Source organism: Tachysurus vachellii, chromosome 12, assembly GCF_030014155.1.
Source record: "Tachysurus vachellii isolate PV-2020 chromosome 12, HZAU_Pvac_v1, whole genome shotgun sequence".
Classification (NCBI taxonomy): Eukaryota; Metazoa; Chordata; class Actinopteri; order Siluriformes; family Bagridae; genus Tachysurus; species Tachysurus vachellii.
Window position 1 is genome coordinate 19570115 of NC_083471.1, and position 144179 is coordinate 19714293.

The following is a 144179-nucleotide window of genomic DNA, read 5'->3' on the forward strand; positions in this document are numbered from 1 at the left end:
CCTAAAGAAAGACTGGACTTGTGCCAGAAAGACACAGAACAACTATAGACGCACTTTAAAGTTAGGTTTAAATTGTGCTATTGGCCAAACACAAGCTTCTAAATTGCTAATTCACTTGTTAATAATTGTCATCAATCTTCCAGTCTGCTTAAAGAAACAGTCAACTTCGTGAGTGTCATCTTCTGACCCGCTGAAATTCACTAAAATAAAATAAAATTAAAACTATAATGTATAAACAGAAATAAAATATAAATAATTAATAAATCTGTGTCAAATTTATTGTTTTAAAATGGCCTCTCGTGTACAAAGTAGATGCCGTGATTGCCAGAAGAAGTGTACTAAATATCTTCATCCTATGCGTAACTTTTTTGTTCGCCACTGGAGCTGTGGTAGAATTTAAGTAGACTTTGAAAATCAATCACATTTTTTGTCACATCTAGTCCAGAGGAATCTTCTAAAAATAGGTTCTGTTTTCTCCAATTACAGATCAGGCCGTCAGCTCAGCGAGGTTTTTGTACAACTGCCTTCCAGGAAAGAGCTCCCAGAGTACTACGAACTGATAAGGAAACCAGTGGACTTCAAGAAGATCAAGGTATATTTTTAAAAAACAAAAACCAAAAAAAAAAAATAAAAAAAAAACAGGTAAAAGGCTACCTCCCTTCCTCAGATGTAACTCCATTCTCTAATAACAGCCTTATTCACTGTTGTGACACATTATTAGATAGATAATATCTTGAGTGACACTTCAATTACTCAGGACAGATCATCACAGGAACAAGCAGATATGTAAAAGGTTTTCAATTCACAACGAGACATTGAATTAATATGATGTTACTGGGTTCATTTCATTTGGAATATAACGTTACGTGTGGACCATATTTTTTTTTAGATGTTGTTATTTCCAATTCTAAGAGATAATTAATGCAGTGGTGTGTATATTTGTAGGACAGAGTGCGCAACCATAAGTACAGGAGCCTGGGAGATTTGGAAAAAGACGTAATGCTCCTCTGCCACAATGCTCAAACCTACAATCTAGAAGGCTCTCAGGTGAGTTTTTGAAAGCACATCTTATAGTTTCAGACCAGAAACGCAGTTGGATTTGGGTCTTTAAATACTGGCCATATGAGAGTTGAGACTAACTTTCCACAGAATGTTCTTTTGCAATGTCACGGAACTTTGCCAGGAAGTGCAGGTTTACGGGCCAAAATTCTGTACTCTGTAATTGATTCCATCATTTTATCTACTTCGAAATGCTCACATCTGTAAAGAGAATTTGTATTTCAACACAACTCCCTCTACATTCTCCGAGAACCAGGAATTTTTTGCATTCTGTGCCTCCGCTAAACAGATTATGCAGTTTTATTTCAGGCACGTTAACACAGCTTATACACTACATACTAATAATTCATTAATGCTACAAATGCCAAATGGGTGTTAATTTTCCTTGCACTATAGATTCCTTTTACACTCTTAAAAAACTTTATAGGTAAACAAGCTTTGTCTTGTCTATAAACTTTTCCTTTATTAATGAATAATTGAGTTTATATGATGCCATCTTCTAGATCTTCGAGGACTCCATAGTACTGCAGTCTGTATTTAGGAGTGCTAGGCAGAAGATTGCCAAAGAGGAGAGTGAGGATGACAGCAATGAGGAAGATGATGAGGAGGAGTCAGATGCTGAGTGTAAGAAAAGATCAGATTTTTCCTGTTATGGCTCTATGTCCAAGCATCATTTTATAGACTCCACGAATAAACAAACATATATAATTTTTTTAAGACACTGATCTTAAAATTTCATAAAACAAGTAGGAATTTCAAAATAACCTTAATACACAGCAACAGCGCATTTGATTAATTTTGCATAAATGTGGTTGCATCAGCTTGAAAAATTAGCACTTGCCTTATAAAACAACTAGGTTTTCCTCTTCATGACACAGAAGACTTTATGTTAACTAACTTAGAGTAAATTAGGTGCTCACTTTTGATGTCATTCTCAATGATTAAAGATAGGGTCTCCGATATTTGAGAAAGGCTTCAGAAAACTGAGTCGGGACGACAAGCTAAACAAAAATCAAAGCAAACGTGTAGCCAATGAGCAGAAAGGGGCTGGTCTTGTCAATATGCGGTGGAGAGAGTGTTCAGTGCGCATGTGTGACATTAGCAGAAATCAGTTTTAACATTGACATGGAGGATAAAAGCAAAGAAAGAAAGCGAAGAAAAGCTTACGATAAGGCAAGAAGTAGGACCGTGTTAATATAGGATCAGCTTTCCAGCGCTGGAGAGAACTGAAGGAGCGGGAAGTTGGCCGCATATTCACAGATTCAAGTTTCCCGAGTCAATAACTCTTGAGCTAAACGCTGTTACTAGCAAAACATGGTTTTAGCTGCCTCTCTACATTACTACTATAGAAAAGAGGTGTTATTTGTGTAGTAACAGCGTTTAGATCAGGAGTTATTGACTCGGGAAATTCGAATCTGTGAATATGCGCACATGCACACATGCGCACTGAACACTCTCTCCGTCCATATTGACAAGACCCACCCCTTTCTGCTCATTGGCTACACGTTTGTTTTGATTTTTGTTTTGTTTGGTGGCCCAACGCAGTTTTCTGAAGCATTTCTCAAATATCGGAGATCCTAACGTTAATTTACTTGTTGATGTGATTTCTGCCCATTGCAAGCATAAGGCCTCTGTGTCACGTTAGAAGCTAAAGAAAGCGTAATTTAACACGCTGGAATTTTAAGGAAGTTTGTATGTGTGGTAATATTGTTTTTGGTTTATTTTTCGCAATATGGTTTCCACCCCAGCTAAGTCAGTGAAGTTAAAGATCAAGCTGAGCAAGCGGGAAGAGCGCAGCCAAGAAAGAGGGAAGAAGCGGCCGAGCCGGGTCAAGGCCAAGCCTGTTGTCAGTGACGATGACAGTGATGAGGATCAGGAAGAGAATGTAGGTTTATCTCAAATCAGCTTGCCACATTACAAACTACACTTTCTAATACACCAGAGTTCATATAGCATTATATTATTTAGTTGCATTGTATTACATTGACAGCACAAAAAATGTTTTTTCTTCTTCAGTCCAAATTTTCTGTTCCTGATTTTTTGGCATTGAGGCACATAGCTTTGTTTTATGACCGTGTTCTTTGTGCTGCTTAAAAAAGGTGTCTCAGATGCTCGACATTTAGCAACATAGAAGGCGTAAAGTACTCTGCCAATTTAACAATTAATGTCATTTGTGGACATAATTCACAGATTCTGAGCCTAAATTTAACACGTGGGAATGCACACCTTTAATTATTGCCTAAATATGGACTCTGATCTGTGTTTACATTACCTTTAGCTACCCTTCAAAACAAACACACTTATTTATTCAGTTGATTTCTATTCTAAAAGTAAATTTTTGTTGCTCACGGTTTACATGGGTCATGCACGTAATTGGGACCTGTCTCGACAAAAACGTGTGATCACTAGTAACACATACGGTTCATTAAAACTCTCAGATTTCTCAATCTTTAATAAAAATGATAGAAAAAGAAACATAAAGCTTGTGTTGGTCAAGGCGACGCACTGACAACTCCATATTACAATTTAATGGGAATGGGATGTTCGTCTGAACGCATTTAGGTCTGACAGCCAGGCGTTTACTTCTGGCCATGTAGTGTATGAGCAGTGACTCATATTAACATACTAAGGAGGCAGTTATTGATATGGATCAAGATTTATTTGTTGTTCAGCCAGCATTTCGCATTCCTCCTATCTCCTGACTTTATAATAGAGGCCCATGATCCTTCCTCACAATTTTTAATCCAGTCAGGATTAAAGCATCTGTTAATATTTGAGTGTAGCACCGGGCCCCATGCTTTGTCTCATTATCCCACACAAGTGTGACACTTAAAAGCAGCCAAGTCTCTTGAGACCGGCTGTTAATCCTGAACTGCAGATTGTTGATTGTTGGTATTACAACTCTGATTTCTACTTCCATTTGCCATCTCATCTCATTTGAAGTGTTGGTGTGATTCACAGGAGCAGTCTGAAGGCAGCCACACAGAAGATGAGTGACCACGGACCTATCTCTTCCTTTCTGTCATATGTTTCGTCTTGTTTTTGGGTCCATTGCCATCATACCTACTCATGTACCCTCCAAAGTCATTGAAAACATTGCAACAGTTAGATCTGGATTGCTCTCGGTTCATTTGACAGTTTTTGAACATATCTGTTTTGTTCGTCTTTCATTTGGCTTCACCGTTAGCAGTGTGACGATGAAACTGACCCTATGCGCTTGTACATGTTTTACCCATCTATAAATGTTTTTAGCACAAAAAAAACATGTTCTACAGAAATCTCTGCTTAGATTGTTGCGAGATAAATAGCAGTTCTCCTGCTCAAAATTTACGTATAAAATATCGAAGATTTTTATCTAAAGGATTTTATCAAGTAAACGGCACACTTGTGTCAAATAAATATCTTTGAATTTCATATACTCTTAACATTTTTACCAGATGAGCTCATGGCCTTAAACTGAAAAAACTCATATACTGTAATGTAGGTGCATTCAGTAGCACATTCTGCCGAGATGTTTAAACGTGGAAAGAATTTGACAATGATTTGGCCCACAGATAAACCTGTTGCAGTTTTAGTGGACACTTGAACAGAATTATCTTATACGCGACACTTCACTCTTGCTTCTGATTATCATGACTTTAATAGCAGCCTTCACAGCTCTAGATATTTTTATATTATCTTTTTCATAGATTTTAACTTTTGTTAAAATTCTGGATATTACAAAAGTACATTGTGTATTGCTTTGAGCTTGCATTGACCAGTATTAGTGTCTGCTTTCTCTGTCCTGATGTTTGTCCTCTTGTCCCAGATGAACTTTTTTCCAGCAATCTCTTCTGTATATCTTTATATATTTTTGCTTTATGCATGTCACTTTTCTGAAGTGTCATAATCATTGCTTTCTTTGCACAGTGTCTTTGTGGTTGTATCACATACCCCGAAGCAAATAAATGTCACTGATTTTGAAGGTTTGCTGTATATATTTAGTCCTTTGCCAAACTATTCCTACAAAGTTGGAAGTGAACAATGGTAACAGATCTCTTTGTATGCTGAAGCATTACAATTTTCCTTCAATGGAATTAGGAGGCCTAAAGCAGTTCCAGCATGACAATGCCCCTGTGTGCAACACGAGCTTTGCGAAGACATGGTTTGCCAAAGTTTAAGTATAACAAGGTTCAAGCACAGAGCTCTGACCTCAACCACACTGAACACTTTTGGGATGAACTGGAACACTGACTGCACCCATACCTTGAAATAGGTATATTGTCTCAAATAAGACAATTCAAGGTTTGAAATAACTAACATGCCTAAAAATAATCATAATAATCTCATATTAATTAAAAAATATACATTAAAATGTAATTAAAGACATTTTTACATATATCAATTAGAATCTTACGTATACACGAGTGAAGAATAAGCATCTGCCATACAAGTCCCCGTGAATAAGATGTTACTATAGCAACAATAATCCTGCGATACAATGGGCTTTTAACGACGTCAGACATTTCTATGTGATTATACTAATTTTCCTTGAATCAGCCAGTCTACCAGAAACATACTGATCCTATATAAGTAATCTGAAATTCTTCTTGAAAAGTATGCTGCCTTTAAATGCTCTCGTAGTTCTACTTCCAGGCCAGACATTTCATTCATTCATTCATTTTCTACCGCTTATCCGAACTACCTCGGGTCACGGGGAGCCTGTGCCTATCTCAGGCATCATCGGACATCAAGGCAGGATACACCCTGGACGGAGTGCCAAATGATCGTAGGGCACACACACACATACACACACTCTCATTCACTCATGCAATCACACACTAGGGACAATTTTCCAGAGATGCCAATCAACCTAATTGAAAAGCACTAATTGAAAGGAATGACTCTTTGTAATAACGTTAAATAATAATGCTACATGTTATACTCACCATTTTAATAAATGACCGTAGCTGGCCTATAGTAACTGGCATAATGTTCAAGGTAATATACAGTACTTGGGATGGATCATTGATAATAAGAAATAAAATAATTTGACATGTCATAATCTGTTTCTAACCACTGAAAGCTGATCATAAAGCATCCATCATTGTCCTTACCCTGTGCATACCCTGGCCTAGCCGAGAACCAGGGAACCGTAGAAAGGAAATCTTAGCCTCCACTTGCATCAAGCTAATTCTCCCCCCAAAGATCAAAAAGGCTCTATTATAGTGTGAGTGATTGCACAATTTAAACGGAGCTGGACTAAGCCAATTTTGCCTGAGAGTCTGCAGCCATCCGTTGCTGCCTCTGTTTTTGTCGTGCACTTTGAAGTACAGAGCTGTTTAGATAGAGCTAAGCTTCTGAAAAAAAAGAGATAAATTGGACGGTAATCCGTGTCTCAGCACCCGAGATGTCAGCTATAATGTCAGGTGCCAGTGCATTCCATGCTATTCCTCTGTAGCCTTTGTGAGTCCTTCAGATTGGTGGGAAACGTAGTCATGTATGATTGATATGAAAGAGCCAGGTGCTTTCTATTATTAAAAGTACTCGCATAAATCGATCCTTTGTATCTCTTGATTCAGCTGGCTCGGAAAGAAGCCAAGCAACTCAAATCTGCACCACTTGAAAAGGTACTGGATGGAATATGTTTCTCTATATCTCAGCACCGAGACACACTGTCCTCCAGCAGACCTTTCTTCACAAGAATTTGCTGTTGGCAAAGAATGAAGAATCTTGGCTGGCTGTAAATTCGTAAAAGTGCTTTTTAGCCACTGGACAGCTTTTGACACCAGTGTTACAGACTGGTGTGATAAGCGAGACCCCGGGAACAAAAAATGATGAGAAGTAGATGGTTAGAAACTGTTATTACAGGTTGCTCAACAATCTGCAGTTGCTGGAGTTGTCAAATTGCTACGAACTTTAAGTACTTCTGAGTGAAATCACAGCTTTGTAGCACTTATAGTGAAGACGATGCCAACAAAATGAAAGGGCACGATGTCTTATCTTTTGCATGATGCTCTACACTTAACTGTGTTATTGTATAGTAACAAATGCTGTTGGAGATTATAACGGCCAACATATGAAGCTGAGGCCTTTCACAGAAGTCTGGAGCACACAGATATTATACCGGCATCCAATGTCCAAATGTCCCTCAGGTTTTACATTTAATGATTCTGTGTAGAACCTTGCAGCAGTTTTTTCCTATTTACCAGCACTCCAAGAAAACACTATTACATGTGGAATTGGTGTTGGGCTACCAATTGGAAGGTTGTGAGTTTGATTCCTACGTCCACTAAGTTTCTACTGCTGGGCCCCTGAGCAATGCCCTTAACCCTCAGTTGTATAAAAATGTAAGTCGCTCTGGATAAGGGTGTCTGCTAAATGCTATTGATATGTAAATGTATTAGGAACGTAATAACCCTTAACATCCCTTCATAAACTTTTTGATGCTATCAAGATTCCAAGTAACTTTTTCTTTGTTATTTATTTTTACAGACACGCTCCGAAAAACATATGTGTAGCACAGATGTGTCTTTTGTGTCCATATCACTTTGTCTTTCAACTTATATTGATTTTAATTTTGTGCAAACTTGCAACTTTATCTCAGTGAAACAGGTTATGGTCAAAGGAAATGACGGAGTCTAAAGAAATTGAACACGATTTAATAGTAGCAGATTATCAAGGTTTTTTTTTTTGTTTTAATGAAATTTTACTGTATCAACAATGTTACCAGGGGGGCAAGGTGGCTTAGTGGTTAGCACGTTCGCCTCACACCTCCAGGGTCGGGGTTCGATTCCCGCCTTCGCCTTGTGTGTGTGGAGTTTGCATGTTCTCCCCGTGCCTCGGGGGTTTCCTCCGGGTACTCCGGTTTCCTCCCCCGGTCCAAAGACATGCATGGTAGGTTGATTGGCATCTCTGGTAAATTGTCCGTAGTGTGTGATTGTGTGAGTGAATGAGAGTGTGTGTGTGCCCTGCGATGGGTTGGCACTCCGTCCAGGGTGTATCCTGCCTTGATGCTGAGATAGGCACAGGCTCCCTGTGACCCGAGGTAGTTCAGATAAGCGGTAGAAAATGAATGAATGAATGAATGAATGAACAATGTTACCATGTAAGAAAATAATTAAGAACATCTCCAGAGAATAGTCTAGCATAATAAAATAGAGTTCAACCCTACAATAGAGTTCAATTGGATTTAACATTAGCTTTATAGTTTTTGTACCATAATGTTGTCAGTGTATCAAGTAATACACATTAAGAATATTTTAAAGCATAAAAAAAGAAAACAATGGGAAAGAAGAAGTTGTATGGTCTGGTCTTTATCAGCAATCAGGTCTGTGCTGAACTCAGTTTGCCATGACCCATTAGTTCCTCAGGAGCTCTCGGTTGCACTATTATAAACTGATGTAGAAATGACATTACTTACATTTACTTCTTCTTCTTCTTCTTCTTCTTCTTCTTCTTCTTCTTCTTCTTCTTCTTCTTCTTCTTCTTATTATTATTATATAATTTTTTTTCTCTCTTTTCTGTTTCCATACTTCTTTAAAGCTAAGTTGAGACAATGGGAAATTGCACAATACAAATAAATAGAATTTGAATTTGATTTTTAAGAAGTGGGAAAAGGTAAATGAGATGGGGGGGGGGGGGGGTCGATTTGGTCACCATGATTGGCCTCCATGTTGATTGGTCACATGTTGGCCTCACTCCTCCAGGGTTGCGGATTCGATTCTCAGGTTCCGCCATGTGTGTGGAGTTTGCGACATGCGGGTTGGGGTTTCCTCTGGGTACTCCGGTTTCCTCCAACAGTCCAAAGATGTGTTGCAGGCTGATTGGCATCTCTAAATTATCTGTAGTGTGTAGTGGATATGTGTATGTGTGATTGGGTTGGCACCCCTGTCCAGTTATGTCCTCTGTTTTGTACCCTGATCCCTGGGATACACTAGCGGTACCCTGTAAGCCTGTGTATGATGAGCTTTACAGAAAATAAACAGATGGATGTTAATTAACGAAGAGTCAGTCTCTCTCCCTCATATAGTGACAGGACACATTGAGCTGCCAGCTGAATACAGTCTGCCTTCTCTCCCATATGATAGGTGAGTTCAACTAGACTGCCTATATGAAGGAATTCAAGTAGAATTTGCTTTAAGAGTCTCTAATGGTGTATTTACTGCATTCAGGGAGGAAGTGCAGCACAGTCTGTTCCCTCTGAGCTGCCAACTCTGTCTGTCAGTCTTTCTTCAGGCAGCCTGCGCTCACTAAAACACTACTTTGACAGGATCTTGGCAATCTTTAATGATAGTAAGGTATGGTGTCAATTTGGAATCAGTTTCAATTCTGTTTTTTTTCCCTGCTTGTTTTAAATTGGCCTGGATGGATTGGTTTAACACTTTTGTCCAGTACAATGATGTTCCATTCCACATGCCTGAATTATTTTACCGCCGCAAGACTGATTATAAATGAGTCAGGACACCGTTGGCTTTCTTTGTGAGACGTTTTTTCCACAAGATTTTAGAGGTTGAAGATGCTCCAGCAGTAACAATCCATGTAATAATCCAGCAGTGAGAGGCTTTTGTGTCACTCTTTTGGTGACAGCACCAGCATGTCATCTGTACATAGCAGACATTTAGTTTCTCTGCCTCCAAATGCTTGTTATTTAATCAACAAATAAACGAATGAGTTTATGTAGGATGGAGATATGGTCAGTTGTTATCTGAATCCAGTCTATTTGTGTATTGTGTTGTGTTCAAGAAGTAATGTGTTCTTTCATCGTACTGTAACTAGCACAATTTACCAGAAAAAAGAATGTATGATCTTTCGACCCAGTTATGAGAAATATCATATATCATAACATCTATCAAATATTATAAATTAAACAAAAACATATAAAGAAAACACATTAGACTGTAAATTGTAGAAAAACATAAAAAATAAATGAGTGAAACAAATTAACCAAATACGTGAACTAACTTAAATTACTGGTTTGCTTAGTAGATTATCACATATAATTTGAAGCAAGTTTTTTTTCTATTTCTATTTTTTTTTTTTTATAAGGCTCAGGTCACTGGGTTCTTTGTAAATTTCATATATACAGATTTGATCTTTCTGGCTGCCAGTCATCGTCTGAACATGATAAAAAAAACCACCAAAACATTATGACAGTTCAGTACTGTTCTTTATCAGCCCCCTCACATTAATAACCCTAGACTGAGGAACGTTTGAGGTTGGCATGCCTGTGTGAGAGCAGTGTTTGAGGTGCGATCTTAAGCCTCTGTGTTGACTTTTGAATAGATAAAATGAGGCAGTTTCTCACATTCACTTGCAGTCATCAACTGATTTACAACTTAATTGCTTTTGACAAGCCACCACACAAGCACCACTTGTGAAGGATTTCGTTGTTAGAAGCAGATTTCTTGCTGTCTGAGGGATGGATGATTTCCTTTACTCAAAAGGTGTGAAAAGTCTAGCCCATATGCTCTTGTTTTTAAGAATTTTCAACGAAACGTGTTAATACTGATTCAGTGAATAAGCCCGGGATGGATCTTTCCCTTGTGATCATGCTCAGCTTCATACAAATTACGTTTCATATCTAACGGCGTGTTGAAAATTGAAATGGGCCTCACGTTTTCTGGGCCCCAGGATACGTTCAGTATGGATATGGAATGTGCCGACTTCTCTGCTTAATCCAGAGTGTGTGAATTTGCGAGAAGACATTCATGCCTCATTAGGTTTAAGAGGATCTCTTTTTGTCGTCCTTCTTAAAAGGCTTCCCAAGGCTTCACAAATCTAATGTTTCCTCCGCCCACAGGTCTGTCTATTCCTATAATCTGCTGGCAACCTGCAAACTGCAAGCAAAATCTCTGAACCCTCTGTGCCTCACTGTGACGCAGTCCAATTACCACTTGAAGCAGATATTTTACTGCATTTGATTCTGAGAAATGCTGGTTAACACATTTCCAGCAAGCTATTTAGTCGACATGGCAGAAAGGTCAGGAAAAATAGGCAGGGAAAATGGATTTAAGACCAGCCATTTGTACAAGTCAAGAGGTCCTGTGGTTCTGTGAAAGTCTAATAGAGTTCATGGACTGTTTATGAGTTATTAATGAAATGCCAGTGTCAACGATGACCTTTATTTCTCAGCTACAGTTCTGTGCATGATTATGTGAGTGGAATAGTTTGGATTTAAATGAAAGAACCGTAGGATTACAAATAGTGAAAACACTTCACCAGTGCAGACTTTACAAAACCTTCCGTCTGAAGGCAAATTGAACTCAAAGCAGACCTTCCTTCTACCACCTTCCTTGAAATCATTTCATGCTTAATATTGATAACTGAAGGATTATTTGTTGTGTCATTTCCACGCTGAGCACCTCTCTGCTTCTGAACAGATGTTCTTTCATCCAGTTTCTTTTTATGAGTGCATTTTTAGAATTGGCTCAGGTGACATTAGGCTGCTAAAGCAGGAGAAACCCGGGATGGTGATGGAGCAAAGTGTTCAGAGGGATCTGTACTTCGGAGGAATTCATGTCCAAAATAAGGATGCAGGTTAACACACACACACACACACACACACACACACACACACACACACACACAGAGCAGGTGTGTGCATTGTGGAGAGCCTAAGCAGATATTTCAGTGTTCTATGCTCTCTGTCATTCTCTCACCCTCTCTCACATCTCTTTTGTGTGTTTAGATGTTTAAAGGCATTCTTTTCACTCCCTCTTACTGGAAGGACTTAGCTGTATACACATGCTGCCACTTTTCCACTGCCGATCCAGTATTTGCAGAACACACAACGACACATTCTCTCAATCGTTCACTCATTGCACATGTAAAGAACGAGTCCTCCAGCCTTCTCATCTGGCCTGTGTACAAAACACAATTATTGTTGGACATGAAAATTATTCCATCTCCTTAGCCCATGTTTTGTGAGTGTATAAACATGGGATTTAGAAATCTTTTTTTTTGTTATTTGGCATTCTTTGTGAGGCAGCAAATAACGTTCCAAAACTGATGGTTCTTTTTTTATAAAGGTTACGATAGGAAGTACAGACAGCAATTTTTCCCCCTCTATTTCCAGCAGTTCAGAAGAAACAAATTAAGCCCTAAGTGTAAGCTGTGTGGATTGATTTGATAGGAACGTGTGTCTGCTGGCTGTTTATTTACATTTACTTCATTTCCATTGAGACGATCTGTCAAAGGAGCGCCAACAACTCCTGACTGCCACAGTCCACTTAAATCCATTACTTTTTCTCTGATGTGTTTGACGGGACAAAAAAAAAAAACGCATCTACAATGCTTTATTGACTTTGACACACAGCTTTAGTCATGGAAATATCTGCACTCTGCAGTCTATTAAATTACACTTGAGCCAAAGACAATCTGTGAGGAGTGAGGAATTGGATTTTTATGCTATTCCTCCCTTGAAGACTTCCATCTGTGCTAACATTACAGGACTGTCAGGTACAGCAGCTTGAGCTGAAATGAACGATAACGGCTAAGCCATGGGGAAATGATTAAAATGCAGTCCGAAAGAAAGCAGCAATCTGTTGCAGTGTGAGGTAGAGCAAAAAGGTCATGATTGAATTGCCCACTGGTTGAAGGTTTTTATTTCAGGAGGGCAAAAGCGTTCTCCTCTGAGACAGTACTAGAAAGAAATATGCCCATATGCCCAGGCATAAATAAGTTCCCTTGCCAAATTTAAAGAATGTTTTTTTATTAATTATGTCTCTTCCATATGCTGGATTTCATAATTCAATTAAAAGCTTCATTTTAAGTGTGAATCAGATATATTATCTATTTGACAAATATCAATCTTTAAAAAGTCCTCATTCACGCTCCAGACATTTTCAGTAATCCTTTGTTGTTAATGAACTCTTTTGACCAGTACATAGGTGTCCCCTTCTATCAGCGGAACGGAAATCGACTTATCAGACATTTTCACTCACTCTCTCACTCACTCATTTTCTACCGCTTATCCGAACTACCTCGGGTCACGGGGAGCCTGTGCCTATCTCAGGCGTCATCGGGCATCAAGGCAGGATACACCCTGGATGGAGTGCCAACCCATCACAGGGCACACACACACACTATCATTCACTAACGCAATCACACACTACGGACAATTTTCCAGAGATGCCAATCAACCTACCATGCATGTCTTTGGACCGGGGGAGGAAACCGGAGCACCCGGAGGAAACCCCCGAGGCACGAGGAGAACATTCAAACTCCACACACACAAGGCGGAGGCGGGAATTGAACCCCCAACCCTGGAGGTGTGAGGCGAACGTGCTAACCACTAAGCCACCGTGCCCCCATTTCCTTTACCAAACAGTTTTTTTCCTATTTTCCTATTGTAGGTAATAACAGAAATACTTATAAAACATTGCATACATATGTTCCATTAACCACCAGTGTGACATGACAAAGAAATTTCATCCTATTCAAGTTGTGTCTCTGCTTTCAGGCCAGAGTTCAGGGAGGGCTTTGGGTTCACTGTGAGCCTGACCAAGATAAAATGACTATTGGAGATGAGCGAATGAATGAATGAATGAATGAATGAATGAATGAATGAATGAAGGATTATTTTGGAGAATGTTTTTCAAAATTCTAGCCATTTTCATTTTCAGCAAGAGTGAACTTATTACAGTCAGTCAAGTTTTTTTTCCAATTATTTAGAGTGGTAGCAAAATGATCACACAGATAAGCTTAAATATATCTCAGAGTAATCATTATATTTATATCAAATAATTATCTTTGAGTCTTCAGTTCCTGCAAGGTAAGATTATCTCTACGCTCTCACATATATCACAGGAAGCACTGCAATTTATTTCAGTCTGTCGTGTATAATTGACACAGTGCAATGTTGTATGAGGTGCAATTGCTCTAAAGCATATATGAATGATAGTAAGTGCATGAGCATCTTCCTGATGGGGGCAATCCTCACATCAGAGACCCTGGAGTAGATTAAAGGCAAGCTAAAGCCAGAGTTATGAGCCAGACTTTTGATGTCTTTGCTTCATATGGCAAATTTTCATTCATTATTTAAAATTATCAGTAGCTGTCCAGCCTAAAACTTTTGTGGATTGGTATTAAGAGTAAATTATTTATTTTCTGCATATTGCTTTAAGTTTATTTGAAAATTGAAAATTATATGCTGTGCTTATTGGAGGTTCAAAATAAAGCTACTTTAGTTAACTAAAATTAACATCATTGAAAATAGTTGTTATGAATCTATATAAAATGGCCAATAATGCTGAAATGGGGGAAATCAATTTAGTATGCAAAATTATTCATAAAAAATACCTGTGTAAAAGCCCTGTGCAAACGATCTGGACAAAGTTCTTGCAAATTTTAGCATTTGAATATAGAAAAATATTCTATATTTTATAGCCATAATCTGGAGGAAGACTGTATACAAGGCAGGAATACAGCCTGAATGGGATGCCAGTCCAACACATGGCAAAGGAAATCCTTACAGCTAAGGAAAATCCCGACAATAACCAAAGATTACAATTCAACCCCTGCACTCTTAAAAGCAGTGGTTCTTTTTAAGAACCTAAAATTAGTTCTAACATTTGCTTTATATATAGAACCTCAAAAGGTTCTTTAGATACAAATAGTTTGAAGGTTTGTTAAAAACAACAACATTGTTATGAAAGAAATACTATATATATATATATATATATATATATATATATATATATATATATATATATATATATATACACACACACATATATTATTGAGAAACAGCAGAACTCCAAACACATTTAAATATTTCTATCATTTTAGTTTTTATTATTTCACAAATTTAATGAACTACTTGTTTCCTTTTCTTAATTATGTCATTCGTTGAGAAACCCCTAAACCCCAAACACTACAGCCTTTAAACATGGCCACCCTAAATTACACTCCCCACAACACACACACATACACACACACTTCCCTGCTCACGGTCACCCATCTACTGACTGAACACACCTGTACTCAATTCAGTCACACGCCACATACACACACATCGTCTTCTCTTTTTACTTTTGGCTTTTCACATTAGGGGTCCCCACAGCAAATCATCAGTTTCCACCTAACTCTACCCTCAACATTATGTCCTCATTTAACACATCCATACTTCTCCTCTTTGGCCTTCCTCTTGACCTCTTACCTGGCAGCTCCATCTCAAACATCCTCCAACCCGCCTGTACACGCCTTCATACACACACATAGTGACTGTTTAAATGAATTTTTCATTGACTCACAACTTTATGAATTATTTGTCCAGTATACAGTCTTTTCCTGAAAATAAAGCCTTTTGGTCACTGCTTTACTTTCCGAGTTTGACCATTGTTTCTACCTTTGATCCCCTGTGTTCTTGCCCTTGTCTGTGTTGTATTGTTTGCTGATCTCCTGCCCCTGTTTGCCTGGTGCTTTTTCATTATTTTTTCTTTATCATTTAGAGTTTCTGTGACACCCTGCAACAATAAATGCTGCTAAATCTCACACAGCATGTAAGTTAATGTAACATAATCAGTCTTAATGAGCTAACAAGGGTTATCAAGCAAATGTGAAATATTTATGCCTGGAATATTTTCAAGTATTTATTTACTTTTATTATACTTGTTTATTTTTTATTTATTTATACTTTTCCATAATTTAGTGAAAAAAGAAAACTTCATTTTAAAAGGTTCTCTCAGCCTTAAGGCACAGTCTCTACCACTCATTTTTCCTAACAAAACTCACAAAAAAAGCTTGACCTTAGGCCCCACAGCGTGTAAATCAATATTCTAGATTTGCCCCACTTAGAATGACTTGTGTCTCGCACACTCCAGCACTTTGTGAGAATTTGCAGCTCTATTCACCACAAATGGTTAGAGAAGGCAACCTGTGGCAAATCCTGCTGTGCTTATTTTCTCAGTCTGGTTGTCATCTCTTTGACAAAAGCAGGATTTTTTTCAGGGTTGCAGCCGCAACAGAAGTGAAAAGTTCAAATATTAGACTTTGCTCTGGGGCTGGAGCTCTGTGACAGCTTGCCTGTGCCAGTGTCAACAGGGCAGACCCGTGGTAGCGGGCACTTCTGTCTCGTCTGTGGTGACCTGCTGGGATGTGCAGACAGACCACATTATCTTACCTGACGAAGCATAGCTATCTAGTCCAATAATCCTTCCTTGAACATCAGTACAAATCTTGCTTCCTGCAGTTATCATGATTAGCTTCTTTCTTTTCCAATTGAAGGAATGCATGATTGCGATCAGGTTTCTGTTCATCCTGTGTGCATTTGCTCAAACACTTTAGACAGCTGATGCTATAGCTCATGTAATCTGTATACCTAAAGCAAAGAGAAGAGATGTCATCATTGTGAAAGACTCATTGCTGTAGAACAGCGGTCTCCAATCTTTTCCACAAAGGGCCAGTATGGTGCAGGTTTTCATTCCAACCAAGCAGAAGCCGCACCAGAGTCTACTAAAAGCCAAGAACAACTGATTAAACAGGTGGAATCAGATGTGGCTTCTGCTTGGTTGGAATGAAAAGCTGCACCCACACCGGCCCTTTGTGGATAAGACTGGAAACCGCTGCTGTAGAAGAAAGCAGAAGAAGAACATGAATGATGCAAGCATGGAGAACTTACAAAAACAATACATTTAGAAGCCATTATTTATGTTACTTATACATTAGAGCACTGTGAAATTCTTTCTTTGCATATTCTGACTTTGGAGGTTGGGGTCAGAGTTCAGGGTCAGCCATGATACAGCACACCTGGAGCAGAGAGGGTTAAGGGCCTTGCTCCAGGGCCCAACAGTAGCAGTCTGGCACTGCTGGGGCTTGAACCCTGATCTTTCAATCAACAACCCAGAGCCTTAACTGTTAGGGCCACCACTCAGTTATGTAAACGTGCAGTAGATGCTTATTGGCCTTGCTCAATGGGCCAGCAGAAGCAGCTCGGCAGTGCTGGGAGTTGAACTTGCAACATTCTGATTTGGAAGATTATAAGAATATAGTGAGTATTTTTGGTGTGATGTCTAAAATAAATTAGAATACTATTACCCCCCTGAGGGATGTCATAGCCTAGTGGGTAAAGTGTTGGAATACTGATCGGAAGGTCATGAGTTCCAATCCCAGGTCCACTGTGCTGCCACTGCTGGGCCCCTAACAAGCTTTCAATTGCCCAGTTGTATAAACAAAAAATGTACGTCAAACATTTGAATGAACACCAAATGTCAAAGTGTTTTATTTAAATATTTATTATTATCTGCAGTTCATACATTATTATACGTTTAATGTTGTGGCATGTTTGGAAGCAGAAGTTATATTCTGATATAACCTTAGAATTCATATTATCACGACATAAATGCATCTCGTCATGGTAAAAGTTTACCTTAAAACTATTCTGAAAATTTTCCTGTTTTGGAAAAGTTTAACTCTGACTGTTACAAAGCACTGACACTTCCAAAAATACTGTACAAAGTAATATTTATGTTAGTGTAAAATGTTTTTATACAAGTGATCATCTATTAGAATGAGTGCATTAAGATAAATTTATGATTTACCTTAAGCTAGCCATTCTGACCAATCAGAATTGAGAATTAAACACGGACATGTCCTAAACCCTAATAATACATATTCATAGTCAGTTTGCAATTGGATTAGGATTATTGTTGCATAAAATAATAAAATGGCAATACATCTTTGTTGGCTTTAATGTGCATCTACATTATAGCGTATACAAATGTCACTGTACATTTTTTTATTGCATTTGAATGCCTTTTCCCTTATAGCATGTGGATTTTTTTTTAACCCGAGTGATTTCTCTGCATCCGAGTAAAAGCTGTGGTTTAAGCACTGAGATACTGTCAGTCTATTCAACTGAGGAAGGATCAAATAGGTTCATTGAGTAGGCTATAGTGCTGCACTGGCACAGATGCCTCAGCTAAGACATCAGGCTTATCGAGAAGAAATAGAGGTTTGAACGTAGCATAGCTTCCCTTCCCTTTCATCTTCCCTTTCCATTTCATTTAACGAAATGTTGGCAGTTGAAGCAAGATTGTGAATGCCCCCTACTGGCCTTTGTGTTCCACCTCCTGTTAATTACATTATAATTATATCCAACCTCTGCATGCATTACAATCCAAGTATCATGGATTTCTGTATTCTCTGTTCTATACTCGGAGCATGACATTTGTGTTTAGACGTACATTTGTTGACGATGCCTTGTCCTTTGCCTCATAAATACTGATTCATTTTTCATGTGATTATGCCCACACTCTGTCGTGACAGTTCATGATATCGTAATCATGCATTTTTGTACCATGCAAATATGCTATGCTTCATTTAGATCTGCCTGGCATGTTTTTCATATTGTCATGTACTTTCACCCAGTTAACTGAATTAATGAACTGTAGGATCCTTAACGCTGTCCTTATTCTGCCTTCCAAATAATATAGACTTTATCACAGGAAATGCAGCCAAAATGCAAGCAGCTTTATTCCTATTTAAATACAGGGCTAATTATATATTAAATTATTCATAATAATATGATTATTATCCATGCTGAATATCCCAGTAGTTATCCAAATGATTACCCTTTTTCACTACATAAATAGAAGGGCGGATTAAGCTAATATTTATAGAGCGAATCCTTTCAGAAAATAAACACAGTAATGATGTGCAATTCTTGTCAGTTCTGAATAATTTAAATCTCAGTTATTCTCTGGTTATAGTCAGCCATAGTACATCAAATACATGAGCATTGACAAATTCAATGGATATATACACAAAAGTGGGCCGTTTTCCTAAAAACGAAGTGGTTATTAATCATTCGCTCATCTTTAGTATCTATCTCGATTAGGGTTATGAAAGATGTGAGGTCAATCTTGGCAACACTGGGTTCAATGCGGAAGAATTCACCCTACATGTACAAGACAGCCCATCACAGGGCACCATGTAATTGCATACGTTCACACAATCATTCACAACTAAAGGTAATTTGGCAGATTTAGACCATGTAACTGCATGTTTTTTCTGGACACTGGAGAAAACTGGAGAACTTACAGAAACCCCACATGTAAAACATGCAGATCTTTACAGTATCCTGAAAGTAACCTGAGCTCAGATTTGAGCCATGGAGCTTTGAGATGTGGTAATGCTGCCTGCTGTGTCTCAATGCTGCCCACATATAATTAGCTATAAAGTTGTTGTTCTTCTTTCAGCCACTCTCATTAAAAGTCACCACAACTGATGATCTACATGTATGGTTTTTGGCAAAGGTTTTTACTCATGCTTGGGACCAGCACTAAGAGTGCACCGGCTTGTGCAACCAGTGTGGGAATTGAACATGGGCCACAGTGGTGAGAGCGTGGGAAAAGATGTTAGCATAAATAACAAACGAAAACCCCTGTTGTATTTTTTCTTGCATTTACATAGTAATACACGAGAGTACATCACTTTAAGAGTGTACACCACATCCAGAAAAATCGTCTTCTGCCACTAAAAGTTGTTTTGCCCTATTTTGTGGTGTATATGCTCTTTCACAGACACACATTCGTGTCCACCCACACAAGTCTACCAAGAGCCAAAACACTGCTGGAAAATTGCAAAATAGAGGAAAAATAATGCCAGTTTGCACCACATACTGTTAATTATGACAGTTGTAGAAAGTAGCAAATTGGTAGAAACTGTGACCTATATTTATTAAAATACATGCTTGTGGCTTGTGTCCAGTGGTATTCCATTTAAATAGGTCACTTTTTTCTCTTTTCCTTATTTCACTTTACTGTTTCCTTTGGCCAATACAAAACAAAAAGAAAACACATGACCCTAATTTCTCTTTGACATTTTAAAAGCACCACATGAGTTCCTGGGTGGCTGAAAAGCATGTCCCGTTACCACATTAGTGGATGAGTGGTTCTGGCTTTGATTACATTCCAACCATGTCATGAAAATAGTGTTCTCACAGTCTCTCCAGGGTCCCGTTAGGAATAATATCTTACATGATAATTATCAGAGCAGATGGAATTAAAACAGTCAGGTTCAATTGTAAAGCCCTTTCTGTATAAAATGAATTGAACTGTCTGGCAAACATTTTCGAACACCATTTGTGAATTGTCAAGCTCTTCTAATGATTCTGGTTAAAATCGAGCAGACAATGACTTTTTCAGTTATAATGTCAAGTATTGTTACTCCTACTCACTTTCACAATGTTCCGATGCTCTTCCAAAGATTTTTAATGCTGTAGCTCTTTTCTCCCATAGAGATGTCTGAAGACAAACACATTCAGCCTCAGGGTGGACGGGTCACACCACCAGCAAGATGCGCCATTGTGATTTTGGCATGCCTTTGGTTGCCATTGTTGCCCTTGTTTCTTTGTTCTGAAACAATAATATGAATGTAGCAAATGAGAAACATGACATTTATCTAACTCTTTTGCATCCATAATTGGCCGCACTGTTGTCCGCAAGGTCAGGCGGTGTACAAATTGTCAATGAGGTGAAGTCTGGCTTTGTGCAAAATAAGATTTTGCTAGAATTGCAACAGCGGTTTTGATTACTAACATCATATACAAACAAACCTCCGAGTTTTTTTTCCTTCTTTAAACCTTCTGAAGAATTTATAATATCAAGTTTGTCTTGAATTCATGCTTAAGTCCAAATAAATATATAATATATCAAAAAGTAACAAGACTCCAGCTCAAAATGCATTGTGTAACAATGATGTTGTTCTGAACGTCAACATCGTCACAGATACGTCATCCTTTTGTTCGTTATTTTACAGCTGTGTTAAATAAATGTCTATTACGAAAAGAGTGGGAGGGGTGCATTTGGAAGGAATGACAGACAGGAAACAAAGGAGGTGCTGACATTCAGTTTTACCCCTCCATAAAACCTTAAGGCTCACTCCGACCTAAGGGGAGACAGATTCTCAGGACCCCCAAGTGCCCTCTTTTGAATAAACATTAACAATGTGGCTGGAATTTCATCCCTGCATTTGAGCAAAACAACGACTAACCACTTGGAGAGCAGCCAGAGGCAAAATTGAGAAGATCATCCAGTGCTGGGCAAATTGTCCACTACCATGCTGTGTATCCTGCACTGTGTATTTGTGTGTCAGCAAGAGTCCCAGGAGGCAGAGGACAGCATTTCTTCTATACCAACAAACCAAAACCCATTAAAAAACAAACAATTATTTTATTTGAATTATTACTTTAAAGGCATTTCTGTTCACTCTATGCAGCTAATGTATATGTAGAAGTTTCCATGTCTTTTCATTTTCTTGCATTTTGAAGCTGGCTAATTGTTTAACACACATTATATCTCTGTTATTATTATTATTATTATTATTATTATTATTATTATTATGCTTCTTCTTCTTCTTCTTCTTCTTCTTCTTCTTCTTCTTCTTATTATTATTATTATTATTATTATTATTATTATTATTATTATTATTATTTTATTTCGTTAAGGATCCTCCTGATTGATGGCGTGTCCGGGTGTAAGTGTATACAAAAAGCTTAGATGACAAAGACTAAAACCTCTTGCTTGTTTTCACTTGTTGTTAAAGAAACATAAATCTTTTGTAAGAACTTAATATCCAAGTACGAGAAAAAAATGACTTAGTAAGCTGTTGGGTCACTGCAAGCTGCTACAACAGCATCAGATGACCTTGTCGTAGATTTTACATGTCTCTGTGAACTGTTCTGCAGGGATGAATGTTAGTCTTTAAAAAGATATTTGCTCAGATGGTGTTTTGATGCTAGTGATAGGGTTTGCTGCCTAGCATGTCAAACCAAGGTATGTGAATTACTTTTTTTCTTGTAAACAAGTCCTTATCTTCTTTAGCACCTGTTACTGTACCTCTCCGTAGTTTATTCCTCTTTGTAGCATGGCTACTAAAATATAATCTCTCTATTGTCTACAGTATGTCTATGGGTAGTTCTTACTGAAAGTCTGATCTTGTCCAGCACTGACATTCTCAACCACGTTTATATGTTGAAGTAATGCATTAGAATAAGTTACTGAAAGTCATTCCCATAGATCTAATCACAGATGTCACTTTATTCACTGTTCCTTTTGAAACTCTCACCAGTTGAGCAGTCTTGTAACTGAAGCTCCTGCAATGTATGCCCTACAAGAAGCCACTTTTTATTCACAAGCCTTTTAAATCTTTTTCTCAAGATACTGTCTTACATTTCTGGCATTTAGCACCCTTATCCAGAGCAACTTACATTTTATTTCAATTTATACATCTGAGCAATTGAGGTTTAAGGAGCCTTGCTCAGAACCCCAGCAGCAGCAGCTTTGTGGTCCTGGGATCCGAACTCATGATCTTCCGATCAGTAGTCCAACACCTTAACCACTGAGCCTACTTAGTATTTTTATACATTTCACAAAGCAGGGAAGAACCATATGATTTTTGTTCATATTTTAGATCTTTTTTTACTACAGCATGGTTTTGTTTTTGAATCTAGTCAGATGTTGTTTAATTTCCTCTAATTGCAGTTTTGTCATTATTTCCAGCTCTGGCTCAAATTTACATAGAATAAGGTTAATAGTGATGTAATTAATATTGATTCTATGTAATGTTTCTACAGTAAAATGCTTTCTGGTGTCTCATAAACACCCCCCCCCCCCCCCAAATATACAGTCAACCCTATCACAAGTATGCCATTAAAAGAAAGTGAAATAATATGGTCAAGAATTGGCAAATAACATCATGCTGTATAGGTGCTCGATCTACACAAAATTATTCAAAGGTTCTATTTGTTTATAAACAGAAAAAAAAATAATTAATGTCTACTGATTTTAAAATTGTAATATAAGCTGTTATTATGAATTTTGCATGTATATTCTGTATAGAAATATAATTTCTCTTTTATTACAGTTTTTAATTCATCCTGTAAAAACCTATGAAAACGAAAATGGGTTGTTTTCAAATCTTTGTGCATGCATTTGTATTTATTTATTTATATATTTATGTATTAAAATGAACAGCCTTTGGATATCTTTGGCCTAAGTACTGTATACAGTACATGAGTGTACTGATGAGCTATGGAAGGGTATAAAACACAACTAATTTCACAACACTAGATTTAATTCAACTCTGAAATAAGAAATCATTACAAAGCATGTTAAGAATACAACAAATTTTTGTATTTTTGGTGGTTGTTATGTTCAGAGGGAATAGAAATAATTAACATCAGATGCAAAAAAGCCATATCTCTGACTCTGACTCTGAAAGCAAAACCTTTGCTACAGTATAAACATAAGAGCGAACAAAATTGGTACTCAAGTCATTCAAGAATACATTTTAAGATCATTTACAAACTTATTATGATCATTGTAATATTCCCACTGTCCTCCATGTGACATTTCAAGCATCATTTAACTGGTTTATGATACCTTGGGGTAGTTCTGGACAAGCAAGTGTCTCCTCATATTGCTAAGCTGGCTCAGTAATGCAGGTTTTCCTTTACAACCTTAGCACGGTCAGACCAGTTCTCTCCATTGATGCCACGTAGGTGCTTGTTGTCTTGAAATTGGTTGGCACTTTGCTCCTGGTCATCTCCTGTATGCCACAAGGCCACTCTAATGTTTACATTTCACTAATCTGGCTGAGGATTTTGCCCCCCAAAAAAGTACAACTGACTAAAATAGTCAGTGATTATTTCTGCACCAATGTTACAGCGTTCACTGAGCATTCCAGTGAAAATAGCAGGATGAAGCTGAATCAGGATGTTGGAATCCTTTTATTGAAATGTACGGCTTGTTTGAAAGGCTTTGCTCACTTATTTTGCTAATACAACTTGAACAGGAGATATAACAGTAAAAGAAGTTAGTCAGAAGACCTTAGCGAATGCTTTGAGTGATCATAAGAAGTGCAGTGGAGAGTTATTATCAGTGGAGAGCTCATAGCTATGATCTGTGTATAGCAGGGATTATTATCATATCAGTTTCAGTCTTGCCATGATTACATAGTTTCCGACAATGACGGAGTCAATCAGATGTCCATGTGTGTCCCAGACCAGCGCAGAACGTAGTTTAAGTGATCATTGAGAGGCATTTGACTCCTTTCAGACCTGCAGAAAAGAACCATGCAATTCAGTAAGGTGTTGTTCAGCGGAAGTAAATCTTTAAATGCAGATATCCTTCTTTTTTATTTGGAGACAAGCAGATTTGACTTCATTTGGAGTTAGACATAAAAGAGAAGTCAGAACTTTTGCTTTATGGTGTATAGAAGAAAATGTCCAAATGTGACTGAGTGAAAAGATTTTTTTGTTTGTTTGTTTGTTTTTTGTCAGGCCACCACACAAATACATATGACCTCATGATACAAACTTCATTGTAGCATTAACAGAACCTTCACAAACAGACTACAAACTGTGAGTCTTCACGGTTCACTTTGGCAAAAGTACTACTATGGGTTTTCTTTCCATAGTCCTCCAGCACCACCATCACCTCCTCCTCCTCCTCCTCCTCCTCCACCACCACCTGGTCCTCGCGCGCTTCGCTACTAACGGGGAGAGCCAGTGACGTCACGGCCCCGCTGCTCTGGAGTTTATTAGCCAGGTCGCGCGAGCCGCCTCTCTCTCTCTCTCTCTCTCTCTCTCTCTCACACACACACACACACACACACATAAACACACGCGCACACACACACACACACGCGGCTCTGTCCAGCCAGCACAAGGCTCGGACTTACAGCTCCTAGGTATTTTCAGTTGTACTAAAAAGTAACAAAAACTAAACAAACACAGACCCGAGTGCTAAAAACTTTCGACTGACGCAACCAAAAACTAAAAAAACAACTTTTTTATGTCGGTTTGTTCGTTAGAGGATTTATTTTGGGCCCAAGTGTAGTTTGTAGGTGGATTTATTCCTTTTTTTTTTTTTTTTGGAAGACTTGAACTTTGAAGACTGAAAGTTGGAGGAAAAAAGCCGACTCGTGATGGACGCGCTGTCACTCAGGTTACTCGTTGTTGTGGCTTTGACCTCAGCCACTGTGGTAAGTAAAACTTCTAGTTTTATATTTGTAAAAGAAAGAAAATGGATACACCTGGAAGCTTTTAGAAATAAATACATACATACATAAAAAGTTTAACTTAGAAAAAGGACTAGTAAGGAGGAAAAGGGCCTTTCTCAAGAGCCCAGCAGTGGCGCCTTGGTGGAGCTGGGATTCGAACTCACAACCTTCTGGTCAGAAGTCCAACAGACTTAACATTAACATCATGATATCGCCGGTACTTCAGAACCAAAATGTAATCATTTAGACAACAGAATTTTATAAAAACCTTTATAGACTGAAGCGTGTTCTTCTGGACATGGATCATCAAGGTTTGTGGTGCATTTCATTTTAATATCCTACATATGTGCCAAACTATCAGGTTTCATATCAGTCTTAGATTCATTCTCAGGAAAATAGTCCAAATCTGTTCATTTCCTCATTTCTCTAGCCAATGGTCTTATCTTCGAGGGTTCACCTTTTTGTACGTTTAACCTGATAACGTGGAAAAGTTTACATTTTGATTTTAGAATTATAAATGGACCAAAATTAGATTTTAGTGTCAATCTTTTGTAAAACAAAAGGTGTACACAAGAGAACCTCACACCAGCGCAATAGTATATAACCTTTTGATTCAGGATACGTACTCATAGAGTATATAGTCGGTCACTAAGCATATTATAAACTAAATCTTCAACAGCCTGCCATATTGTTCAGCACTTTTATAACATTACTCTCTTTTCCAATCTAAAAAAAATTGATTTCAAAATGTAGACGTTGTCTCTGTATGTGTGCATTCTGATCACTTTAAAACTGTTTTTTTTCTTTCTTTCAGGCTGGTGAAATTAATAAAGAAGGTAAGGGAAAGCATTTTGATCCTTGTTGATTATAAATTTCCGTTCAACCAATTATGTGAACAGTGACAGTGTTTAAGAGGTGCAGTTGAGGACTAAGGAGCAAATCTGAATCAATCTCAGGTAACATTTCAGGAAAAATAATTTCATGCCAAGTGGGATGGCCACAGTGGGCGGAAGTGAGAAGGGACTATATTTTTCAAGTTCAGTTTTTGTTTCTCACTTACACAATAATACATAAACAATACAACATGTAGTGAAATGCTTTTTATGACTGCTGATCTAAAAAGTTAAGAAGTATGGTGCTTATCGGGATTTTTATTAGTTTCTTCGACTTTTAATAGAATAAAAGTACGATATAAGTTTACTGGACTGCAGAAAATCTGTATGGGTGCATTTATGGATTTAAGGATAATAGAACGGAGATAAGCAGAATGGAAGAAAAGCTAATATATAATATTTATTCATTCATTCATTCATTCATTTTCTATTAGTAGATTAAATTGGGAAATTTAAAGAATTTCAGAAGTTAAGAAATACTTCAGGCTGGAGCTCCGTTTAACACCAAATCCAGCAGTTCTAACTGTTCACAGAAAAGACCAACATATTTTCACAATAATATTAAATATTTACTGGTTTACCATCTAGACATAAGTGGAATAATTAAGATCCTGTTTATCGTCTTTAGAATAGATGTTGTTAGTAGGTTATATTTAAAATGTGAAAATCAGATATAAGGCGTATGAAAAAGATATAATACCTATCTTGTTGCTCAAGAACAAACGCAAGAGTGCTTTATAGGTTTGTAAAAAACTATACACTTTTTACATAATTCGCCAATGAATAACTGATAGAGTTCTTCTTTATGGAACTGCTTTATGTTTATTGTGGAAAGTTGAAAAGCTTGCACACCTTACTTGATCTCAAGCACAGAGAGATGCAGAGTTCCAATTCAGTTAAACTCTTCTGAAAGTCAACTTCACTGAGCTTTATTGGCATGTCTCTTATAGCAGTTACTGTATCTGCCAAAGACTGTTACTCAAAACATTTTGTAGACTTTAACACTTTGACGCATCGCAGTACACTGTTGTTCCGTTCCTCCAGAGGAATGGAGATCGACTTATCAGACATTTTAATCAGAAGAAACAAATTCATCGCTGTAAGTCAGTTATTAGATTAAACAGGACACTGTTGGGTTTCTGTGTGTAAAGTACTGTGATTCTGAGTTTAGCAGGATGATGGGAAAGGGGGGTATGAGCCCCCTGCTGGGCCTCTCCACAATAACATTGGTACAAAACAGATAAAACAGACAACTAAAGCTGCGTGTAAAACACTGTATACAGCTGCCACAATAAAATGATTAGATTTAAACAAAGGATGCTTGGGGAAAAATATTCATGAAAAACTTCTTCATGAATTCTTTAAGTTCTCAGTGTCTATGTTCATATGAGCCATTGACCATTACTATTATGTGACAAGACAAATAAATTGGATGTTGAACATGGGCACCTCAAAACTGGCAGAAATTCATTTTTTTGGTGTCTCCGAAAAATAGTAAAATGACAGAAATGCTCTGTTCAGTTTTATGACATCTTAAACATTACTGCATGTAAAGAGAACAGCATAGTTATGCTTGAGTTTTTTTTCTGTAGGATGTTTTTTCTGCAGTCTAGGTTGTCCAACTTAATTATATATTAATTCCTTTTGACTAGGAGATATTTATTTTCTTGTAAATAGTCAGAAATATCAAAGACATTGACAGGGTTTGACATGAAGTATAGATGAATGATGAATTAATAGAGAAAAGGATCGCTCCAAAGATACTTCCACAAAAGTCAATTAATACATGTATTTTTTAATGACAACAAATTGAACAACTGTAATATGCAGTATGAAACAGCTAGGCTGTGGGATGGGCCCGCAGGCATTTTGGTTGACTCGTGTGCCATAACAATTCCTTCTTATTAGGTGAACTGGATAATAAAATAAGCATGCTTACCTGTTCTGGTGGCTCATGGTGGCCAAACATAACACCTTACTTACGTTTTCCTCTATAGGTTGTTTTGCTCAGCATTTGACAGATGCCCTGAAAGATATATAAACAATCTACCTATTTGTTGTAAATGCACCTGAAACCAGACCATGAAAGGATGATGCAATTTTGTCAAACCGATGTAATGTGCTAGACAATAACATCTGCTTTTATATCCCACATCTGTAAAAGTAGCACAGGCAGATTTCAAGGCATGCTGACAGCTTTTTACTAATTTCAGATGCTTACCTGTATTCAAGCCATTGTTTATACATGATGCAGGCCAAGTGAGGTGGAAAATTACTTTCCAGACTTAGACCGTTCATGCTAAACATACTTTGCTTATTAAGTGAGCCACAAACGTGTGTCCTATGGAATACTGCCATGTAAATGAAGCAGCACAGTGAGTGCAGATGAATTCTATAATTACTTGCAGCCTACTAGGTTATTATGTATGTGTCTTTTTCCCGTTAGAAGGAAATAGTGCCTGGTTAGAGTAATTCCTAAAAAGTTTGAGAGTTTTCTCCCTGAAGATTGAGGCTGTATTCAATTTAAGAATGTCTGAGTCTAAACCAAGCCAAGACCTTTTAATGATTAATGATATCTCTCTGGAAGGTCTGACATGCTCTCTCTCTGTTTCTCTCACTCGGTCTCTCCGCTATCTCTTCAGACTTCTTGAAGAGCAGACTGAAGGAGTATGGCCTGGTCATGCCTATCAGCACTGATTCAGGTGGACACTTCTTGTCACACCTCCTCTCAGCAAATCACAAGCAGCGTGTCAAGCGCAACGTGCCCAATGCCACTGAGCCAGCAGGTGAGAAACTCTTCTTCAATGTCACTGCTTTTGGCAAGGAGTTTCATCTGCGGCTCTGGCCCAACAGCAGGCTAGTGGCACCTAATGGCATGCTAGAGTGGCACGACGAGATTTTGGTGTCTACCAATGGCACCACGAATGAGACACACACAGACAGGATTCTGAGGAAAGAGTTGATTAAGACGAACTGCTGTTTTATTGGGGACATCACCGACACGCCTGGAGGATCAGTTGCTATTAACAACTGTGATGGTCTGGTAAGTTTTCTCACAGAATGTTCTGATCCCGAACTACCACTCAGCGTTTATTTGTATATACTGTACTTATGTTCTCTTCCTTCATAACATTGCCTTATTATTATTTTTAATGCTGGTATATTTGTTATTCTTGTTATATATATTGTGAAATAATTTTTACCCCAAAATATTTTGACTCTAATAATAACGTGCTAATGTTATAGTTTTCTACAAGTTAAAGAATTAAAGAATAAGAAAATTGCAAACATTAGAAGAAAGAAAGCTTGTAATTACATAGTGTAGTGTCTGTCAAGAGCCTTTTATTACAATTTCTTACATTTGCTAATGTAAGACTATTCAAACCTTATAAATAAGGTGGATCCACTCTTAAATTGTGCAGTCTCATAACTATATACATTTTCTTTGAGTTTCACTCTATCTACAGGATATTTTGCTCCAATTAAAGAATAAACATCTCAATGTTACGGCAGGAGTTTAAGGGTTTATGATTGTTATGGATTGCAGAGCTCATGCTCAGACTTCCTGCCTGTTAGCCACACTCTCCTACACAAAATACACAGCCTGCAGACTTAACTTCCTCTTTACGCAACATATATCCTCCTTGTAAACTTTTTTTTCCTGCATGTGGGGGCAGCATGGTGTTCCGCTTACTCAGGCATACACCAAGCCTCCAGAGCTTAAACATTACCATTTTTACTGTCTTAGTGACACTAATGATTAGCACAGTGGAAGGCTATTATAGTGTATCTTTGTTTCACATCAGTAGTTAGCGTTTATGTGATAATACGATAATATCCCAAATAACTGACTTTTTGGCAGTTTCAAAGTGCAGTAGCCTTTGCTTCTCACATGCTGGCAAGTAAACTTCAGTCATAAATGTGGAAGATGTATCGACCACAAGGATGCTGATATCCAAAGTAAAAAGTGTTGCTTTCTTGTCTCACTGTAGTTGAAGTTTAAGCTGAAGCTTATAGAAATATCCTTGATGTAAAAAGTACACAGGGTTCCTATTGTGCAGCACTTCAAGCCCAGCAGCCCCCTCACAACAGATACTGGTGCCCTGGGCGAGTGTCCAAATTGATAGCAGAGTTGAGTGAACCTCAGGTCACTCCAGGATGCTGACAAATGAGCTGCTGCTATCAATCCTTAGGGATTCAACTAGCACAGGGGTAAGAGTGCACTTCCTTTGTGAGGGGTTTTACAGGAAGGAAAATGTGTGGGGTTATCTCAGAAGTTACATGAGATCAGTAATTCAGGTCTCATTTACTTGGACAATTTAAAAAAGTAGAAGTGGCTCCCTTGGGAAAAACTGATTGCTCTTTTTTCTTTTTGGTTATTAGCTTAATCATCAAGTCTCTAATGTAGGGTTAGAGTTGTTGCCTTGGGTTTTGAGATGTTCTGCCCTCATATTGTAAGGTACACAATAAACTGGATGTCTATTTAACAATATAATGAAGGAGCTTTACTTTCCTTTTGTGTGCTTTGAATTCTTTAGAGAATGCGTCCTTTTTAAGAAACTCATAATAGTAGTTGAAAAGGTCTAATAACCTTTAATTTTAGATAAAAAATTTTTTATGATGATTACGAGGATGGTTAATAAACTTCTTTCTGCTAGTATTTTTTAGTATATTCAAAATCGTTGCAATGCTGTTCATAATATTATGTTTATAATATGATGTATTTGTCCTTTCTGGGTCCTTGAGATCAGATTAGCAACATGAAATGAACCAGTAGAATGACGTGTCATTGGCAATTGTTTCTGGTAGCTGTAACAAGCAAGATTTTAGCAGAATTCAGTTGATCAACTTTGAGTAAAGTTCCAAGATCCCATTACAATCATGCTTTGGCTTCAGATATAATTTTCAAAAATGCAACTCTTTTAGAAAATCCTCTAATGCCTGAATAGCCTGTTAATGTTTTACCACCTTAAACAGAAGACTGGATCTAACAGTGAACATTGGTGGACAGGCTTTGATGTTAAGTGGCTCTCTTTCTTTACTAGGTGTGTGTTTCGCTGGTCTTAATTAGAGCTGCTGCAGGTCTGGAAGTCTTTATACGTAGCCTCAGTTCTTGGGCCTGTGAAGTCTGTGGGAGCATAGTGGAATGACCCGAACCCCTGTGGAGGAAAGACAGAAGGAGGAGTGGACTTGCTCACTTGAGATAAGCATGAAATCCTGCCTGTGAACATTCCTTTCAGACAGGAAGGAAGGAGGAATGATCATGCCTGGTCCTTCTATGCAAGATCCCACATTTGACACAATGCATTTACCTGATGCATAAATCAAATTTTGCTCTAATAGATCTGATTAGACCTTTGTCTATTAATAAATCAGCATGACAAGGTTATGGTACACAGCATGGTCAAAAATATGTTCTACCTGACTGTAAAATGCAAACTTCTTGCCACAAATAACATACACCATTATCCTGAATGTATTTATATGCTGAAGCAGCAAGATTTAATTTTACTGGAACTACAAGTGCTATCCCAAAACTGTTCCAGCATTACCATGCCCCTTGTGGGCAACCTGAGGTCTATAAAGACATGGTGTACCAAGGTTGGGTATGTGGATGTACTTGATTGATTCACAGAGCCCTGATATCAAACCCACTGAAAACCTTTGAGATGAACTGGAATATCAGCATCGTGCCAGGCCTTCTTGCTGGACATCACTGCCCAATCTCTGCTTCTCTTTTTATAACGGGAACTCAATGTAAATGCCCATTGCTATGGATGGGATGTTCAGACCTTCAGTGCACTAGTCCAAGGCACCACTGAAGATTAGTCACCATAAAAAGATATCACAAATCCATGTGGAAAACTGTAAACCCCTTATAAACATCAGTGGTTTATGTAATTGACATCTTTGTGATTCCTATGGAAATGGAAGTCATACTTATATTCCTTATCCTGGTGCAGAATGTCTGATCTGAATACTGGGTTTCTGGCAAAGCTTCACACAGGCAGCTGGCCTGATGCCATAGTTCTTGGCCCTACACCGCTCCTTTTGTCCAGAACTTAGTGTTACTAATGAGTGGAGCCAGTGCTCTTCAGCACCATGTCTTTTTACATGTCTGCAACAGTTGGTGTTCTTCAGATCCATGCGCCAATGCAACAGGGCCTTTGAACTCTTCTTGCTTCTTAGCCCAGGTCATACCAAACATTCCTCTCAAGTTAGACAAAGAATGCTGTGTTAAAATGAGGGCATCTGTAGGTACATGAAGTTATTCTGATTATCATACTTAGTGTAGAAGCACTGCATAGCAAGGTAATGTACATTCACATCTGGACCAGGAGGACCATAAACGGAGAACGTTGGCAGTCGAATCGAACGTTATGTTATGTTCTGTTCTGTTCTGTTGATTTCTCATACATATGTTACGACAGTGTTTGTCAAACTATGGAAGTTTAAAAGCAAGTTTTTATTGATGTCTGACTGTTAGTATAATGATACGTGTCCAGGATGTGGTCAAGTGGATGAGTCACTGAATTGTGTTCTTCAGTAGCCCACTTTGCAATATCCTTTTGTTACTTGGACAATAGGTCTGAAATGAAACTGTTTTGAATTGTAATGCACTGTATTGTATTTGACTGAATACAGAACAGTAAGCTCTGTCTGCATGGTGAGAACAAAAGAACAAATCTGATTAAAAAACCTCTGCTCTTAATAATGTCGCATTAAAGCTGACTGCCGGGAGTAGAATAATGCGAATAAAATTAATAGACTTTCTTTATATCTCTGATGCATGGCACTACTGTTGATTAGCTGTGATTTGACACCTAACTGGTATTTCACCGGGGAAACGTTGAAACCTGATAGGGTTGAAAGAGGTTTTAGGAATGGTTAATAAAATATGGGTATGATGTAGGTGATATGACCAAAACATTATATCACTATGTATTATTGAAGCTGTTTTTGTAATTGGTCGTATTTTATTTTCTAATGCAATTTACTACCAGTCTTTAGTTCTGTCCTTTCAAATATTCTTCATATTTGCTCTCAGTGTTAGCTCTGAAATGAGAAACAGCGCTTGTTTCCACCATCATCAATGTAAAAACTGCATATTGTATTTTTGTGCGCAGTTTCTTCTTTGAAACCAAAGCATGAATACACTAGACCAAATGATACAGGTTTGTACACATACAGGTTTGGTCTGTTTTGTGTGTATAGTAGCAATTTTAATATATAGAGTTATACAGTATATAGAATAGTATGTATGTGTATATATGTATATAGTAGAGAGAGAGAGAGAGTTAATCAAAGATTGAATGGTATGGTAATGGTAATATTTACACCTTTAAGAAAACTGAACTAAACCATTGTGAAGTCGTGTTTGTGTTTGAGCCTGTAATTGGAAAGAACCCCAATCATATATTTTTAATTTGATTCTGTTCTGTCCGTCTGATTGATGATGGTTTTAATTGATGCCTTTTTCATCCGTCCTTCACTTTCACAGACAACATGGCAGCGTATTGCATTAGTTAAACCTGACCATTTCCCGCAGCCAGCTCCCTTTTGCTTGTCCACACACGTTTCACACAAGCTTTCCAAAACTGTTACCATTAATTTAAAGTATAATTCTGACACAAAATCAGTATAATTTTTACTAAAATAAATAGAAAAGAAATCCAATGCTTAGCAGACACATTCCTGTTGTTTGTGAACGGAATTACATACAACTGAGTCCAGTCTTTCCACTTTCGAACATGAAAGTATTTTCATATTTAAATGTATGTCACATTTGTTCATACATTTACAATAAGCAAGTTTTTTTATAGGTGATGGAAAACCACTGTTGATGGAAGATTCGCAAAAAAAAATCATACCTTCTTGTGAATCAGTATCATTAAAGCTAAAAATATGGTACACCACCCAGCACTTTATGTGGCACTGACGCATCAGTTCCAAACAGTATATATAAAAAAGGACTCTACTTAAGGTTACGGCGTATTGGTTAATATATTTATTTTACATGACTAGCATCTACAACACTAACAAGTGTATGAACTTTGTGAACTTTCTATTTTTTTTTTACAGTATGTAAAGGTGTTCCAATGTGAACTCTAATCCCAGCCATCTGGAGCGAATACATTTTCCTCTGGAAATTTTGGCTCTGTTCAATGGTTCTTTTCAAGGACTAAAGCAGGTAAACTTTGGATCATAGGAGATTGTCCTGGCACCTGGAGCATAAAAATATAACTGAGCAAAATCATATTTGGGTGTGTGCTGCAGTTAATGTTAACTGTTATCTCGTGTATCTTCATCTTTACTGAGCTCCTTCTACATACAGTAAATCCCTAAATGTGAATTTATTGAGAGGGAAGTTCTCATTGTGTTTTCTGAGAGGCACCTGCGTTTTGATTCAGCACCTCCAAATGCTCTTGAGAGGAAGATGATATTACACTGCAACGTTGCAGATTTCTTTCCGAGTTTTCACTAGTTTTCCTAGAATAATTTGAAAAATGTTATACTCTCGCTTAGGGTCAGATTGCTACGACACATCTGATAGGATATTTTGTGTTTCTTTAAGCTCACATATACAGTATGTTGAGATGTAGCAAAAAGGTTTTCTTTGATGGAATAAACTGGAGCCAGTTACTTCCCCCAACCAAGTAAAAGCAGGCACAAAAGTCGTATTCACTAATAGTTACTGATGTAGCCTGTTGATTCAGCCAAGGAGCTTGCGTGTTGCAGAAGCCTGACCCCTGAGCTGTTTTGGTATATGGTTTGAGGTACAGGAAGGGAGATGCCTGAGGATATGCAGTGGCAAGTTACTTCTTTAATTTAGCTTCAGCATAAACTAAAGTCGAAGGAGGTCTAGCCGTGTACTTTGGCTGCTCATATTGATGTATTTATGTGTTTACACATAAAATGACCCTTTCAAACTTAAGAAGAGCCAACATTTTCTGTTGTCATTTCCCTAGACATTGGGGCCTATTCACCCAAAGAGTTCAGTTTTATTTTCAGTTCACCAGTAAGGGTTAGACACCACTCAGATCACTGGGTAAATGTTTGCTCCTTTTTTTCCCTCTTGACAACACAAAAAGAAATGAAGGACTTGATTCTGATGTTGTCTTTTCAAATGGGAATTAAAATGAGGTTAGCTCGTGTCATGTTCTCTCATAATAGTTATTGAGCTGTTTAGGTATAATGTGTTTTCTGAGCAAAGATTTGGTTTTGGAGTTGAGCACTTAGGATTTGGAAGATGCTGAATAACCTGTTTAAAACTTTGTAGTTTAGTGCATGATTAAGAGAATCATTATTATTTTGGTACTAAATATTCTGCTATAACTTCCGCAATTTCTTGTTTAGCGAAAACTCTTTTCTTTTCCTCCTTGGGGATGGGCAACTTCGCATCTTTTTTCCTCTTGGGTGAAAGAAATTAGTCGATGTAAATTTTTTTTTTTTTGCTTAATGTTCCTTTTTTAAGGAAGGATGAAAATGGCAGGTAATGATGACGAAGGTTTGCACACATTTCTAAACCAAATACGCCTTTAAATGCAGAGGGTGAAAGGTAGCAGTGTCTCAGGCTGAATCCACGCTTTTTTCCGAAAGGTGGTAGAGTCTTTTTTTAAAATACGTTCATACCGGCTCCTTAAAAGTTTAGACTGGAGGGCTGTCTTAGAAAACTGGACCCCTTCATCTGAATCCCATATGTTTGTGTTGGCCAAGGATAGCTGTCTGCTTGGCTAGCCCTGATGCTGTGGATATTAAACTGATGGAACACAGGATTCTTGATCTCTTTTTTAAGACTGCTAAATGCAAAGCTCTATCAAGTCACCTGCTTTTGTCTGCTACATGAGGAAAACACCTTATCGGTCATGTCTTTGTAAGCCCTGAGTTGACAACTGGGGAATCTACTTTATGTTATATACCTGTCAGTGAATTTATTAGTGATGAGATGCATTTTAGTTAGACAAGGACGTGCTGCCACTAGCTTGTATTAAAGTCATTTCTGCAGCAGGTGCTTTCTTTGGCTAGTATACGGTATGCTAGGCATGTGTAGCTCTGAGCTCATCACTGTTTATAATTGGTTGCAAATGATAAAGTTTTTGCATTGTGTTTAGTTTCTTTGCAGTCTTCTTGATACTATTGTACTAAAATTATTTTTTCATTTTTTTATTCTGTAATTGTTAAGTAACAAAGTGACTCATTTTAACCTACGTCACCAGGCTAAAAATGGGTCAGCTACCAATAATGGGTTGCATGAAAAGAAATATACTTTTTTTCCTGCTCATCTAACTACTCATTTTCAAAAAGCACACGACACATTTATCCACAGTCCACTACCAGTCACATGTTTAGACATCTGCTGATAGAAAGGGCTTTTTTTTGCTATTTTTAAAAAAAAGAAAATAATTTATTACTGCTTTAGAATCATAATGAAAACATTAAAACTTTGAAATTACGCATTATGTTATAAACTAACCAAGAACATTGTTGGATTGAATCGTTTTCATAGTTTCATATTTATCACAGTTTTTCCGATGAATCTTCACTCACCTTGGGCAGGAGATAGTATCACCCAGGTGGCTTTGCTTAAAGTTTCCAAATAGGTTGAGCTCCTCACTTTTTCTCCTGAATTAAAGCTACTTCTCTGAGGAAGCCATAACATTCTTGACAAAACATATTTTGTTTTCTGGACTCGATATAAAATGATGTAAAACATAAATGTAATTGTGTGGCTTAGTGTTTAGTTTGGTGGCTTTCTGGGGGTTAGACTGGGGGTTCGAGTCCCATTTCTGCCTTGTGTTTCAAGGATTTCCTTCATGTACCGTGGTTTCATGTGTTGTCGGCTAATTGGCATCTCTAAAACGTCTGCTGGGATAGGTTCCAGATTCGTGTCCAGTTCTGGTTCTGCTTCAGATGTGTTCAATCTAATGTATCCAAACTAATCAAAACATTCTCCTAACTCTGGTGTCTATATGGTTTAAAAAAAGAACCCAGACATTAATTATAGATTTTCCTTTTCCCCAAACCACCAGAACTGTAGCTGCAGACACTCTGGTCAGATCAAGGTATTATTACATCAGTGTTGAAAATAACTGTCCTGGTTGTAATTGGTTTGGTGCCACAAAGACTGAATAGACTGCAACCGTTAAAGACAAATGACTGCTAATATCTTTTATAACACAGTTACTGTAATTACAAATGGAAGAACAAAATAAGCACCATTCAGAGATATTGCCTGACATTCAGAGATCCGAGTTTGAACACTGCCATAATGAATTGCCCTTGTTCTTATAATATTACTAATGCTTAACTAAAGCACAGAAGGACAGTGTAGATACTGTACACGTTTTTATGTTCAGCAAGACATGGTTTGAACTACAACCTTGTTGTGTACAGTATGTGCCTAAAATTGTAGTAAACTATAGTAAAGTATTATTTCTAAATCTTGACATTTAATATGATGATAGAGAAATGTCTTGTTTGGACCATCTTTACATACAAATATCTGTTTACAAATAATTATTTTTTGCATGATCACAGAAGAAATACATTGCTTTTTTTTACTCTTCCTTAATTTCCTTGATCCATTTTGTTGTACTTATATAGGCTCAGATAGGCTCATATAGGCTGTAATCCATCTACCTAAGGAACATGCAAAGTTCAGCAGTTGTACATCTCGGTGATTCGGCATTGTTCTTGAACCAAAGTAGTTTATTCAGCTAGTGTACATTGCAAAAAAATCGGAACAAGGGAAAAATATCTTGAACAGAGTACAATTTTATGATGAAAATATAATGCCTTGCATAAATAAGTTCCAGTTAAAAGAGTTTTGGTAGATAATGTTTCTCATTTTATTAATTTATTGTTAGAAATAATCAAAAGTTATCTTCCAGTATAATGAGAATATTTACTGCTTGAAATGAGCAAGAGCATATAAATTATCTCGTAATAAGAAATATTTACAGATACAATTTCCAATATTAATGATATTTTTATTTGCTGTTGTAACGTTTTGCATTGTAGGGCTTGGGGTCGGGGATATGAAATCGTTAATTACTAATTCTCTACAAATATTGGTTATGGATTTATGCTGGAACATGAATAAAATAAATATTACAAGAACAAACAACTTATTGTCACTTGCAACCTTCAGTATTTTTGTTTAGATTTACCTTAATGCATTACGTCCTTGCAAACAGAAGCTTGTGCTTGGCATCCTTTGTTTATGACCATGCATTAATTGCAAAATGTCACAAGTAGATATGTCTGAGAGCCACAAGCCTGTTGCCATTTTGTTGAGCTCGTCTGACACCTCAGGATTTGAGATATGGATACAGCTTTTGAATGTCAAGGCTAAAGCTATCCTACACTTGCCATGCTATTAAAGGCATCTAAAATGTGCTAATATTTCATTTTAAGTATTGTCATGTTTTATGCAACACACAATGTTCACATTAGGCTCATTAGTAGGGTGTAGGGTTGTTGTTTTACATTATTTCTCTTACACCTTGAACACACTCTTTCCTTGCTTTTATCTCTCATGTTGTAACACAACACAATCAGAGTGTTAACACACAATCATCACTCATTCTGTCAACCCTAATCACCTAGCAATAAAAGACTCAAAGTGGAAATTCTGAATAGAAAGTGATTTCTTAACACCCCCTTTCACAGATCACATTTTATTCATTCTATTAACCTTTATTTGTTAGACATACTTTGGTTGTGTTTTGTACAGCATGTTTAAGATCTACCTACATATTTTTTATGTTTTAATGACTTTAATGTTTAAGCTATGGGATTGAGTACATCATAAAAAACATGGCCATTCCAAAAGCCTCAGCTTTGTGTTTGTCGACAGAGTTCATGGTGGATTTCAAGATGTCTCAGATCATTGCCCTTCTGTAGAAGCCAACCTTTTTAGCTTTAGTTTTTTGACTGACTGTGCCATATTTATTTGCTGAAATTTACTGGAATCCATTCTTCCGTCTACCCCTGGCATGTTTCTTGTGCCACTTTCTCGCCTTTGATGATCATAACCATAATTCTTTAGCCAACATCGCTTATTTCCAAAAAACAGTTTGCATTTATAGATATTGTTTTTTTATTGTCATTTGTAATCAATACACAGATAAGGGGCATGCTAGATTAGTGGTTAACATGTTTGCTTCGCACCTCCGGAGTTGTGATGTTTGATTCCACATCTAAGTTTACATGTTCACCCCTGTGCCACAAAGGTTTCCTCCGGGTACTCCAGTTTCCTTCTTCAGTCCAAAGATACACATGGTACGCTGTTTGGCATCTTAAAAATATCTGTAGTGTGTGAATGAGTGTGTAGGTTTGTGTGTATGTGTTTGTGCCCTGTGATGGGTTGGCATAATGTCCAGCGTGTCCCCTTGGCTTGTTTCCTGAGGAGTCCTCTGGGATAGGTTCCAGTTTCCCCACAACCTTGTGTAGGATAAGTGGTGCAGTATGTAAATTGATGGATAGGTGTTACAACTAACGTGTCCAAACATTCGCATATGGCACAATTACTATTTTTTTTTCTCATTTTAGGTACATAAAATATAAAATCCATTAAGAGAGGCATTAAGATTTGCAAAAGAGTTTTAAATTTTTAAAAAGTTTGTTAGGGTTAGGGTTAGGGTTAACACTGCAAAATTATTTAATTTTTTGCACTGCATGCAAAATCAATACAATATGTCATCTCGTTTCTGAAGAGTGCACGTGATAGTGCTATGAAGTCCAAGCCTCTGATGAGGAGAAAGCTGGAATCTGTGTGTGTGTGAGTGTGAGAGAGAGAGAGAGAGAGAGACAGAGAGCGAGAGAGAGAGAGAGAGAGAGAGACGTAGTCTTCTAGCACATTCCAGAGATCAGCTCTGAGAGGCTGGACTGTGTACATGAGTACATGAGGCCAGTTCTGGGGCTTGAGGCACTGACTAAAAGAGCTGCTTTAAAAGTACAAGGAGGTCAGTGCGTACACATTCTTACACACACAAACCGTCAAGTATGCACACATTGACACATACATACCCACTCTCCGGACACACCCAGTGACACTGAAATACTCACCTGAGAGCAACATTTACAGACAGAGTATTTCAAATTTCAAAAAAGTACAAATTTTCTTTTCAATATCAGTATTCAGCTTGATTGTGGCACAGTAAATTATGATGCGGGATGAACAAAAATAAAATCTATTCATTTTATTACTTCTGTAAAAAGAGACACTGTAGGCAGGTTGTGTAATATTTGTCATATAATACAGAATACATAAAAAAAAAATCCCATTAGTCTCAATCTGAAATACTGACCCAAATTTGGGAGTGCCTGTTGAATGTCTGACCATATGGTGGAAAAGTGAGAAAATCTAGAAAGGAAGAGAGGGGGAAAAGTAGCTCACAGAAAAAAGTGAAGATAAAAAATCCTGAGAAAGAATATTAATGACAAGAAGTCATATTCTCTCAGATGCTAAGATGTGATACTATTACGTTATCCTATAAATCTTAAAGAGCATATTATGGCTAGTAGAATAAAACAGTGCTTCACTTACACTTAGGCATATAAGATTACTGCAAGTTGCTGGAATAAAAAACACAAGTTTAAAAATATGCAAAAGTTCACGTTGTTATCCGGAACTTGATCCTCAGCATTACAAGGCCAAACTTCTGCATGTATCTCACCTCTGTAGAAATGCTAAATGCCATGTTTTTATTTTTGCTCCCTAAGGCTGGCATGATCCGTACCAACACTGAGGAATACTTCATTGAGCCTCTGGAGCGTGGCATGCAGCAGCAAGAGGAAAACGGACGAACGCACGTGGTGTATAAAAGATCCGCTCTGCTGCAAACACCTTCAGACATCTCAGCGGACTACAAACACCCTGGTGCGTGCCCACAGTTTGATCAAATCAATACTTTCTCTTTTCCTGTTTCTTGATACAATCATAGCTTAGGTAAACAATGGAGGTTTCACATGGAAAAAAGTCATGCCAGTCAGATAGACAGTATAATATCTCAGTAATATATCTATTTCTTTTAAACATAAAAGGTGGTTCTGGTAAAATTGGTGTCTCTTTATCTTTTTCATCTTCACGTGTGGTGCTTTTTACATTTTAAGCCAATTGTAATATTCCCGAAGTGTCATTTGCCATGTCAAACAATACCATCATTAACAATTCTGTAGTAACGTTTTCGAGCTAGGAAGTGAAATTTTATGTAGTGGAAACCACCAAAGTCACAAGTGGGTTGATACACACAATGTGACATCCCATTGCGATTATAAGAAATATAATCACAATTAAAATTATTGGATTTAACAGTGAATAAAAGGGCTGTCTGCTCTTATCTATAGCTGCGTAATGTTTAGATTTTGGCACCACTCTTACCACTCTCAGGGACCTTTAAATTGATGGACGCATCACCTCATGTTGTAATAATCAGGTGCAATCCAGATGTGCAGTACTCCCTGAGATGCCCACTTCCTATGTCATATCAATAAGTGCTGCATGCTCATTGCCAAGCACTCTGTTCTGTGGGAATTTTGCGCTTCATTCAATCCTACAAAGAATGCTTCTGCATTCAGCCAGGCTCCCAAATTGCCTATAATTATCCACCTTGCTCAATCTAAAAGCATTGTATTTTGAGTATACTGTATCAAGGCAATTCATTTATTTCAGATATGACAGCTGCACTTGTATGGAGGACAAAAAATGAGCACTTCACCGTAACCCCTTATAAATAAAGCATTATTAGTTATTAAATATGCATAATTAAATAAGACATTGAGGAATAATTTGTTCTGTATAAAATGCAGGTTTATAGGCTATAACCAGTCACTGCTGAATTTGACCTCTTTAGACGGCATCTCAGTCAGAGAACTTATTATTCAAAGACTTGTGAAAAGGTTTACGATTCTGCTGAACAGGTGGAAAGCTCAGGACTGGTACTCTACACCCCTTTATGTTCACTATGGGGTGAACGCTTGTCTGGTGGTTGGGGTTGCTATAGCAAAGCGGTGGCGTACCATTGCGCCATTGTTGCAAGCATCCAAGAATGAGAAATGATTACTCACTCGTTTCTGGTTGCTTGGAAATTCTGGTCCTTTTTTTTACAGTCTGAGAACAGGGTTCTTTCTCTCAGCCTTGCTAACCTTGTATACTCCCACCATCATCAAACCATTGTGTATCCTAGGCTTTACTGAGGACCACCAGCCTGGAGCAGTTCATCCATTTTTTATTTGGATTCAGTAAAAAGCTGAATATTTACTCTAATCAGACAAGCAGGTCTCAATGAAATGCTTTAAGCAGGGGTGTGAATCTTTACCTTTCAGTTAACCAAGCAACTTATGATATACTTCAATTGACTACCGATCCAAAAAGATTCTCTTTACTATTGATAGGATCCATTTCATTATAGAGTAAATCACTTCACAATTATTTTTCCACCATGGGAAAGTCTTTGCAAAAGACATCTTCCTGGTAACCTGACAAGCTGCTTTATTTATTAATTTATTTATTTATATAAATTATTTATTATAACTCAATAATTTACAGTAATGGAGGCGTCTCTATTGCTGGCACTGTGATACATTACACATTCTACAGAAACTTTAACAGGACCTCTTTTGAACCACTCAAGCCGTCGGCAGTGGTAACGAAGGTGTCCATTTAGTTTGTTGCAACACTGGCCTTGGTAGCATGTTGGCTGAGTACAGTTAGTCAGCAGAGTAGTAAAAAGAGGCTCTTAGAGGTGCATTATTTGAATGTCTTCCATGAAGGTTAAGCCAGGGCCTTTTCTTGACCTCAAGTTCTTTAAAGAATAACTCCTCCAAAGCATCCTAACAAAGGAAGGAATGCCATAAGCACCGTTTAGCCATTTTTTTATTTTCATAATGAACACTGACATCTTCTGGCTTTTATTAATTATTATTGAAAAGATGTAGTGCTTTTTCTGCATGGCATAATCTTTAATTAGATGAAAGAACATTAGAGAGGATGTTAAAGTAGATTATTTCTAAGCATTAGGATGAATGAGTCACATAGCTTCCTGTTATTAACAGAAGGCCTTTTCATTCAGGTCTGTAGACACTAGAGCATGAGCCCCAGCAATGCATGCATTTCAAAGAGCAGGGGAGGGTCAGCGATTAAGGTGGTGAACTACTGATCGGAAAATTGCAAGCTCAGATACCAGGACCTTTAGATAACCACTGGACCCTAAACTGTTTGTTTCAATTGTATGTTGTAAGACATAAAAAATGTCGTGTCTGCTTCTTATGTTAATTTATCACCTGGATATGAAAACAATACCCTTTACCCTGTATATACCCTGTATTACAGTGTGTGTGTGTGTGTGTGTGTGTGTGTGTGTGTGTGTGTGTGTGTGTGTGTATATATATATAAATATATATATATGTATATATATATATGTATATATATATATATACATATATATATATATATATATATATATATATATATATATATATATATAGAGAGAGAGAGAGAGAGAGAGAGAGAGAGAGAGAGAGATAATTATATAAAAACGAATGATTGCGAATGATATTGTTTGCTATTATGCACAGAACATCCATCTCTGTGCAAATTGCAGCCTTGCAGCAGAATAAGTGTCTCATCTTGTCTCAACATGTCTGGCCTGTGGACAGTTCACTGGTCATGCCTTGAGTAGATGTGCTTAACAAGCAGGAGCAGCAATTACCAAGAATGACAGCATAGAATCAGCTACACACAGCACTGGAAATTACACATTTTAACATGCTGCATCCACTAAAGGCTTCTAGCAGCAGGGCAATTTAAGATGTTAGATTAACAGCAAGCTTGAGGATAGTTCAAGAAAGCCCTTGAGAATTCTTGTCTGGTACACCCAGCGAAGCATACAGCTATAGTGGTCAAGTGGATTTATTCTCAACCCCAAAGAACCCTCGGAAGGGAAGATCCGGATTTGGTCTCTGGAGAAAAAAAAGAAGTGATTTATATTTGTCACACAGCTGTGTTAGGTTGAACTAGAGCTGCCGAGCAGGGAGGAATTTGGTGCGCTGTCAAGAATGAAGAACGAGTGATATTCAAACTGATGGCAAGTAAAGAGAATCAAAAGTCTCATAAACAAACAATATTCTTTATACTTAGCAGGTTAACATCTTTAGAAACGGTAGGTAACGAGAGAACAAGGAGGACTTAAATCTAACCAGTTAGTATAAACGTGAAGCCAAAAAATATTTAGCTTCAGGTTTATACAGTAATGGGCTGTACCTACTGGCCGCATAGCAGATAGGAAAATAGTCTATGCAGCTCCTCAGCTTCTAATGTCTATTCCATAGCATCTGATTGCAGTGCGTTATAAGTCAGAAGGATGGCTCAAATAGTGTTATTGGGGCTAGCGGTGCATGAATGGTGGTGTTTATAGATAGCATAGGAACATTGGGCCTGATTTATCAAACTGGATATGTGTACATATTTATTCAGAAAACATTTATTAGTGCTTTCACGCACTAAATGTGTTAATGTGTTATGAAAATCCAGAAAATTGTTTGCAATTTGGTTTTGTCTACATTTGCGTATAAGGATAAGATAATATAATGAGACCCTGCCTTGACTTCCAAAAGTAATGTATATTACTGAAATTTTAGATGCCAGTTTAATAATCAGTTTATTTAAGTTGCACACATGAATGCAGTGAGGATTTTACTTAACTTTTGCTTAAATGTCAGTGAAATTAATCAATCCACTATGAATCAATGAATTGAGAACACTAACTTATTAAGAAAGAAAAAAGTATTGGCACAAAGAAGTTAAAGTATGTCTGCAATAACTGACATGCTACAATGGCTGAAGATTTTGCATACACCACACATATTTGCCTTGTAAGGAGATATGTGGCTAAATGCATATCGGTGCTGAGAACCTGCTTGAATTGTCATTTTTTATCAGTATGCACACATGGGTGTGAAGAAAATTACTGTTAGCAAAACGTTCATGAAGACGGCAGGAATTTTTACCTCAATTAGTCCTACGAAAACTTTATTAAAATATTGATAGGTGAGGTTTGCTACTTTTTGGTGTGTTAGATGAGTGGTTACAAGTGTTTAAAAAAAGGATGTGGCCAAGAATTAACCACATCCAGTGTTGTGTTGATCTTATTAATTGTCGCCTGAATGGCAAGGTTAGATTTAATTCCCAATAGAAAGCCACAATGGAAAGGTCATTGGTCAGGGACATCCTGTGGAATGCTACAACTCTGGAATCCACTTAGTGACAAGTGAACAACTCAGGACAATCAGGCTTTTGGGACATTAGGGGATGACCAAGTAATGGCATGCAGCTAGGAAGTGAGCCATTGTGAAGGCAAGAGACTTAATTGTGAGTAATGGCATCACCTTAAGCCTTTACTATCCCTTATTACCATGCTGGAATCAGCCTCTGACACATGAACCAGATTAATGCATGTGAGCCAGAAAGAGGAAGACAGATATGAGTGCCAGATTTTGTTCAAACCCCATTATGACTCGGTCACAAAAAAAATAAAAAAAAGTTAAGTGAAGTTTTATGAGCGTTATAAAACCTTCACTAACTTGCGCTCCATTGTTTACTGAATCTTTCTCAGAACTCCTTCCAAACAAAGAAAGACAGATTGCTGTCAAGTGCAGTTTAATGTAAGTGATAAATTTTATCCATTCAATCTGTGTTTAATAAATAAAAAAATAAATATAATATGAACATTGAAAGCTTTTATTGATGGTCAAACAGGAATCGTCTTCCATGTTCTTCTTACTTTGCGCTCATAAATTGTCGCTATTATGTTATAGTTATGTAGTCACTGTAGACATGCATCTTGGATGCACTGATTACAGTGCTGAAAAAGACAACCTTCAACCCATGTGTTATTTAACAGCATAGACAAAGTACACGTATGCTTTTCCAGTTTTTTTTGCCCCTCACAACTTGAGCTGTGTGGATTAAGGAGCCTGTAAAAACAGCAATGCCCCACAAGTCTGGTTTCCATATTGAGCTCTTAAACACCGCATGCGTCGTGACCTAATGTTGATCCCCAAGTTGGGGAAATAAAAGACTTCTCTTCTCTCCTATCAAGGCCTCATTTTGTGATGAAATATTAACTTCCATAAACCATTCGGTAGACCAACGTGTGAGTGTCTATGTGGTGTACTGTATACTCTCTGCGGTTCATGAAGACAATACTGTAATGCTGCAACAATACTGTAAAGTTTAGATAAACAGCCAGTGATTTTTATGATCCTTTTTTGATGATCGTGATGCTTGTGGTGTCTTAGAGGAAGACCTTGAGATTGATGCACATGTTCTCGAGCTATAATTGGAACCACTAGTCAGGCCAGCTTTAGCCAAGCATATGCTCAGACTCAAAATAACAGAGAGTGATTCCAAAGTATGCGCCCCTTCAATATTTTTTTGCTTTGTACATAAACCTAAGGCATCAACAAGGGAAAATTTTATGCAACGTGTGATGTACTGGCAATCATCTAGCAAGAGTTTGTGCTTGCGCTCTTAAATGAATCATCAGTCATGGATTACACAGTCAACATGCTTGCCATCCTCTCCTTCAAAAATGAGGTGTAATAACAGCCTGATAAATACTTTCCATGGAATATAGTTATAGACTCTATAGCTCTGGTCTGAAAAATAGAGACAATCTTGAGCATTTCAGTGTATCAGAGCAGGCCAGTTGAGTTTTTTGCAATTGTTCCATTGAATCACCTAACAGCCACGGCATCTGGCAGAGAAGCAAGAAGAGCTTTATTACCATCCCACATTGCTCTTATTTTCTTCACTGTAGGTGCATGGACTGCCACAATTAGATACGTGGGTGAAATAAAAAAGGAATCCTTAAAATGTCTAAAAGGAGGATGCCATTGTCACTGTGCAGACTGGTAGTTATCTAAGACTGGAGGTTTGCAGTATATATATACGATTGATTATGCATAAAGGCAAGATATTTTATTTCTTATACAGTCATTGTCCACTTTATTAGAAGCACATGTGCACTTGCTCATAAATGCAATTTTACATTCAGTCAATCATGATGCAGCAGTGCCAAGCAAAAAGGCATGCAGACACTCGTCAAGAGCTTCAGTTAATGTAACATCAGACATCAGAACGATTTGACACAATGCACATGATGCATTTTTTTAGCTCACCATGGTTGTAGAGTGTTTGTTTGCATTACCATAGCCTTCCTGTCAGATTGAGAAAGCCTGGCCATTCTTCAGTGACCTCTCTCATCAACTAAGTGTCTCAGCCACCAAAACTGCGGCTGTATAAACACTGTTGTTTCTGATAGGCAACAACAATGTCATTGTCAAAGTCACAGATCACATTTCTTCTGAATTCTGATGTTTTTGATGTGAAGCTTTGAATCAAAGCTCTTCATATGTATCTGAATGGTTTTATGCGTCGGTTTTATGCATCACTGCTGCTGCTATGATTGGCTGATTGGATGTACGGCTGTTGCTAATGCAGTGGACAGTGAGTGTATAATAACATTGCAGACAATTCATTTAACTTTATTTGACTATTCGGAATGAGCAATGCATATGTCAGTACAAGCCAAATTTTGGAAGAAGTTTTGAGATTATGCTTAACTTTTTATACTTTTTTAGTTTTTTATACTGATGTAGGACCTTTAATCTGAATGTTGGAGGGCTCTAAAGCTAAAGATAATTTCAGGACATTTGTATGAGTTCCGGATTAGTGGTAAGTATGGTTTGATATTATAGTTACCAGTCTCTGTCAAGACGTGTCCCTGGCTTTCCCAGGCACCAGGATTTCCTCTGCATTTCCTTTTGATGCGGATCTCTATGTTGAATATGAAGCATAAGAAATTTCACATCCTCCATGAATATCAGAACCAGATTTCTGTTAATGCCAAATATCCTAAAGTGTTTTTTACGAGTTTGTGGTAAGGATTTTGTTTGCTTTTTTAGTAAAGACTTTTGTTAGAACACCTGGTTTACCTTAAACAAAGCACAGTATTAAGTCCTTGCTGCATTTCCATCAGTAAGGCCACATCTGTTTTTGTTTTGAGAAGTGGAGGGTCTAGATTATACCAAGCTATTCTGTTTGTGTGTGTGTGTGTGTGTGTGTGTGTGTATTTGCTGTGGGAGCGGATATATCTGCCTAGTTACGGGGTCTCACCAGCCATGTCTGCCCTGCAATGCCTCAGGGGCAAGAAGCTGCCTTGTTTTTGTTTGTGTTGCTGTCCAGAAATGAAACAACCTGTCATCCTCTAGACGCCATAGAAGTCTCTCATGCTTGTATGGGCTGCATGTGAAAATCAATTTTTGAAGCTTTGCATTATACTTTATACATTAATTATACCTCTTTGTGCTTTTGGTTTCAGAGGTTCTCACCGACTCAGTTGGCGTCAGACAGCTAGATTTAATGACTCCTCTTAATAAAACATAAACAAAACAGCATGAGAGCACGTTTATCATTTCTTATTCTCTCGACTCCACAAAATCATTCTCTCGGTTTTTACAGAGATCCAGCTATCATGTTCCTGACAGCTTGAGTGGCATTCAAAAAAAAAAGTGCCACAGAAAATGAATGAATTGAGGAGTGTGACAGGTACAGTATCTTTGACTGCCAGTCCACTTCGCAGCACTGTTTCTGATCTGTCTACATGTCATCTTGCATCAGGATTTTCATTCAGCTTAGTATATATATATATGTTTTTATCCCTCACATGATGATCATATGCGCACATTTTATACGCTGAAGAATTGATATCCTTGGTAAAGGTGGGCAAAACGTGTTCTGAAAAAATCTTTGTGGAGAACTAACTTCATTGCACACTGACAGTTTAAGAGTAATGTACCTGTAAATTGAAGCAAATTTATTCTTATAATTTCATTGTAACTCACTTTGACCTCGTCTTTGTCTTCTATAACAAATTGTGAATGAAAAGTAAGTACGCTGAGTCTCGTATGGATTTAGGTTAGGTTAGAGGTCTGGTATGGTCTAAAGCTTGTTTCTTGGGTAACTGCTGTATATTTGGACACCTATTTTGGATCATTGTCCTGCTAGAATTTCCTTGACACATCTAACCTAGAATTGAAGTAGATTTATTTACAGGAAATATACTAAGTAAAAAATGTATATTTTTGTTAATGACATGCACCTTTACCCATTTTACTAATAATTCTGGAGCTCACTGTAGCTCATAATGAACGAATTTATTTGATTTTAAGTAATTTCACTCGCACATAAGTTCAATCAGCCTAATAATGAAGTTTGTAGATATTCCACAACACCACAATCACTGACATTCAGCCTACAGCCTGCAGATAAGCAAATAAATAAACAAACATTGGCATTTCTCAATGTCATTGTCCTTGTGGACATTCTCCCGCCAATCTGAAAAACGACAGCTCTTGTCATTGACATTCAGAATGCATCGACACACTCGCTAAATTATGCATAAAGGTTGACTGAACAGCATTAGCGTCCAAAGTCTCATGGGTCAAGCATTTGACTCTGACGTGAAGAGAATATCAGTGGAAGACTCTGTTTTGAGTAATTGGCTTTTTAAACACGATCCATTTAGGTCTTTCTGTTGAAACTGTGTGGTTTGGTGTGAAAATGACACAGTAAGTAGCTCAGATTAGCGTGTCCCCTGATACCCTGAAGCAAAGAGACACATTGTGAGGCACAGTGTTTAAGCCTCAGAGATTTAGATAGATAAGTAGATGAGACACTATAAAATACAAAAAACTGTACAAAATGACCTCACTGAGTGGTTGTGTTTATCTCAGCAGGATTCCTGTGAAAGTTTGCAGAATTTTAGAGAATAGCATGTGTGCCTAGGCCTAGTGAATCAACAGCTAGTTGAAAAAAAAAGCTTTAAAATGCACCTAATTCCTGTAACTCAAGCACTGAATAATTATATTCAGCAAAACCCCTTATTGTTTACTTCAACCTGTGGAGATTTCAGTTTGCCAGCTCAGCTTGTTATATTTACAACGGTGCATTTGCATGCTTATAAAGTGTTCCAGCAGTGATTCCTGCTGTAGAGCGCTGCTTCTGGCTTTATTTCCCAGTGCCATGTCTAAAGAGCGCCACGTAAACCGCCTCGTGTTGCATCTTTTCCCTCCTGCTTTATGTTGTTAGCTGTATGCTGTTCAATTTTAATTGCTGCTTCTAGTAGACAGGAAAAAGAACCAGCTTTATCCTTCAAAGAGAGCTTGTTAATCTGGGGGTTTAAGGGCGGGAAGCTGATCAACCCCCATTTTCCAAAGGTAAATAAAACAGCACGAAGTAGATTAAATCCAGCTCTAAATTGTTCAACTATTTAACATTTAGCTTATTCTTCTTTTTGGCATCACAGGATGTAATGCATGTTAATGAACATTGATGCACGGCCACAAGTCCTAGAGTGGAACATAGAATTTGAGCAGAATGGTGAAGCAAATATAAAAAAACTTATAAGTAAACACATGTCTTTATATTACAATCCTTACATTTTTAATGTCGAAACATTTTTAATGAAGTGATGAAGTCTGTGCTGCAGAGTCAGACATCACTAGCGTGCGTGTGGGAGTGAATGATTTTAATGCACCAGTGAAATCCAACTACTTCCAGCACGTGCATGGTACATTGCCATGGCTGGGCACTCTGCCCATGCCGGGAGTATTCGATTTTAGAAACCTTTGCTGGATGGCTGAGAATCTTTTCCTTCTGTACGCTATCTTTACTTCTCTATTTCACCAGCCGAGAAACCCCCCGAGGGAGCACGTTGCTGATACAGAGCAGACCAGGGTGCCTGAGCAGGGCCACATGCACAAAGCACACACACACACATACACCGACTGTGAGTCTCAAGTGCAGGGGGAAGTCCTCAACGTCTTTGAAGTGGAACCTCAGAAACGATGTTTACTCTTTTGGGAGGCAGGCAGGGCAAGAATGCGTATGTAATGATGGGATGCACGAGCAGAGGAATGTGCCTCACAATCCTCACACTGTAGAGTTAAAACCCAAACCATGAGCCACTCGAGATATTTACCTTAGTGCCCAGGCTCATGAAGGACAGTGCCGTATAGACTGGTGAATTATATGAAGCACTCACAGGGCTCATTTTTTTCTTTCTTGGACAACATCCAATTACTTGTATGCCAAGGAAATGTGTAGAAAGTCACTTTTGCTTCCAGGTTGATTTATCTGAATGAATCAGAGAGTCTACAGGGGCAACTTGTAATAAGCAAGATTTAGTCTTTGTGACTCATCACGGCAATAATTTTGTTTTCAAAAAAAATTTTTTTTTAAACCTTTACAGTGCCAGAACTCAGTGTCCCTGGGGCACTCGACAACATCGCCAAACAAGTGAACCACACATCCAGGAGACGCAGGCACGCCGGAGACGATGACTACAACATCGAGGTGCTTCTTGGCGTCGACGACTCTGTGGTGCGCTTTCATGGAAAGGAGCATGTACAGAACTACCTTCTCACTCTCATGAACATTGTGAGTATTGTCAAGTATGAAAGGCTTACAGTTTAATAACTCCAGTCTCTGCTCCCCCCTTACACACATGCTTAAATGAATAATTATACTCCAGGCACTTTAGACAATTATTTTAATCTCAAGATTAAAAGGTGGTTCAAAGACTCTTTCGTGTGTCGAATGTTAACAACTACTGCTCCGTTTTATAGATTGGTGCTACATAAAAAATGGTTGTCTCACCTCTGTGACAGTGAATTCGATTAGTACAGTTAACCTATGACCCTGAGTTCAGTTTGGTTGCTTAAAGGTATTAAATGGATGGTATGTATTAACTAGGCGATAACACGTTTTAAGCCTTTTTTAATAAGATGCCATTCGTCAACATGACAGACTCTTTTTTTTTTTTTTCCTATATTTATAATCACACCCTCCAGTGTCACCCATATGAGGATGAGGTTCCCCTTTGAGTCTGGTTCCTCTCAAGGTTTCTTCCTTTACCATCTAAGGGAGTTTTTCCTCCCCACAGTCACCTGAGTCACCTCAGACTTGTTCATTGGTGATAAATACAAACACATTTAAATATATCTAATATTAATCTTGAATTTTGTATTCTATTAATCTTTATATTATTCTTTATATTAACCTTTTGTTCTATGTTTATGTTCTGTAAAGCTGCTTTGAGACAATGTCAATTGTAAAAAGCGCTATACAAATAAACTTGAATTGAATTGAAGTGAATCTTATTTGAAGCATAGAGCTTTCCCAAAAACAAAACCGCAATCCGCTCATTTCTCCGTTCATAAAGGGGAATAACTTTCTTTCGAGATGATGTAAAATTTGCATTGTAAGACAGACTTTGTGGTTTTGCTTCCCTTTAGTGTTTAACAGCTTTTATTAACTTAGGTCTCTAAGAAAACTATTTGATAATGTTAGTGAGGATAATTGACTTTGTTTTTCGGTCTTCGAACCGTGGTGCACAGTGGCGTTCTAATGAGCTGTCCAATAACGACTTGCTGCCAGCATGTCCACCATCCTCACTGTGCCAGGCTCATTTTCTAGCACTTATCCTACTATACATTGTTATTTCAATCGCTTCAGAGAAAAACAAAAGAAAAAAAACCCTCATGTTGGTGTTGATTGTGGCAACAGCAGTCTTCTGCTGACCCCTCCAACCCCATTTTAATGCACAATGGAAATGGATCACTGCCAGGGTTTGATTGCTGAGTTTCAAAAAAAAAAAAAGAAGAAGAAGCATTTTAAATAGCTCTTTTATAAGCCAGAATTAAAATTGATCCGCATTAGTTGTTTTGTATCAACCCCTGCGGCCCTTTTTTGAATTAGTTGAATGCTGGAACTGAATGCACAACTGAGCTGACACATGACCCCTTGGATGTTTTATTTAAAATTTTATTTCATGAAGAGGCTGTCTTTCTTTTGATATATTTACGAGTGTAAAGTAAATGGTCATATGTCAGTGAACAGTTTAATCATTGACATATTGTCTGTCCTTGTATTATAACTGGTCAGATGAAGACTGGAAAAAAGATCAGGTAATTTTTTTTCTAATCTTTATCTAATCATGAGTCTGTGCCCATGATCGAGTCAGATTCATGTTCCTGTTCTTAGTTGACAGCAATGGAACTCGATGTCGCCTTCTGCTATTGTATATCATCCACTCCAAGGTTCAGTGATCTGTGCATGCTGAGGTGCTTTTCTTTGCTTCTAAAGTTCTAAAGAGTTACAGACGTCTTGCAGCTCAGACCAGTGTAGTCATTTTCCTCTGATCTCTCTCATCAACAAGGTGATTCAGCCTCCAGACCATCCACACGTAGAAGATTTTTTTTTTCACAGACTGTTGTGGGTGAAATTCCCAGGAGTTCAGCATTTTCTGAAATCCCCAAACCAGCCCATCTGGCATGAACATCCATGCCACGATCAAAGTCACGGAGATCACACATTTTCTTCATTTTGATGTGAACATAGACTGAAGCTCTTGATCTGAATCTACACGTGTTGTGATACTGCCAAACGATTAGCTTATTAAGTTACTTCATGGACGTGCAGGTGTACAGATGTTCTGCGTATATATAATGCCATACGTTCAATGCTAGGTAACTGTTTTCATGTCTGACTTGAAATGTTTCATGAAAATGTATCAGTTTGTGCGTTTTTTTTGGTTGAGCTGCTGTAACAGGATGGCATATCATGGTGGCAATGAATTTTGGCTGCTAGTAAGTCAGGCCCAATTATCTGGTAAAATGAATCCATAGCCATGGTGACACCTCATTTATTTTGTATTATTAATCTTTAGTATTTGCTTTATTCTAAGCAGGGTCATGTGGGTGTGAGGTAAAAATACACATTGGATCAGATGAGATTCCTTAGGGCATCATGCACCCACATATCCTATCTTGGAGCAATTTAGAGAAGATAATCCACTTAGCCATAAGTGGATAAACCTATAGGAAACAAATGTAAATATGGGGAGAAGATACACAAACATGCAAAGACAGTGACTGAGCTCAAGACCAAATTAGGAACCTTGTTGCACCACCATGCTGCCCTGGCCCAAATTCTGTTAGGACTCATTTTTCTTGCTTCAGAGATTAGATTGAATTGAGTAAAGTGTGCAATTCTTTGCGAGGTTTGATATGTTGCTTTTTCAGACATTGCTCGTTACTGTCAGGACATGCTTGATTGGTCAGTGTTAGCACTGCTATCCCATACCTCTGCAGGAAGTAGAGATGTTTTTGAGGTTTATAAAGATCCCAGTGCAATTGTGTAATCAGTTCAGTTTGCTCTGTCTTCACCCCTGCTGATTTGAGCGTTTGACAACTACTTGTTGTGATAACAACTATTAGTTCCAATAAGTGACAAAATATCAGTTACTTGTGGTTTCTGATTAAACTTGATATTCTAATAGTCTCTTTAATAGGAACAGTGGTACACATTCAGGCAATCCAAACATCCAAACATCAGTGACAGCAGTGCAGTTAAATCAGAGCCACTGTGACTGAAAATGAATGAAAAAAGTGATCTCGGTGACTTTAATCATGGCATGACTGCTTAGAGTGCTGAAACTGAATGTTGCAAAAACATCTAGTGGCTTAAATATCCACTCTTTATAACCATGGGGAGCAAAAAAGCATAAAAAAATGCACACCACTGCAAACCTTGCTGAATGGCCAGCAAGAGAAGAAAGGCTGAACTGGGTTCCCCTCCTGTCAGGCAAGAGCAGGAGTCTAATCTACAGTGTGCACAGGTTCACAGACACTAGAAACCGATATTGAATTAAGGTCACCTGATGCCTCACTAATAATTGGTGCATACGCTCAATAATGGATCTGGAACGTACATACACAATCTCTTACACAGGTTTTATAAAGAAATACTTGTCTGGAAATTGATCATATACTTGTGCAAGCTTTTGACACATGAGTAGATAGATGAGTAACATTTAGACAGTGGGTGCTGACGTCACCCTGTGGATATGTAAAGAATTACAGCTAAATGCACAAATCACCACACTCGCACATAACACATCATAAAACGATGTCACAAACGATTAGTTTTGTTTGTTTGTTGACTGGTTAATTAGCCTGTTTATATTTATTGACAAGTTGATACCAACTGAGAGTCATCCTCTTGGAACTATGTGCTGAGTTAAGCCCAGTTTTAGAGAGGCCAACACACGAAATAAGTAAGTCCTCTTACAGATCTTAACTACCGTTGGATACCTGGAAACTGATTACCACCAGAGCGAATTTACTGATAATTCAGCAATGTCTTTAAGCTCCAGCATGCCAGACTTTGTGGATAATATAATAAAATTGAAAAGCTTGTATGTCATATTTCCTTCCATTATGGATGAACCGGCCAACATCAAAGCTCAATCTGCAGCCATATCCAGTTTTCCAAATGAACTCCTGTCGCTATAAGGGCACACACTCAGAATGAAGCTGCTTTTTACTTGAAAGCAATTGCATTCTTTTAATGTACAAGGGATTTTAATTCTGTAACTGGCATGAACATAGAGGGGATACACTGCAATCCATGACGCACATTGTCTTGTAGGTTCACTTGTCTTGTAGGTTCACACACACACACACACACACACACACACACACACACACAACAAATTTGTGGGGAGTTTTATAAATGAGGCTCATGGTCTTGATGTCATTTGCGACATGCACATGCTAAGGTCAGCATGAATCCATGTACCCAACCTGCCTTGTGTCAACAGTGTAATAGTGGGGAATGTTTACTAGCCACACATTGATCCTCTTCATACAGTACCAAGTGAGATTTGATTATTGTAATAATTACAATATGTGGGATTATGTGTATCGCTTTATGGCCACAATTTGCTCATTTTATAATGGCTACTTCCAAAATGATCAGTCACCACGTCGCATAGGTATCTCAAACTTCCTTGAACATGACAGTGAGTTCAGTGTACTTCAGTACCTGCTCAGTCACCAGACCTGAAGCCCTTTAGAGCACCTGTGGAGTGCATTAGAACAGGAGATTCACATCATGCAAGTGCTACTGACAAATCTACAGCAATTATAAAATTCAGTCACATCACCATGGGCCAGAATAACGAAGGAATATTTCCAACACAATGTGAAAGAATTGAAGCTGTTCTGAGAGTGTAGTTTGGCCTACTGTGATAGATATGGTCTTGTTTTGGTCTCTAAAAGCTATGGCATGCTATAAAATGTTTCAGCATGACCTCTTTTAGAGATGTGTTGTAATAGGAGTATTGTCTAACTGTAAGACTTCTGTGCTTGTCTTTGCTGTGTTTTTCTCAATAGATTAGCTTCTCATATAAGGGAAAATGTGAATCTGTCTGGGCATCATTCAGTTCAGTACAGTACAGTACAGTACAGTGTATACCATATTCTGTGATAGATTTGATTTCTTTAAGGGATTAAACTTATTTTACACACTTTAATTAAACTTATTTTTTTTATAAGTAAACTGGTAAACAATTAAGTAAATTAAGTTAAACAATTAATAAGTAAACAATTAAATATAGAACCTATGAGCTGATTTTGTCTTTAGATTGCATTTTAAATGACGGGTGTTTGAGCTAATTATGATTATGATGAATTAATGAAATAAGGGCACGGAAGCCTTTATTTTCACCACATATACATTACAGCATAGTGGAATTATTTTCTTCGGATAGCCTAACTTTGGAGGTTGAGGTTGGAGCACAGGGACAGCTATGATACAGCATGCCAGGAGCAGGGAGGGCTCAAGGGCTCAACAGTGGCAGCTTGGCATTGCTTTGGCTTGAACTCCGATCCTTCGATCAACAACCCAGAGCCTTAACCACTTGAGCCACCACTGACCCCATGTGGAAAATATATGTGGGAATGTTTTGCATGTAGTCACAATTCATTTCAACTAGGTTACTGATATATCCAAGTCAGTACACCACCAGGTTTTAACCTCTTAATCAGTATTTATGCTGCATTGTTCCTTTGCACTTTTATGCAGTGCAAAGGCAAGAAATTGCATGTACAATAAGTTATGCAATGTTTAATGCAATGCCAGTGTCATTTTTAGCTTAGAGCTTAAAACACCCATATCTGTATCTGTAACTGTATTCAGATTTAAATGACACATATATGACGCTGTAGACATAACTTAAAGTCAGAATAGACTTTTAAATTATTAAATGTTATTATGTGTACGACAGTGGTTAGACAGAATATCTAAATATCGGAAGACCCACTGTCAAATGATTTATTACCAAGATTAAATAAAGCCTGTAAGCAGGAATAAGGTTTAATTGGATCAGAGTTAGAACAGACATCTGCTGTTAAACAGGAGCATATCACACCAGAACTGTTTAGCCACCTGTTTATGCATTCAACACTGAATAATTGTGTCTATGGCTGGTCTGGAAGATTTCACAGATTTATGTCTGTTACACATCACTTATCTTTAATCCTGATGTGAATTTTAAAGATTTGCTTAATGCATCTCCATCTCCATCACTGTTTCTCAGGATACACTGGGGATTCATTGAAATATACGAAATATCTGACTACAGTGTTTAATCTATTGGTATAAATACACAGATCACTAAATCACTTTATTCTCTGTTGTGAGACATATACATGTGATGTCTCTCTCTTTATTTATTATCTCTATCCATCATCTATCTACCTATCTTTATGTATATATGTGAATATGTATCAGAGAGCATATCATTTAGCAGCATTATAAGTCTTTTGGTTTACGGAGTAGGCGTCAGGGGCCTTAGAGACGCTGTTCCTCCCCACTCTCAGCCACACAGCAGCCTCTTACTGTAGGTAAGTGAGGAAGGAAAAACAGCTGTGTTTAAAAGACCTCTGTATTACCGGCTCAACACTGGGGCTCTTTCATCATTCGTCTGTAGCAACACCTATAAACGCCATCATATTACTCCACTCAACTTCTACTTGCTTTCCCCACCCTATAAGAGCACTGCAAATCGGAATCCGTTCCATTCTCTTCAAAATTATGCATTAGAAATTATATAGGATTCTTGTGAAGCAGTCCTGTTCCTGTAAAGTCAGTTCTGCTCACAAAAAAAGAAAACCTTTACTTTTGAGAGTTTTCATATCGGCACAGTAGCTGTGTGACAGCCTCAGGTGGGAGACTCTCTGAGGGCCATTCTGTCACAAAATGTGTCCTCATTTTAGGTGAAGAGACTTTCCAAGGGTGGGTTCAAGTGCTGTCTAAATGAGCTGCCTAGAAAATTAATGCATGTAGATTTCTATAAATTGATGAGATTGCTGGTAATTTTCCAAAAAATCTATTTTTATTCATTCAAATAGCGACATTTGTGACATTACTTTTTCCACTTTTTCCGAGTTCCATTATATAAAGTCTAAAAATACAAATAACAAAAGACAAAAGAGTAGACTAAGGACCTGCTCTTTTTTGTTAAAACGTATGATAAATATAGGATCAACATATACAGAAAAGATTTTATGTACAGTATAATTTGTACAGAATCCTTTTGAATTTTTCAGCAACCATGTCATCACTCTTTACCCTAAAACACTTGCTATTTTTAAAAGCACATATCGATCCTTCTTAGCAAAGCATTGCACACCAACAATCTTTAATCTACCCTTTTCTCACCGCTAGCTACCCAGTAATGTCCGATATATCATGCTTATTTAAAATCATTTGTTATTTTTAGTCCTAAAAGCAATCTTAAAACGATGAAAAACAAGCAAAGAAGAAATACTGTACAGTAGCTTTTTGTACGTGTTAGTGTTTTATTTCTAGCCTCACATTTACATAATCTTAAAAAAATTTTATTCTTGCCTCACACAAACAAAGAAGCTGATTACTCTTATGGGTACTTCTCATACCTTCCCTTCTCCTCTTACCCACAGCATCAATTGGTCTAATCATTCCAGTTCTTCTACATTATAGTTACACTCACAGCTTATAGGAAGTGTATGGGTTCAGTGGATTCCTACAGCAGTGAAGTGGAAAAAATCTAGCAACATGATCATTTTTTAGCAAAACAGTTCACTTTTTATACTCCTCGATCATGGAGGGTGTTGATTGTTATGCTTGTTAAAACTGAAAAATGCCATGTGAAGTGAAAGACCTCCCGCATGTCATAAAAGATTCAGAAACTTGTTCTGTATTAATTGAGCTAAATAAAGCCAGAGGAAACATAGCAATGCCTTATGATGAAAATGAATCAAATGATGAAAAATGCACAGGCAAATCACACGAACGTGAGGAGAGATCGGTCTTTTACACCTTTTTAAGGTTTTTAAATGTTTGGGTAGTTAATAATTTTACCTCCTTTTACCAGAGACTGCAAAATTATTTGTGCCTCTTTTGCGATGCCCATGTTCAGCATTGAATATCTTCTTGGTGGTTCTTTGTGGTTTTCCACAGTGATGGTTAATGGCACAGATGAAAGTAGACGCTCGCCTTTAAGAATCTGTTGTTATTTTAAGTATTTCTGTTACTTTGCATACTAGAGGAAACACATTGTTTCTCCTGGTGGTCCAGTGGCAGGATCCTATGCGCTCAATACTGTGGCTCGGGTTTGATTCCCGGGTGCGGAGCTAAACCAGCCACAATAGACTTAACTCTCAATGTCCAGTCCTGAGCCTGGATAAGCATAAAACCTGTGCCAAATCAAATATGTGGACCATTTGATCTGCTATGGCGACCCTAATCAGGGAGATGCCGAAAGAACAACAAGTGGAGGCAGTATACATAAAAAAAAAAAAAAAAAATTATATATATATATATATATATATATATATATAATTTTATTTATTTTTTTTTTTATGTATACTTATGTATATGTATACTTATGTATACTTACTTTTATGTATACTTATGTATAAATATATATATATATATATATATATATATATATATATATATATATATATATATATATTTAATTTAAAAAACATTAAAAAAAATTCAGAAACAGTTTTTGTCACACAAATGTTTCAATCTTTAAAGTAAATCCCATATCAAACCCATTTCTTCACTCAAGTGCTCGTTCATAAGCATCTACAGTACAATCCGAAAGTGTTTTGTGTAAGATTTTCCCAACATAGGCGAAAACATCTCACCCTGAAAGCCAACAGTGCCATGACTCATTTTATATCAGATTTGCTGTAATAAAATAATTCATTTGCTTATATAGATTTAAAATATTTAATACTTTCGCTGGCAGACACAGAATGTTCTGGTCAAAAAGGTTAAATAACTAAATAATAAATATATTTTTTAAATTGAATTTTTAATGCAGTTTAATGTCTCATTCAAAACAGAGCTTGAAAAAAACATTAAAATGCCAAGTTGTGGCATTTATTTTTTTTTTCTATATCACGCACCGTTTCTGCTTTATAGACACAAGATCAGGAAAATGTAGCATTTTGTGCATTAAATAGCCCACATGTGGAGAACAGGCAGTCTGATAAACAAAAGACAGTTGGCAGGTAAGAGTCCAGTTTGTTCAGGTTTTAGGAGACATGAGTCAGCTCCTAAAATGACATGTTTCTTCATTCATCCTGTGGAGTGTCTGGTTCCAGGATGCAGTAGCATGGAACCGTTGTTTTGCCAAAACCACTGCTATGGTGCTTCTGGCATACAACATTATAAAATGTTCCTGGGTTTTCTTTGATGTTTTGGATCGGAAAAAAAGAGTCCGTTGTATTTGTTCTCACTTGGATGTATATAGTAGGAACACAGTGTGTAGGTCTACAAGTCTGATGGGTTGACCCCATTGCCCTGCTGAAATATTCCCTCTAAAAATCCCAATGTTGTCTTTCCATCAAATATAGTTAGAAGGTTTATTTATTGTGCTATGAATTGAAGTAATGGCTACTATACTGCAAGCAATTAGGTGCAAATTAAATGTCCAGACCCAAAAGATCTCTCTGTGTCAGTCACAAGGACACATGATTCAACTGAACCTTTGATTATTAAGCACAGTATGAGCTGGTTAACAGCTAAAGCACGTATGATGGCAAAATGTTTTGAGCTTGGGATTCAAAAGACTGTCAATAAGAAGCGATAAGAACAATAAGAACACTTCAGCTAAAATCGTCAGATAGCGATTTATTAAACCCGTGTTTTTACAGAGCACATATAAAATACCCAGCGGGGTGTGTGGCAATCGTATACAAAGCCTTCTTCCACGCTTCTCATAACACCAGTATCTTTCATGTAGTTACTGCATGATATTATTCTCTGTTCCTGACCTTCTCCTGCTGGGGGAAAAGAAATGGGATGTTGAATAAAATACATAGGTTTAACACTTTTATTAGTATTTGAAAGCAAGATTCTTAGTTTTCATAATTCTGTTCAAGAAGAAAAAGATATTGGCATTCAGGCAACAGATTTTTTTTTTATTGTATTCTATTTCAGGTGAATGAGATATACCATGACGAGTCACTAGGCGTGCACATCAATGTTGTTCTTGTGAGGATGATCATGCTTGGCTATGCAAAGGTAAGACACAGCAGATACAACTATACATTTTGCATACATTTTACACATAAAAATGACCAGTAAAGCTCTAATAAAGGAAATGCATAAAAAATAAATAAATAAACATCAAAAAATACCTAAAAAATATGCGCCGGATAAAAACACATAAAATTTACTTATTCAGTTCCACACATCAATTCAACATGATTGGACTCAGTAACTAACATAATTAGTTTTTGTACACCCAACCTGGTTTAATCACTTTTTTTTTTAAAGCACGGAATAAAATCAAACACAAAGCTCACACCTGAGCTGAGACTCAAACCCATGATGCAGAAGTCAAGTCAAGTCAAGTCAAGTTAAGAAGCTGTAATTATTTAAACCATATTCAGCTGATGCAGTACACAGTAAAATAAAACATGGTGATACATAAAACACAGAACTACAGGAGACAACACAACTAAGTACACTACACACACCTACACAATAGTACAAGCAGAACAGTAGAATAACTGACAGGGTCAGTGCAGCGCTGAGCAGTACACAGTTTATTTTGTAATAAAGAGTAAAGAGTAAAGAATAAAACGCAATAGTGCAGGTCTCAGCAATTACAGTACAGTAAATGCTGCTGTTTTGCAGCAGACATATTACCACTGCACTGTTCTACCATGCCTGTATTAATCACCTCAATTTAATACTTAAAAATATCATTTTCATCAGCACAAACCTCATGAGCTTTCCCAGCGTTCATAACACGATCGATAACGCCAACATAATTCAATCTATTAACTATTAGAAACTGCTTTAAATTAAGTTTAGTATATATATTAAGTTATTTTATAAGTTTTTACATTTACATTTTTATGTAATCTGTATAGATTTTTTTCTGCAATTTGCTGCCCCTTTGTGTTGATGAGCAATGTCAAACAAATGAAGACACCGAATGTTAATGTGTTTACTAATGTCCCCTCAGTCCATTAGCCTTATTGAACGTGGGAACCCATCGCGGAGCTTGGAGAACGTGTGCCGCTGGGCTTTCGGACAGCAGAAAGACGATCCAGAACACTCCGAGCACCATGACCATGCCATCTTCCTCACACGCCAGGGCTTTGGCCCTACTGGCATGCAAGGTAGAAAATCTCCTTCACAGATCTACTTGAATTCATCATCATCTTCAGATTTCACACCATACTGATTCACACTTGGCTGTTTACCTCTACATAAATCTTTGCTTTTCTGCTTTTCCAGCTACGAATAATGTTCACTTTGTGGAAAAGACAATTCACTGACAATTCACAAGGCGAATGAGAGGCATGAAAAATGCATTTATTGGTGTTGGTAAAGAAAAATTGTGGGATGGAGACCGAATGAAGTAGAGTTCCCATAATCGCATAGCTGCATAATCATAGAAAATAGATTTGATCATTCTATACAAATTGAGATCTTTCACATTTAACATCTAAAACAAAACCACAGAAACAAATGCATTTTTCAAATCCTTCCTTTCCGTTTATTTGATTTTGTCACATTTGTATTTGTGATTTATTCAGCATGCTCATTGACACTCAATCTGTTTTACATTTTTTCCTCCATTAATGAGTGGTGCAATATCTTTACTAGTCTGTATTTTTTTTTTTTACAAGTTCTTTAATGAAACTGAAGAGCAATAGTGCAAATTTAAATACATCTGAATGTCCCAACAAAGTTCAAAGGACCTGATGTTGAGGACCCTGACATCTTTAGTAATAAAGTCTTCCTCCACATTTATACAGTTGAGTTAAAATGCAATTTGAGTGCAGTGCTTCCTGCGCTGATTGCTGTATTACAGAGCCATGACTTTGCAGCAAATGGTTGGTTTTTTTTGTATATTGTTTCGTGGTATATTAGTCTTGTAAGCTTACAATTGTGACAAGTGTGACATGACTCCGAATATACTCATCACTGAGTCAACAAAGAGCTAACCATCTGATATTTAGCTCTAAATTGCAGGAGTGATGAGACCATTTTTAAAAATGGGTAGTTTTCTGTTCTGTTTTTTTTTTTCAGAAAATGCTTTCAAATTTTCTGTAGTCTTCTTATTTTATAGGAAAGATTTGGTTTTATTTTATTGTTGAATTTATAGCTGCAACTCTTTACCTTTTTTTTAAATATTCACATTGTTTTATTAGTCAACAGACTTCTTGGCTAAACTTGTCCAGGACCAACACGATAAAGTTTCTAACTTGGCTTACCAAATTAATTCAATATTTCTGTTTTAAAAATATATCTTGTGCACCATAATAAAATTCAAATATTAATAAAGAGCTAGTCTGTGTCATTCCACTAGAGTCCTAAGCTCAGATGATTCTTAATTATCAGTATTCTTAATCATCTGTAATTTTTAATCCTCACATTTAACGCCGAAACCGTATCTCTTCAAAAATGTTTATCGGTATCACAGCAACGGGTATGAATATTAATGCAAGCACTTTTATTTTTTGAATTTATTGAATTAATAAACTGTTTTGCATAAATGTGGTTGGACTGTTGCACTGAGCGGAAGGTCAGGAGTTCAAACCCTTATCGCTGCCAAGGTGCCACTGCTGGGCCCTTGAGCAAGGCCCTTAACCCTCAGTTGCTCAGCGTGTAAATGAGATAAATGTAAATCACAGTAGATAAGGGAATCTGCCAAATAGTGTAAATGTAAATGTGTATTATCTACTATTATATCCTGTTGTAAACAGATTCTATCTTCCTTTCACATGGAAACAGGCTGAAATTATTGTCCATAGCCTGCTCTTGAAGTCCACTTCAGCAATTTGCTAGATTTTAATTCAGATGTTTATGTATAAGTTTAACATTAGAACCCTCACTAATCAGAACCTTATTATACATTGATGCAAGTAAACCCAGATATAACATGATTTATAAACCTAGCTCTTGTTCTGTCTAATACCAGGCTATGCTCCGGTCACCGGGATGTGCCATCCAGTTCGCAGCTGCACCCTCAACCATGAGGACGGGTTCTCCTCCGCCTTCGTAGTGGCCCACGAGACTGGACACGTGTAGGTTTTTAAAAATCTAGAGTGACTAGAGTGCATGAATATTTTTGCAGTCTCAGAAGGCAACCTTTTATAACTTAAAATATCTTTTTTATGTTTTTTATTTTTAGTATAATGAATTCAGAGATTGGTTCCTTTTGATGTTAAAGGTTTTTTTACATTCTGAGTAGAGGGATGAATCATGATATCTATTTAAGCAAGCGTACGTGTATAACAAATATGTGCACACTTTTGATTAGCTCACCCACGCCAAATCACGGCCATGCACATGTTCACATATTAACATTTCCAATACAGGTGCTTCAGCTGAAATTGTCCCCATCCCTTCTTCCTTTTTATCTCCATCTGACAAGATTTCATCTTTTAAGTCACTAATTATATTTATAAAAAATGTCTTGTTTGCCATATCCACTGATGATGCTGCTAACACTACTGTAACCATTTTGGTCTATGAGAAGAACGATAAAAAGGGCAAAACAATTATTATCCAGTGTGATTATACTATATATAAGCATCCTCGGAACGCCTCTCGACCAACAAAATAAGTGGACTGGAACTAACTGTGGTAATTATTATTGTTGCTTACACATAAAGTAGGGATTCTGAACACCAGTCCATCGGACCCACTGCCGACAAGTCATCGGTAAATGGTAGAAAAAGAATCGTATAAAATAATATATGGCAATAAAGCCTTGATCACTGGACCTTGGATCATTTATTTTTAAAGTAGAAAAGTTGATTGCTGGGATTAGTGCTAACATAGCCGTAACCAGACATGTGATACCAAAACAAAATCAGATCTCTGGCTGAGATCATATATATAACATGCCGTGATATATTTAGTCTAATTTGAGGATCATTTGCTCTCTAGAACATAATATGTTCAAAGTTGATTTATTCACCTTAGAACAACGATAGTCTCTTGTGTTATGAAAGATCTTTTTTTTTATGAATTTATGTGACGGCTTTTGGCAAAAACGCTTTATATTACCAGTTGAATAATATCATGTGTCACAGTACTCACTGTGTATAAAAACCTCTGTGTATACAAGCCCTTATAATTCTTTTACGACCTGTCTTTCCTGTCATCTTTGGCATACTGAACACACTTATCAGAGCTTATATTATGTCTTTTTTTCTCTCTCTCTCTCTTTCTTCCTCTCTCTCTCTCTCTCTCTCTCTCTCTCTCTCTCTCTCTCTGTGTGTGTGTGTGTTTTTCTTCCTCTTTGATTTTCAGTGCATGCAAGACAAAACAGCTCATTTCCCCAGATACCTGCCTGCATTCTTTCCCTGGATCTGCTGTTAACAAAGCTAAAATAGATGATTATGCAATTATCACAGAAGAATATAAACACTTGTTGTTTTTGTATACCAAACACAGATGGATGAACAGCAATCCATTCTTTTGCATTTCACACCACTTTTATGTCCACTGAATTGAACATGTAATTGAATGTAAAGTCTTTCGTTATCTTCTTGTACTAAAGGGAACCATTTCCACATCTATATTGTTGTTTCAGGAGCCAGGGCAGTTTTCCAGCAGTCGTTTGCAATGACGAAAAGGACATAAAAGAATTTGTGAAACAGCAAATGAAACTTATATTAGCATTAGTGCTCTGCATAATGTTAAAATAATGCTCAGTTATTTCTAATTAATGCATTTACATAAAAGATTTACAGAATGCAGAAGTTTCCAAACAAGAGCCTTTACTTGCTTGTAGCCAAAAATACTGATTCTCTAAACTACTGAATTCTCTCTCACTATCGTGTCTATAGGCTGGGAATGGAGCATGATGGACAGGGCAATCGTTGTGGTGATGAGACCACCATGGGGAGCGTCATGGCCCCTCTGGTGCAAGCAGCTTTCCATCGCTATCACTGGTCCATGTGCAGTGGACAAGAGCTGAAGAGATACATTCAGTGAGTCATCGCTCTCTCTCTCTCTCTCTCTCTCTCTCTCTCTCTCTCTCTCTCTCTCTCTCACATGAAAGGTCTTTATAATATATTGGTGCATTATCAATAAATAATGTAATTAATAATATGGGATACTGGATAAAAAAAACAGCAGTAAGTTTTATATTATAATTAAGTAGCAGCTGATCATTAAAATATCAGATTAAATGATTTGTATCTGACATTATGCAGTAATACTTCTGCTGCCTCTGGATTTCAGGTTATAAGCTCTTCTAAAAAGCTCCTATATAGTCATTAAGTTGTACATTCTTACTCATTATCAGTTAGCATTAAAGCCTTTGTATGAGATAAATAAGTAATCCGATTATTTTGGTTCAGTAGAAGAATCGGCTCATTATAAGGAAAGTAACTGTACCTCTGACATAACAAAACATTGTTTTTGTTCTTTGTTGCTTAACATTGATCTGTTTTGAAAGATTATTTAAGATCCTACCGAGACACTCGTGTCTAAAAGTTCTTTAATATATTTGTGTTATTATTATTTTATAATGTCCTGTCTGGGTAGTTCTTGAACATACTGTAATAAAGGAACGTGACTGTAAAAGAGCCTTTTTAAGTGAAGTTACAAAAAAAACTTTTTGTTAAGCAAGAGCGCCAATTGCAGGTTTATATGAATCTGTTAAATATGTCATTGTTTCTGTATAATTCTGTTACTTAAACCCTTACACTCTAAATAATATAAAACTAATGATAAACAGATTTTCAGTGCATTCTTTGAAAAGAAAACATACAGCCAGTGATAAAGTGATATTTTCTGGCAATCACTGGTGATCGATTTGTTATAAGTTAAATAACACTCTTGGACTGGGTTCCTTTAGGACATTAACCCACTTCCATTCAATTCAAACTCAAATCAAATGTATTTGTAACACGCTTTTAACAATGGTCATTGGACAATGGACAAAGCATCTTTACAGAACATGAAAAACATAATACAAAATTAATATTAGACTAACATCTGAATGTGTTTGTATTTATCCCCAATGAGCAAGCCTGAGGTGATTGAGAAGACTGTGGTAAGGAAAAACTCCCTTAGATGGAAGAGGAAGAAACCTTGAGAGGAACCAGATTCAAAAGGGAACCTCATCCTTATTTGGGTGACACTGGAGGGTGTGATTATAAACATACAGTCCGATGAGGAGGTTGTTGTTCACAAAGACCACATGTATTTGGCGTCTCCTCTCGGAATGTCCTAATACTTCATGAAGCAATGTCCAACTGGAGCTGTTACAATCTCTGGATGACTCAGGATGGGTAGAAAAAGAGAAGCAGTGGGGAGGAATCAGCGTAGCTGTTGTTCATAATATTAGCAAGCACTAGATGCTAATATGCAGTTCATCAGATGTATTTTTTTATAGTGGCATAACCTTCATGTCTTATTCCTTATTTAGTTTAGCCATGTTTGAATCACATATTTTTTTAGATGTTAGTTCTCTCTTTTCAGTGGAACATTTGCAAATAGACTAATTAGCAGACTCAGAATCTGTCTGTCACACTGACACCCCACCAAACAATTTGAATTCCTGTTTATTTCAACTTTTCCATCCTTAGTTTCCACATTCCAGGTTATTTTCTAATGCTGTAGCACTCACAAATAACATTTCAATTAGTATTTCTATTTTGGGACATGGGATACGGAGAGTATAATTTTTTTATTTGGCAATTCAGTTGTGAGAATGTGGAAGTTTAATAAAATGATTCGAGAGCAATCACAATCACAGTTTATGCACTGATTTGATGCACCTTATTCTGAATTATGACACATATTTGCAGTGTCTTTCAGTGAAACACGGTTTTAATAAACCGTGGAAATTGAGGTCATCTCTTTACTGGCACTCTGTAGTACTCAATTATGCCAAGTGGTTTCAGGATTTATTTTTTTAAAACTAATTTAGAATATTTGTTTTTGTTGCTTCACTCTGAGGCTAATCCTTGTGAACAATAAAAATGATTGTGCTTTCAAAATTCTTCCTCTGCCTATTAAGTATATTACATAAAATGAAATTAAATTAACATAATTATCTATAAAAGAAGCGCTTTCTACCAATTAAACTGGTCATTGTTGGATGATTTTTCTTTCCCTGCCAAACACGTACTTCTGCTTTTAGGTGGCATGTGGTTCATTTATTGTTGATCAATTCACTGAAGTGTAAAGCAAGAGTTTTGTTCTTATCATCAACTAATTGCATGCTGCTTATCAGCAGAACAAACATCCAAAGCCTGTCTGAAATATTCAGGTAGCAGAACATTGCCATTTGGGCAGTGACTCGAAAGCACCACAAACTCATCTGAAACCCATATTAGACATGTGGATGAAATACCGGTATTTCCAATTTGTCATTAAATGCGAGACCACTTTATAAGCAAGCTTAATACTTCAATTTCACAAATCAATGTGTATTTCATTTTCACTTTAAGAACCCATGCTTTCATTCTTTCACCATTTTTACTCTGTATTGAAAGTCATGAACACATACAATCTACTACATCTAGTTTGTCTCAAATTGTGACTGTTTTTTTTTTAATTGCTTCCTCGCAGTTCTTATGACTGCTTACTAGATGATCCATTCAAGCATGACTGGCCACAGCTCCCAGAACTTCCTGGCATCAATTACTCTATGGATGAGCAGTGTCGCTTCGATTTTGGTGTTGGATACAAAATATGCACATCAGTAAGTGTAGTTGGAAGGTTTTCCTTCTATAGGTTTGATAAAACAGAGTCTATGTGGAGCTCTGTTTATGTATGATTCGTTTAAAACATATTCACTGTTGATAATTAGCAAGCCTTGTGTCTTTACACATCTTATGGTTCAACTACAATTCCTGGAGCACCTAATATACTGTAGATACTAATGTATTAAATATAGCTTAATGAACAAAGTTGTCTATACAATTGTGTTGTGATATTCACAGAGTGTCAGTGATAGTGACTGATGAATTATCTGATCAGTTTGTCTGTGCCAAATTGCCCAGAATTGAGACACAAATCCATTATGCATCTGCTGTGGAATATAAGTGACATATAAATTTCTCATAAATATCATATTACACTCTCCTGTTCTCTCCTGTTAGTTCCGTACATTCGATCCTTGCAAACAACTTTGGTGCAGCCATCCAGACAACCCTTATTTTTGCAAGACTAAAAAGGGACCACCACTGGACGGCACCGAATGTGCTCCCGGCAAGGTAAATCCACCCCATCTTTGCAAGAACCCATCTTTCCAAACCAGTATTATAATCTTAGAATCATACAATCCTCTTTCTCTAGTGGTGCTACAAAGGTCACTGCATGTGGAAAAATGCTAACCAGGTGAAGCAGGACGGAGCTTGGGGATTGTGGACCAAGTACGGTTCATGCTCACGCTCTTGTGGGACAGGCGTGCGCTTCAGGACACGGCAGTGCAACAACCCAGCGTACGTTTAGCTTCACAAAACCAAAATATTCACAGACATGCTCTGATTAGCGACACTTTGAGACACTTTTCTTTATAGTAGTATTTTCTCACAAAAATAAGTCAATATTATTGGCCCCCAGAAATAACTTTTTACGCTATGAACATTTATCTAAATCAGTTCAGAAATTTTTGTAGGAATAATGATTTTTCGATAATCGTCTCAGCTTGTTTACATGAAGCGATCCTGAGAATATTCAGCATAGAGCAGTGATAAAACAAACAGACTTTTTTTCATTTTAATTGTGACTTAAATAAGATCAAAGAATTGTCCAACAGCTGGGTAAGAGAGAGAATTATTTATTTAGCACTTTAGAATGTAATCAAGCAAATGTGTACAGTCTTATGTGATGATAAATGTTCATTTCTTTAACACAGTCCATCTAATGGTGGACAAGACTGCCCAGGAGTCAACTATGAGTTCCAGCTGTGCAACACAGATGACTGCCCCAAGCATTTTGAGGACTTCAGAGCCCAGCAGTGTCAGCTACGCAACTCCCACTTTGAGTACCAGAACACCAAACACCACTGGCTCCCATATGAGCACCCAGATGGTGAGTGCGCATGGCTAATTACAGTAAAAGCCTTGTTTACTAGTTACCAGGTCACATATTATGTAGGAAAATGGATAGGATCCTAAACATATTGGTAAATCAGTGCATCCTGGTGATCAAGCAAAATGCATTTCCATCCCTCATACATATGCATTCGATGAACAGCTGTTTTCAAAATCAAGACTAAGTACAAAAAGGGACAAATGGGAAGTGTGGTTAATTACCTATTCTGTTTAATGTATAACATACTGGACTATTACCTTGGTCACATGACTTTGTCTGCAAACGGGGTGTAAATAAGGTGTAAATTAATGGTGGGCTATCACCACACTCTGCTGGCTGGGCTCATTATTCACGATTAGAGAATAAGAGATAGCCACAAAGAGAACATCTGGGTCTGTCCCTGCACACGAGGCACTTTGGCATTTTCCTCACACCAAATATCGAATACTCTTTTTTTTTCCAGTGTTTCAAAGATGTACTGTACCAATTCCAGTTGAGCAGTTAAGCCTTTAGCCCATTTCTGTTCCTGCCATGAAAACATGACAAAGAAGCATGGCTCATTGTCTGCTGTTTGATTCACACCCTGCTGCGCCAAAAGAATCGAGGGAAATAATGGATAGTTGGGGGTATCTGCAAAGTCTCTGAGATTTTGGCATTATGCTGCAGTTTGGGCAAGGCTTTATAAATGCTTGTGAGAGCACAGATTTAAACAGTAACCGAAGCAAGAAACAAATGCTGAAAGGACTACACTTAGTGTCTTGAATTCTCTGAGTTCAATTCTCTTTATGAAAAGATAATAACAGGAAAGTGGACAAATGTGACACAGCAGGAACCTTTTATCAGTTTCCCACATGGGGTGACAATGTGATGACGATTTGTGTTGGTATTTGGAAAGAAAACCGCTGCTGAAGTCATAGATGTTTTTGACTGGCAACCCTGGACATCTTTTTTGGTGCCACCGTTAACCACAATTTATATTTTATTATTATTATTATTATTATTATTATTATTATTATTATGCTATAGTGCACATTTTATATAAAAGCAAGCACTTTTCTATAAAGGTGCTGGTCCAAATGCTGCTGAAAAACTCTATGTCTTAGAACTCAGATGAATTGAAATCTGGCAACCTTGCAGGCTTACAGTATATTCTGCCAAAAGTAATTAACTTGAGTACCTGCATAAACTCTGAACATGGAATCGTTTCACTAATGTAAATATTGATGTATTTTTTGCAATTAAGTTTCTGATGCTGAATAAAATCCTGTGTGTGTGCAAATAACAGATGGATGCAATATCTCAGGAGGTGGAATATCATTTTGTTTAATAATCACAAAGTATTTCATATTTTTTTCATCTGGTTTCTTACAATAAAAACACCTAAACATGTCATTGCTGTCATTAAAAATGGTCCAGCACTTAGACCATGTTTATTAGAGATACTCAGGCACAAAGAACATGTAAAATAATAAAAAAAAATCTAATTGTGTCATCTAAACCTAAAACAGAACATAATGTTTAAGCAGTGCCTTTTACTTTCCTTCAGCCAGCAAGAGATGTCACCTGTACTGCCAGTCGAAGGAGACGAGCGACGTGGCATACATGAAGCAGTTGGTGCATGATGGCACACGATGTTCCTACAAGGATCCCTACAGCATCTGCGTACGGGGGGAATGTGTGGTAAGCTGCTGACAGCCATAAGCTTTAACGCCCCTTTTAAACCCTGCAGCCATGTGGCATCAGTGCAATAGCAAACACTCCCCTGATTGCACCTATCCAAAAAAAATCCAACAGCAACACAACAAAAAGTTCTGAAGCACTTTTCTGAAGAGACGAGAAATAAATAAATAAAAAAATAAATAAATAATTCTAAGCATTGGTACCAATAATAGTAGTAATAACAATTCTGCATTTTCACATTTCTTTACAAAAATGATCAATATGATACTGCTTTGAACAATGGGCCGATTTCAGTGCAGATGATTCAATCAATTTCATTAGACAGGGAATAAAACTCATTTTGGAAGGAAACAATGTGCTCATTTATCAGAACACAAACGTTTGGATGAGTATCTCAAGCCGACCATGTTATTCTGGATTTAAGACAGAGCAGCGGAACTGTAGTGTCGTCTGTGTCTACTAACAAGAACAGCAATTATTATTCATTTAATACTAACACAATTGAAGCTATGAGAGGCTTCAAAGAGGCTTTGTTTCTTTCTGCCTTTCAGAAAGTGGGATGTGATAAAGAGATTGGTTCTGACAAGGAGGAAGATAGGTGCGGCGTTTGTGGGGGTGACAATTCACACTGCAGAACTGTGAAAGGAACCTTTACCCGAACCCCTAAAAAAGCAGGTATAAAGTTTTTGCTTCTTGTTTATGATCTCCTATGGGCACACTTTGCTCTAGTATTTTATTCTATTTTTGGTGTCAGATTCCTCCCAAAAGTTAAACATGCTCCTTCTTTATCTAAAAGCAAAATACATATTATACAGAATAAAAAAATGATTTAAAATGATTCTGAAAATCATTGAGATAGGACTATGTGTTAATAATTGAAAAAAATGAGATAGGAATATGGGTATTTGAATGCCCCGAAGCATTTAGCTACTATAACATGTTACAAGACAAATTTAAGATTTATTCTTAAAAAATGTCTATTTTTACTGAGCAATGCTATTCAGATGTGGAGGTTTTTATGGGCAGACTAATACACACTTACAGCAAGCCTGAATCAAATCCAGAACATTTGAGGAACAAGGGTCCAACAGTGACAGTCTGGCAGTCAGCCGTAGGATTTAAAAACCATTTGGTCACTAGACGCTTTAGTACTGAAGGGTTTATATATATATAAACTAATTTAAATGACATTTTTGTCAGCGTCGGATTGTCCACTTTTTCTGCATGTATCTAATTTACTGTTACTCAGAGCAGAGATTACACAGGCGAATCTCAGTGCACTGATTGTGCTACAATGGCTCTGCTGTCTGTAATAAATGCATGTCACAGTAGTTATGGCACCATCACATATCAGACATATGTCATTAACATGAATCGTGTGACTGTATCCAAAGAAGGCAGGTATTAATTAACCAGTATGTTGCATCAAATGTTGTTGTATCAGAATGATAATAACACAGTGTGCAAGCTACTGTGAATGAATAAATGCCTTGAACAAAATCGAAGTACTGCTGTGCCAAGTGAAATACACACCTATCAGTCATAACATCCGCTGACATGTGAAGTGAATAACATTGATTATCTGTTTACAAATGGCCCCTGTCAAGGAATAAGATATATTAGGCAGCGAATGAACAGTCATGTGTCAAAGTTGATGTGTTGGAAGGATCAGAAGGATCTGTGTGTATTTTGATGGCTAGAAGACTGGGTCAGAGCATCTCTAAAGAAGAAGGTCTTGCAGAGTGTTCCTGGGATGCAGTGGTTAGTATCTATCAAAAACAGTCCACTGAAGGGGTCACAAGGTCCTGGGCATTTGAGGCACATTGATGCGTATGATAGGGGGGCACGGTGGCTTAGTGGTTAGCACGTTTGCCTCACACCTCCAGGGTTGGGGGTTCGATTCCTGCCTCCGCCTTGTGTGTGTGTGGAGTTTGCATGTTCTCCCCGTGCCTCGGGGGTTTCCTCCGGGTACTCCGGTTTCCTCCCCCGGTCCAAAGACATGCATGGTAGGTTGATTGGCATCTCTGGAAAAATTGTCCGTAGTGTGTGAGTGCATGAGTGAATGAGCGTGTGTGTGCCCTGCGATGGGTTGGCACTCCGTCCAGGGTGTATCCTGCCTTGATGCCCAATGACACCTGAGTTAATGAGACAATGACGGAGCACAGGCTCCTCGTGACCCGAGATAGTTTGGATAAGCGGTAGAAAATGAATGAATGAATGAATGATGCGTATGAGGAGCGAAGGCTTTCCTGTCTGGTCTGATCTCACACAACAGCTACAATGGCTACGAAGGTATGAGAACACAATATATCTCAGCTTGCTATGTAAATAAACGGGCTGCATCACCACAGACTGGACAGTGTCCATGTCCTACATTGGACATGCTAGCATCAGAACTGGACCAGGGATCAATGGAAGAAGGTGGCCTGGTCTGAAGAATCACAATTTTCTTTTACACCATGTGGAAAGAAAGGTGTGTGTGAGAGTGTGTGTCACTTATCTTTGGAAGAGATGGTACTAAGATGCATTGCATAAAGGCAGTTCTTTGCTCTGGATAATGTTCTACAAGCAAACCGTGGGTTATTATTGTGACAAGTACCACTTACCTAAACACTTTTGCAGATCAAGAACATGATACCGACATCCCCTAATGACCGTGGCCGTTTCAGCAGGATAATTGTCCCTGCTGCACTGCAGAAATGGTTTAAAGAACATGGCAAAGAGTTCAAGGTGTTGCCTTGACCTCAAAATTCTCCAGATCTCAATCTGATCAAGCATCTGTGGGATGTGCCGGACAAACAAGTCTGAACCATGAAGCCCCAGCTCACAACTTCATGCCTAGATGCATCAGAGCTGTTTTGGTGGCACAAGTTGGACCTACACAATATTAGTTAGCTGTGGGTTTAATGTTATGGCTCATCGGTGTGTATATTTTTTGGTATACGATGCTGTTTATTTGACACATTTTTACTTTGTCAAGTCAATTTTGGACATTCTTGAACAGTTTATTTTTATTTTTACTTCTTTCTAATATTTTAATATATAATAATATTTATTATAAATAATGAATGAAGGCATTATTACTAAAAAATAATAATAATAACCTCACTTTATTATGTAATATTATGTACCTAGTAACATATTATTCCCTTAATCCTTTATTAATATGTTTGTGAAAGACAGTGAAAACTGTTTATGCCATAGCATTAGTGATTTATTTAGATTTATTTTCTATAGCTGCATTATTTCTATATTAGTTCCAGCAATTAATTATCTAATTCTAATTATTATGCAATATTATAATTGTAGAAGAAGTCTCGGGTTTTAGCACTTTGCAACAGTCAGTAAGATTCCTGCATGGGAAAGTGTTTCTCTCTAACATAAAGTGATGTGATTTCCTTTTAACTTAAAAGAGAGGGGATAAGAGAGGCTGGGGGAAACTTACCACATCACCCTGTTATGGATTATTTTCTTATACCAGCACAGTCTGATATGTTTTATTCCTTACACGTTCAATTAAGCGTGTCCAGCGTTTGACATAATGTTTTTGGCACTAAGCATTCCTTACTTGGCATGATGTCACGTCCGTGACTGGAAATTTCAAATTGCATGCTAAAGCTTGTCTTAGTTTCCACGATGCAGTATGTCATAGCATGTTTACTTGATGAAAGAGCATGACTAGTGACGTCAATGTGATTGTCATTTACAGGTTATAACACACATCCTGTATGATCTTACTGCAAGGCGACATATCCTTGTTGACTGCATGAACGAAGTCAATGATGAAAATATCTCTCACTTTGTACTAATGTGAATGTTTACTCACTTTCTTAACAGGGAAAAAAATAAGCAAGAGATGCCAAAAAGAAATGCCTTTTTTGGAAAACAAAACCTGCAAGTATTCTGTGTTTCCTAATCGTATGCTTTCTCCCCATTGTAATGCTTTCTTTGCCATTAACTCACTAGGGTGAATGAAAAAGACTTTAGACTGACTGTGTGCAGCTGAATATTTGAAGCATCAAGCTTTTTTATATTAAAACATCAAACAAAACTAATGTAATCTAATGTATTCAGCACTTTAGAAGTGACCCCACAAACCCTAGTGAACATGATGTGTATCTCACACCATATAAGACCCCTATATAAGCCCCTGACATCAAAGCACCCGTGTAAGTCAAAGGTAAAAGAATGCAGTGCAATACACATGTAATAGTTGCATTTTTCTTCAAGGGAAGACAAGAGGAATCTTTTTGCTGCCCAAAGGAGCGAGGCATGTGTATCTAAATGAGAGTGAGGACTCTAGAAATGTAATTGGTGAGTGGTTCAAGGCTTTGCAGATGAATGGACATCCAAAATCAGGAAATGTGCTTCAGTGTTTATAGTTCTTTTGTTGAAAAGTGGCTCAAGGTTTTGCTCTGCAGCTTTTGTTATACATTCATCAAAGAGATTATGCAGCTTCTAATAGGATTACGTCTCAACAGCTCGCTCGATTCCTGAAGGTTTCTCTTTCAGTCACATATTAATGCATTTAGAGCTCATGTTCATGAGGCATACAGTAAATGAAAGATTTACACAGGAATGATGAATGTATTGTATGAAGTCTGTATGACAAACCTATAGTCACATTCTCAAGTAACCTTCTTTAGTAGGCTTTGCGAGAGTTAGCTTGATGGACTCGACACAACCTGCAGTAGTATAGGGGTCTAACCTGTCCAAGATCCTAACAGTAAAACTGGTTGCCCTCTAACAAAGCGATGTCCACTTCTGCAAAGATAAACTAAACGTTCAACTCTGTGTTCACTAATTTCTTCCACTGTCTTTTCCATCCGAACATCTTGTCTCTGTTGCCGCTTCACTCTGGTGCAAAGGTTACCTAAAGATGTTCCTCATCCCCCCTGGGGCTAGACATGTGATCATCCAAGAACATGAGGCTTCCCCTCACTTTCTTGGTAAGTGATAGCTGTCCTCACAACATTTTGGTCAGCAAATGATACATGCTCACCTTTTCACACATACTGAATTTAGACCTATACACTTGTTTTATGTTACATTATGCGATTTTTTTTTCATGTAGTGGGCTTTCAGGTGCCTCAACATTAATGTGTTCTCTTTATTGCCATAGCTGTCTGTCCAATCGGCACACATATACTTCATTAGCCACGTGTTATCTTTCTGTCAGAGCATATTTAATCATACGTACATTCTTTTCTACATCTTTTTCTAAGACTTCTAATAAAAAATACAAATTAACAGTGACTAATGTTCTAATGAGGCTGTCCTTAGAGGCTGTCCAATTACCTTATCTTATGTTCACTGGACTAATAGCCTTTTTAATTATTGGACTTTCACTCAAGTAAAGAGGAAAATTGTGTTTTGGGTTATTAGTCTTTTTCCTATAATTAATTTAAAGAAAGAAAGATTTCCATCATTGAGAGTCAGGAATTACTTTTCCCATTATTCCCATTATGATGATTGCCATCGTTTTTAATTACCCTTAAGCTTGAGTTAGGATTAATTCAGAATGTGAATCAGAGTGTGAGTTACAAGGAATGCTTTTATTAATCAAAATTAAAACTCAATGCTAAATCAAACCTTTGTTTTAGAAAATAACAAAATAATGTAACATTGACAATGTAGTTGTCAAGGACGTGGGGATAAAATAGACCCAAATGCAGGATAGCTAAAAGAAAACAGGGTTTATTTACTAACTAAAAAAAAACAAAAAAAAACCACGAAACATGGACACAGACTAGAGAAAGGAGGACAACAGAAGACAACAGAGGATTCCACGCTGCTCAAGGCAACGCGGCTCAACTAAATAGACAAGACAATCAGACACATGAGTAACAGGTGTGCAGAAGCAAGCAGGAAGAGACAAGGAGAGGGCAGACACGTGACACAAAACATAAACAACTGCACATGGCCAAAGTACGGGCTGAGTCCTGACAGTAGTAGGCTAGTAGAATTGGTAGAATATTAAATCTAATACTAATTAGTAATATTCAATAGTATAATCCAGTGTTCAGTCTCAGTGTATCATGGCAGTGGTGTTTAATGCCTGACAGCAATCATTTATTGACTTGCTTCTCTGCCAGGAATCTCCACTGACATTCACTCTTTTTTTTTTTTTGGATCTTGGTACAGATTGCATCATTACCCTTTAGTCACTCTTTTCCTTCTCTACACATTTCAGTACTGCTAATAATGAACTACCACTAATATTGACTTTATATTATATTCCTGCGAGTTTTGCACTGTATATTATGTGTAGTATTTTCCTATACACAGATTGTCAGAAGATTGTCTACTAATATTTACATGACACGTATCACTTGACAATCTGTATCTGACAACGTCTCTCATCACTCACAAGCTCTCAATCGACACAAATAGTTTCCTGCAAATGTGACGTTTGAGGTTTTGTAACTGATCATCGGTTGCAGCGGTCAAGAACCAGGCCACAGGACACTACATCCTGAACGGTAAAGGAGACGAGGTGAGGTCACGCAGCTTCATCGACCTCGGAGTCGAGTGGGATTATGTCATTGAAGAGGACGCTGAGACTCTGCATACAGATGGACCATTACATGATGCAGTTATTGTTCTGGTAAATGCATTTATATCAGTTTTATTACATTTTACATACTGATTAAAATTTGCTTTTTAAATGATTTGATTGTTTTTTTGTTCCCACTGAATAAGGAAATGTGGCTGAGATTCTCGTTAGCACAATGTCTCAAGAACAAGTGGTTGAATGGTTGTAGGATTTATATGAAGTCATCATTTGTCAATGTCAAGCAATATTTATTCAATATATTTCTCAAGACACAAAATTGTTCACATTGGTCCATCCAAGTGTCCGTCTATATTAGTGTTTCCTAAGAATTAAGATCTTTGTTAGCATGATATCTCATGAATGAGTGGTTGATGTTGTTTGGATGTTTGTTGAGTCAAGGTCACAGCAAGGTCAGATGAAATTGGTATTCTTTAATAGATTCCTTCACAAGAATATTTAAGGGTAGTCTCCACACAAGAGTCGTCTCCACCCCCAGCCCCCACCCCCTTATTAAAATGCATGCTCACTGCCATCCTGACCAGGAAAAACTAGCTACAAATGATTAATGAAAGAGTGAATATTCATTATAGTATCAATAATAATTGATTGGAAACAGTCTGCAGTCTCATTTTGATTGAATATATCCTGAACACATCATAAGTTTTAGACAAATGAGAAGCATTAGCTCAAAGATTGCAGCTCCTTGGGGTCCTAAAAACTTCCTGCTAAGAATGTTTGAAGTGAGTATTCAGTTGCTAGGCAACAAGTGTCATCACATCTGCTTTTCTTGATCTGGCACTACATCAGCCATGTAGATTATTGATGCAAGTTGAACCGAGTTGTTCAGCGTGGGTTTTTTTTTGCTTTTGTTTGGAGGGTTAGTTATTTGGACCTTATAGATCCTTTTCAGATTTCTGGGGAATACTGAACTAGAACTTTCTCCACTATTTGTTGTATGTGTGTATATCTAAAAAAAAACTTGGAACAGTGTTTTAGGCTCATGGTATATTAAGTCTGTAATCTAGTGACCCACAGTTAATGTATTCAATGATAGAGACTTAAAGCACTTTTGTACGTCGCTCTGGATAAGGGCGTCTTCCAAATGCTGTAAATGAAAATGTACACATATGTGTCTCTTGCTGAATTTTTCTTTGTAGAGAAGAGATTGTATTTAATCTTCAGTTAACATACAGCGTTGTCTTAAAAATCAAAAAAAAAATCAGATGATCTGATGTACAAGATTCACTGATTAATTGCAGAATATTTTTAAAACATGATACTCAGTCAAATCTACTCTATAGTAAAGATTGCCATACCAGACAGGGAGTTTTTTATTTATTATTATTTAAAAGCACTTAGTTATATATCTCTCTGTCGACATCTGTGCCAAGTTTTCACAGCAGTTAACCTTACAGCCAAAAGCTCTTTGATCAGCCAATTCCAGCTTTAAAAATGTCGGTCTTAAACCTATATTTTAAGTTTCTGTTTCTATAATTTGTATCCCAGTAACTTTGGCAATAGTTTACTTCTGAAGATTAGGAGTTCAAATCGAGTGGGAGGTTACAGAGACGGAAGAGTGAGCAAGAACTCACCTAACCCTAACCAAGTGACATCAGCAGCCTTTCTAAACGGAGTTCATACTAAATGCAAGCTTCAGCAAGAAGCTGTGGCTCACATTGTGACAGATATGCTCATCTGACAGAGAAAGTGAGGTGATGGAGAGCAACTGTTTCCTCCTCCACAGAATTCACTCTGGGTTAGAGACAGATGATGTAGACAGGTTCTTTTTAAACCAAGGGAGACAAGTCAAGCCTGGAAAAGTGGACGTTGAGGAATGATCAGTGAATGTGTAGCACAACAGTGCATGAATTCACATTTCTTTTTTTCGTAGCATTTGGAGATGTGCGTGAAGCCGTTAGATTTCATCTGGCTTAATGAACATTTGAACAAATTACAGTATAATTGCGTAACCCAAAAAATTCATATTTTCATAAATGTTTCAATTTTAGCGATGTAACTATAATCTACACATGTTTAGTACAAACCTATTAATGATAGATCAAAAAGATGTGGCTATGTTTTGTGAGCAGCAGATATGAACAACACCTCATTATACTGCGTTCTTATTAATCAAGTTAGTCAATCCAGGGTAGGAAAAACTGTACTGTATAAAACACCAGCAAACAAAAACCCCAGCTGCTGTAATATCAGTGAGGCATGTTATACAGTGGCACATTTCATATTTTTGGAGTAAATTTATTCCTCCATTGTGTCCTAGTGACGCTCTTTCCAGCGGATCAACGTAGATGCAATTATTTCTCTTTTCAAATCTGCGCAATAGACATGATGACAGGACAGTTTCTGCATTCTGGTGATTGTTGCTGAATTGGACAGGCACTCCAAAAAAAACCACAAAAAAACGATTGAGGCATTTGTGCGAGCTGGTTTTCATTAATTAACTGCAGACCTCTGTGGGTTGTCCCTATAGACACATACATCTCATGATGTCATGAATGTAAATCTGTTTACTATACAAAGCTTGTATGAAAGAATATTAATTTGAAACTTGGAATGAAAGCAGATAGTGTAAATGAAGTTACACTAAAACACATCTGATTTTTGTGTAGTTTCTAAAACGAACATCCGGCAAAATACAGTAAAAATTAGTGCCCTGTTGTCTGTTGTTTATGATGTGTGTGTGTGTGTGTTCTTTTGCTTTCCTTTGCTAGATTATACCAAAAGACAATGAGACAAGATCATCACTGATGTATAAATACATCATCCATGAAGACTCGGTCCCAATAAACAACAACAATGTCATTCAGGAAGACACATATGAGTGGGCTTTGAAGAGTTGGTCCCAGTGCTCACGACCTTGTGCTGGAGGTAATAATCTGCAAACACATTTTTTTCCCTGCTACTTATTTGTAGACTTCCATTTTTTTTTTCTTTTACACTTAGAAACCCAAGTCCTGTACCTTCATTCTGATTTAGCATATATCTGTAATGAGTCTGTCTGTGTTTCTGTCCTGTTCACCCTGTGGCTAATTGTTTGCTCCACCCACTCTTTGGTTTCCATGGACATTAATTGTACTCCTTCTCTCCTTCAGGTGTGTTGTCTTTGTCTCTAATTAGTTCTGCTCTGTGATTGGTTCTTGTCTGTTATTTATACCCTGTTTGTTCACTTCCCTTTGGTTGGTCCTTATAGCATTGTGCTTGTATGTATGCTGTGGATGTTTCGGTCTCCTGTCTGCCCTGTATTCTGCTCTGGTTTGTCTGCTCTGTATTCTGCTCTGGTTTGTCTGCTCTGTATTCTGCTCTGGTTTGTCTGCTCTGTATTCTGCTCTGGTTTGTCTGCTCTGTATTCTGCTCTGGTTTGTCTGCTCTGTATTCTGCTCTGGTTTGTCTGCTCTGTATTCTGCTCTGGTTTGTCTGCTCTGTATTCTGCTCTGGTTTGTCTGCTTGTTTGTATTGCCTGTTTCTTGTTTTGGTTCAGTAAAGTCTAAAAACTGCATTTGGATCCTCACTTGCCTGTGTCCAACATCGTGACAATATCTAATTCATCCTAAGTGGCATTTCTTATGTTTTCTTGAAGGATTCCAGGACACAAAATATGGATGTCGTAAAAAGGGGGACAATAAGATGGTGCACAGAAGCTACTGTGACATTAGTAAGAAGCCCAAACCCATCCGCAGGATGTGTAATCTCCAAGACTGCACACAACCACAGTGAGTAGAGAATATTTTTGTTAGCTTTCTTGACATTCACTATTAATATTACAGCAAGTCACCAGAATAAAAAATATACTGCTTATAGTCAGTCTTATTATTTAGTGGTAATTGCTTACATACTGTATGAGTGTGTGTGTGTGTGTGTGTGTGTGTGTGTGTGAACATCTTCAAGCTTGGAGAAGTTAGCTTTGAGACATGCTTAACCTTAATGAACTTCCTGTTAATATTCTGATGCTATGAATAAAACAAACATGAATGCTGTAAGAATGCCTTAAAGGGATGAATTTAAGCACAGAAAGGGAAGAATTTAAACCCTTTAAGGGTTTGGTCTCTCCAGGGAAATCATAAAAGGTTCCAAGTAAAACCATTCTGACCATAATGTGGTGTTTCACTGAATTTATTACATTAGCATGATCATGGAATTGTCTTTTATCCATGAATTATCGATTAAGAGAAAATCTTTGAAGTGAAATTAGAACAGAAAATGCAAAATAATGTCTTATTTCTTCAAAGAGATTCAAAGAGTTGAAGTGTATTGAAGTGAGTGACTGCCATCCTGATTGCATGCTACGGCTGAACAGTTGTGCCCTTTACCTAAATATATGCGTAATAATGAGTATGCATGGACTTAAGGTTTTTTCTGTGTGAATATAAATAGGGTTTGGGGTTTCACATGTCATATACTGTAATTACAAGCCAATAATAAGGTTCTTTATAAACCTTGTACATTTGATATTCAATAATTAGTGCTATGGACACAGATGCGTATCTATATAAACACATGACAAACATTTTGATACCCTTTAATTTAACCTTTAATTCTTATTAAAGGAGAAATTGACAACTGTAAAACAATTTTTTTCTCTTGTAGATCATATTGTGTTGCATATTAAGTGTTACTTAATACTTAATCATCAATCCCTTTTAAAATCCCTTTTTCCCTTAGATGAAATGCATTTATGAAATAACAAACATTTGGGACGATACCACAATTTAACGCACACCTTCCACCGTGATATTTTTATATTTCCATCTTTCCTTTTGGGCTCTGTGACAAATTTATCCCAACCACCTAATTGCCGATTTCTTCTCCATGACTTTTCTGCCCGTTTCTGTTCAGTCAGTGGCCTGGTTTTCTGGCATGAAGTGTCAGAGTACTCTGATTTCCTTCTATTCTTTTCCCTTCGTTTCTCGTCCCTTTCAGGATTGCTCTTTATACCATGAATGAAAGTCAGATCTGACCTTGAAAACTGTAACCTTATAGCCTATTTATTTTGTTTTATATAAGAGAAGCTACAGAAATTCTCAGCAAGTTCAGGTCTTCTGTCAACTACTGTAAATATCCTGGGATCTTTGCACATGCTGTCTCATTTAATGAAAAGCCTGGCATTAGACTCTGGGGTGAGATTGTGTGCTGCTTTAGATCAGATGTCATGACTTTCAGTTTGACTTCATTTATTCAGACAACTGACAGCTTCCCCAGATTTAAACTGCCATTTTTATTCCTACATTTTTCCTTATAGCATGTTTTGACCTATAACTTGTTTTGCACTTTTTGGACTGAAATATTGATTTATTTTAAATTGGATTATTTCATTTTCCCCTCCAGTATACAGAATAATCCATAATAAGTAAAATTTATACACTTAAACATACAGATTTTGATATTTTCTTAATTAAAGAGGCAAAGTTATTCATAAAACTACAAATGCATTTTGTGGGTAGAGGCAAGTGTATTTGAATACATTACTGTGCTTTGTTTAAAGTGGTTATAAAGTGGTTATTTAGCAGCCTTTATTGCACAAGTACATGAATCAGATCACTGACTGATCAGGTGAATAGACATTCACAACCACTACATATACATAGTTTAGTCTATTGCTTTATATTGTGTGTGAATTACATGTAATTCGTATGTTTTCTCACATAAATGTGTTCCATATTGATAAGAGTACTGTATGCAGAAAGTCTGACCCTTGACACAGGTGTGACATTTGGTTGACTTTGACAAAACTCTTCAATTCAATTCAAATTGATTTGTAAAGCACTTTTAACAATGGACATTGTCTCAAAGCAGCTTTACAGAACATAGTATATTTAAATGTGTTTGCATTTATCCCCAATGAGCAAGCCTGAGGTGACTGTAGTGAGGAAAAACTCCCTTGGATGGAAGAGAAGAAACCTTGAGAGGAACCAGACTAAAAGGGGAACCTCATCCTCATTTGGGTGACACTGGAGGGTCTGATTATAAACTGTTATAAACACTTACAGATTTGGCCTCTTCTCAGAAGTACTTAAATGTATATCAGTAACTTCAACAACAGAGTGAGTTAAGTGATTTCATAGGCCAATCATCTACACTATGCAACAGCTTCTGTGGTTGGTTGTTGCAAAATAAACAGTAAAGATCAGTGCTTTTGGAGAGATGGCAAGTTTTACACCCAATTGTAAATTTATTTAGAAGTCTCACCTGGCATCAAAGAACAACAATGCAAGCTATTTCTCTCTTTATTTCATTACTTGTATATTATTTATAATTATTATATTTGAAGGCCTTGATGCCCGATGACGCCTGAGATAGGCACAGGCTCCCCGTGACCCGAGGTAGCGAATGAATGAATGAAATTATATTTGAAGCCTGCATTACAGCTATATTGGCTTCCCTTCATTGGTTGCCCATTCATTTTAGAATTGATTTCAAGATTTTACTTTTAGTTTTTAAATCATTAAATAACATTACTCCTAAATATCTCTCAGATCTACTACAGCCATATGCTCCATCCAGAGCACTTGGGTCTGCTGGGCAACTGCTTTTAGTCTCCCCCAATGCAAGATTAATGAGCAGAGGTGGCCGTGCCTTTGCAGTAGCGGCCCTGAAACTCTGGAATAATTTGCCTTTGTACATTAGGCAGGCAGCTTCACTGGCTGTTTTTAAATCACATTTAAAAACATATTTGTATAGTGCAGCATACAACGCAGTATGAGAGTTACTGTCACCACCAGGGAAGGAAGGAGACTGACCCATACACAGGATAGCTTCAAATGAATGGGGTTTAATAAATGATAAAGACAAAGACAGTAAATGACGAGAACTAAGACAATACAAATGACGAGACCTAACCTTGACTAGACGTAACCAATGAATCCGCGCCGCCATCGGCAGCGCGCCTCACATTTATACAAAAGACAATGAGACACAATTAGGAACAGGTGTGGAGACAGGGAGGAGCAACAACAGCACATGGCCGAAAGTCCGAGCTGATCCCTGACAGTTACCTGTTAGGAGTTCTTTTTAAGTGTGTTACTAATTATTATTGTATTTATTGCATTTTTTTATTGTGTTTTTATTTATTTAATTATTTTAATGCTTTTTAGTTCTATTTATTTTATATTGTTTGTACAGCACTTTGGTGAACACCTGCTGTTTTAAAACGGTGCTCTATTAAAAAAAAACAACTTTGATTTGTTTTGAAAAGGTCATTTTGGTCATTTTAAGTTACGCTCAACTCTACACATGTTGCCTTTTATGATAAACATTATATCGATGACTGAAGTCCTTGCTGTTTTTCTTCATTCAGTCTCAGAAATAAATAAAACCACTCATAACTGCAGTGTAGTCATGCTACATTCTCAGATACATGAGAAGAAAATATGTTTCAGTAGTATTCCACTAGTCTGAACACATTAGACGACTTTCCATTATTTATTGCCCGGAAATCATTGTGATAAAGAATTTGCCATCAAAATGTTTTGACGTTTTGAATACTTAACACAGAAGCCAACTGGGAGCTGACATTATAAATACTGTTGAGAAAATTTGATGATTCACTGATACTGCAGATTCCACCACGGTATAAGAATAAGCACTTTTTTATTAACCACCAATTATTAATTTATTTTTTGCTGTGTTCCATCTTCTCTTATTCTGACCTTCTGACATTCTAAGTACCAGAATTATTCAAATACACCTTGTAAGAGTCAGAAACACTCATTTTAAATTGCGCATGTCGTTTTTAAGAAGAGGTTCAAATATAAGCCTACAGTAGGGTTGAAGAGGCTAATTAGGCAGAGTCTAAGCATCTAAGCACAAGGAATCATTTGCGAACTCGGTGTTTATGTGCTCTGTGAGACTAGAGAACATTTTTTGTTAGTTTTGTAATTGTTTTTTAGTCTTCATGAACATATGAACATATGCATATTAATGAACATCATGAATTATATTCATGAACATATACTGTATCCAATTTTCAGTGAGTCAGAGTTTACATATATGTAGTTAATATTTGGTTCTACTGTCTTTTGATTGGTCGAATCAGCTTGATTGCTTTGAATGAACTCGAACCAAACACTTGGCGGTTTCCACAAACTTCACACACAGCACTTGACTAAAATTCTTTGCCTGTTCATTTTCACAGAATCGGTGTAACTGAGTCAGGTTTGTGGACCTCCTTGCTTGTTCAGTATATAACTATTCTGTGAGATTTAGGTCAGTGCATTGTGATGGCTACTACAATACTTTTTTAATGAGCATCATTATAAATAATAGATGAGCCGGATACTCGGCTGAAACGAGTATCCGGTACGGATAAAGCAGTTCTGCCGAGTACGAGTATTATACGAGTAATACGAGTCAATATTGGTGCTCGGATTGAATGAAAATCATCATTGGGTAGCTGATTGTGTCAGCGTTCTGTGATAGGCTAGTCACAGCGCCCCTCCCCTAGACACATACAGATGTATTGTGTTGCTGTGTCTCGCTCTGCTCACTCAGTCACACACACAACAGCTCTCTGTCTCTCCCTTAGTCACTCGGGTTTGCGGGTCTTTTCCGTTAACGTTTAGGGTTTCTTCAGCTTTTTACTTCGGGTTGTAATGTTAATACGTACTTACTAACCAGTAGAGTTCTGGTAAACGTGGGTTCGTTCAGACGTGGTGCTTGCTTGGTAGAATGCGACTCACATTGCGTCTCTGCCTGTCGGAGATTTTTTTTTTTTTCCTTTTTTAAACCTTCAGCTGTCTCTAACCAGGAACCAGACACTGAGTGTCTGACACGTTTTTGCTGTATTTCAGAAAAACATAAAGGTAGTAAGTTAGTGTTATAAATATTACAAATTAATTATTAAGCCACACTCACACACACACACCTGGTGTGGAAATAAAAAAATAAAGAACCAAAAAAATAAGAAAAATCACACTGATCATAAAATTAAAAGTTAAAAAAGAAAGTTATGTTGTTCATTACATTTTACTTCATAATTGCACTGCATTGTTTTGTTTTCATTGTTGCAAAACTTGTTCTGTAATATAGTTCGTTTGCTATCGTGATCAAAACCATTGATCTGAAGCTCAATCCTGATGCTGTCCTGTAAATATTTTTCTAATCAGCAATAAATATAACAATTTCTGATCAACCCATATCAATTGCATGCTTAAAATAACATACCGGTTAAAGCCCCACCCATTTCAAGACAAACTCCGCCTACTTCCGGATTAGACCCCACCCACTCCGAGTACAGATACAGATAATTCATATGGTTAACAGATACAGATACAGATAATGCTGTACTCGCTCATCCCTAATAAATAAGTTGCTTGGTCAGTGAATCCTCAGTAGACTATGGTTCCATCTTGCTTTACAACCTGTTCCTAGAAAAATCCTAATATTGGAATTGCCTGAAAAATTCATTGATGGCATTAATTGATTACAAACTCCATTCTTTTGCTTATCTTTCAAAGGTGGATAGCTGAGGAATGGGAACATTGCACCAAGACATGTGGAAATCTGGGTTACCAAATCCGCACCGTACGCTGCGTTCAGTTCCTGCACGAGGGCACGAACCGCTCCATCCACAGCAAGTACTGCAGTGGAGAGAAACCAGAGACCAGACGTCCCTGCAACAGAGTGCCATGTCCTGCCCATTGGAGGATTGGAGCCTGGTCTGAGGTTTGTGACTCATTTCAGTGTTTACAAGTTATATTAAACAATTTTTTGACTCTGTACTATGTGATTAATTACTGGCCTTGATCTTTTACAATTAGCACACAAGCCTTTATTTCAGCTAATCACCAGATATAATGAGTTGTTTGAGTAAATAGACTTATGTTAACCAGCTGAAAGCCAAGATACATAGTTCTTGTCTGTCGGCTGTTGATTACAGCAAATAGTTAGGTCAAGTAAACATGTACATGATGAACGAATCCGTGAACGATTTTGTTTAGTGTGCATGGGAATTTACAAACTCAGCTTATTTGCTTGCCTTTTTGTTAAAACATTGATTTTTGAATACGCCAGGTCAAGTACTTCTTGTATGAAAAGCATTGAATTTATTGAGGCATGTTCTGAAAAGGATCTTGAATAGACTGCTGATATGCTTACAGTACATGTAATAGCCTATATAAAGCGAAATAGTAGAAGAAAATAGATTTCCTTTTTTCTTTTGCATAGCTTTATGTTAAACCTGATCAAATGTGATTTACTATTTTTGATGCCTGCATTGAATATGAATAACGCTGACATTTGCAAATACTTACAATTGATAAGATCGTTTTAGACAACTGTGGTATTTAAACTTGCAACCCAAAGCCACTGGAGACGTCTTTCATACAATGGATAGTTTTATTTGAGCTGTTTGTATTTATATGCAAGAAAACCTGAAAAGTTGTTTTTTGGCCTTTTGATTTAAATAATATACCTTCAATACAGTCCACATTTCTACAGCCAAATCAATGTCGAACCTTAAAAAGATCGCAGAAGAACACTTTTTGTTTCAGCTTCTGCTTCCAATTAGATTTTTTTGGCCACAAAATAAACGGAAAAATGTTTGTCAGTAAGCGTCTGTAAACTGCAAAATAACTCTCAGGTGTTTGAAGCTCACCGCTTGTTCTCACCACCCTCCATCCGCAAATTGGCGCTCGGCTACGCCCCCCGACACAGCACACTTCTCAATAGTGTAGCACTACAAGCCACTTATTTTGTTTTGAAGACATTAGTGCATGTGTTTTGTTGTGACATTCAATTCTGGACTGAAAAAAGGAATGGACTGTCAGCTTTTACCCCTTGTTAACTTGTACGATGCTAGGGTGAGACAGATTTCTTCTTTCAAGCACTTTAGCCCAACAACCCTGAGAGCAAACCATTCAGATTGCAATTTCCTTCCCCGGCACATTACTGTTACATAACTTTTCAATCTCCTGACCACTTTTCAGTATTTCCATTCTGAGAGCAGATACATGGTGCCTTTTATTTCTATACACAAAGGCTAAAGTTATGCTATATATACTGTGCACATCCTAGACTAGTACAATAACTGTGCAAATCCACTTTAACTGTGAGTACAACTCAAAACACCTCTATACATTTTAGACAAATTAGGTTTCTGATTGTAATTGTAATTCTCTCTGACAGTGCTCAGTGACCTGTGGTGAGGGAGTGGCACGCCGCCAGGTCACATGCCGCATCGGTGATCAGTGCGCCGGCGAAAAACCGGAGTCACAGAGGCCATGCCGCCCAGGACCATGCAACGGTATGCCAAATCATTACACATCAAAAGATGCAGGGTTTATGATTAAACATATATTTTTCTAAATACTGCAATTTAATACAGTATAATTTTGGATTTTTTCACCATAAAGCGGTCACAGAAAATGTTTATGGCCCTAGATTCAAGATACAAGATTTTATTTGTCACATATACAGCTATGTATAGTATACAACTAGCAGTGAAATGAAAACCTGTCCCACTTCTCCTTAAGTTCTGCATACAAATATTCTTAGTTACATGTAGTAACAGTAAAAGTACAGCGTGTAGAATTACAATGGAATAACCAAGTTTTTATAGATTCCTAAAGGATCTGTAAGATGGACATGTCTGTGTACTGCAACAGGATGAATATAGAGTTACTGAAGTGGGAGTCATTGGTGATATTTGCAGATCTTGTGCTTATCCTAAACACAAATTTTAGCTAAACGTTTATTTACAGTTGAAGCTTCAACAGCATTCCCCAACTCCCATAAGTGAAGCGCTAAATAATACACACTTGCTATAGTGTAGTATATGCAGCCTTCAATCTTCAGTGTTTTGCCACAAGGGAAAGTACCTTCACGGTTAAAGAGGATTGCTTTAGAATAGCCTTTTTAGTCCTTTTTACTCTCCACTGCTAGGTGTGAAGTGAAAGGATGCATATTTTCTCGTGCAAAGAGACCATTTAACATGTCAGCACTCTGGGGAGGCTTTAATGCGATTATTTTGCTGACATATGGTTATAAATAGTGTTGTTTCTGAGCCTATAACTTTAATCACAAGAGCAAACATTCTCAAGCGTTTTTCTCTTTATGCAATTCTGAAGGATTTTGAAAATGAATATATAATTGTATGAATTTCTTTTCATTGGTTTTATTCAAAATTTTGTTGTGCATTTTGGAGCTCCTGTTCTGTTACAGTATATCACATTTTACTTTTATTATATAATACATACATTGTATTTCCTTTAATGCAAAGCAGACCTTCATTTGTTGTAAGGGAAGTAAAAATGCACAGCATGAAGAAAAAACACATATTTTGAGAATTTCTGAGATGCCAGGGCATAAAGATGGTAAGTTTGGTAAGTCATAGGTAAGACTGAGCTCTTTTTCAACCAAAGACTGAAGAAAACCCTGATGAAACCCACGTAATTTGAGAGAATGTCCTGTGGACTGATGAGTAGAAAGTGGAACTTTATTGGAAGACATAAGAACTGGCATAAAGCTAACACAGCATTACACAAAAACAGATGCCTTGTGTGGATGCTGCTTTAGAGCCTCATAATTGTCAGAAGCATGAATTCTGTCCACTATCAAAATGTGCGTTCATCAGTCCATGAACTGAAGCTCAAGTGCTTCTGAGTGGCTCAAAAGAAATCTAGTCAAAATCCTGACATGTGCCCTGTTTAGATGCTGTCACAATACCTTTAATTACCAGTTAATGCTTGAAAGAACATTTTATTGTATCTTGTATTGCATTTTGTATGACAATTTGAAACCATTTATTGTGGCAAATATGTACAAATAGACAGAATCAGAATTTGTTTTACTGCAGTTGCTGGTCAATCTCGGCAAAATATCCAGTCTAATTCCAGTTGCACTCTTATAATACACTGCTCATTAATGCAAACAAAATGCAAACAACTTGATGCAAACAAATAGGTTCTTCCTCTGTATAAGAAAGTCTCAGAATATGTATGTCCTAACCCTATTTTCTGATACACAGTTAAAGAATATTACACAAATTTCCAGCAATAAAGTGTGTACATTTTATGCAACAACTTGAATTATGTGTTTGTGTCACAGATGAGCCATGTAGAGGAGACAAGTCCATATTCTGCCAGATGGAGGTCCTTGCTCGGTATTGTTCCATTCCAGGTTACAGTAAACTGTGCTGTGAATCATGCAGCAAGCGCAGTGGCACGCTCTCTTCTCTGCTGACTGAAGCTGCCGAGGTCGAGGAGGAGGTGCGATTTGGCTCAGCCTCACAATTATTCGAGACCCTCTCAGCCTCTGTCAATCAAACCCTTAATCTACCCCTTGAAAAACCCAAACAACCCAGTGGCCCGGCCAAACAAACCTCCATCGGTGCAGCTCTCAAACCAAACACTGAGAGCAAAACTCCAAAACGTCTGGTGCAGGCTTCTAAACCCGGCACTAGAAACCTCCCCTTCATGACAGCCTACAAGCAGCGCAATAACAACTTCGCTAGCTCTACATCTCAACACACGGATAGCCTCCTAGATATTTCCAAGGTTGAAAGATGAATGCTAGGATTAACAGCTTTTTTTACATTCCTGGACTTTGTGTAGATATAAATAGCTTTATTCTTTGTCTTCATTCATATCATTCCTATAAGAGGTTTAGGGAAGTAAAGTGCTGGTTCACTTTTTGGTTTCTTTGTCATTCCCCCAAATGGTTACTCAGAATCACACTAGACATCTATGTTTTTTTTTGTTTGTTTTGTTTTTTATTCTCTTTTGGGTATGAGGCACCAAAGATGTTTCAAAATTAGTCAGACGTCCCTTTTCAGCAACCTCCAAGGTTTTGCACATTTAGCTCATGTGATCGAGATGCCAGTGATCAGAAATGCTTGTAGATTTGTAGAATTTCAGAATCAAGCACAAAGGGTTTGTTTAATGAATTAATATTTATGAATGTTCCTGTAAATACTGTATGTGTAATAGTCAGTATTATTTTTTACTAAGAACATGGTGCAAATGTTTTAATGTAAGATTTAAGTGTATGGGTAAAATGACAGCAGCTAAAGATCTTTCCCTATTTTTAGTTATTCCCTGTCTAAACTCCTCATCCTTATAAAGCCATTACTCACCAAACGTAGCAAGAAATGCATGTAATCCTAGTTCTTTTGTGTGCAGTCACATCAGTGATTAACGTCAAAGCTATGTATTAACAACCATTTTTTTGAAATTTCTTTCCTTTTCTCTTGTACTGTATTCAATTCTTAAGCTAAATGTGTATTTCACCAGCAAGAGAGCTAAGTGTAGAGACAGATTTATATGTCAGAACCCAGTGGGGCTGAAAAAAAAGTGCTGTCTGTCACGTGCCCGCGCAGAGCATAGAGTGTGAAAGGCTATATTTTGAGTGCACCGAGGTAGGATTAATACAGAATTAATTAACGAAAAGCACAGTGTGTAAGGTGGTGCGCTTTCGCCTGCAAGATGTCAAGGGAAAAATGTTTATTTTTAAACAAGGGTAATTTCTCAACCACAATGCATCTGACTGCAATAGCAAAGAACTCCACTGTACGTATCATTGGAGTCCAAACATATAAAATCCATTCACACATGCTTGCTTGTGTGCTACTGTATAGGTATTGTATATAGAATTAAGATCTTTAGAGTATTTATTGACTTCCTTGTCTGTTTGTTTTATGTCCAGCATCTCTTATTTCACTAGCAGGTAAGAGCCAACTCTTCAGTCACAAGGAAAAAACAGTTTTAAATTAGTAGTGAGAAAGCTCTAGTCCAGCTGTTTTAGAATAGCATGTAGTGTAAAAGCCCAACACAACTGTCAGCGGCTTCTAAAGTAGTAGACGAATCTGTTCTTACAGTCAATTAGTGAATCCGAGTCATGAAAAGGTTTAATCCAAGACAAACATGGAAAATGTTGGTGTTGTAGATATGAGTTTTATAGAAAAGAAAAACTATTGTAACATTCTTGAAACTTATTTTTTGAAATATTTTCAATGTAATTCCATTGAATTGCTGCCTTTGACAACTTTGCTGCTAATGCTATGCAAAGCTTTTAATTTTCCTCAAAGCCAAAGTAGATTAGTATTTGTAGTTTTTTTTTTTTTTTTTTTTATTGACAATCCCTGAGCCTCAGACAGATCCGCTGTATATGAAAAAACATTTGTATATCCCCAGTCCTGACTTTGCATGTAAGTATTAATTCATGTTCTGACTCTCAATGTCGGTTTCTTACATCTTGCCATCTGTTTATTTGTCTTTTTTGTTTTAATGGAAGTGTACACTACTGATGCTGTTTGTAGTAATGGGGAGCACATAGCAATAAAGAACATAGTAAATATTCATCTGTTACTGTCACTTTTTGCTCTCTCTTCAGTTCAGTGTGTATCTCTTGCATTCATTCTTCTCTCTCGTGTGGAATGGGTTTTATTTTATACTGTAGCACAAACCCTGTAAGGTTGACGGATGGGAGGAAGGATATCCATTTGTACCTGAGTTTGAGGGGTGGACAAGTCTGTATTGAAAAATAAGATCACAAGTAACACAGTTGTCACTATTTATTAATGTTCCTCACTTTTGGTTCCTATGTACATTACAGTATAGATGAGGAAGAGACGTATGAATATGCTGTATATTATTTTGCAGTTCTGGAGCACTAAGGGAATTTGTCTCAGTCTCTAAAACTTATCAAGTCTCCTTTGATTGTAATGCTTTTACCCATAAACTGTTAGCGATAAGAAAATGGATGCATGTTAAATGTATCACTCTTCCCAAAGTCTCGTCAGAAAATCTGTTACTTATCTTTCTAACCTTCTGTGCCTATTAATTTTCCCAACAACGTTCAGATTATCAGTTGTGACTCAACAGATTTTCTTAAAGGTAATTGCATTTCCAATGCAAATCAGCAGCGGCACATGTGTGGCAAGTTAAGATCGAATGACTTCTTAGAATTAATCTACAGTGGATATAAAAATCTCAACTGTAAAAAACGTTTTTTTATGTGAAAAGATAAAACCAAGATGTCAGATCTTTTCCGTTGATACGACGATATAGCAACCAAGCATTCAAGTGAAAAACAAAGAGAAATGATTTAAAAATAACTAGAATAAAATGTATAAAACTATAGATTGGTTGCATAAATTTGGACATACACTTAATTCAATCAGTCTTTGTTTTTTAGCACATTGTAATTTGACAGTTTTATTCCATTTCTCCTTGTAAAAATACTCTGGATCAACAGTCAGGTTCATAATATTTAGTAATTTGAAATATCTGTATATCAATATATCTAAAGTAGATTTGAATTAAGATGAGATTGAAGTATATATATTTAGCTTTAATTAAAGGGCTTTAAAAAAAACTTGTTTTTATTACTGCCATTTTTACAAAGTCTCTCCATTTTCACAAGCTAATTGGATAAATATATGGATTCATTCACAATTGGATTCAAATCCTTTGTAGTCAATGATGTGTGAATTCGGGAACACATGGACTTTACTCAATGCTTTGTTTCCTTCTAGTAGATGCTTTGCCAGGTCTTTACTCTAGCTGCCATCAGTAGCTGTTTGTTTCTGGGTCTTTCTGTCTTCAGTAAGTGAAAGCATGTTCGCTTAGGTTGAGGTCAAGTGACTGACACGGCCATTCTAAGTACTTTCAATTTCTGTGAAAAACCATCAGTTTTTTAAAACTGGCTGAATCAGAGCAGAAATTACAGCAGCTCTATGAACTTCGGATTTATCCTTCTACTATTATCAGCAGTCACATCATTGATAAACACTGGTGCAGCACATTCAACAGATGATGAAATATGCTCTTTCAGTGGTTATGGCACAAGTTACTCTTGGTTTCATTTGGCCAAAGAAGTTTGTTCCAGACCTGTGCAGTAGCCATGTATAATCTGACTTTTCTTTACTTGAGTATTACCGATGGTTTGCATCCGTAGTGGTTTGCATCCGGGTCTGGACCCAGAAGCTGCCCAATACGGACCCGGACCTACAGCCAAAACAAAAGGATATGATGTAAAACTTGACGGGGCGCTTCTAATTTTATCCGGCGCAGCTTTTGCAATCTTTGCGGTAGTGGAAACGCACAGACCAATTGCATGCGAGTTAAGCCATCCCACGTGATACCACTTAGCCAATCAAATCTGTGCATTACTGCGACTCAACAGTGCAAGCCAGAGAGAGAATTAGAGTACAGTTACACATGAAAGAAAGATAGCGATACATGTAGAAAACGAGGGAGAGAAACAGACGACAGAGAAAGGGAGAGAAACAGTCGAGTGAGACGGAGAAAGGGAGAGAAACAGACGAGTGAGATGGAGAAAGAGAGAGAAACAGTCGAGTGATACGGAGAAAGGGAGAGAAACAGTCGAGTGATACGGAGAAAGGGAGAGAAACAGTCGAGTGATACGGAGAAAGGGAGAGAAACAGTCGAGTGATACGGAGAAAGGGAGAGAAACAGTCGAGTGATACGGAGAAAGGGAGAGAAACAGTCGAGTGATACGGAGAAAGGGAGAGAAACAGTCGAGTGATACGGAGAAAGGGAGAGAAACAGTCGAGTGATACGGAGAAAGGGAGAGAAACAGTCGAGTGATACGGAGAAAGGGAGAGAAACAGTCGAGTGATACGGAGAAAGGGAGAGAAACAGTCGAGTGATACGGAGAAAGGGAGAGAAACAGTCGAGTGATACGGAGAAAGGGAGAGAAACAGTCGAGTGATACGGAGAAAGGGAGAGAAACAGTCGAGTGATACGGAGAAAGGGAGAGAAACAGTCGAGTGATACGGAGAAAGGGAGAGAAACAGTCGAGTGATACGGAGAAAGGGAGAGAAACAGTCGAGTGATACGGAGAAAGGGAGAGAAACAGTCGAGTGATACGGAGAAAGGGAGAGAAACAGTCGAGTGATACGGAGAAAGGGAGAATAAAGAAGAAATGGCGCTCTCCAAAAGAAGAAAAGTGGACAGAGAAAATAGAGCATTTAATCCAGAATGGACAGATTCATTTCTGTTCATACTTCCCACTAAACCAGTGTGTTTCATATGTTCAGAAACTGTGACACTTATTAAAAGTGACAATGTGAAACACCATTATTTGACAAAACATACAGGTTTTGAACAAACATTTCCACTCAAATCTGAAGACAGCGTCCCTGAGACAGCTTTCCCAGGTCTGAGGGAAGTAGCCCTGTACATCCTGACCTACATACAACTGCGAGGCAGCTTTCTCTACAATGAACATAATCAAAACTAAATATCGTTCCAGGGTCACTAATGAGCACCTCCACATGTGTATGAGAGCGGCCCTGACTCCATTCATGCGCAGGTTTAACATCCTGCCAAGCTAGAGCTCAGTTCTCTCACTGAGATATAAAAGGGAAAGTTAAGCACTTTATTTAAACATACACAATTTTCACATTTTATTTATTTTCTCTTCTTTTGAAATGTAACCTTACTTTTATTCATTTAATGAGAGAACGTTATACATATCTACAATCATACATATGTTCAGTTCTATGTTACGTGACAATAAATATTGTCAAAAAGTTTTTGAATTGTACTGAATTTATTTGATTTGACAGTCAGGTATTGAATGCTTGCAGATGTTGATACAACTACTAGGCTACTTAAATATATACTAACTAGTGAGACATTATGATCTTCCGGACCTTTGCTTCAAGAAATTTTCTCTTACTGGACCACTTTAAATTTTAATTGAATACCTCTGTTTTAGAGGCTTTTGGCAGGCTTTAGATCTGTGCTCTGTCTGGGCTGTTGATCTTCAGAAGCCATTCCTTTTGTTGACTTGGATTTGTAATTTGTGCTGTTACTGTGCCAGAAGGTGAAATGTGTTTAACAGAGGCCTGCATGTTTTGTACAAAACATATTAGAATTTGGAGATATTCATGATTCCCATGAAAGGAGCTTTAGTCTGAGCTGAAGAGATGAATGCAACACCATGCTTCATCATGAGATTTGTGTTCTTTGGTGTCTAATACTGTCATTTCTTGTCATGTTTTTATGCCAAGCAAATCGTTTAACAGTATGACCAAAAAGTTATACTTTGGTCTCACCTTACTTAACACGTTTTACCACATGGTTTTGGCAAAATCTAGGCAGGATTTTATGATTGATTGGATGGTCGATTGATTGGTTGATCAATTAATTTATTAATTGATTGATTGAATGATTCACATTGATTGATTGATTGATTGATTGATTGATTTTCTCAAATACAGCTCAGTACATTTAATGTTTTGGAAATTCTTTTTTTACTCGTGATATCTGATATAATTTTGGTCTGTCTTGCATGTACATCATGTTTAAGATGGATCTGTATATTTTTAATAATGTTAAAGTAAAGGGGATTGTAAAGGCTGTTCCAGGAGCTTCGGTAGTTCATACTGAATTTGGATTTTGCCCTACTGTAGAAGCCAGCATCTTTTCAACCTGTGTCACATTTGCTTCCAGGTTTGCTAATATTTTCAGGAATTCATTCTTCCTTGTACATTGGAATGTTTACTGTGCACACTTTCACACAACACCATTGATTAAAATATTCACTCCATTGCTTAACAATTCTTTTCATCACATATTTGCACTAGACATACTTTTGGTGATTATGGCCAAAGAGTTACATTTTTACCGGGTTATTTTTATCAGTCACTGAATTTTGTGATGATGTTGCAGGTAAGGTTTCTGATGAGGCTTCCATGCAGATCATGTCTGTGCAAGCTAAACCTTCCTGCAGGTCCTTTCTATCGTTTGAGCATTTCTGCCCAGCATATGGAGAGTATTATATAATGATTTTTAGTCTTTCATTTCTAGCCTTGTTTCAGTTTCTCGTAACTATTTCTCAATGACACTGTCATCAAAAATATGAAATCATCCCTCTTAAAGCAACCCGATATGAGTAATCAAGGGTAAAATTATAATTTGTTTGCCTCACATTTTTCTGCCTCGTTGTTTAACACACCATGTTTTACCCTATCGCTCCAATCATACTTCCACTTTCGGCTAGATAATGTCAAACACTGTATATGTCAACCTTTTCCAGGTTTAGACATCTTTTGGTTTCATGAATTGTTAATTTTTATTTATGAAAAAATAATACATAAATAACTTTTAATTTAATAAACATTCAGTAGAAAACAATTCAAGCAATGCAAGTCACAATTGAAACAATGAAGTTAATATGGTCAATTTGATTAGAATTTGAGGCTACGCACAATAATAAGAACCAAATTCAGTATGACTTACAGCCATTTACGCTCGAGCTCTCAGTATTAAGGAGGAAAATTGCGTGTGCACGTAATCCGAAGCATCACTGTGAAAGATGGTTTTATGTTAAACGCATAGCTGCCAGGACAAATAGCCACACTTCACACTTCACTTTATTAACGATACACAGAAGCGCATTAACTGCTTAGGTTACACTAAGTGCCTAAACCCATTAATGATTCAGCTCATTTCTGGAAATTGTCCAGAAGCATGCTGTGACATGAATTATGGAGATTTTCAGGTCCAAAAAGTTCAATATCATTGACTACCAGTATCAGACTTTAGACCCAAATCCTACAGAGAGTTCATTTCACTGAATCATTACATATGTGATTTATTACATTACAGGCCTGACAGATGATTACTAGAGAAAAGTCTTCAGTCACAATGTGAGCCACCTTTGCTCCTGATTCTAAGTACTACCATTCTAAGAAATCAATACAAGGCATACCCAAAGCCTACTCTTGTGCATCTAGCCCGAAATGTTTCAAAGCTTCAGCATCCAAAACCCCAAAGAGATGGATCAGTGTAGACAATTGTAATAAATTATCATTAGATATGGAATTTTGAAAGCAACTTGGTATTAGAGCATGACAAGAGTTCTGGATTTATGTAGTGAAATCTTTGTGAGAAATGTACGTCAATTTATACAATATATCATGTTTTTCTTTGAAATTCTCAGGGTGGTTAACTGTTTACAAACCATATGGAGGGTCTATCAATATGTTTTTGTTGGTTTCTTATGTTCTGGCAATGTGACTGTCACATAAACTTTAAATATATTAAATATTTCATATCCTATAGTTTCCTTTGAGAATCCCATATACCCATGTGGACTTTGAACATGTATACTGAGACACCTTTCTTTTTCATTTAGACAAATCGATCAATAATGACAGATGTGTTTTAACTACATATATATATATATATATATATTTTAATAATTTTGCATTAAAATATAAAAGTGAATGATAAGCATTTACTATTGACTTGACAAGAAAAGTGGGTGAAATAGCTTTGAATTTCAGTAAAATTATATAAAAGACATAAGTATGTTGTTAGGCTTTTAGATGCTGTTAAGATTGCTAGTGAGACAAGTTGATATTAGGATCTCTGCATGGTGCCATTTAAGTGATACCATGTAAGTAACAGTTTTTTGGCAGTAGAAGGGGCATTGCCAAAGCTACGAGCTCTTTCTGACTGCATAATATTATATTTATTTATTTATTATATTTTAAATGGTTGGGGGGCACGGTGGCTTAGTGGTTAGCACGTTTGCCTCACACCTCCAGGGTTGGGGGTTCGATTCCCGCCTCCGCCTTGTGTGTGTGGAGTTTGCATGTTCTCCCCGTGCTTCGGGGGTTTCCTCCAGGTACTCCAGTTTCCGCCCCCCGGTCCAAAGACATGCATGGTAGGTTGATTGGCATCTCTGGAAAAATTTTCCGTAGTGTGTGATTGCGTGAGTGAATGAGAGTGTGTGTGCTCTGCGATGGGTTGGCACTCCGTCCAGGGTGTATCCTGCCTTGATGCCCGATGATGCCTGAGATAGGCACAGGCTACCTGTGACCCGAGGTAGTTCGGATAAGCGGTAGAAAATGAATGAATGAATGAATTTTAAATGGTATGAGGTAGATGTCCATAATGATTCTGGGGGTCAAAGAGTTTAATATTTAAGATAATAATTCAGGATATGCTTAATCAGTATATTTTACAAAACAAAAACAACACTACTACTAGTACTACTACTACTACTAATAATAATAATAATAATAATAATATATAATAATAAGAAGAATAACAATATAATAATAATAATAATAATAATAATAATAATTATTATTATTATTATTATTATTATAATAATAATAATAATAATTATTATTATTATTATAATAATAATGCTTAAATGTATGTCCAATCAGGACTCATGCAGTAACCCCTTCCTAGCCCCTACCATAACTAGGTGCAACACTACTGCTGCATTATTACTCCACTTGCACTACCTCTACCACCACTATATGAGTATATGTCCTTGTCTGTTTGTATTGCCCACGTGTCCTGAATATATCAATGTTTACAAACCTGTTTACAGTTCGCTGCTAAATTTGTAGAGCTGCTAAATGGTTTTTCATGGTTTTTAATTCGATTCGATTTTATTCTATAATAATAACTGACACTGACACCTGAGAATCAGGAAAACAACGATTAAATGATAAAAATCTCTCCTACTGTAACTTCACTATGTGTGTGATCATAAATACAGTATTTCTTTGTTAAATATCACTTTCTGTTTATCTGTTTGTTATCTGTTAATCTGTTTATTTTTGGTCTTGTGCGATTCAGCCATACATGTTACTATAGTTATAGCTTATATGTTTCAGACTGGGTGCAGTAATTTAAATGACATCCAGAACTGCTGCCACAGTTGCTATAAAATTTATTCTGTTTGACTTTTAAAAGAAAAAATCTGTAAAATCACGTACGGTATGTAGAAAGGTCATGACTCACTTACAGATTACATGCAAGTGCGAATGGCAAAACAGATGAATCCGATAGTGAAAGATAGAGTCTAAGTCAGAGGAGGAGCAGAAGAAGAAGAAGAAGAAGAAGAAACCCTTTATTAGATCTCATTTACATTAAAGCACAGTGAAATACTTTTCTTTACGTAACGATAAACAGTCTACAATAGACCAAGGAACAGTGGTACCTTAAACAAGATGAAAACCAGCTTTATCTGGTTTAGGAGTGACACTTCACAGTAATCTGTGGTTTCTTGTGTGTATTTGTTGTAAATTAATGATTGCAAAGTGTTATGTGAGATTAAAAGTCCAGGGAGTGAAAGTGATGTAACAGACCATGTGACAGAGCTAAGATTAAGTCTTTTAATTATTATGCAGAGGAATCTAATGGATGACTAACAACTGTAATTTGTGTACTAGAGCAGTTGTATTAATGAAGAGAGTCTTAAAAGAGATGACGTTGTAGCTCGCCTTCTGCGTAATGCCTAGAGCAGTGGTATAAATAGTTACACCTCCCTCCTGGTTCATTAGTCAGACGCAGGCTTTATAGTGTATCCGTAGGAGGTCCATTAAGTACGAAGTTTTCTTCAAGACTAATCCAAGTTTCTAGGAGACTAAAGATCCTTTTTTCCAGCCTTACATTTACTGTATACAGTGACATGTAAGGATCTAAAAATAACATTAGATCATTAGATAAAAGTTCAGTTTGATTTAGCTACACACTACACATGAAACCAGTCAGCCATTGCAAGTTGATTGCTCATATTCTTACAATTTCTTAGGAATTTTTAATTTTAATTTTTATTTATTTATTTATTTATTTATTTATTTATTTATTTATTTATTTATTTCCTAAAAATTAAGCATCCATACAATCATGTACTATGCTTTATAATATGCTTTAAAATATTTGTAGGAAAATCATAGCTAAGAAAAATACTATGTACAGTTAAATGATAATATATTTTATACCATTTTTGCAAAATTCAACAATACTTAACATATATGGACATTCCTGTAATATTCTGATCCTATGGGAGAGGAATGAGCATGTACAATTTCACGAATTATTATTATTTTTTTATCCTGCACATAACGTAAATGATTTTGTAAAAACAATGTTACAAATACAACGCGGTTTAAGGCCTTTCCTCTGTAGGTAGTGCTCTGTAGTGTGTGAAATATAACGACAGGTATGATCAGGAAGAAGGTTTTTCTGAGCTATATGGCATGAGACATGAAGTTGTTAGGGATTACATTTTTTATCAAAGGTGCTAAGTTTCAGATAACACAGTAGTCACATAGATGTAGAAACATTTTTCTGATCATTTTCATTTTATTACTAATGATTTAGAAGAGATATGTTGTTTCTACCTACAGTGTTTTGCCATAATTATTTGCTCAAACAAAATATCATCTCAATAGGATGAACCCTGAGAAAACAGAAATGTCATTCAGGCACCAGAGACCTTCCACCTTGGCAGTCTGAGAAAGATAAAATTCAGAGATTCATCCTTGATTATTTATTGTTTAAAAATGGAAAAGGAAAATTTGTGCATTAGTATTAGTGCAGTAGCAAAATATTTGAGGTAGGCTAAAATAATGTATGAGAGAAAAGGAACTTTTTTGTTCATTTGTAATAAACACACAGCATATCAGTGCAGCTTTGCGTAATTTAATGTGTACAGTACATGATGGATGTTACAGAGGAAAAACAAAGCTGGAAAGGGGATGATAAGAGCAAGAATATCCTTTTGATATTATATATATATATAATATTTATATATATAAAAAATATATAGCTTTTCTCTGAGCTTAACAGGTTGTGTGGGTTGCTTTATGAGTTAGCGCAGTGAGTAATCCTCAGAACAGAACACTTTATTTAAGCTAGTGTTCATAGAGTTACATGTGAAAAGTTATTCCTGACAGCTGTTGTGAACTTGCATAAACATTTATAATGCTATATTTCAGTATCAGCTGTCATAAAGACTGCGTTTGTTATCTGCCAATGCTACCCGAATTGTCAGAGATTATTGTTTGACAAAAACGTTCTACCTTTTTTCAGGCTAATTGACTTTATTAGATCATGATATCTGAATTTGTAGCAAGTGTACGTTTGGTAGGTCAGAAACATGTTACTGTGATACAGTCTAACAATAACTCTATAATTAAAGGGCCTGAAAAATACTGCCATCATTACAGTGTCTTGTTGTTGCACTTGAAATCAATTAAATAAAATCATTATGATTTTTTTCCTTTCCTGAACCATACAAAGTTTGCATTAACTTTTTATTTTGACTAACTATGTATAACTATGGCTTCAGTTGTTCTTTACGTTCTTCGGTCTAATTAACACAACAACATTTCTTTGCATTGAATGATAAATAAAATAATACAATAGAAATAAATAAAAAAAGTAAAGCACTATAAATGTACATTAGTAAATACAGTATGCATCCCTGCATTAATGTAAATGTCCTGCTGCTGTTGTTGACTTAGCTTCATTAAGAATATTTCAATTTATTCAAATTGAGTATTCAGTAAAAAAATTCAGTATGTTTTCAGTACGCAGAAGTGCAGATGGATCTTCCCTGCTATTTCGCCTCATACACAGAACTGAGCGCTCGACTAATGAATATAACAGTAATCAGCACAGATATAGCAAAGCGATTTCCAGGAGGCTTTTAAATAACACTACAAGAGCAATGCCACTGCCAACATCTAAGTATAACCCAAACAAACAAATTGGCTCTCAAAATTCACCTAAGTGTTGCTTACATAGTTCTCAAAAGTGCACTTAACTTCAAAAGAATTGGCCTTATGGACTTTTTGAATGTTTTGAATGTACTAAGTATGAAGATTCTGTGATGGCGCAGCTAACCAAGGCTCTCATGTGAACCTTAAGAAGTATGATTCATTGCTCAATTATTTGGAAATGTGTTGATGTAATGATATAATTTTGTAGTAAATACACTCTGGATGAAAAGTGAGATCCAACCATCATTTAAACCCATCATGTATCATTCAACAAACCCTAGAAATAAACTCAGAGAGGCAAGAATCAATCATAAGCAAGGCATAAAGAGCAAGATGACTTCAATCCACAGCACAGCTAATCACAGATTGCAAAAGCAAAACCAGCTGCTGTGAGCTGAAGGAGCGCATCAAATTTTATTCTTGTTTTAAAGACCACATTGCAGGGCCTTAAAATCCCAGATCATGAAGAGATGCCTAAGTAAGATACACATATAGAAGGCTGCAGGAACTGATGAAATACCTCACTGTTCCCTCTGTGGAATAGCCATGTCATATGCCCAAGCTGTACTGCTAGATTGCTTTAAGACAATTACAGTCTCACTGGTTCCTAATCTTCCATCACAAGGCTTCCTGCACACCATCTCAGCCACTCATCTCACACTTAAACATCTTGAAAGTGTAATGCTTATGAGTGAATGTTACTAATAAACTTTTAGATGTTTAAAACCACCACCTGAAGCTTTTCAGCAAATTCAGAGTCCTCAGCCTACACAAATCCATATACAATGGGGTGTTGCAATTCCTTAGTGGCCAGGTCCAGGCTATCAGGACCTTACTCCACCTTATTCATGCTGAACAGTGGTACCCCACAGAGCTTTGTACTTAGCCCACTCATGTTCTTCCTGTTGACCGTTGACTGTGCCGTCAGACATAACATAAACATTATCATCACACAGCTATATTGTGCTAAGATTGAGCCAGGGATCATACAGCCTGCAGGGAGGAAATAGTACTGCTTGTGTTCTGGGAGCAACATCAGCAAGACTAAGCAATTAATCTCAACACCAGAAATTGGTGTGTGGACCACAGTCCTATCTCCATCAGTGGAAATGCTGTGCAGTCAGGTGGCCACTTTAAGACCTTGAGGGTTCACATAATTCAAGACCACGCTTTTCAAGAAAGATCACCAAAGCCTTTACTTCTTCACAAGGTACTTTAACAGTGACAGGTTTTTATTTGTTCACAAGTTACCATGTACTTGACTATCCAGCATGCACATATATATTTACTTACTATACATTTGCTACAGAAAATATTATGATAAAAGAAATCATCATAAAAAAAGCTATTTCTGAAACTGAAACAGCTAGAAATGATCTTTTAAAGTGCATCCCCTTCGATTATAATGCAAAATTATAATGCAAAAAAAACATTATTCACTTTTATGTAAAGTGTAATAAGAAGTATAAATATTAAATCTTCCCACTTAAGGCTATATTAGCTTTATTAGTGATATTATCTCTTTTAGCAAGATGGCTGCTGAGAGGGACTATTTATGCTTTTTCTGTGAATCAAATAGAATAAGTCTTCAAATGGAAAGTTATGTTTAAATGGTACCTTAAATGTTACACAGTGATACTAATGAAGTGATATCTATTGATCTCCTATTCGTGACAGATCTGAAATGTTAAATCTTGCCAGCAGTTCTTTGGCACGTACAGTATAATTTATTTATGTAGCATCTAATCCAGCATAACATCTCAAGCTATATTTTATGGTTTATTTGCATGGTGGTTTATCGTAGTCATGCATTTAAACTGATTCTGTCAAGGTTTTGAATTCCCGCCCACTATAGAATCTCCATGACCTTTAAATGTATTTCAAGAAAGCAATTCTTATTTTTATTATACCTCTCTTACACAGCAAGGAAGAAGAGGCACACATTACAAACTCAAGGTAGGAACACATCAATGTCTGAGAGAATAAAGTACAAAGAATAATAAACGCAACCTATATGAATCCAGAGTGGAAAAGCAACAAAGATGTAGTTATTGTATTCGCACACAGTACTGAGTAGTGTGACTTATACTGTAAACCAACCAGCACACATTTAACACTTCTAAAAGGTGGTCACAGAGTGGCTTTAATGAGCTTAGCAGACAAATTTAATAAGAAATTTCTTTTTAATAAACTTTTTTTTTCTTTTTTTCTTTTTCTTTTTAATAAACTTTTATAAAGTTTAAGAATTTAAACTGGATTTAAACCAGCACTGGATAAAATACAAGCTTTTTTTAATACCTTTAGAAAAGCTGTATAAACCGATACACTGCAAAAAATGTATTGCACTGTTTGCTTTTTTTATTTAACAAGTGAAAATCTGAATATGGGTGCATTTATCTAATACTTAATCTAATCAAATGTTATTTGTTCTTTTAATTCATTTTAATTCATTTTAAACATAAATATTTTGTCATGTCAGGCCATTTAACTATAACTGGCTGCCATGGACTCCAACTCCCATCACCTATGTGCCAAGTCGAGTGATTACTATTGACACACATGTGCACTCAATCCCACTCCACAGTATTTACGGACTCTCAATCCTCCCACACAATGTGAGGTATGTGTTGGGTTTGTCTGTTAGCTGTTATCAAGTCCGGTTTTTAGGCAAGCTGCCCTTGTTTTTGTCTCATGTTTGGATTTGTCAGCAACTTTATATATACTGCTCTTGAACGCCTAAATCTGTCTCTGGTACCTGATGTTAAAGTTTGGAAGAAACAAGATTATTAAGATAACAAGTGAAAATTTTCACTTTAGTTTAATGGGATATTTGTACAGTAGCTTAGTGGTAAAGGTGCTGGATTACTGGATGAGTTTAACAGATGGGCCTCTGATCAAGGCCCTTAATTGCTCAGTTGTACAAAACATGTGCGTTGCTCTGGATAAAGCTGTCTGCCAAATGCTGTAAATGTTTAGCCTAGAAAATGCATTATAGATTTGAATATATTCACAATTTTTTCACTTGTTAAGATTTTTTGCTATATAGTAATATGAGCACCGGTCTGGTCTGTGAATTCTGGTTGCGACACTTCCTCAACCTCAGCTTATCACTCTAGATCAAGCATGATCTTATATAGATATTTATAATTAGATTATAAATGCATTATTATATCGTTTTTTTTGTAAAGTAAAAACCTCCTGCTCACTGCTGTTATCTAAAAAAAATTGTAAATTTTTTTTCCATTCTCTAGTATACATATGTGGAAATATGTCTTCACATTCTGCTGAACATTTCCAGGTGTTAAGGAGCATCTCTCTAACCAAGCACAGAAGGTGAGGAGTAGATGTTGTGGGGTTACACATGCCAGCTCTTAAGATCCTTTTCAGAAAGAGAAGCAGCTGTGTTATGTTGCTCATTATGAAGCAGAAGAACTTCAAACCCTACGTGAACCCCCAGGAGACACTGAGCTGTTTTGATAATGATCCAAAAAGTGTTTAGTTCAAATTCATGGAAACATGATAATCTCTTATTGTATAATTGTACCAATATTTCACAGGAATCTAAGAAAAAAAATCTCAGAACATTCTGGTTTCATATTAAACATAGGAAATGTATACACAAACTAAAAAGTGGTAAACAAGGAGTCACTAAAATAAACTAACATCAGAAAATTGCTTTGACTTCATTTTCACCTTCACCAAATGCTGCTTAGTTTTAAACAATAGATGATGCATCCAGTGCTCTAAATAACTTAAAATTGCATTCATTTGTCGCTCGTAAATCACACAGTCAAATTTCTTTTTGTCTATTTATTGACTTGTTTGTGAATGATTGAAAGAACGAAAGCAAGCTACTGATTACCTGTGGATTTTTGGTTCTCTGCAGAAGTGTTGGAAAAAATAGACAGGTGCCTGAAATGATCTAACACAGAAAGTCATCATAACAACAAGCTGGCCACCTCAAGAGAAATGATTCTACACTCCTGAGTACCAGGGAGTCTGCAAAACCATGGCCCATGGAGTGAAGGAACATCTGAATAATTACTCTGGAAAAATGTCCAAGGTCATGGGACAAGGTGATGGTGGACAGGGTACTCTTGGCACTAAATGTCCATTTACTTTATAGAATGGAGAAAGCATTAAGTCTGTTAAAGGTTGTGCTCTTCATATTCATATCACAGCATACTCGGACCACATCAAGGTTGTCGTACCCCTATAAGAGTTATATGATATACAGTATGATGATGCAAGATTCAGGTAACGACCAAGTACAGACAACGTCTTAGAAAGTTTAGCCTCTATCTTTAAAACTTGCTGCATGTCAAAGAACTCCTCTCATTACTGAAATCTGGGAGAAGAGTCTCAATGTGCTCCTGTGTTGACTGACATGCTGGAGCTTGTCTAATTTGTGAATGTAAAGTACACCATATGCAATTTTAATAAATTGGAGAGAGAATGATGGATAGAAAAAGTTATTTTTTTAATAATCCACACTATGACTTTATTTATATTCTTCATTTGGCTTCAGCCATAACCTGTCTAAACTCAGTCTTTAAATGATCTCTTTGATATCAGAGATAAAGAGAGATGACAGAAGAGGAGATTCTCAGTTGCAGTCTGTTTTTAATTGAACGCTCTATACGGCAGTAGCCTTATATGCCACTTTGATATTGCAAGTAAATACGCGTAACTCCTTGTTTGTCAGAATTCATTCTTAAATTAATAGTAACACGTGTACAGTTCATTTCCATACCTGGACTTCCACTGTCATGACATTGACATTTTTATTTACAAGCATAATAACTTTGATGATTAGTTTGCATCACTGTAACACAAATAGCCAGTGTGTCTGTGATTTTCTATGTTTCATGGACCCCACTTTGAGGATAATTGTTGTACTGTAGGTACTGTAAGCTGTTTAAATACAGTAAAGTTACATCATGTGTACATGGGCTGTATATTTATGATTAAAATGTTGTATTAGTATAAATTAAATACTGTAACTATTTTTGTGGCAGTCTGGGAAAATGGATGTTGCTGATTCTTAGAATCTTGCTCATGATATCTTCCTGCAAATATCATGTTGTTTAATGAGCCAGTTTAACAAATGTGGTAGAAAAAACAGTTTTATTTAAAAATATCCAAAATCTTGTTAGCTAGGTGTTATTTCCTCACATGTTCCATCACAGGTGTGATGCCTGGCGTTGTTGATAGTTATGTACTGATATAAACCTAATAATTAAAGTTAATAAACCTAATAATTAAATAAAATAAAGTGCAAAATTGATATAAACCTAATAATTTCAGCTTGTCATTAGCTCTTACCGTCAGTCTGTCAGTAATACTCAAGCGTCAAAGTCAAATTGTAATTTTTAAATGAAATTTTACACACTTTATCAGCAGCCTTATGAGACACTTGCCTCTTCAGCAAAGAAGAAGAATATCTGACAGCCCGGCTAATGATTTGTCTTCTCTTTATATTTCCCCAAATTGTTCTTCTGCGATTCAGAACCATATTCTCTCTTTCCTTTAGAGAATATTGAGAGATGGGACTGGACAGTCTTTATAGAATGCGTATGATTGTGTTGTTCTCCATTCCATATCTGTAGGGTTCACAGATTTAATACAGCGAGTGTATGAGTGTATGCATTATTGCTACAGATATAATCGCATGTTATTTTGTGCATGATGAGTCGATTACTGAGCTGACTTACTGAGCGATACTTACAGTACCTGACTGCATTGTGCCAGTGGGGGTGATTATGGTGTGGGGTTGTTTTACAGGGGTTGAGCTTGGCCCCTTAGTTCCAGTGTAAGAAACTCTTAATGCTTCAGCATACCAAGACATTTGGGACAATTTCAATTCAGGGGACAGTTTGGGGATGGCCCCTTCCTGTTCCAACATGACTGTGCACCAGCGCACAGATCAAGGTCCATAAAGACATCTATGAGCGAGTTTGGTGTGGAGAAACTTGACTGGACTTCACTTGATAGAAAACCTTTGGCATGAATTAGAGCGGAGACTGCGAGCCAGGCCTTCATGTCCAAAACATCAGTGCCTGACCTCACAAAGGCACTTCTAGAGGAATGCTCAAACATTCCCATAAACACACTCCTAAACCCTGTGAAAAGCCTTCTGAGAAGAGTTGAATCTGTTATAGCTGCAAAGGGTGGGCCAACTCCATATTAAACCCTACAGAATAAGAATGAGATGTCATTAAAGTTGTGCATGTAAAAGCAGACATTCCTAAACGTTTGGCAATATAGTGTATATTAAATGTATGCATGATATTTTCCACACAAATGCGTTTCGACACTGAGGATCAGTCAGGCAACAACCTGGCTGTTATTTAATTCATCAGTCTGTAAGTAAGTAAGTCTGTCACACAATCAGTCAGTCAGCAAAATTGCTTTTGATAAAATAGCTCATTTGGCAACATGGAAAAGAGAGAATTGAATGGAGTCTGATAGCAACTTGGAGAAATGATTTCCTGTGGTCCTCTGTGGAGCACCTCTGTGATCTCAGCCTCCCACTGAAGGTGTTTCTTTACTGTCCTGATGTGCTGTGTAGAGGCTGAAAGCCATTGTCCATGAGGTCTAGTAGTTTTGTGCATCATCCTTCTCTCCGAGACCTTTAGTTCTAATTACAGAGATCGTCTTTCTGATTATTTTATTCACTTTATTTGTATCCCAAATATAATATAATGCAGCTCTGAACCATCTCCTTATTCGCACCATAACATTTACATTTCCAGCATTTAGCAAACGCCCTTATCCAGAGCGCCTTACATTATTTCATATTTATACAACTGAGCAATTGAGGGTTAGGGGCCTTGCTCAGGGGCCCAACAGTGGCATCTTAGTGGACCCGGGATCGAACTCACAACCTTCTGATTGGTAGTCCAAGATCTTAACCACTAAGCATATATTTGTATATAAAATACACATATTGTGTATAAAAATGTTTACATATTGTACTTTTTTATATTTTTGGGATGATTCTGGCAATGGTCTTCATATAGACAATTAAATTAATTCACAAACACAAGTGAGCTTGAATTCTGTCTTTACCGGTTCCTCATATATACTTATTACTCATAGTAAATTAATATTTTGGATTCAGTGAGGGCAAAAACAACATTTAAATATAATTGCAAGGCTTGTTTTTAATGACAGTTTTATTTCCCTCATTTATTATGAAAACCAATACATTCTGATTAGGGTTCTCTCCAGTATACCTGCTGTGTAATGGAAAAGTCTCAATTACGATTGTGTAATACATTTAATCATATAAATGGTTTATTATAGAGGACATTTAGAGAAATTAACATGTACTGCTTGTCATGCATTGCAAATTGGATTAGTGCAGAAAACTGATTGCATACACTGAAATAAAGTCCTTTATTAGTGGCAATGTTTGTTCTGGAGAAAACAATTACCCTGTTCTATTTAAACTCAGGATTAGACCCCTGTTTTGTTTACATTTAATAATTGCTGCTACCAAATGTATTGCTATATTGTGTATATTATTTCCCGTCCTGTCTTTTAATTTTACTATTTCTCTAACAGTGCTAATTATGTGTCAGTTCTGAAGAAAGACTTATGAGATGTCCTTAAATAGATGATGTAGTTAGTTTGGTGAATCATCTAATTGTATCCTGTAATAATCTTTTATTTGAATTCGTAATTCACAGTAAATAAAAATATCATAAAATAACATCATATGCATAATTCCTAAGCAAGATCTTTATTCTTGAGCCTGTGTAGGCTGTGTGCTGGATTTTATTATTAGCACTGGATGAAAATTTTGCCAAATTTTCTATGATTTCACTGTGGTAGAAATGTTGAGACCAAATACCACCTCCACAGAATTAGATATTATAATTACTTCCTACTTTAAATCACGATATAGGTTGCACCCACTGTTCTCCAGAGACACAAAGGAAAAGGATGAGTAATTTGGAATGAGTGTGTTCTGTGTGCACATCAGCATGAGGAGAACTAAAGAGAAGAGGCAGTGCACTCACTGGTTGTCTGTTTCGTCTCAATGGATTTCAAAATCCAGTGCAGTTATCGAAATCCATGCTTAACTAGATTAACCATGATCAACTTTCTTGGTCACAAAAGTGTTAATTTTTTGAGCGTTACTCAATCAATTTTGAGCGTAATCTCAAGAGCGTTACTGTTGACCAAAATGAACAGAAAATGTTTGTTGCCTGCATATCGCTCAAAGAACACCAGACCAAAGACAATCAAAATCCTTGAGGTACAACGCAGACTACTGACAGAGTGTGAGAAGTAAACAATGCAGACTGAATCCAATTTTGTTTTGTGCAAACGTTTTACTTAGGAAAGGGAGGGCAGATGTCGAGCTACCTCCTGTCTGCATGTCTGCAACAAAGTTTGGTCTTGAGATGTATTCCAACCATCTGCTGTCACAACTGTGCACATGGATAACTTGACAAGAGGTAAAAAAAAAACCTTCATTTTCAAGGAGCTTCATATAAAATACTAAGGCAAGATCTACGTCTAGACTTAACTTTTGTTTTGTCTGTGTCGCTCCCTCTCATTAATGAAATGTCAACGTCAAAGGAGTTTTTTTTTGTGTTGGCATTCAATTTTCTTCTTGTTGCAAAGCCCCGTCACAATTTTTTCATGCAGGGAGCTTTGGCACACTATAATTGTGGCGGGCAAGCAGCAGCCGTTTGTTGCTTTCTTGGATGAAAAGCACAGTGGTTTAAAAATATCCACTATTCAGTAAGCTTTACTTGAATTCATTTAATAACAAGAATACCACCCCCTTTCTTTTCCGGGCAATCAGCACACATCTTAGACTTGGCTGTTTGTGACTAAAATCCTATAGTGACTGTTTGTGACTAAAATCTATAGAGACTTTATTTCAGAGATACATATTAATATATATTAATCTATATTATATATTAATATATATTAATTATATACTATATTAATTCCTAACTTTGCTGGATCCTAACAATCAGCCATTTTATTTTTCCTGTGTAATTATTCTCACTAAATGAATATATCATTCTGCTTGAAAAAAACGTGTATTTGGATTTTTAGAATTTTTAGAGATTTAGAGATCTTTCTAACTCTCAGACAGTTCTAATATCATGTTCAGATCAAAAATCAAAAACAGAGAACGATGACTAGGCTTGGCCGGTAGATTTTACTAATTCATTCATCTTCTATCTACAAATAAAACAGACCGAAATGTAACTAAGTAAACAACAAATGATTAACAAAAGCAGCTTGGTTTATGTGCACGCAAGCATTCACTCAAGCATCTCAAGCATTTCTTTGAACATAGCAATTTAAAGGTTAAATGTGTCAGTAGTGAGTCTCAAGAAGAACTAAACACGTATTAATTCAAATACTTGTTAATTTCACTATCAATGTGTGTCTCAGGAGACTAATGTCATGGTTGTGCCACAATAGACTGAACTATATTAACCAATAGACAGATATTGTCATATATCCATGTCACATGCCCCAATGATCACTAACCTGTTACCTCCTACCCCTAATCAACACCCATACTGTATATAAGTATGTGTTGTTGCTGGGTTGTAGTTTCGGATTTTTGTATTTCAGAGTTTTTGTTGTTTGTGCCATCGGCTCTCATGTTGTGACAACTAACATAAAACTTGATTGGGTTTGAATTTTATAATTGCTTGAGTTACTGCCATGGCATGTAGAGATTATAGTGTCAGATTTCAATTCAGTTAAAATTTATATATATAATATACAAAGATTAATATAATACAAAAGTTCAAGATTAATATTAGACTTATTTTTAAATGTGTTTGTATTAATCCCCAATGAACAAGCCTGAGTTGACTGAGGTGACTGTGGGGAGGAAAAACTCCCTTAGATGGAAGAGGAAGAAACCTTGAGAGGAACCAAACGCAAAAAGGAACCTCATCCTCATTTGGGTGACACTGGAGGGTGTGATTATAAATATATACAGTATATATAAATATATATAGCATAAATATTTCATCTGTATATTACTTCAAAGACAGCAATTCACACATGCTGAACTGAAGAGGATGATATTTAGTTTGGTTGTTTTACCTTTTCTAGTCTTTTGTAGATGTAAACACATTTGGAAATGTACAGCTGTAATGTACATTCATCAACATACTCAAAAATACAAAGAGATTTTTAGATGCTTTTGGTCACCTGGCAGGATTTTCTTTCCGTCTGGTTTGTCATACTGTATGACTATATGAACATTTACTCATGATTTAAAGATTGAAAAATGAAGCCCATGGTGTGTAAGTTTGAACACCAGAATGGATTAAAGTGTCAGCCAGCAAAATGAATGGAAGTGTAACCCTGCCTGTGGCCTCACCAGCAACCCAGAATACAGCAGCACCAGAAATATATCAAGAAGATATTTTTTTCAATTTGTTTCAGAAACAATGTATTATTGAAGAACATTTCTTACTATTCAGCAATTAAACCCCTTTTCAAGATAACATCAATCATTTAACAATAAAATCATCATTAAACGCAGACGAGTTATACATGCACCTTAAATCCCTTAAATGAGCAATGCAAACAACACTAATGAGTTTCACATGGATGTTGCCCTTTTCTTTTCTCCACTAAGTAGCCTAACACCCAGTGTTCTTTTAATAAGCCTTATCTAAGAATCATACACTATAATTAACTGTACTTATCGTACAGGAAAGGCTTTCCTGATACGTCCTTCACACTAAGTACTTTCGTAACATCATGGTGAAGAGTTTGATCATTTATTGATTATTTAATAATCAATCAAAAAAAATAATAACTGTAAGCTTGTAAATAAATGAATGAATATTCTTAATTAATTTTATATATAATTCTCAAAACACACTATGATCTATTTGTTGTTATTTTTGCTGGTCTTCTAGCAACATTTCTGAAAGCTCAGCTACCTTGATGTAAAAGAAATTGAATTCACGTGTTTAAGCAATTAAAGATGACAGAGATCTAAACACAGCTAAAGAGATGTATGCTATACTGAATATTAGGAGGTTATATCTAAATGACAACATAACGGATTACCAGGCTAACAGCCTAGCTCATTGCTGTCTGTGTTTACACTGCTTCTTTGACAACTCTAATTGCGCACTGCTGGCCTCCGTATGTTCTGGTAGTATGGCTTAATCAAGTACGAGATGAAGCTCCTAGCACAAACAAGTTAACAAGAAGTGTGTTTTGCTAGTTATTTACAAGCTTCCAAAGTTTGTCAATGTCCTATAGCATAGCTAATTGTCAGTAGAGGCAACACAAGTGTTCCAACGTGGTATAACACAATAATAATACAAAAATAATGCAATAATAATTAGCCTGCATTTTAATATACACTAACATACTCTGCACTGTATAAATCATCCAGCTGTTACTGTTACATAAACATTTGCTACATGATTAATACAAGTCTACTTAAAAGGATCTTGAACAAAGTTTTGCAGAAATTTAGCTAGTTATAAAGTTTTCAAAATCTTTTTTTTTTTCAACCGTGACCTCTAGATACTCTAGATAGGCTAAAGTATGTATATGTTTCTTCTGATTCAGGATGCAATGATATTCAAAAAGGCCATGTCCTAATTTAGTTTGATAATGTCCCACCAAGGTCCATATAAATGGGTTACTGTGGAAAAACCTGACCAGCCTTTAAAGATCTCAACTCCATCTTTTGGGATTACACCAAACATCGGCTGCAATTCAGGCTTTATGACAGAACAGCTGTGCCCTCTATAATGCACTTTAGTTCTAAAATTCAATATAGTTGCTAAATGAAATCAAATCCCAGTAGCCCTGTTCCAAAATCTAGTGGCATGCCTTTGCAAAAGAGTGTTTATTAGAGCAGCAAAGTGAGAACCAACTCCATATTAGTCCAACAAGCAAAGTTGCGATCCAAGTCTTAAGCGACATGTACAATACAATATGCAACATATTTTTTATTGCGTTCTTTGTAATTTTGTAATATATTTCTAATGCTGAATTAAAACACAATTTACTTCATCACTACTTTGTCTAGTTTCTATTACTTTTTCTGAGCAACAAATACCTGCAAATTTGGGAAAGTAAAAAAATACAACAAAGTCATTGTTCTGTTTATTATTACTTTGGTCCAGTAGCAGCTTAGTAGTATTTTTCAAAGTTACTGAATAGGATAAAGAGAGATATTCAAAATGAAAAACAACCATCTGACAGTAGAAGTAGTAGCATGATTTTTACATTGGCTCAGCACACACTTATAGGAAAATAAGTGTAACGTATCCTACGTTAACGACAGGACAGTATGATGTGTTACATACCTTATGTTAACTTACATATGGATTAATTGATTTTTTTTTTTACCTCCCAGATAAGTTTTATGGAGTTTGGAGTAAAGAGCTGGACACAGAGGAAATCCAACTACTCGCAGCACCATCTGAACTGATCCTATTATTATACCAAAAAGAACTTCAATTTTATGATTAAAAGTAATAGTAAAATCAGCATTCAACTCCATTAGATGTTATACTTTGTTATTAAAACTGCTGAGTTAGCAGGATTTACACCACTTTTTCCTACACTGACGCTTAGAAGCTACATATTCAATATGCAATTTTTTTCTAAAAACTTTTGACTTGCTTCCTTAAATAGCCACCTATACAGAAACCGAGACAAAACCCTGAAAGATAAGCTCAGAGTAGTCAGAGCTGAAAATATTCAGCTACATTTAATTAACAAGGTGCTGTTCTGAGCTGATATGTCCTGGTCTGACAAAGACATATGACCGAATGCAGCTTCCACTCAAAGATGCAATCAAGTGAACTGCACCTGGAACTTTTAAAATTAAAATTTCACTTCTCATTCATCATTGCACACAAGAAAGTTCTAGGGTTTGATATGTGGTCATTGTATCCAGTCCTAAGACCTGCATATTAATGAACAAGCAAACTGTTTATGAATTCAAAACTAAACACTGGTGAAAACAAAAACAGATTTAGACTGTATAAAAACCTCAGTCTAAAGCCCTATTCGGACGGGATTAGTTTTACGTGGGGACGTGGAGTAATGCAATTTTACCTCAGGACGTCTGTAATATTAATTGGCCAATTCGCACGGGACAAGACATCTCAGTAAAACTAGCAGAAGTGGGAGGGGTAACTGGCTTTACACACCACAGTAACCTCCTTGTCGTCATGTGCGTATGACGTTGCTTCCTGTTATCACGTGCGCAAACAGACAACATGGCGCCTCCATGCTTGCAAAACACGCCAAAAACTACTTTTAAACAGGAAATGACGGAATTTTACCGTACATATTTACAGCAGGTCTATTCGGACGGGATTAGTATTACCTGAGGTAATTTTTCCGGACCTTTTTACAGAAGGTAAAAGTCTCCGTAATCTTTACTGACATTGTCCGTAATGATTACCGAGATGGCACATTCGGACGGGACTAAAATCACCGAGAAGCTCTGGTAATAATTACTTTACCCCCACGTCCCCACGTAAAACTAACCCCGTCTGAATAGGGCTATATTCAGTAAATCTTTAATACAAGATATTTGACCATCTTGAATTTACACTTTCATTTCAGGATAATCTGGTGAGTTTCTCTCTTGGTTTAAGTGTCACAGTGTGAATTTACTACAGATGAGGTTAAAGAAAATCTACCGATTACTGCCATACCTGTATAGATCGTTCAGTACCATGCCCTACAGTAAAGATGCCTGGCTTCGACATGACTTTTCATGCCAATCATAGACCAATTTACAACCTTCCATTCTAGGCTAAAGTGATGTCTCACTGAAAATAACCTTTATAAGCTCTTTCAGTCTGTGCACATCACAGTTATTGGATCTGTCCAGAGTGGTCAGTGACCTGCTGTGTCGATACTGCTTCACTTTCCTTTTCTCCTTAATCTCACTATGGCTTAAACATGATAAATTTTTCCCCTTTAGTCTTTCAATATAATTTGCAGATATCACCCTAAAATGTTTTAGTCATATTTTTTCCAGTAAAACAATTCAGGATAGAAATAATCTCTGTGTTAACAATAAGGTCTAACAACAAAAATCATTTTGCAAAAAAAAAAAAAAATGATTTATTCAATTCCTGTACATTACATTATAGCAAGCTTTCTATTATCAATATAATGTGGGTATAATTGAAGTTTTGGGTTTCTTTTTTAATTTTCCAGGAAGATCAGAAAGGTTTGAACACACTCAAAGTAAATCCAGCCGCAAAGTCAGGGATGTTTTATATGTTATTACTATGTAATAATATGTTATTATTGCCAGTATGATTTTCTTTTAATTAGAATTAAGAACATTCAAGTACATGAAAAATCACATTCAATTCATGTACAAATAATATTTTAACTAAAAGATTCATTAGACCCTGTGACCCGAGGTAGTTCGGATAAGCGGTAGAAAATGAGTGAGTGAGATTCATTAGAAATAAATGAATTAAATGATTTTTATATGAGATATGCTACTCTGTGTTCTGTATCAGCTAGAGCACCATAAATGAAAGCATTTTTCAGGAAACCTGGCAATAATCCACATAAGCTTCCTCAAACAGTTCTTTAAATTTCAATATTAAAAACCTTTTTTTTATCTGTTTCTTCCAATGGAGTCCTGGTGTACTGAATGCACATAGACTGAAGCTTTTGTCAGCTTTCTATTAAAATTAAATTTATTTTTTTAAAAATTGGATATAATATACATGTATCCTATTTAACAAATTATATATAGTCATCATCTTAACCTTTATTTCAGTGCTGCTGATGTTCCGTTATATGTGCATGCAAATTCAACCACAAAGCCCCAAGTCCCCCTTATCAAACAGCATTTTTTGGTCTAAAACTAAAACTAGTTCTCTTTCTATGGAAACTCAACGCTGTGTTATTGTACTGATGCTGTGGCCTAAAAGGTTTTAAAACTTGTGTTGCCCCTAAAGCTACATACAGATATTACCCAGGCTACATACAGATATTTTGCTAGTAGGCCTAAAAATCCCAGATATCCATTACAGGATTTCTCTGTTGATATTACCGTACCAGCTAAGACTGAATCGAATTTTATAATTTTTTAGGTATTAGAGTAGGCTATTATCACCAACCAGACAACTGCTTACATATATCACACCTGTGCCCTGTGAGTTGTAGTAATTAACTGCATTGTACCTGGTAGTAGACTGCTTGCAACTGCTTGAGTTAAAATTAAAAATATATATATTTTAATAAAATTTGACCCCAAACAGTAGAATGGCCTATTCAAATCTCTCTGTGAATCTGCTGCTTCTGAAAGCACCACAACACGCTGACTCAACAATATTACTTCTCTTATTATACTCCAAATGTTTTACCCCCTTATTATTATTGTAAAGCATGCTTGTGTGTTAGAAATGCTAGGACAACTTGCCATGTGGTTGCCTTTTTCCATAGAACTTTACAGATCGCAGACCATCAGTTTCCAAATTCAGAGTTGCACATGATCCACCTGTACCACCACAGCACCCAGTGACCATGTTCATCACTGCATTAATCCGCTCATTTCATCACAGAGAGAACAATAATATAATTCATTTTGTGTGGGATCCATCTTGAAGTATATACAGTACATTTGGATTGGCCTCCATTGGTTTACTTGTTTCACACTGAGTTATATGGATATAGATTATAGTACATTTATTATTCTGATTGAGACTTTGAAATCAGTGAAATTATTACTTACGATTATTTGTGTGATTAAGAATTCTAACTAACTGTAATGTAAATGTAACAAGTATGGATCCAGTAATTTTCTGTAGCAATCAACTGTATAGACATGCACAGTAATTTCTTTGTATATACAGTAGTATGGCTTTTTTGTAATGACACAACTTAAAAAAAATGAAATAAAAAATCCAGACCACAAATATTACCGCAGCAGTTGCAGAATAAGTTGAAGAAGTGACTACTTTTTGCAATGCAAAGATAAATATATTAAATGAAGTAATTTTACTTTAACTTTAAAAATTAGAGTGGCAATTTCTGCAGTTTCCATCTTGTCTGACCGTTTTTCAATTATGGAAATTGTTTACTTGATTTTGAGCATTTTTGTGCATGGTCTTATTGATTTCTGTCAATTTTACTAAAGCAATCAGATAAACACAGACAGTTGCTTTGATTACGTAGCTAAAGAAATATTCTGCAAAATAATGTCATTTTTGACCCCCAGTGCCTTTCATCGCATTTCAGATACATTGGAAATGCTTTTTATAACATTCTGATTTACTTGTTCACATTATTCTGCTTTTTCCTCTTTCCAAGCCAGTTCAGTACACAATGCAAGCTGAGACTTGCAGCAGAGGTGAGTTGCTTATTGAAGAATGTGTCAAAATTACTTATCGTATCATTTCTTACAGCTCGTGGAGGTGTTTCTGCAATGTAAGATGGTGACCTATTTCTCTGCAGTGCTGGCAAAGATAACAGCTGTAATCTCGTCATATCAACGTTTTTAATTCGAAATCTTATCAAACCATGATGCTGTATCATCTAAACCACAGCTGTTGGATTTTGCTGCTGCTAGAATTCTTCCCACCAACAGATTTCAAGCTAACATGCCTGATGCAGTTACATAAAGTGTGCAGAAGACAGCCAGGTCTAAGAGCACAGAGCTGGAACCATACTCTGCAGGAGGCTACAACATAATGAGCAGGGTTATGTGCTAGCCTTTGCTCTAAGCATCTTATACTCTTGGCACAGTATTAATCTAAGCACGATGGGTAGAGTTGCTATCTCACAGCTCCAGGGTTCTTGGTTTGATCCTGAGCTCAAATTACTTTCTTTGTGGAGTTTTTGTGCATATTCCCCCTGGTCTGCATGGGTTTCCTTTTGTTTCCTCCCACCTCCCAGGCCAGTAGGTATATTTAATATAATAAATTCTACCTAGGTGTGAATGAATATGAATGTTTGTGCACATAAGAGGTGCAATAAATCTGTATTTGTTTACTGCTCAAAGAAAATTGAATCTGCTTTCAAATACATATTTAACCCAGAAATGTGTGTGGCCTAAGCACATTCTGCCAAGCTTTCTATCATCTAAATGATGTGACTGGGTAACAAGCTAGCCATGTTTCAAAGCAAAAATATCTTCTTTAAATTGACTTTTGGGGTTTGTTATTTTTTCAGGAAGATCAAAAAGGTTTGCTGGACATACTAAACATTTTAGATATGCATACAAATTAGACATTGATCTAATAATAATTATTATTATTAATTATCTTCAAATAATAATTGATCTAAATGATGAATTAAAAATAAATAACTTAAATGATTCTCTTTGAAAAGCGCAACAGAAATATGCTGCCGTGTGGTCTGTATCAGCTACAGCACTATAAAGTTTCTTGTTTATGAACTGACACTGGTTACACTGGCATTTGTCCATCTGATACATCTTTTCCTTGACCATCGCAGGACATCTTCCTTGTGTCCTTCAGATGATCCTAATGACTCAAGGCACAAGTTTTGCACTCAGCACAGCCCTCAGGATGACATTGAAAAAAATGATCAAATTACAGATAAAGTTGATGGAAATTCAGAAGGTAAACCGCTCCACATTCTTTTGATTAACAAATACTCAACACCTGTACAAATGTTTTCTGTAAATAAAATGGTGTTAATTGTCAGTTTGTCTTAACCCAAAAATTGTTGGTACAGCAATCTCTTATAGACACTTTCCCTGAAACCCTGTAATGGTTGGGTGATGATATTATCATCATTCTCAGCATAATAATTAAGATAACTGTCATCAGGACCATCATGATCTTCATGATCATCATTATCTTCATCATCACCAAGCAGTAGCAGGTTACGAGCTCTGCAAATGTTGTGTAAAATGCCGCAAGCCATAATAGCATGACTAACACGATCAGAATAGTGTCGAATCTCTACATGAAGGACACATACAGTAATCTTCTTTTCAGCTGTCTATTTACTCTCCACCACAGTTTGTGTCAGGACTCTGCCCGGACTTTGGCCATGTGCCTTTTGTTTATGTTTCTTGTTCACGTGTCTGCCCCGCCCATGTCTCTTCCTGCCCATTTCTGCACACCTGTTCCTCATGTTTCTGATTGTCTTGTCTATTTATTTGATCCGCGTTGCCTTGTGCAGCGCGGAATCCTCTGTTGTCCTTGTCTGCTGTTGTCTACATCCTGTTTCGTGTTTTTTAAGTTAATAAATCCTGTTTTGTTTAGCTGTCCTGCATTTGGGTCCATTTTTACCCCCGTGTCCGTGACAGCTTGTGTTACCTTGTGCGCTCTTTATGATTAAAACAAAAAAGATTAACGAACCTAGATCTGATGAATAAGATGAAAGAATGCACTAAATGAATATTATTGGCATTATGTCAGCAATTTATTCCAGTACTGTAATAATAGAGCTACTGTTCTACTTCTAGTCATCTATAATGAATGCAAAGCCTTCATTTGACAGGAATCATCCAGATCGAACAGAATTTTATTCGAATAACCCAGTGAGGCCATTCTGGGAAAGAAATGAAGCATCATGTACTGACCCTAGCAATTTTGGCATCAAACACAGCTTGAAAGCTGATGCTGTGAATTCTTTTCTGTTGAAAAATCTCATTTACAGCTGGAGCAATGATGCGAACATGAGTTCCATGAACAGCTCCAATTAATCCCCTGCAATGCTTGTTTTTTTTCCCATATGCTTTGAAGATCAGTTGGGAAGTCAGTGATCAGCCTTCAGTTTGGTGTAGTTAGTGCAGCAATAGTGGTATTTAAGACCCTGTTTACTATGGACTGTCATATGCCCAAGTCATTACTGGCCCACTGTTGTATTTTTTCCAGTTGCCAAAAAACAGACACTATTACGTTTTATTTATTTATGTTATTTTTATTCTGAGCCTTGGAGTAAGGGGCCATTTTTATCTGATACCCTTTTTAAGTTCAAAGTGATTTTGTTGGAAATATATTGCAAGTAGGTCATAAAAAAGTACTCTGTATTCTGATGTAATAATTTCTTTCCAAGATCATAATACTGACACGTCTGGTGTGCGTCGGTCTACTGATTGGGAATGTGGTAGTTTGGTGATTAAGGGGTTAGTGTACTGCTCAGAAGGTTGTGAGCATAAATCCCAGGTCTGCCAAGCCTCCACTGTTGGGCTCTTAAGCAAGGTCCTTCACTGTCAATTGCTTAGTTATTTAAAATAAGATAAAATGTAAGTTTCTCTGGATCAATGCGTCTATGGTATACTGAAATGTTAAAGAAAAATTAAAGGTTGTGGAAAATGTTTCAGAACAGAAACTATGCCTTCTCCATACAGTATGTTCCATCCCACACACACACGTCAGAAAATCAACACTGCATTTATTTCCTGGCATAGAAATTTTTTTTGTTAAAAGCTAGAGAGAATGAGTACAGTAGTTCCTATCATGACAAGTGTATGTGTGATTGCTTATAGGTAGAAGGTGTAGTTGCCATCCTGCCCCATTATTTTAATTTTTTTCTTTCACATTTCTCAGATTCATAGCCAGTGACACTAGCAGAACTCAGGTACAGTAACATAGCTCTCTATTGCCATAGCAGGAAGAAAAATGTGTATAGTATGACGTTTCTTTTACAGCAGTTGACAATGTAATGGTGCAAAAATAAGTGCCAGAAGTCTGTTTAATATTGTGGAAATATTTCAGACCTGAGTAAATGTGCCACATAAAAGAACATGTATTACAGCAGAGGCATTTAAAATAGAAGTGATTGCAGATAAATAGCCTTTCTGCAGCCAGAGTAATGCACAGCTCTCTGAAAGAACCCTTGCAGAGACAGCAAGGAATACAATTCTTCTGAACATAGAAGAAGGGAACAATTTCTTAAGAAGGAATGCAAAAGCCATCTAATGCAGCCTTTAGGTCTTGATTTAACTCTAATGGAAACATGTTCACATATCACTTTTTTGGGATCCACATTCTCCAGGTCTCACTGTAGAAATCAGTACAAAAAAATTAAAATTAAAATTTTAAAATTAAAATAAAAAATTAAAACAGACTTAAAATTAAAATAATTATTCTGATAATGATTTTTTTAATGCTACGGCTTTACTCCCCAGTCTGGAAGTTGTGCTAGTATTCAGTTCATGGTCTTCAGTTTGACTTTTGCCATAAACCCAGAGCTGCTGCAGGAAAAGTTCTGTCAGTTGACTTCACCAGAGCCCATATGCCATGTGGATTTACTGACAGCAGAAAGGTCTGACCCTCATGTTCAGAGGTTTTAGCTGCAACATTTCTTCAAGCAAAGTTTTGATCCGTTTACTGTATGTATGGCATTATGGGAGATTACTGAAAACACTTTTCAGACTATTTTCTCTGAAGCATCAGTCAGACCAAATGAACCCAGTCGGAACCACTGAATGAAAAAAGATGTGGGAAGTGAATAAAGACATGCATTTTGCAGTTTCTTTAAATTTTTCTGTAAACTTCAAGATGAATGTTGATGTGAATTTGCGAGTGTTCTGAGCCTGTAGAAAAAAAATTCAATCATCTTGCACGTCTGTAGCAATAAAAAGATTAATCAATAATGTAAGTGCAAAGTAAAATCTGCTGTGTTTGTCTACCATTTTATAGTCGTACAACTGTGTGTCTTACATTTTATAGCAATAAAACCTTAGTGGCAAAGCAGAAAAGCATCACACAATCATCTGCTGTATGGTAGAAAGTCTAGGGAGAAAAAACTGGCTGTGATCTTGGGAGGGATGTCATGCTTTCTCTTCCCTCGATCACATTGACACTAGCAGATTGTGGGTATCTATGATCTCGTGTATGTGGACAAGTCCAGATAGCTCTTGACATTATATTGAGAAAATGGGGGATTATACATTTGCATACTTAATTGGATTATATACTTGCGTATGTATATACAGTTGTATGCAAACATTTAAGCAACCCTGGTCAAAATTTCTTTAAGTGAATGGTAATTAACAACTGAAAACTTTTTACTGAGGAAAAAAAAAGATTTAAAGATTTCTCTATATTAAAACACCTAAACAAATATTCAAGAAATAGCAATTTGCAACATAGACAATAGTTTGGACACTTTCCTAGTTTGAAAGCCTAAGAACCTAATTAACTCATTAGGCCTTAATTGACCCATTAGTACAATTATTGCAATTAGCTATAACAATTCCAGAACACAATTAATTTTCTGACTCTTAAAACCTTGAGTGTTATGTTACACAAAATATCTATGGGCTTCTCCTTCTAAACAGCTGAGAATCAAAGCAGAGAAAGGCTAGAAAAAGATATCAAGTGCTTCCAGCTTGCACTTCCACTGTATGAAATGTTATTAAACATGGAAGTTAAGAGGAACTGTGACAGTGAACACAAGATCTGAAAGAAACTGTCAGTGAGAGAACTGCTGGTATGCTAGGCAGAAAGTCACAGTAAAACCACTCTATTACAGCAACGGCCTGCAGAAAGGTTTTTTCCTGACAATAGTGGTGAGATGCAGTACCATTCTACTGTGAAGCATTTTCCGCACAAACATGATCTCCATGGAGAAGTCATTAGAGGCTCACCAGTGACCACATCGAATATCAAAAATAAGTTGAATTCTAAAGTATGCAAAATAATATGTAGAAAAGTCAGAGGCAAGTATAAAAATAAGTTATGATTGGAAAAAGACAGAACCAGCATTTAATGAAACACCTTGTCAACTGTTAAGCATGAGGGTGGATCTGGTATGTTTTGGGATTATGTGCCAGCCAGTGAGACAGAAAACACTGCATGGTTAGATTGAAGATTAGAGCAATATTATAATTAATATGAGCTAATTCTGAAAGCAAAAGTGACAGTCAGTTAAAAAAAAAAATTGAAGAGAGGGTGGCTTTGTTATAGGGTTATAATTTTTACATCAGTTCTACCAATATGTTTCCTTTCTGCTAACATCCTTTTTTTTTAGCATACTAGTTTTTTTGTTGTTGTGATTTAGCAACATTGGCAGCTCTGCCCTCAGTACCTCCAATCACCCAATTATGCTTCCACTTTCTTTTGCTTTAGTCCTTATTCACAGAGCTGCGTCTCCAAGAAACCTGACCCTGAAGTTCCTGACAACCCCACAGTAGTCAGCTTAATTTTCATCAACTACAAAAAGACTTTCACGCTGTTGGGGTTCTAGTGTAATAATAAACACCAGATGTTTGTCACGATAAGGATGGTACAGATGGTTATGCACTTTAAGAAAAACAAACCTACAGCATGACCTACTTAGTGAAATAAAGCAAGCCCCCCCAAGGCAGTTATATAAATTAATCAACCCCTAACAGGCTGTAATCAGTCATGTATACAGTACATCTGTATGAAAGGAACAGAAACAAACCAAACCAGGAAACATTACCAAGAGAGCAGAAATCGTCTACTTACTCTTAATGGCATTTATACTCACTGGCCTCTTTATAAGAAATACCTCATTAATAATGTCTAGGACGTTCATTTCCCTCAGACCATTTTATTTTATTTCCTCATGGCAAACGTTGAGATTCTGGTCCATGTTGACATAACCGTATTACATAAATGCTGCAAATTTGTCAGCCATGCAGTCATTGTGTGAATCTCCTGTTCTACCACATCTTGAAAGCTTTTTTATTGGATTCAAATCTGATGAACAGACAGGCCATTGAAGTACACTGAACTCATTTTCATCTTCTTGGAACCAATTTAAAAGTACCTGTGCATTCTGATATGGCACATTTTTTTGGCCCATTCATCTCAGCATTCAGAGATGCTTTTCTGTTCACCAGCTTTGTAAAGAGGTTCTTTGAATAATTGAAGCCTCCTGTCAGCTCGATTCAGCTTGGCATTTCCCTTCTCAGCCCCATTTTTTTTAGCAGAGGACCTCAACTGACGGATTCACCGGTCATATTTCCCATTTGGTTATTTGGCTATTTGTATTTTTATAGGCCTATGTAGTGCAACTGTCTGTAGAACATCAGTGTAGAACAGTGTAGAACATCAGTGAGGGGAAAACAACTCTCACGCATTCAGCGTGAGACTCACGCAATTGACCCAAATCTCACACCACACCCCCATATTCTCACGCAGACTTGTGCAGCAGTGAGGGGAAAAAAAATCGCGCCACATGATCTCGCAAAGCAACGTGCAGAGAGACCAGACAGACAGTGTAGTGAGTTTTTTGTGACAACTGTGAGGGAAATACACAATTTATTCTCATAAACTGTGTAGTCAGCCGTTCTCCCTCCTATCTGCACCGTGTGAATTGTGAACGCAGGCAGGACAGTGAGTTACAGGGCGCTCCGTGTCTCCGTCCAGTTTAGGCTAGTAACTAATAGGCCAATGTGTTATATAGTTTATATAGAATTAAGTTAGCATTAGCGGAGTTGTTTGTTTTGCAGCACTGAGCAGTTATTTTACATAACTATCATAAAAAACAGTACAAAAGCATTTCCAGATGACAAATATCTGGACATGCCTAGTTGTTTCCTAAGAACAGAATGTCAAGTCAACGACATCCCATATTAAAATGATTTTATTTATATCAATCACAACTCATCAATCATGTCCAGATATTTGACTGGTGGTGGTGTCAGTATGGATAAATTAGAATTTTCTGTTATAGGATGTTATCTAAAGTGTCAGGGACAGGCAAGAAAAGAACACTTGTATCAATGTGGGCAGCTTATGAGCCCTCCAAGAAGTCCTGTGAACCTGAGAAGCAGCAGGAAAAGACACTATTTCTATTTCTGTAAAATGTTTGTGAAAATTAAATGTAATGTAAATCTCCCAAGAAATTGTGTACAGATACCAAATACTTTGACAATCAGTATGTACTTAATATTACTTCTGCTAATGCAAGGATTTTGTGTTTGTATTTTTTGTGTTTTGTATTTTTGTATTATAAGCCCCTCCCCATAACCAAAGCCCCGCCCCCCAAAATCTCAAAAGTTGGCAGCCTGCAGAACACAGTGAGGACCATAAGAATTGGGAGAAGGATACAATGGATTTGCAATGAAGCAATAAAAGTGTGATTCAAGAGGCTTAACCAAATAATATTGTTTAACCATTTGGGTATTACAGCCATTTTGAACATAGTCCTTCCATTTTCACATCCTCAAAAGTAATTGAACAATTGACTTTTATGGCCAGGTATAGCCATTTTCCTTGTTTCAATAAAATTAAGGAGGTAAACTACAGTTATTTCCATGTGTTTTACAGCTACCAATTTATATTTGTTAGCTGTTCATGAGGAAACGCTCAATATATGGTCCAAACCATCCAAATAGGTGTAAGTGAAAGAGGCCAGCTGAAAAAAACAAACAAAAACAGAACAGAGCTCTTAGAGAGATAAAAGAAACTTTCCGAGTAACCAAATTAAAAGCAATATTTTTTCCTTGGTGAAGAAAAAACCCTTCACAATATAGAGCCAAATCAAGAACAGTCTTGAGAGTGTCAAAACAGTGACACCTTGATGAAAGAAAATGATAAAAATACAGAGTTTACTGTACAATGTAATCAATCGACTGGTAACAGTCAAGAACAAAAAGGACAGATTAGACTTTGCTAGAAAACATCTTAAAAAGCAAGAAGCTTAAAAAGCTGTAGCAGATTAATGGGAAGAGAAGTATATGGAGAAAAAAGGTGTGGCTTATGATCCAAAGCATACCACATCATCTGTTATACATGGTGGAGGCAGAGTGATGTCATGGGCATGTATGACTACAAGTGGAACTGGGTCATACCTGTAGATAATAGAGGCAAAAATAATATGTATCTCGATTCTCATTGTCTACTGACAGTGTGTGCCTCAGTGAGTCTAAAGTTTAAAGAGATCTAAAGTTTGTCTAGAAAGTGCCATAACATGTCCTTGTATCAATTAAAACATCTGTTATTCCTATTTTCCATTATATCTGAGAAAGACAAGCTTTATGACAGCTGCTGGCTGTTGGAACAGAAATGAATAATAAATACATAAACCGATAAATTTTGACATCAGCTTATGTCTTTGTCAGAAAGATTTTCCTTAAGTGTAATTCATGTTATTAAATAATTTTGAAAGAAACGCTGTGGTTGTTTTATATTTCAAGAAATTCTAAACTAATTTAGACATTTCAATTATACCATACCTTCTGCTTCTTAATTTGACATGCAGATGTGAGATCAAAGTTAGTCCTAATTCACAACCAATTACTTTAACAAGCTCACTCTCTTCTCATCACTTAAATAAAGGATATAATCTAAAGCTCAGCTGCGCCTTATAAAGTTACTGTCCCCCAGGTATTTTGGGGGACTTTAATGAATAGAGACTTGCACATTGTGTATTAAAATACTGAGAGGATAAAAGACTGAATACCTTTTATGGATTTGATTTTGGTTTTATTTGTATTTCTGTACAATGGTAACAAACAGAGTATCAATATGACTCTCAATCCAAATCTTAAGAGCCCATGCAGTGAAGTCACAAACTGAATATGAACTTGGAACAACTTCTAAGCGAAATCCTTAAGATGGTGGTTTACAAAGATAACATTTTTACATTTGATTTTAACAATACAATACAAATAATTTCTTGGGCACAACACTGACCAGAAGCCCCAGAATATCAGGGCCTCAAATCACTCTGCATTCATGTGAACACTGCAGGGCTGTATTAAAAGCTATTTTCAAACCTCATGAAGCTTATTATTTCGACTCTTTTATTCATGTTTCACACAAAATGGACTCCCATATTCATTTTAACCCTCTATCATTTTCTTTGATTGGCATGTCACAATGACTCACAGTAGTGCTAAGAATCATACTTCACATTAAAAGTAATATATCATATAGCAATAGGTTATAAGAAAATTTTGACAGCTCCATAGGCTGAATCTTTGCAGAATTGTACTTCTCTCATGAGATTGCTGATAATAGTACTGCCTGAAAATACTCGTACTGACTTGATCATAGGTACATATTATATATAGTTACATTCCTTTAAGTAGTTTATTTTAATATCCACTGTTTTGAGCAGTTTGAGCATTTGAGGTAGTGGAGTTCAGTGCATTAGAAATACAGTATAGCTATTACAGTAGCTAGGGTTGAAACATATAACTAAGAATTCACAATCAGTCAATTAAGACTGTATTCAAAGCTTGTGACTTACAGTAAGTTCAAATGTTATTTATGGAGAAATATGTATTCACATTTTGCAGTTTACCTGCATGTCACATTCATGCCTCTGAGGTTGGCAGATTTATTTTCCTATATCATCTAAACCTCTGCCCTGACACACAAGCACTTGCCTTTAAGCCTGAAAATAAATTACGGCTTGAAATTGAGGACTGAAGATAGAAAATAGCCCTTTCCCCTATTTTGCTGTCAAATTAAAGCAGCAGACAAATTTTTAAATTATTTTAATGATAGACTCTGACTTTGTGCACAACTTAATGATACCATGACATAGTGGCTATGAACTCATAATGTGTGTGCAGGATGTAGTCTATTTATCAGTCCTTCAATTTAGTATATTCAGTCAAATTTTAACAGAAAAAATTAAAAGCCAACATTTCTATTAACTGCACTCTTGTATCAAGAAACCATGCTAATGTTTTAAAGCATACTGTAAGCTGACCCAGCACTTATCTGCTACATTTATGGCTTTCTTTAAATGTTGCTAAAATGCTAAAAATAATAAGCACTGTCTCAAAACTTGGTGCTGTCTCCGCCAATATCCTTCATCTAAAAAACTGATTGATATGATTATTTGAATAATACTTATACTGTATTTATCTAATTGACACTGGAATATTTTTTAGTTCATTTAAAATGCCTAATGCATAAATTTCAGTTCATGTTGTGGGTATATCAATGATACTCTTAAAATCACATTCAAAATAAGGCACAACTGTCTCTGTATTTCACAAACTCTACCCTGTATCTGAAACTCCTCCAAATATTACTCTGTCTAAATTCTCAATAATGCTTAAGTTGTGTCTGAACTCCCAATACTGCCTTAATTGATACGCCATGTCAAGTCTTGTCCAGTCATCTTTCTAGAATGAAACAGAATTGTTATCCTTAATGAAATGTTGAAAAAAAAAACACACACACATATAGATGTGATGTTTAGGTGTCCACATACTTTTGGCTATAGGTCAGTGATTGTATGTACAGTACCATGTATTGAACTTCATTCTTAACCAAACTGGTTCCATGATGAGCCCCTGTGCTTTAATCACACACTTCCATTGACTTTCATGAGTCATTTTGACGTTTCAGCACAAAGCATTTAAAAAAAATTAAGCCACTAAAAATGTTTAAAAAAAACACAAATTATCCAGTGTTCTGTGTAACAGGTAAACAATGACCACTGTAGAGAAACCCAACCATAGCAGTTGGTTTTACATATGTTTTAGTGTTTAACAGACAATTGAAAATGCTGATAGAGAATAAACAATGCACAAATGCACTGACCAGTTTTTTAAAAAAAAAAACATTCATATTCGTTATATTTTAACATGCACTCTGTATGCCTTTGCTACTGAGATGACATGATAATAACAACAACAACAACAACAACAATACTACTACTACTACTACTAATAATAATAATAATAAAATTAAGAATAATCAAATGAATAATAATAATAATAATAACAATAACAATAATAATAATAATTCTAGCATCCTTAGTTGACCAACCACATTAATAATAATAATAATAATAATAATAATAATAATAATTATTGTTGTTGTTGTTTTAGTTCATTTTCCCCCTTACTACAGCATATTGACTAATTATATACACCAGACTCACTTTAGCATCACTCATCTTGCTTGCTTTCTAATGATGCTTACAGACCTTAGTTTTTCTAAGGTCATTGCAGTTATGGAGATAACATTAAAGATAGATTGCAGAATAAGACAATAATTGTATCCCAGAAAATTTGAGTTTATTTTTAATTAATATGGGTTTTGTTTTCCACTTTCACACACTCTTATGCTGTATACTTGCACATTTATAAATAAATAATGAAACCAACTCTCCAATAAACTTCATAGGCTGCATAATCAATTCTTTATGTCTCTCACAGCTGTATCCTAGTAACATACACCATTTGATAGCAGAAAAACACAATTCTGCTCAACTAACTAATTTCCAGAGGTCTAGAATTTGTTAACTATTGATTGAGTGATTATCCATCCTTTCCCTATTGTGTGTAACCTCAGCATAACTTTGAACTTCTTTCCAGGCTTTCAAACTTTTGGCTTTCAAATTAGTTCACTCACCAAAATGTTTTTTTTTCCACACTTCCGCTCTGCTATTTCTATAACATGGTCTTCAGCCAAATTCCTGGAGACTCCCAGTTTGTTTGTCAATCACAACATTTCTGTTGTAAACTGCTTTTTTTCATTATTCAAGCAGATTTGAAATAAAATACACAAAGTTCCTATTCCAAAATTCTCACACATACAGCAAGTTTTTGTCAATGTCTGGTTGTTGATTTGTTCTGTAAAGCAATGAGAAAGACGCTACCTAAGTTAAACATATCCTTCTATCATTCCTTGTGGATAAACGGCATATTCGAAAGGTAGAATTTAAATCATGGTTATGAATAATTAGTTGATGTGCAAGTTCACAGTACAACACACAGCTCAAAATGCTATACAATAAAACATACTAATTCCAAAATCTTGACGGCTGACTGCTTGAAGAAATTGATTGCATAAACCTGATAAAATAATTATCTGTATTCTGAGATTGCAAAATAATTCCTGATAGTCTGAAGTAAGAATCACCCCCTTTATAAAATGAATATGTCCTTTAATTATTATGGCATTTACATACTGATATATATATAATTATATAATCAATTACTATTACAGGGGGCACGGTGGCTTAGTGGTTAGCACAATTGCCTCACACCTCCAGGGTCGGGGTTCGATTCCCGCCTCCGCCTTGTGTGTGTGGAGTCTGCATGTTCTCCCCGTGCCTCGGGGGTTTCCTCCGGGTACTCCGGTTTCCTCCCCCGGTCCAAAGACATGCATAGTAGGTTGATTGGCATCTCTGGTAAATTGTCCGTAGTGTGTGAATGAGAGTGTGTGTGCCCTGCGATGGGTTGGCACTCCGTCCAGGGTGTATCCTGCCTTGATGCCCGATGACGCCTGAGATAGGCACAGGCTCCCTGTGACCCGAGGTAGTTCGGATAAGCGGTAGAAGATGAATGAATGAAAGAATGAATTACTATTACACAATTTCTCTCACTCTTTTCTGATTGTGCACAAGTGCAATGGTGAACAAGCTGAGGGAAATGCCTGCAGAAGTTGTAGTTCCTATCCTGCTCATAATAAGTCCTAAAACATTTTATTTCTTAGGGCAACACTCTGTTTGATTACAGAAACCACATTGTATTAATATTTTTATAGGATAGCTTTTTTAAAAAGAAATTTCAAAACAATATGTCAGTTATGATTTGCAGATTTGCTCATCCAAGACGTGATGTTCTACCTTTTACCCTACATAAAAAATCCTAACTGGCATGAATGGCCAATATCTTCATTCTCAAAACATTTATTTCCATTGACTTGATGGATAGTAGTGTTTTAGCTATTTGGGTTTGGTGCCAAAACTCAGCAAGATTAGATTACGTTGACATGATTTTGTGTAATTCATTCAATCATTCATTCCTCTTCTACCGCTTATCCGAACTACCTCGGGTCACGGGGAGCCTGTGCCTCAGGCGTCATCTCAGGCGTCATCGGGCATCAAGGCAGGATACACCCTGGACGGAGTGCCAACCCATCGCAGGGCACACACATATTCATTCACTCACGCAATCACACACTAGGGATGATTTTCCAGAGATGCCAATCAACCTACCATGCATGTCTTTGTACCGGGGGAGGAAACCGGAGTACCCGGAGGAAACCCCCGAGGCACGGGGAGAACATGCAAACTCCACACACACAAGGTGGAGGCGGGAATCGAACCCCAACCCTGGAGGTGTGAGGCGAACGTGCTAACCACTAAGCCACCGTGCCCCCCATTTTGTGTAATTGTATTACTTATTTTGTTTTGGGTAGGTCAATATCCAAATTTAGTGTCAATTCAGTACTCACAAAACAGATTTTAAGATTACCCTTAAACAGGAAAGTCACTGAAATTCATAAAGAACACTACACATAACAAAACACAAGATACTTTACATTATATAACACTGAGTATGAAAATGCAACCATCTCCCCACTGGACTGGAGCTTCACCCCATTACTTCCCTCCCTTTAGGGTGAAGCTCCGCCCAAACTGCTTTCAGATACTTTTTCAAGGTCCTCCATAACTAAGTCTTGCTCATTCACATGGTTGACTCTTGAATTGTCCACACTGTTCAGTGAGATAGGCTCAGTAGAGGGATGAGGATTAGCTGGCAGCACAGAGTTACTCTGCATTCTATGGGAGTAAGTCTTCCGTCGATGACCGCCCACTGAGCACAGGTTAAACTTAAAAATGGCTTGAAATCCACGACGAAAATTCTCATTGAAGAAACCATAAATTATAGGGTTGACACTGCTGTTGAAGAAAGCAAGCCAGTGGGCAAAAGGATAGATGTAGATGTTAATAAGCCTGTACTGGTTCTCAGTAAGACTGGCATAATCAGAAAGCATCATCAGTGTCCACAGAGGCAACCAGGACAAGATGAAGAGAAAGGCCACAATAAGAAGCATTTTGATGACTCTCTGTTTCTTCTTGGACACGGTGTGGCGGTTGTCATGGCCAGGTTTTCCACCTGTTGGCACAGCTGTTTTGAACAAAGTGATCCCAATCCTCGCATACATGATCACTATTAGGGATAGAGGGGCCAGATATATGTTGGCAAATAAAACAGTGGTATATATCTTTCTCATCTCTTGATTTGGCCAGTTTTCCCGACACCAGTAGAAAGGATTTGTCCTGTTGCCATCCCCAAGAAAGACACGAATGGTTTGCGCTTTCGTTACTTGAAGCATGACTCCAGAGGGGCACATGATCGATATGGCCAAAACCCATATGATTACAATGATGAGTGTGGCAGTCGATATTGTCAGTTTTTGCTTGAAAGGATAAACAATGCATCTGAATCTAGAAAGAAATAAAGAAAGAAAGAAAGAAAGAAAGAAAGAAAGAAAGAAAGACTGTAAGTGCTGTTCATGATATGCATATATCATGCTTGATAACTCAAACTATAATGCTGGATACATCAAACATGTAACAGAGCACATTTTTAATATTACCATTTCCAGACACCGAATATATCTCTATATATTACTCATGTGTTACCACTTTTGAGATGTCAGCATTCAAATACATATGAGTTTCTTTCTTCAAATCGCTAATAGTGTGCTCGTTATGCTCTATGTCCACATGAGAAAATATGATATAACCATATAAATATTGGTGTGTGCAAGTTAGATGCTTTTATAGACATTATAAAAGAAAAAAACAAGCATGCAGGTGTGAGAAGAATTTCCCTTATGATGCTCACAGAATTAAATCGATCAGAAGCAATGCAACCACTTTCAAGCTACACCTGCTGAAGGTCTCATGTGAAGGTCTTCATTTCATTATTCACTGGTTTGGTAAATATATGTGCACATCTGCACTGTTAGTCACATTATTATACACACTGATGCTGTGATCACGAAGCAGCTTGTTAATCCAGAGAGATCATTCCTCTGGCAGTTAGAACTTTCAAGAATTTTACCAAAGCCAGATTGCCCCCTGGGCTACAGGGTTACAAGGGCTACAGGCTGAAATATTGAGATAACATTCAGAAACGCTGGCACTTTTTGTCATTGTATTAACTCTATAACCTTGTTTTAAATTATATGTAGTTTAAACAGAAATCACAGTCTGTGTATTAAATCGTATTCCGTTTTTTTTGAGTGTGCCTAAAATAACACAAGAAGTGCTTGGTATATTTGAATCGTAGACTAATAATACCACATTTAGATATTAATGTCTAAGTCGTTTTCATCCAATTCAAATGGATTACAATTCACCTTCCAGCTACGAAGGAAAGACATGTTTTTGATAGGATAATCTTTTAGCTTTTGTTAGGATAATATTTTACTATAATAAGAGTTTTTGGGATATTTCATATTTAAATGTATTTGTTCTGCCAGTTACAGAGCATCCCATTCTATTTTAAGGGAATTTACATCCTCTATAACAAACCTGCCTGGTGCTCTTAGGGGTATTGTGGGCTTTATGGTTAGCAAGTAATTATGATTAAATTGCTCTAGGTTGTTTGGGTAATTGAGACTTTCAGCAATGAGTAGTTACAGATTTATCTAGTCTGATGTATCTTGTTGGGGAACTTGTGTTTCCTAAACACCACCAAAATTTAAAGACCCTAAAAGCATTGATCTGAATCCATATGCTGACATATTTCTAACAGAAAGTCAGAATGATTTACAGAACAGCCAGCAGCCTTCAAATACATCAGGCAACCATTACACATAAACATTAGAAAACTACCTAAATATATACTGAACAGCGACATTTTTACAAGAGCCTTTTTGCAACTGTGGATAATTTCTCAGCAAGTTCCAAACAGAAATGAAGTCTCCTTCAGGCTTGGACATAATCACCGTGGATATGTTCTAGTTACTGTAAATACTCCAATCTCTATCATTTCTTCAATAAAATAATCCCGAATCACTTTTCTTTTATGTTTGAGAAAGCAATGTATCTGAATGTAGACAGCCACAATGTAGGAGTTTCATTGTGGAGCTTTATCTGGTCTGTGGTGCGAGCAAGGGAGAAAACACATTTAAAACACATTCTTTCTTAGATCAGAACTCCCTCCATACCCACTCTTATATGGTCAAGAGTCTATTGATGAAAATTGCCTGAAAATGAGTCCAGAAGGCACTGGACAGAATTTTCTTTAAAAATATGTAGACCATTTTCCAATGCCCTTTTTAACCATATGTACCTGGATACATATAAAAGAGAACTTTTCACAACCGTAACTCTACACAGATGTTATCCAATTTACTAGCTACAAAATTGGGACCAGTCCTGCATTTACTTAAAAGCTCAGATAAACCAGGCTTCATTCAGAAGAGACCAAGACTATTTGCATTTGTATTAGGGTCTCTTGCAGAAAGTATGAGGAGTCACATAACAGTAGATAAAATTTCTTTAGGGAAAAAAAAAACCCACCACCATAAATCACTGTGTATTCCAACAACATCTTTCTGTTTCTAAAGTCAGATCTAGAGCAACTCAATTTTGTCTCTATTGTCAAGAAGGTTAAAGGTGATATGATTCATTGGAATAATTTCCCTCTCTCTTGGATTGGGAGAATTAGTCAGCTCCTATGATGATAATAGCCATCTGGCTATCTAGGAAAGTGGAAGCTGATTCAGATTTTCGAAGTATATCTGGGGCTATAAATCCTAATTTATATAACTGGCCATTTTACTATTATTATTTTCTAATGTTTATATGTATTATTTCAAGTGATAAAGACAAATCCTGTTTTATAAAGGTCTGAAGAGAAATCATGAAGCCCATTAGTGGTGGAGAACTGTTGGTATGTAGAGAGAGTAAGTACCTGGGTTATCTCTACTAGGGAGAGGTGTTGGAAGTCTTTTAATCAGTTCTAACAAAAATCTGGTACTCTACCAAGGAATTTTATCTATTAAAAATTTGTTGGCTCCAAACTGAAACATGATGAATATGAATTTTTCAGGTCTACCCAGACTTCAAACTCCATTTCCCATCACACATCGTGGCTTACAGGCATGGCTGCACCGGACTCCACTCCCCACAATGCATATTCATAGTCACCAGACTTCTGATGGCACTTAGCACTTCTGATGCGTTTCCAATCTCTCTCTCACTCACACTCACATCTCACCTTACAAGACACTATCAGTCTCAATAACTTTGCAAAGTATTTGTTTGGTTTTTTTTATGTCCAGACATTATCAAGCCTGTTTCCTCATGTCCATTGATCTTGGATTTGACCCTCTTTATGATTGCTTTACATTTGGCAAAGCATCCATCTCATAGTCTAATTTTGTCTGTATCATTCTGTCTGTCTCATTCTGACTATATCCTCATGCTGTCTGTTACTGAATGAGGACAATTAACAGGAAGCAATTGTATAAAACCTCTTTCACGTATAAAATGGTCGGTTTATTAAAAGAAAAGTAGCTATTTCACTGTCTTTAACAATAACCTCAATTACTTAAAAGAATGTTGCCAAGAAATACATGGGTTTCCTTTTGAGTCTAATTGATCTCAATATTTCTTCCCGGTGTCTCCGGCTTCCTCAATATAAATCCAAATATAAATCTAGTCTCAGATTTCTGTAAAGATGCTTTGTTACAATGTACATCGTTAAATGCAGTACAGAAATTTCCTGTAATCCTTCATTTCTGGGACAAGCATTCAAAAGTATTGAGAAAAGCCACAAGAACTCATTTTAGAAAGGGCTTATGGATCTTTATACTAAACCTCGCCAGCAAAGATATTGCTTCGAGTAGGGACTGGGTCAAGATATTTAACAAGCAACTACATTGAAATATAATGAGGGTGTAAAAGACAAACATTGTGTGGAAGAGCAGGGATTATGTTCAATTTCTTCCATTAGGGAGACAAAGAGTAAGCATTGCTCATTTTGTTGTATATGTTACTCAGTGCCTGATATTTCAGATTTGATAGTTGCCACTGAAGTGTAGGTGTGTTGGCTTGCATTGATGTTTGATGGGTGGGTGGTTTTTGAGGAAATTGGGAATATTAAAGATAACTGATATTGTTTTCATGCATTCAATATCGCCCCCTGTTCTGTTTATTTCTCTTCTTGGCTGTTTATCGGAGAGTTAGTGTTATTTCTTGTTTCTAAAAATGAGAAGAGAATGTAATTAAGCTTATAAAAAACATTCCATCTCTTCTTTAAGACTTGTGTGTGAAGACTTGTTCAAGAGGAGGCTAAATTCTCTTAGTTAGCCATTAACATGGGAAAAACTACTGAATACACAAATAAGGTTATTCTTACATTATTGGATGTTTTGATGATGTTGAGATTATCTTTTGAGCAGGCTTAAGTAAATATTGAAGTATTGAACAAGATTAAGATTGACTGCATCTAAAAGATGTTTTATTATGCTCATTTTAGTGTACTTATCGCCTACTGCATTATTACTAGTAAAATAATTATGTCTCTTGCATTTAGTTAGCATTTTCTTAATGTTGCAGTGTAGATAGTGAATATGTATAAGATTGGGTTGTTAGAAATTGATTCATTTTTAATCTCCATACTAAATCACTGAATTTAGCAATTAGGTCACATGAATCTCATCACTGCTACACTGGTGAAACACATAACTTTACTTCTCCCTTTGTATCATCCTCCCATAGAATACTCATTGTTCATGAATCTTTGCAAATTTGCAAGATGCTTCGTATCTCTAGTATCCGTATAATAATAATAGTAGTATAACTTATTAAATCTGATCTAAAAAGGAATTTGAATCCTATCTTGATATGGATAATGAAGTTTACTACACTTCATACTATCCAAACATTGAGATTTCTTTAGAGGATGTGATTATTCGAGACACAGTGTTGAAGTTATTTGCAGTTGGGGCAGTTTGCAGTGGTTCAAGGAATATTTGGAGTCTTTGCATTTACAAATGATCATTGAACATTGACTTCCCATTGGCAGTAATTATTAAATACAAGAAAGTATTATGCTAATACAATCAGTATATTAATGAATATTATTGAAGGATATTGTCATTTTGCCATCTGCCAAAAGCACATTTCAGGGAACAGTCTGTTTGTTGCTAAAGGCTATGAGTGTTTTTTCACTGAGCCAAGGCAAGCCATTGAGCCAATACTGATGAATGTGTTTCATCAGCTGGTACTTCAACTGGAGAGGGAAATGAATAGGACGAATGCAATACCTGCTCATATCCAAGTGCTTTTAACCACATAATCAGCTACAGGTATAATTCTTAGAGAAGCAGGTACTGTATAGCAGGTATTTCCTAACCATTATTAAGTTAGAATATCCAGTACCCTTATAATAACGTGCAATGTGTTAGTGGACCTCCAAGATCCCAATATCACTGGTTCTACTGACTGCATGCATGTCACAATTAAAATCACCACAAAATTGATTTCATCATGTTTATCGGAAAGGCTTTAATTCCATTAAGAAGCAGTTCATCTGTGACAACTATTAATACGAACTTTTCTTTTCTGTAACCTTCCTCTGGACTGATTTAAGAACATCCATGAAACAAACAAACAAACAAACAAAAAGAAGATCACTCCTACAGCCTTGACTCGCTCACAGTTTCACATGTTCTCATACACATGTTCACGGTCACGCAAAGGTAGATGAAGAAATTTTAAATTCTTGCAGTGAAGAAAAACTCCGGCATGTCAACTTAATCATCAAGCCTCTGATTCATCCTCAAACCCATCTCTTACAATGCAGACCCATGCCAAACCACTCATCCACCTGCTACAATAAGAAGTAAGGGTTTGCACCAGTATACAGTTTGGATATCTATTATTCCTTACATCCACATGATGTCAGCATGAACATATGAAAACGAAAAGCCATATCTGGAAATAATTTGATGCAGAGATTGAATTTTGGCATGTGCAAAGGGACAGAGAAGGTCTTGTCAGCAGGTGCTTTTTTACTTTCAGAATTCTCAGAAGTGGATACACAGATATGGAGAACAAGAACAGATGTCTGTGAGACAAAATGTTTTTTTTTTTGTTTGTTTTGGAGTGATAAAAAAATGAGAATACAAATCTCACCTTGAGAAAATACAGATTTCAATAGAAACGCAAATAATTCAGACAGACTGTTCTACATAATGCAATTGAATTTCTTAAAAAAAGGTATAAGAAAAGGTTCATTAGCGAGAAGATTATGGTAACCTGATCCACTGTCTAGCGAAGGCAAACAAGGTGAGTGACAGAACACATACATAGACAGCTTTTCTCACAAGGTAACGCATTAAGAACACAACCTTCGGCTTACAGCTGTGTGCTCTAAATACAGTGAAAAGACATTTCATTCAGACATATAAAAGACACAGCTCAGCGGATTTGATGTTCCTAAACCGAAGAAAGCCACGTTTATAACTTCAGCTCCATTATCTCTAATAAATGAAGAGAATATAAACTGGGTTGACTTAATCGAGACAAAATGTTGTGTATATATATATATATATATATATATATATATATATATATATATATATATATATATATATATATATATATATATATATATATATATACGTGCTAAAAAAAACAATATCAACAACAACAAAAAAAAACAATTCATTATTGGGGGACACGGTGGCTTAGTGGTTAGCACGTTTGCCTCACACCTCCAGGGTTGGGGGTTCGATTCCCGCCTCCACCTTGTGTGTGTGTGGAGTTTGCATGTTCTCCCCGTGCCTCGGGGGTTTCCTCCGGGTACTCCGGTTTCCTCCCTCGGTCCAAAGACATGCATGGTAGGTTGATTGGCATCTCTGGAAAATTGTCCATAGTGTGTGATTGCGTGAGTGAATGAGAGCGTGTGTGCCCTGCGATGGGTTGGCACTCTATCCAGGGTGTATCCTGCCTTGATGCCCAATGACGCATGAGATAGGCACAGGCTCCCTATGACCCGAGGAAGTTCGGATAAGCGGTAGAAAATGAGTGAGTGAGTGAGTGAGTGAATTCATTATTTTTATTCCCCTGCTGATGTTTGTTTTATAGCTATTTACCTAGTGAGGGGGAACCTATCCATGTTGGCAACTCTAAATGAAAGAAAAAGTACTACTAGAATAAGAGACAGATAAGAGACAAGGATGTGATGCATAGCACCAGGTTTGGTTCAGGATGTATGTCACATGAAAGTTTCTAATACTTATTCCTCCCAGATAGTAAGTACAGCATCTGCAGGTCTAGCATTTCAAAAAACAGCATATCAGCCAGAAAAGTGGGTCTAGGGTGGCATATGTGACAGTCTCCTCTAGACACTGTTCAGGTAGTCGGTAGTGGTGTGTGACCTTTGGAAAGTCTAACACATGCTTGACACAGCTATTTGCTAAGGAAGTATTAATCTAGAAGTGGTACACGGGGACAGAAGGAGTCAAATCAGGAGTGACAGAGGGAGTTATGGCTAAAGCTGTTCTCTCTGTACCATTAGTGATTTTACTGTGGAAAATTGAATAAACTGAAGAGTTTGACAAAGACAGTACTGGCATAGTAGCCAAGAATTATGTAATTACACATTTTACCCGTGGCTTAATATAGTGGGTACATCTATCCATCCATCCATCCATCCATCCTCTACACTGCTTATCCTGCTGAGTCTGAGACTGGACAGGATGCCAGTCTATCGCAGGGCGCAATCACACACCCTTTCAAACACTATGACCAATTTAGTGATGCCAATCAGCCTACATCATGTCTTTGGACTGGGAAACACTCGTTTTTATTTTTAATCCCAACCCTCCCATTCCCAAAGGAATTTTGTCAAATTGCACACAACCCCACAATTCGTGCAGTGTGGCATAGTGGAATCTGTCTTAATCAGTGCTGCGCAAAAGAGCGCAATCAGTGCTGTGAGTTGCACGTCAATGCAATCCCAATCAGCTAGTTTAGAGAAGCTGATAGCAGCTTATCCAGACTCATTATCGACAGCTACTCAGGCTCATTATCAGCCTGGATAAAACCCCCAAAAAAAGGGCAGTCACTGAGCAATAAAAACAGCTCTGATGATGAACCTGAACTTCTCTGCCATCTAAGGTCCAGAATCAAGCATTTCAGGTATTTTAACAATAGATACATCATTATACAGTGTAATATAATATACTGTTATAAATGTATTGCATTGGTTTATTCGTTTTAGTAGTTAACAGTGTAGCCTAAAAATAAACGTAGCAGTAATTTGTAGCCTGCTGTTTATTTCTATTAAGTGAAGTACAGTCTTTTTTTTATTCCTGACAAAACATAGCTTAACATCCACTGTAAGCAGTCTTCATGAAATATTACTTCTTAATATTTTTACTTATTTATTACTTCTCAGTATTTTTGCTGTATCAAGCGTGATTTTCTCTTGATCAAAGAAACATTTTATTCAAACTAGAATGATGTTAACAAATTCATTTACATAATATTTTGAAAGGAAAAGTAGATATTTTGGTTGGTGGACATTTTGAAAGGTGCATGATTTTTAAACGCATCATGTTAAAAGATTTCAGTAAGTATAACTGCCTGTGTAGCTTCTATTAAACTGTAGTTTGTCCTCACTCATCATTTAATATTGAAAATCTATTTCTGTTCATTTCTGAGCTTTATTTTTACTTCCTGTCACATTGCCGTTGTTATCTTTTTTGTTTTATTTTTTTTTACATTATTCTTGTTAGTGAAGCATTTACAGCTTTGGGAGTTTCAAACTGTCTCATTCAGATGCACTGAAGTTCACTGAAATTGAATAGCAAGCGCCTATAAACTTGCAACTTGAGCCTTGAGTTCTCTTTGTAGCTCAAGCTTAGATTTTTCCTGAAACCACTTAAACACTGTTTTTGCTGTCAGTCATGCTTCAACTCAAGAACCACGAATGTATCTTGCTGGATTCATCCTCTTGAAAATTCAGACCAGTATCCCTGGCCTTGCTGTTCAGAAGAACTCTGATATAAAGCTGCCTCCACTGTAGTGGTGCTATTAAATAGCTAATGATATGCATTTTGTCCAATTTAATGCTTAAATTTAATCCCATCCAGTTAAATTTCTGCATTATCAGTCTAAAAAAACCTTTTGACCTTCAAATGGGCTGTCATGTCTTTTAGTTTGGAGTGCCTCCCATCTGTCTCCTCTACCATAAAGTCCACTTTTCTTTTCCTGTTGGATTATTGTGTATAGATTAATAATAAAATTAAGTCATATTTACATATATACGTATAAGATGAAAAGTGAGAT

At 36.8% G+C, this 144179-nt stretch overlaps 3 protein-coding genes across 4 annotated transcripts in view; 2 read left to right on the forward strand and 1 right to left on the reverse strand.

The window, feature by feature from the left end:
• The window catches only part of smarca2 (SWI/SNF related, matrix associated, actin dependent regulator of chromatin, subfamily a, member 2), a 43423-nt gene extending 38400 nt beyond the window's left edge, over nt 1–5023 (forward strand). For both annotated transcript variants that reach the window (XM_060884135.1, XM_060884134.1), the window contains exons 30-34: nt 487–592; nt 946–1047; nt 1563–1683; nt 2808–2944; nt 4021–5023. In XM_060884135.1, the coding sequence (XP_060740118.1) occupies nt 487–592; nt 946–1047; nt 1563–1683; nt 2808–2944; nt 4021–4056 (502 nt within the window). In that variant the 3' untranslated portion in view covers nt 4057–5023. The remainder of the gene's footprint in view (nt 1–486; nt 593–945; nt 1048–1562; nt 1684–2807; nt 2945–4020) is intronic.
• A 19637-nt stretch (nt 5024–24660) lies between these two features.
• On the forward strand, nt 24661–93973 carry adamts3 (ADAM metallopeptidase with thrombospondin type 1 motif, 3). The gene is made up of 22 exons (XM_060883624.1): nt 24661–25026; nt 25859–25880; nt 28580–28980; nt 40665–40821; nt 51254–51441; nt 61348–61431; nt 62384–62540; nt 64349–64454; nt 66228–66371; nt 68965–69097; nt 69498–69611; nt 69694–69839; nt 70256–70431; nt 71981–72114; nt 72666–72789; nt 76983–77063; nt 78558–78721; nt 81400–81556; nt 82266–82398; nt 88138–88345; nt 89807–89924; nt 91727–93973. The coding sequence occupies exons 1-22, from the start codon at nt 24970–24972 to the stop codon at nt 92185–92187; spliced, it is 3465 nt and encodes a 1154-aa protein (XP_060739607.1). The 5' UTR covers nt 24661–24969; the 3' UTR covers nt 92188–93973.
• A 40497-nt stretch (nt 93974–134470) lies between these two features.
• Nucleotides 134471–144179, reverse strand: part of npffr2a (neuropeptide FF receptor 2a) — a 16947-nt gene continuing 7238 nt past the window's right edge. Inside the window, exon 4 of the mRNA XM_060882604.1 lies at nt 134471–135305. Coding sequence (XP_060738587.1) covers nt 134471–135305 — 835 coding nt within the window. The remainder of the gene's footprint in view (nt 135306–144179) is intronic.

Bases quoted from the DNA above. Each gene is read 5' to 3' on its own strand.
- adamts3 (XM_060883624.1), top strand. From the start codon at position 24,970: ATGGACGCGCTGTCACTCAGGTTACTCGTTGTTGTGGCTTTGACCTCA. The intron at 25,027-25,858 runs GTAAGTAAAACT...TCTTTCTTTCAG, and splicing joins CTTTGACCTCAGCCACTGTG to GCTGGTGAAATTAATAAAGA. The intron at 69,612-69,693 runs GTAAATCCACCC...CTCTTTCTCTAG, and splicing joins CCGAATGTGCTCCCGGCAAG to TGGTGCTACAAAGGTCACTG.